The sequence below is a fragment of the Talpa europaea genome (genome assembly GCF_964194135.1).
Source record: "Talpa europaea genome assembly, chromosome: 1".
Lineage (NCBI taxonomy): Eukaryota > Metazoa > Chordata > Mammalia > Eulipotyphla > Talpidae > Talpa > Talpa europaea.
In genome coordinates, this window is record NC_140073.1 from 98,280,465 (window position 1) to 98,424,643 (window position 144,179).

General features: G+C 37.0%; 1 protein-coding gene across 3 annotated transcripts; it reads right to left on the minus strand.

The window, feature by feature from the left end:
• Nucleotides 1-47,826: 47,826 nt before the first annotated feature.
• On the minus strand, nt 47,827-114,259 carry ACVR1C (activin A receptor type 1C; the record flags this gene model as incomplete). 3 transcript variants are annotated; one of them, XM_084242026.1, is made up of 9 exons in its annotated part: nt 114,064-114,259; nt 87,196-87,426; nt 63,648-63,887; nt 58,411-58,641; nt 54,870-55,037; nt 53,451-53,607; nt 51,474-51,598; nt 49,275-49,405; nt 47,827-47,952 (listed from the first exon to the last, which is right to left on the minus strand). In XM_084242026.1, exons 1-9 carry the CDS (start codon nt 114,134-114,136, stop codon nt 47,827-47,829), a joined length of 1,482 nt encoding a protein of 493 aa, XP_084098152.1. In that variant the 5' UTR covers nt 114,137-114,259. The 3 variants fall into 3 exon arrangements, with proteins under 3 accessions (XP_084098152.1, XP_084098153.1, XP_084098154.1); XM_084242027.1 differs by lacking the exon at nt 63,648-63,887; XM_084242028.1 differs by lacking the exons at nt 58,411-58,641; nt 63,648-63,887.
• Between the last annotated feature and the right edge of the window lie 29,920 nt (nt 114,260-144,179).

The window sequence follows — 144,179 nt, forward strand, 5'->3', positions numbered from 1 at the left end:
GGAATTTCAATATGATTTCAAATCCAACTTTCTTCCTAATTAAACACTTCCCTAACTAAACAATATAATTAAGGTATAATACTGAAGACATTAGTTGACTAATGTCACTCAAGACATTAGTTAACACATCTACCCCCAAAATTCATATTTTAGCTCCGTATTTTAGCAGTTGAATAGTGTCTTCATTTGACCCCAAATTACCTTTCCAGGCTCAGTTTGAGAAAACTGCCTGTTATTCAAAGCACAGCAAAGATTTCCTTCATACTATATACCCTAGTTATTTGGGACCCACTATCCAGAAGGCTGACCCCCTGCCCACTCCAATGTGTGCACACCTAAACAGCCTCTACACACACACATAAATAAACACATACATGCATGCACATACTTTGCCCATGCAGAAAATCGTTGAAGATCAAATAACACTGTCCAGTAATTTCTTCCTCAATTCCCACACCAGTTAGTTCACACATATTTCTTTATATAGGTGTCTAACTAAAACACAAATACCTATGTTTAGAGATTGTATCTTCCTCCTTTGTAACTTTAGCAACTTGTGTTAAATCTTTGTCAAAGTGGATTTTTTGACAAAACATCAACACAGAACCTATTCATTCTAGCAGGGTGATGAATTACACTTTGGCTTACTCTTCAGCGGAAAGCACTAAAGGTATGTTTAATAGTATACAAAGTACATAAAAATCAGGGAAAAAAAGAGTAATTTTACCTTGCAGAAAACTGACAAACACTACCTGCACAGAATGATCAAGGCCATCAAAAACAGTCATAAATCATATTGATAGCATTTATCCTTTCTACGATATGATGAGAATGACAGGTTACATATGTGATCTTTCTCCCAATAATTCATAATATTAATCTAATCATGAGAAAAATCTCACACAATGATCAATTAAGGGACATAAAACACACTAACAAGACAAAAAAAGATCTTTATTAAGTAGAGCTGTTAATGAAAAGATATAACCAATTAAGTAAATTAATTAAAAATTTTATCTTTATAACTGTTATTATGTTAATATCAACACCATCGTTATTCAGCTCTCCCTACTTTTAAGAGCCAGTCACTGAAGATATGGAACGTATTGTACTACAACTGTAATAATAACATAGAGGGGAAATGGTATACTTTAGGAGTGTCTTAGAAAACCAAAAGGAGCTAATCACTGATGGCAATGATTAAGCTAGTTGAAAATGCTTATTTTCTGATTTCAAATTGAACAGAAGAACATAAGAAAGGAGGACAGAAAACAGAAGGATCCAGAACAAAAGAGGAAAGAAGGAATGGGAAGGATTGGATTGTGGGATAACATTATCCTTAGAGGGCCTCCCTGGTGGTGCTAAGGGTTAAGACACAACCTATGAAGCTATCCACAGCCTCTGCAGCAGGAGTTCGATCCTCAGCCAGGGAGCAACCCACATGGCGCAGCAGACCTCTCCTGACTCGCCTGCTGCTCCCCTCAGCCATGTATTTCAGTCAGTCTGCCTGTTCTGATCCCCACTCTGTCTCTGGTGAATCCTCTCATCTCCTCCCCCACCTCTAGCCTGTACCCCAGCTCTTGTATGCATAAATAAATAAATCATTTTTTTTAAAAAATCATTTTCCTTAGAATTAATTTTTGCCATTTTTTGTTTTCTGAAAGTGATAAAATACAGATATTCTTATAGAATATACAAAATAAGTTGGTGGACAGTTGTAGATAAACACTAAGTGAAAAAGTTGTTCTGTCTCTAAGGTCTCTTATAAAAACTAATTTAAGAGCATCTTGCTTTCTTTCATTAGGTTCCTTTCTTTTACTCTCTAGACTTGAAACATTGATACCTGTTTTCTAATTTTACAAAAAATACATTTGAGCAAGTCAATAATTGGCTGCAATGTTGCCTTGCATAGTTGTGTGAACTTCTTGTGTATAGTTTGTGGGTGTGTGTTTACACTCCTATGGGAACTGGTGCATGCCAGTTCTGTTTAAAGCCTCACTCTTAGTGGGTACAGTATTTTCACATACTTTATTAGCTCATTCCATCTTCTTACCTATCTTTTTTTTTTAAAGATTTATTTTTTATTTTTATGCATACAAGAGCTGGGGTACAGGCCAGAGGTGTGGGGGATGAGAGGATTCACCAGAAGCAGAGTGGGGAACAGAACAGGCAGATTGACTGAAATACACTGCTGAGGGGAACAGCGGGCGAGAGGGGAGAGGTCTGCTGTGTCATGTGGGTAGCTCCCTGGCCGGGGATTGAATTTGTGCTAGCAGTGGCTGCGGTTAGCTTCATCAGTTGCATCTTAACCCCTTAAGCCACCAGCGAGGCCCTTCATACTAATCTTTTAAGAAGAATATGAGCTTAATAGATGAAGAGATGAAGAAAGATTTAGTGTCTTAAAGAGAATTTATAGCCCAAGTCATCTGCCAGTGGTCTGGAGAAACTTTCTATCACATCATACTGTGTGAATGCCTTAAAAAATATGAGATTTAGGGCCTCCCTGGTGGCGCAGGTGGTTGAGCGCAGTGCTGTGAAGCTGTCCACAGCCTCTGCAGTGCCAGTTCGATCCCCGCTGGTCTTGGAGCAACCCACATGACGTGCAGACCTCTCCTGCCTCACCCAATGCTCCCCTCAGCAGTGTATTTCGTCAGACTGCTTGTTCTTATTTCGTCAGACTGCTTGTTCTGTTCCCCGCTCTGTTTCTGGTGAATCCTCTCACCCTCCCGCGCATCTGGACCGTACCCCAGCTCTTGTATGAATAAAATAAATCTTAAAAAAAAAGAGATGCGGGCCTCCCCGGTGGCGCAGCGGTTGAGCGCTGGGTTGCGAAGCTGCCCGCGGCCTCTGCAGGGCCAGTTCTATCCCTGGCTGCTCCTCGGCCACCGGAGGAGGGTCCCACATGGCGCGCAGACCTCTCCTGCCGCCCGCTGCTCCCCTCAGCAGTGTACTTCGGTCCTTCTGCCTGCTCTGCTCCCCGCTCTGGCTCTGGTGAATTCTCTCACCCTCCCGCGCTTCTGACTGTACCCAGTACATGTATAAACAAAACAAACAAACAAACCAGCAAACAAATAAATAAAAGCATGCCTCTATAAAAAAAAAAAAGAGATGCAATTATTTCTTGTATTTCTTATTTACACATACAATAACTGGGGTACAGATTGGAGGTGCAGGGGGTGAGAGGATTCACCAGAGACAGAGTGGGGAACAGAGCAGGCAGATTGACTGAAATACACTGCTGAGGGGAGCAGCGGGAGAGACAGGAGAGGTCTGCTGCACCATGTGGATTCCTCCACGGCTGGGGAACAAACTCGTGCTGCAGTGGCTGTGGATAGCTTCATAGATTGCATCTTAACCCCTTGTGCTACCCCGGAGATCCAATTTTCCTGTACCTTTTGAAATGCCAGCACAGTGTATTCTGCCCCTCCTTATTTAGCAAAAGTTTACATATGTATGTTACATAACATTTTTTTTTCCCTGTATAACTGGAAATCCTCTAAGAATCCAGATCTCATTTAAGTGCTACGTTCCCTGACTGGTTAGATCTCATCAATATGCATGCAAATAATTATTTTTTAATTATTAATTAATTTATTTAAAATTCCTACCACCAATTCACCCATGCACCATCACCATAGACCCTTGTACTAAGGAATTAAGGTTGAAAGTTTTTGTTCAGAGAAAACATCAAAAACTTTCAACCTTAACTTTTGAGCAGGCAATGCAAATTCATTTTTCCTGCCAATTCCAGCAGAGGGCAGAATGCTCCCATCAACTGCCAGCTAGCTGGCACCACCAGCCAAATCAGCCTACTAATTAATGTAGAGTGTTCTGGCATTACAACAATCATTTCCTCACCTAGATCTCAAAAAAGACTTGGTTTGGGCTGAGAATAGCGGTTGTGGAATGTGGTCTGAGAACTATCAGAAAAAGTTATGCTTTGGAAGCTGCCCATACTTTGTTTGGGATTTCAAGTTTAAGACACCTAGCCAGTTCCGATTTACTAGCTGGACTCTTTGCATTAGAGAAACAATTTAAAATACAGCCTGATAATTTCTGTTTTTGATTTTACACTCACATGCCCCATCTTGGGTGCCTTACCAAAATCCAATCCACAGCACCATCTCTCTCTGTCCTTCAAAACTCCTCACAGCTCCCATCGCATGGCTACCTCTGCCTGTTCTCAGTGCACAAGCCCCACTGAGAATGGATAATGACCCCCTGTCTGCCAATTCAAATCTACTTTTCCCCCAGACCTGACAGGAGCCACATTTTCCAGGAAGTTTCTAGAGATGCCAGTGCCATGATTATCATCAAGAAACTTGCACAAAGTATGTACAAGGTGAAGTTTTGTCCCTGGTCTTGAGTCTAAAAAAGATATGGCCCATTCCTTCTAGCTCAGGTTGTAGCACTGTAAATACAAACTAGAAAGGTACGAGAATGAATGCCACAATTCACAGGAGAGACTTACCAGTGTTTCTGAAGATGGCTGGAAACTGAAAGAATCTTCTATCCTCCTGTTTTCAAACTACTGACATTTTGTTACGGGTCCCAGTAGTTGCACTACAGGGCAAGACTGACCTTTTAGGAAGCTTTGGAAAATTTGGCCTTTATCTTCGCCAAAGGATGCTGCATATGGGAATTCCCTTCCCTGGGGTGTGCTTGAGGGTGCAGGAAGGTTGAAAGGATCAAGGTGAATAGGCAGGAAGTATCAATGTGGGAGGGGGAGGCTTAGAAAAAGAATGAAAATTGTAGGAGCAAGCCCTGGAGGCTTGCATTCTTCCAGATTCTACACCAACACCAATGGTCCAGACCAGACCTTTTGAAAACTTGGAGATGCCTAGACTGAAACCACCCTGTACTTGGCTTCCAGCAGTTAACCTCTGAAGAGATGCCAAGGAGCTTTGCAGGTAACCAGGCAGCTGAATCTGCCTACAGTCTTTGCTATTGTAGTCTGGAGAGAAAGCAAAGGCTCCAGGCCTAGTATCTCACTGAGCTATTGGTGGTATGGGTCAAAGTCTCCTGAAAAGCCATTTATCAATAGTTTGCCACCTCTTTCCTCCATCGTCTGGGCTGCTCTCTGTTCCAGCATCTGGTGCTGTGCATTCCGATCTTTGGATCGTTGCTGCAGGCTGATGCTTCATCTTTTCACAGGTCTACCTATGATCCCCTTCCTCTGGGCTAGCACCAAGATTAGGATCCCTGTTGCTGCCTACCATGCCTCCAGGTGATTGTTGGAAGGATGAGGGCCTTTTATTTGGGACTTCTGAACACTGTGGACTCTAGGGTGAGATAGCCAACCACTTGTGGTCTCTGTCCTATAACAGATTTGGCGTCCAACATGATTTAGGACAGAGCCATCCGTGGTTAGTCAGCCCCATGGGGAAATTGGGCTTCCCTATGGCACTGGCTACCATAAGCCCAAATGTGATTTTTGGTTTCTCCAGTGTGTTTGTTTCATATGTTGATTTGCTGTTGAAAAACTGGCTTGGGCTTTGTGAAGATCTGTGTGTCTGTGTCTAATTTGTTTGTAGTGACTTGCTAAGAGGTTTTAATTTGTGGAAATTTTTTCTGTGCCAGTTTTACTCAAAAGATTAGGCAGTACATTGTACCATGTGGCCAGATCAAAGATGGCGTCTGAGGCCACTTGGCGGGCTCTTGTAAAAATCAGGTTCTTGTTGCTAGGACTTTGGAACTTTTTTTTTTTCTTTCTTTTTGTAATCTCTGCTGTCTCATTAGCATTTCTAAAGGCAATAATGGTTCTTCAGTGGTATGTTGCTTTGTCTTTGGCTACTTCCTGCTCTCTGCCTGATGGATTTTGCAAGCCAATTGTGGAGTAGTGGTGTTTAAATTAGCAAGTGTATGCCTGGGTGTTAAGTGCAGAGTACCCTTAAGCAGTAACTGGTAATTGCTGGTAGCCTTGATGGATTCTTGGAGATAACTTGAATTTTTGCAAAGTCTGGATCAGAAAAATTAACAAGATTTTGTCTGAGTCTGAAAGGATTTGCTGCTGTGAATTTTGTCTACACAATTTGTTTTGGGCATGTTTGCCATTTTGAATCCTGGATTTGTTCAGTTGCTGGTGTAAGACAAGATTCTAAGTTTCTGCTTCCTACTGAGGAAGGTCTGTTATGGAAAGCACTCTTTAGGGTGCATCATGTAACTGTACCAGGTTTTCATACCTGTGTTGTTGTTGTCCCTCCCTAGTGTGGGGAAGGTGTAATCTATGCTTAGATGTTGAATCTGCTCTTTCAGCTTCTGTCCTAGAGTGGCTAACAGAAGTAAGGAGATGACTCCTTTTAATTGAAAGTTAATTACTGATATTTTGATTTTGCTTTTTCAGGTTCTATTTCAGGAAACCCAAGGAGTGCCTGCTTGGTGGCTAACAAGAGATGACTCCTTTTGCTTAAAAGTTAACTTTTATTCTTTCAGTTGCTGTACAGAATACCCCAGGATTGACTTCTAATAAAAAGTCTTCAACACTGAAAACCCTAAGGTGATAAACAAGGTCATGTAACTCTTGTGATTAATAAAACTTTTCCTTCCTATTTCCAAAGTCTTAGTTTTGCAGGATGACAACTGGAAATTTTTCTGCCAGCAACACTCCACATTTTTTTTTTTGGACTTTGACATTTTTTTTCTGAGCCTATGGAGTAAAGCTGCAGTTACATAACATATTCTACATGGCATAACTAAAAAAAAAAAAAAACTGTCTTTGTCTATATGTTGTATGTCTGTATGTCCTTGTGTCTAACTGTCTTGACCTCCAGTGATCGAGAAATTGGTATACATGGTGCCCATAGATGTTGGAAAAAAAAAAAAGTCTCCAGTTATGAGAAAAACTAAAAGTTATGGTTTGATTGTCAACATTGTGCTACTGAACTAAGCCGGTGCCTTCATAGACATTGAATATTGTTGTTTCTGTTAATTTTCTGATATTTATGGCAAAGCTTCCCAGAAATCAAAATTCAAGTACAAATTTGGTAGCCTGTCATTTGGCTGATGCAAGGAAATTTTGTGGAACCTCAGTCAAGCTCCTGAGACACTCCACAAAGTTTCTGCCTTTCCTCCTGGGAAGGCATTAGATGAATTTGTTCTATTTGGCTTTTACCTAATGAAGTAACACTGGAAGGGAAGCATTGTCACTTGAGGAAATGGTAAAACTTCGGTATGTACAGAAATGTTAACAGTGGTTTTCTAAAATGTGTATAAAAAAAAAACCTCTCAGTATCTGGTATGTATGTAAATTGTCAGTGGTGATTGTCACCTTGTAATATTGTATAATTCAATAGTTTAATATCTACAGAAATTGTATCTGGCAATATAGGGAGAAAAGGTCTCAACAGATTCCTATTGATAGAACTGTTGAGAGTGAAAAACTTTCCTACAAAGGACTGAATAGACCTGGAAATACACCTGACATTTACAAGTTTTCTTTGACATAATACTGGTAATTTTTTTATGCATTTTGTCCTGAATCCACACAGTTTTGTTTTGTTTTGTTTTGTTTTGAGTAACCAGGATCTGCATCAAGGTTGCAATTTTTTTTCCAGCAAAGCTAACTTGTCACATTTTCTCTCCCCTTGATACCAACACAGCATACAAATAGTGGTAGCAATTTTTGCTACTTATCTCAGAGTCTGTTTTTGCATAACTTCCATAGGGATTTTGTCTGCTTAAACAAAAAAATTGGACGTGAGTTTGATTGTGTGTGGCTTTGTGTGGAGTTCTTCCAGAAAGTTGAAAACGAGCTGAACCAAGAAGAGGAGAACATGTTTGCCTTGTTTGTAGGGTTCCAGAGACCTCCAAAGAAGGTGAGGAAGGTTGCCTCCATTGGTGGGACTGGACAACCCGGCCAACGAAAAAGCCCTGGTACCCTCGAGAAGAGGAAGCCCAGGTGGAGTCTGATGAGACCAACTTTGTAACTGAAGCCTACATCGACTGGATGCCACCGGTTCGCTCTGTTCCTGTATGGAGTATTTCAACAAAGCCAGCTAAAAATTGCTGTTAGTTATTTCTGCCCTGTGATTTTATGCAAAAATAGGAAAAATGGTTTAAAAGTAGATTTAATTTGCAAACTTTTGCTATGCTGTTAAAGTTTGGGATCAAGGTTGAGAGAATTCGTTTTTGCATAAGTTGAACCATTTTAACATTCTTTCCCTGTGATTTTGATATATTTGCTATCTTGTTTTAGCCAATGCTCCAAATTTTTTTCTTTTGGCTTGGATAATGGACTGTTTTTAAGTAATAAAACTGTCATACTGGACATTCATGGACAATGCTGCTGACTAATTGTTGCTTCTCTTACACACATTGTATCCCTGAAAAAAGACTGTCTCCTAAGATTACACCAGGAGATCTGTGCCACCATAGATATGGTGGAATTAAAATTAAAAGGGGGGATTGTAACAGGGTGGTCCCCAGGAAAGGGGGAGGTTCCCTGCCCCACCCAAGGGAGGGTGGAGCTATACAGGAAGAGGAGAAGCTGCAGAAGAGACTGAGGAAAGAAGGAAGCAGGATGGAGTCAGTGAAAGGTTCGGCATGGTAAAGAAAAGGAGAGCCAGGCTAAATTTCTCAAAGGGAGGGAAAGTTTATTGCGCCCCGGGCGGACCTCACGCACCCAAGGTGGGGGTCAGTGAAGCCGCGCACGTTGTTAGGGGGAAGCAGGGTTTTATAGGGCGAGGAGAGGTCAGGTGGGTAGTTGGGCTCCTATGGCGGGAAAAGTTTGTAGGGCAGGTAGAGGTTCTTTGTCTGAGATGAGACTCATAGGGGGAGGGGGGAGGCTCATTGTCTGAGTCCTCCAGGCAGGTATCCGCATTCCTGCCCCCCAGGTGGGCTTCCTGGTTGGCTCCTGCATTCCGGCCTCCTGCATGGACCTTTCAGCCAGGAGACCTGGAGGAGGCGCATGGAGCCTAGAGACACGTGAAGAAACTGCGCTTGTCTTTTGGTCGTGGACTGGGCGACACAGATGTGGATGAGACCCATGGGGAGGTGACAATGGCAGCTTTTATCTTGATGTTGATTTTGCTCTTTTCCTTCCGGGCTTGTCCGGTTGTTTGTGACCCTTTTCTGTGGGTCCCCACTGGAGGATGCCTTAGACTTGTGGCAGGCTTTGGGGCCTTTCTCTGGGCCAATCCCATTTGGATGGACTTTTACCCACGAGGGGACGGGTAACTTTGGGTACTTCATTTAGAAACTAGACTCTTTGCCTTACCTGTATTGTTTCCTAGTTTTATTAAAGTTCCTTCCCATTAAAGTCTCATATGTTTTGTGTTGATGCGGCAGATGGCAGAACCCATTTAGAATAGGCAGGTTTGCAGGGTTTGGGCTGCCCCTCTCCCTGTCCTATAACATTAGTAGCTCTGTTTCCCATTTGTTAAATAGTCCCCATTATTGTTGTTCCCTGATCTTGAGTGGTCTCGCAGTTGTGCACAAGGGTGAAGAACTGACAGAGATCTGAACTTCATTGGACACTGTCCTTGGAGGGCCTTAGGACACAGAGAGCCCTGTATCAATTTGTTGCCTGTACCTCAAAAAATTCCAGAGTGGGGTCGTGCCTGAAGGATGGTAGGTTGTTGGTCAGGCTCTGCATCTCTCCCCAACCTAAGCTCAGCCCCTCACTCCTCCCAACAAAGGAGAGCAATTCTATGTTTACTTGTATTATTTGTATAAGTCTTTGGATTTATAAAGATTCCCTTTAAAGAAAAATGGCCCATAAAAGTAAGCAAACAACCCACTCAACAATAAGCACAAAAATGACAAAACAAATTTCTTTATTTTTGTTTTTCATGATTACTTCTGTTTCTTTTATTGAAGCTTCACACACACACACGTCTTTTCTCCTTTAAAAAACATGTTTATATATATTTTTTATTTTTTTAAAGATTTTATTTATTTATGCACACAAGAACTGGGGTACAGGCCAGAGGTGTGGGGGGGGGGTGAGAGGACTCACCAGAGAGAGAGTGGGAAACAGAATAGGCAGATCAAATGAAATACACTGCTGAGGGGAGCAGCGAGCAAGTCAGGAGAGGTCTGCTGTACCATGTGAGTAGCTCCCTGGCAGGGGATTGAACTCTTGCTGCAGTGGCTGCAGATAGCCTCATAGATTGTGTCTTAAACGCTTGCGCCACCAGGGAGGACCTATGTTTTTATTTTTTATTTATTTTTAACTGAGGTAATATTAGGATGACCCCATCAGGTATGGCCACCACAGTTTACCCAACACCAGCTCACCCATAATTCACCAGATAGTCCATTATGCTTCTTCCTTCCCTTGTGGTTTTTACCCCTTCCGACCCTCCCCATACACAGAACCGTATGCTTCATTTCTATCAAAAGATAAACTCATGTGTTTTGTAGCAACATGGGTGGGACAGGAAGGGATAATTCTAAATGAAATAAGTCAGGAGAAAGATAAATACCTGATGGTGTCACTAATATGTGGAATATGGAGAAGCCAAACTAAGGGTGAGATAAAGACAAGCTTAAAGTCTAATCTTTGAAAGCTGAATATAGAACTGAAGCACAAAATAATTTTAAAAACAGTTGAAAATGACTGCTCAAAACGTCAAAGGTCTTTCTTAACTTTTGAAGAACCAAGCCTGGAAATACCCGTGGTAGTTGTGGGCTGGCAGAGGGGAACACTGATAACTGAATCCTTCTATGTAGCCTCAATGGACCAAAATGCTTTCCACTAAAAGATGAGGTTTGCATACACAGTGTCTGTATATAATACTACTGCTAGTCTCCAAGAATGCAAAGTCAACCTCCCAATTCTAATGCACAAGGTTCACTCTAACCTTCCCCTTTCCCTCATTTATATCTCTTTTTTTCTAATGGTTATAAATTGGCTCTTACCCAAAATTTATCTATGTATTTACTCAATTTTAGAATATATATAAAATAGTTTCAGAATTACTAATATATGCCTCTGTGATAAATAAATTTACTAAGAAGAGTATAACATTTGCCTACAGTTCCTGTCTTTGGCCTTGTAGAACATATTCAAAATAGTTTTCCAAAAAATTATGTAGGATTATTATTCTTTCTTTTTTTTTAACATTTATTTATTTATACAAGAACTGGGGTACAGTTAGAGGTGTGGGAGGGTGAGAGAATTCACCAGAGACAGAGCGGGGAGCAGAGCAGGCAGACAACCAAAGACATTGCTGAGGGGAGTAGTGGGCCAGGCAGGAGAGGTCTGCTGCTCCATGTGGGTATATCCCTGGCCGGCCAGGAATCCAACCCCCGCTGCAGAGGCTGTGGACAGCTTCACAGCACTGCACTCAACCGCTGCACCAGCGGGGAGGCCCTGTTTTCTTTTTATGCAATTTCCTATGTTTGTGGTTTTCTTTTCTTTAGAGTTAGATTCAGTGGTGTCATTTTTACTGTGTTTAGATTTTTACATATCCTGGTTAATGTTAATTATCTATTTGTTTTAATACGTGAAAAACTACATTGTTTTAAAAGTCAGAACAGTATAAAAAGGTATGCTTCAAGAGGCTTCTTACTCTTCCCTGGTACCCATTTCCACTCCATCATCCTTTCCACTCTACTTCCACACACCTCTGTAGATAACCAATCATATTAGTTTATAATTTGTCTTGCTATATGTTTCTTTTTGCACAAATGAGCAAATCTATGTTGAATTTCTTATATCCCTATCATTTCTTTTTACTAGAATTAGTACCATATATAGATGATTTATTTATTTATACATACAAGAACTGGAGTACAGGACAGAGGTGTGTGTGCGTGGGGGTTGGTTTGAGAGAATTTATCAGAGACAGAGTGGGGAACGAAAACAGGCAGATTGACTGAAATACACTGCTGAGGGGAGCAGCAGGCAAGTCAGGAGAGGCCTGCTGTGCCATATGGGTAGCTCGCTGGGTTGATTGGGGATCGAACTCGTGCTGCAGTGGCTGTGGATTGCTTCATAGGTTGCGTCTTAACCCCTTGCACCACCAGGGAGGCCCTATATAGATGTATTTAGACAATTCTTTTTTCACATAAAAGTATGGCCTGATTAATACTATACATTGTTTCAGAAAGGTCCTAATTCTTTTTCAAAGCTACAACATTCTCTCTAGTGTGTATTGAATGTGTCATAGATTTTTTTTCAATCACTCTCTTATGCACGGCCATTTAGATGGTTTCCCATATTTGGCATTTACCTACCATGCTCCCACGAATAACCTTATGCATATGTTATTTGTGTGTATGGAGGTGTGTCTTCAAAATAACTTCCTAGCAATAGGATTATTGTGTCAAAAGGTAAACACATATGTGCCGTCCTGGGGACTTTTTAACACTGATTAATGTGCAAGTCCTACACTACACCACCACCACCATCCTCTCATCACCCAGAGCCCTTACTATAATTGTCTGGAGTGGGGCCAAACATTTGTATCACTTTTTTACAGTTTATATTGCTTTATTGAAGTATAATCTGAACCATAAGTGAAACAATTCAATTATAAGAAAAACACGCTGATGTACAACTGAACAATTTTAAATAAATTTATAGTCTTGGTATCTTTTCAAAACCCCAAATCAGTGATTCTAATAACAGAAGTTTGAGGCTGCTAAAATGATCCACAATTCTTGGTGTTTGGGGCTGCCATACGGTGTCACTATTAAAAGTCCATTCTGCCACTTGAAGGCACTGGGTATTCTATGCTGTAACATCCCTGCAGATTTAGATCCAGTGATATTGTAACAGGGTGGTCCCCAGGAAAAGGGGAGGTTCCCTGCCCCACCCAAGGGAGGGTGGAGCTGAGCAGGAAGAGGAGAAGCTGCAGAAGAGACTGAGGAAGGAAGCAGGATGGAGCCAGGAGACCTGGAGGAGGCGCATGGAGCCTAGAGACATGTGAAGAAACTGTGCTTGTCTTTTGGTCGTGGACTGGGTGACACAGATGTGGGTGAGACCCGTGGGGAGGTGACAATGGCAGCTTTTATCTTGATGTTGATTTTGCTCTTTTCCTTCTGGGCTTGTCTGTTTGTTTCTTTTCTGTGGGTCCCCACTGGAAGATTCTTTAGACTTGCGGCAGGCTTTGGGGCCTTGCTCTGGGCCGATCCCATATGGATGGAGTTTTACCCACGAGGGGACGGGTAACTCTGGATGCTTCATTTAGAAACTAGACTCTTTGCCTTACCTGTATTGTTTCCTAGTTGCATTAAAGTTCCTTCCCATTAAAGTCTCATATGTTTTGTGTTGATGCGGCGGATGGCAGAACCCATTTAGAATAGGCAGGTTTGCGGGGTTTGGGAGCCCCTCTCCCTGTCCTATAACAATACCTGTTTTTCCTTGAACAAAAGCATGTACCTCAAAACCAGTCCTCAATCTTTAAAGCAGAATCGGTATCACTGGGTTATAAAGGTTGCATCTGAGGGAGCTTCTAGAAAAAGTTACACACTTATTCAAACCAGTTCTCTTCCACTAGACTCTTGTGCTGACACCACGTCGTTAAACCAGACTTCATTTGTTACTTCCTTAAGGATGTTTTCTTATGCGTGTCAGTTGGTCCCTTCTGTCTCAGCAACCAGCTAAGTATAAAGAGAAAGCAACTTAAAATTTAAATATCTCCCACCATATGAGATAGTTCTTTGAATGTCTCCTTTAAGAAGTACTTGTACTTATACATATATAAAGGGTTTAACCAGCATAGAGCCAATCTGGGAAATGTTTGGAATGGTATTTTTAAGTGGGTGACATCTGAACTGAGCTTTAACTGATGATTGGTGAAACACAGGGAGGTAAAGGAGGACACACCCCAGGCAAAGCAAGCAGCATGTGCAAAGACCCTGAAGAGTTAGACCAGGAAGATTAGTCTAACTGGTGCACAAGACTAAAGGGGAAACATGTTGTTGGATAACACTAGAAAATTAAACCTTAGCACTGATCATTTAGGTCCTTTTAAGACTGAAGGACTATTGTACTATTCTTAAAAGCAGTGGAACCCCACTGCTGTTAGATTGGAAAAGGATAAAGAAGATTACATGCCATGATCAGATTGACTAAAAAAGTTCCCTGTAGCATCACCAAAGTAAACAGGTCAGCAAGAACAGTTATAAGAAGACGAATTTTAAAACAAATGCTCTGAAACAGGGAGAAATGATTTACCAAAAAAAAAAAAAAAAAAGGCTGGTTGGTGACTGGAATGGTGCTAATATTGAAAAGAGCAATAGATTGACAGGACTTAATGATTCTGGGGAATGAGAAAGACAAAGCTACCAAGGATGACTCAAGCTAATAGACTGTGCCATATTCTTCTCCTTTACAGTCACCTATGCCCCTTCTCTCATTACTTGTCATCATTCTTGCGGAGCTTCTAGCTTGTAGCTTCCTGTCATTCTCTCCATCTGCCTATATTTTTTGATGACTTCAAAATATATGCAGATAATCCCCTCATTATTCTGGTTTTCATTCCTTTGATTTCCACTCCTTCAATCAACTTGCAGTCTATGCTGTTTTAGCCACTGATTCCCACAGATATACATTTGACCTTTCGCTACTATTAATCTTTCCATATTCTCCTTTTCAAAAACTCTTTCTAGTACTCTAATTCCAATAATCTCTTGACCCAACTAGGCCCTATATTCCACACTGTTCCTCATCCTATGTTCTCAATGTCATTACTGAACAACTTAAATTCCAGAAATCAATCATTGTGATCACTCTCATTCATACACCCTAATTGCTTATGTTCTTTATCAATATGCAACATTAATGGTGGCCAAACTACCACTATGATAACTAAATAATGTCTTTGAGTTATATAAAAATAAGGTGTATGGCAGATATGTTCTGTTTTTTCCTTAGGATCTACTTCCCTTCCTTCTCCCCACTCTATGCCCCAGAAAGCTGATCTATAAGGATTACATATTCAGAGCTCCTAGGCTCTCTGGTTCTCAAATATTCAACAAGTAGAAAGCTCTAATGGGAAATAGAAGTAATAAGGGATCATTAAGTTCAGATTATTTACTTCATTGATTCCATCCCTGATTTGTACCAGAGGTTATCTGTGTCCCTAACTAAAGTCAATTCGCTAGCCTGCTGGAGGGGATCTGTGACCTCCTAAGAAGAGAAAGAGAAACCAAGCTTCCACTCTGTTGTGTGAAGCAAGTCAGCCAGCTGAAACCCAGGAAGAGGGACTTCATAGACACTGAAGCTGTTATAGGGCAGAGAGAGAGAGAGAGGCACCCCAGACCCTGCAAACCTGCCTGCATTAGAAACTTTTTGGGGGGTGGGGGGGCAGGAGGGGAGGGATTGGGGTCAGAATGGGGGGGTTGCAATTGTATGGGGAATATAAAAATAAAATTTATTATTTAAAAAAAAATGTCCTTCCCACTAAAGTCTTATATGTTTTGTGTTGATGCGGCGGATGGCAGAACCTATTAGAGCAGGCAGGGTTGCGGGGTCCCGAGTGCCCCTCTCTCTCTGCCCTGTAACAAAGCTTCCAACATTTTAGACAACCCAGCATTCAGAACTGTGAAAAATAAATATTCTCTAAGTTATCAGTCTATCACATTTTGTTATATAGACCAAAGTAACAGAAAGATTCATCACACTTACATGCCAGTGAAAAGTCAAATCAGATAAGAATTGAAATATGTTGAAAGGTAAGTAGAAGCTAAATTGCAGGGGTCTTAAATGTCAGACTGAAGATAATATATTGTATTGAGGGTAGCAAGGATACCTTAACAATTGTTGAACTTGGGAACAACATGTGTGAAATACCATTTTAGAAAGATTCATCTGGCAAAGGCACTCTTGGAGAGACAAAAGACTAGTTCTAGAAACCAAGTCTTAATGAAAATAACCCAGCAAACTAACATTTAGACTTAGGTGGGAAGAGAATGGAAAAGAAGCAACAGATCTGAAAAACATGATGATGCAGTAGCTATCCATGGATCTTAGAAAACTTTTTTTTTTTACATTTTTATTTATTTATTTATTTTAAATAAATTTTATTTTTATATTCCCCATACAATTGCAACCCCCTTATTTTGACCCCAATCCCTCCCCTCCCCGCCCCCCACCCCCCCATAGAGTGTCTCTGGTTCATAGTTGTTTGTTGATTTTGATTTTCACTTTCTTACAGTTATTCATTTTCCTGGTCCCTTGTTTAAGTTTTCTAGATTCCTGCTATGAGTGAGACCATCCGGTATTTTTTAGAAAATTTTTTTAAAGTTTTATTTATTTATGCATAAAGAGCTGGGGTGTAGGCCAGAGATGCGGAGAGTGATATGAGGATTCACCAGAGACAGAGTGGGGAACAGAACAGGCAGATACACTGAAATACACTGCTGAGGGGACCAGTGGGCGAGACGGGAGAGGTCTGCTGCGCCATGTGGGTCACCTCTTTGGCCAGGGATGGAACTGATGCTGCAGTAGCTATGGATAGCTTCATAGTGCTGGGTCTTAACTCCCTGTGCCATGAGGGAGGCGCCAGGTCTTAGAAGTTTTTAATTTGCAAAAGCTCCCTAGAAATTTCTGCTACATAGTCAGATACTTTGAGCTTAGAAGTGACACTAATGGATACATAGCTCTGGACAGATGAAATATTGGTCAAAGGGAACCAGAATGAGGTTAAATAAAATGAAAGTTAGCTATGGTAAAACTGTAGGTTTAATAATTATGAGAGAACATTTGAACAAAATAAAATGCAAGTAATAGATCTAAACAAAATGTAATGAAATAGACAACTCTATATTGACTAGAAATGGAGACAAATTTGCATGGGGGCAGTTTAATATTTCTTAGTACAAAATATTTTTATATTTGATTAAATTATAATGTACTCTAAGTTTATAAATTGAAGTATAGTTAACCAACATAATTTTAATTTCGGGTGTAAAACAAAATGATTTGGTGTTTGTACACAATACTAAATGATCATCGCAATATTTACTGTATTTTATTACCAACCTTAAAATTTGCAATGCCATTATCAATATAATTCCCACATCACACATTACATTTCCTTGACTTACATATTTTCGTAACTGGAAGTTTATATCTCTTAATCCTCTTGGCACATTTCATCTGCCTCCTAACCCTCCTCCCCTTTGATAACCACCAATTTCTTTCCTGTATCTATGACTTTATTTTTTTTTAAGATTTACTTTTTATTTATACAATAGCTGGGGTACAGGCCAGAGGCGTGGGAGGGTGAGAGTGGGAAGCAGAACAGGCAGATCTATTGAAATACACTGCTGAGGGCAGCAGGCACGACAGGAGAGGTCTGTTGCGCCATGTGGGAATCTCCCTGGCCCGCCAGGAATCGAACCCATGCTGCAGAGGCTGCGGACAGCTTCACAGTGCTGTCCTCAACCCGCTGCACCACCAGGGAGGCCCCTCTATGATTTTAGTTTAGTTTTCAGATCCCACATAAATGTAAAATCACATTGTATTTGTCTCTCCCTGTGTGGCTTATTTCACTTAACATAATACTCAAGTTCCATCCATGTTGTTGCAAATGACAGGATTTGGTATGGCTGATTAGTATCCTTTGTAGAAATTGAGTCATAATTACACTCTGTACACTTGAGTGATGACAAAATCACCTAATAATGCATTTCTTACAAAATTGTTAAGTTTTGCATGACTGTGTACCACCTCTTCTTTATCTTTTCATCCATCAGAGGACATTTATATTGACATGGGTCATATGGTAGATCCATTTTCAGTCTTTTGAGAAACCTTCACACTGCTTTCCATAGGGGCTGGACCAGTCTACATTCTCATCAACAGGGTAAGAGTGTCCCTTTTTCTCCACATCCTGGTAAGCATTTGTTGTTTCTAGTCATTTTGGGAAGGGCCATTATCACAGGTGTGAGGTGGCATCTCATTGCAATCTTCATTCTCAATTCCCTGATGATTAGTGATGTTGAACATGTTTACATGTGCCTACTGGCCTTGTGTATATCTTCTTTAGGAAAATGCCTACTCAGTTCCCCTTCTCACTTTGAATCTGTTTATTTTTCTTATTTAATGATTTCTATGAGTTCTTTGCATACTTTGGATATTAACCTTTTATTGAATATATGATTCGCAAATATCTCTCCCATGCAGTGGTTTGGTTTTTTGCTTTTTAATGATTTCCTTCATTGTGCAGAAGCTATTTAGTTTGCTATAGCCCCATTTGTTTTGCTTTTGTTGCCCTGGCCTTTGAGGTCAAATCCAGAAAAATATCAAATAAACATATCAGGGAGTTTCCCACTTATGTTTTCTTCCAGGAATTTTTTGGTTTTGGGCCTTATATTTTGTGTTTGGTGTAATAGTCAGTGTTTCATCCTTTTGCATGTCTCTGTCCTGTATCTCCAATACCATTAATTGAATATACTATCTCTTCCCCATTACATTTTCTTGCCCACTTTTCCATAAATTAAATCTTTCATAAATTAATTTACTGTCCTCATTAGGACAGTAAATTCTAAGAGAACTGGGAGAGGGGAGGTAAAGGAAAAACTCTGAGCTAAAAGCTGGGAAAATGGACACATCTGCTGAGAGAACTATAGCCACTAGGAGAAAGAGCAAATCATAAAATAGGATGATCAGATTTTACAATAGAGAAAAAAGGGTTTAAATATCCCATAGACACCAGCTCATAAATGGTTTCTTTGCCCCTCCCAGGTACATGCACCTTGGAGTCCTTGGTTTCTTCCTTTAAATAAGTTGTTCTTTACTTTCTTAAATAAAGTTTGTTTCTCTCTGCTTATTTATCTAAAAAGTCTGTGAATTTCTTCTTATGGCTTCATGGGTCAAGAACCTGTGGTGGCTCAAGGGATAAATTAACAGCGCAAACCAGCTTCACATGTTTTTTTCCTGATCTTAAAGGAAAAGCACTTCAGCTCTTCACCATTGAGTATAATGTTAGCTATTGGGTTGTCATAGATGGTCTTATGCAAGGTATTTTTCTCATTATCCACTAAGTTGAGAACATTTAAAAATCATAAACGGATGTTGAATGTTGTTAAATATTTTTCTGCGTCTTTTGAAATGATTTTTAACTTTCATTTTGTTGGTACAGTATATCATGCCGATCATTTTGTAAATGTTGAACCATTCATACATGTCAAGCATGAATCCCACTGATAAATAGTAATGTGATTTTTTTTGATGTATTGTTGAGTTCAGTTTGTTAATATTTTATCGAAAATTTTACATTTATATTTATCAGGGATATTGGCCTGGTGTCCTTGTCAAGCAGCTTGGTATTTATTTGTCTCTGTTGTTAAGGGCGTGCCATGATCTGTCAGCATTTCAAGGGGAGGGAACTCAACTCTTGTAACACCTAGTTTCTGATTGTGGAGGCCACACCCTTTAGATATCAGCTTTTTTCTTTTTAAAGATTTATTTATTTATGCATACAAGAGCTGCAGTACAGGCCAAAGGTGCTGGGGGCGAGGATTCACCAGACAGAGAGTGGGGAATAGAACAGGCAGACTGACTGAAATACACTGCTGAGGGTGTTACAGGGCAACCTGGATATAAAACGGGTTACCTGAATGTGGGTCCTCACCCGTGCGCTTAAAAGGGACTTACTAATACTCAATTGTAGGCACACACAAAAGGTTAATACAAGGTTTATTTACAAGGGAAGGGAAAATGAGGAAATGTACAACTCAGGGAGAAAAGAGGGAGATAAAGGCTTAAATGCGTCCTACCCATCTCCGCGGACCTGAAATCCCTATGGCACTCTGAGAGCTGTCAGCAAGCAGAGAGCCGTGAAGCCAAGAAAGACCCCCAAGACCCACATGTCTGATTTTATACCAACCCTGGCTGCTTAACTCCACCCTCAGGTCTCAGCAACTCTCCCTTTGGTGATGATGGAATTTGTAGCTCCCAGTGTCTTAATGGTTTTGTTCTGGAGTGGGGGTGGAGTCCACAAAGCCTGTATGGAGTTAGCTTAGGGCATTGTGGGTAAGGAAAAATGTCAGGCTTTTCTGCCCTCCCGCCATCAGGATAGATGATGAGGTCCTGCGGTCCTGAATGCATGCCTGATGGTGGACACCTGGAATAGGGCGTGGGCATAGGTAGATGGGATTCACCTGGGCTGAGACTGGGCTTTTAAGGGCAGCATCACGGGGACGCCAGCAGCAGCAGAAGCCGAAAGAGAAGCCGAGAGAGGAGCCAAGAAGCAGAAGCAGAGAACAACAGAGAGCCCAGAGAGAGTGCGGATTTGCTGGGGGCTGGGAGGACTGCCAGCCTCCCAGTCCCCCAGCACCCCTGCCTGCTGTGTACCTGGTAATCCCAATAAAAGCCTGCAAAACCACTGAGGACTCTGACTCCTCCTTTACCCGGTCTGCATGGGATCAGAAAACCTGCACTGTGTCCATTCCTGCCCCTACAGGCATCCTTTCCCCCTAACAAGGGGAGCAGCGGGCGAGTCAGAAGAAGTCTGCTGCACCATGCGGGTTGCTCCCTGGCCGGCTGGGGATCGAACTCACGCTGCAGAGGTTGCATATAACTGCATAGGTTGCTGTTTTAGCCCCTTGCACCACTAGGGAGGCCCCCACATCAGCTTTTATAGTATGACAATATGTATGGGCCTGTGAGGCCACACTCATAAACCCCTGCTGGCCTCTAGATCCTGATAAACGGTGCCCCCTGGGGGATAACTGCAGAATCAGGGTTCTAGATGACAGTATAATCTCTTTTCTGGGAAATATTTCCGAGCAGTAGCAAGGTCACGGGTTACCACGACGACATCGCCCCCTGGCGTCAATCCCTGGGAACGTCTTCAGCATCAGCGGCTCTGCGGCGGGGCCCCTTAAGGCAGGTGAGGGCCTGGTGAGCGATTGCCCCGGGCGAGCAGTTGAGCAGCGCCACGCGGGCCTCGAGGGTGGAGGTGGAGGGTGTGATCCCGTTCAGCGTGGAGCAGCGAGGTAATCAGCCGGCTCCAGAAGCAAACAGGGCTAACGTGGATCCCGCCAGCAACGGCTCCGGCAAGGTAGGACTAAAGGACCACAATGGTGGACAGCGCCTCTGTCCCTGGCTTATCTCCCGCACCCTTGCCTCCCTGCCACGTGTCTTGAGAGGAATTTTATGCGTTTCCATGTGCGAGTTTGGTGCTTTACAAATTGCTGTTTCGCTCTGGGTTCTGATGAGCGAGTCTGTGCTCTTAGAGTGAGCTCTGTTCCTCCTGCCTCCTGGGTCTCCTAGTGGGGGTGGGGTTGGGGGGTGGGGGGGTGGGTCTGTTGGTTTCCAAAGTGGGTTTTTTTTGGGGGGAGGGGAGATGAGGATTGGGGGTGCGGGTGGGGTGTCTCTTTGGGACAGGTCCCAGAGGTTGGGGTGCTGCCGCGGAGTATGACCCCCTGCCTCCTCAGGAAGCCCATCCCTATTTGTGAGATGCCTCCCCCTGGGAGGCCCTGCCAGTAGTGAAGTTCCTTGGCGATCATGAGTCAGCCTCGCCTGCCAGTTGTGGTGTGGGCCATTTGCCTTCTTGGTGGAGAAGCTGTTCAGAAAGCTCATTCTCGTTTTCTTAGAGAATTGTTCCATAGATAGCTATATGTCTGATGACTCTAGGATTCTCATAACACCACCATCCTGAACAGCCTTTCACTTTAAGTTTTATTTTATGTATTTTGGAAATCGTATCAATGGATAAAAATATGTACACATTAGCTACTCCTATTCCCTTTCCTGCCTCATTATCCTAAAGTGTAAAAATCTCCTTTACGTATTTCCAAAAAAGAAAGAAAGAAAGAGAGAAAGTAAATCAAATGCCTTTTCCAAACAGGCTTCTAGTTACATTCTTTATTCTAGTAATTTCTGCTTGGTGAGCCTCCAAAGCACTGCATAGAGAAATGCTTTGTGCCACAGTTTCAAACAAAATGAAGTGACGGTGGACAGTGATGTTGCCCTGCCATAATGCTCTCTGTGATAGCATTCAAATAGTCGCTGATAATAGCAAATACATAGATGAAAGATTTATTTATTTATGCATACAAGAACTGGAGTCAAGGCAAGAGGTGTGGGGGGTAGTGGTGAGAGGATTCACCAGAAAGAGTGGGGAGAAGAACAAGCGGATCCACTGAAATACACTGCTGAGGGGAGCAGTAGGTGAGACAAGAGAGGTCTGCTGTGCCATGTGGGTTAGCTCCCTGGCCTGGATGGAACTCAGGCAGCTGTGGGTGGTGATAGCTTGATTGCGCTGGGACTTAACCCCTGCGCCACCAGGGAAACCCAGCAAATATGTATTTTTAAAAGTGTAGCTAATCCAGGAAGTAAGTACATTAAGAGGATGATGTTATATGAGCGCTGCAGCAAGCACATACAATGTCAAGGTGCTCCCCCACCCAACTTGATGCACTGTTTTAGGAGGGAGAGGTAGAAAAATATCATCACAATTTAGAAGTAAATTCTCTTGTGTTTTCCTTGCCAACCTCAGTTCTCTTCCCAGGCAAAATTATTTCATTTCTATTTGAATCTGGGATATAGAGTGTTTTCCAAAAGGGGAGCAGAGAGGTTACAAAGTAGCTTTTGGGAATAATTTTTGCTTATTGTGGGAGGAAACAGAGTAGGCAAAGAACTCTGGGAACAAAATGTCTCTCCCACTATTTCTATCAATTAGAGATTCATAGTAGTTAAGGAGCTGTTCTTTTAAAGTGCAAAGTTCTCATTGGGTTAAGCCTCATTTGCACTTGAATATCTTCAAATAATCGATTTTAGCTAAAACTCAAGGTAGTTTATGGTGAAGGAGATATGAAAACCTTTTTTTTTAGTAGAGAATGTGGCCAGCTGCATGCCCTAAGGGCAATGAATATCTAAAACTAGGGGTAGAGATGGCAGGTAGAGAGAAAGGGACAATGGCCAAGTTCACTGTTGACGTTTTGGTCGGAGGTCAGAGAGCATTGGATGGGTCATCCATGTTCCACCAGGACTTTAAGATAACCACATTAAGACATTCAGACTAATAATACATTTTTCTTATTTCCGTACAAAAATTATCCTCATAACAATTTTGATATTTTAGCTTGTGTGCAAGCTTGTGTGAAGAAGCTTGCACACAAAGAAATTACGTAGCATCCTGGAGGTCACACCACAGCTCATAAATATAAAAACAGAATTTGACCATAAATATTTTTTGAAATATTTATGGTCAAATGTGAAATGCGCCTTGTTTCCAAGGCTTCTATATTTGGCAAACTACAGAGCTGGTTTTCCTTTCACTGGGCTCAGTCTTTTTATGCTAGAACTTAATGGACTTTCTAGTTCAACTAATGTCGTTTTTGGTCAACCTATGTCCTCTTATAGGAATGGATCAAAGAATGGAAAGAACTCAAACTGTGGATTCAGAGACCTGGTGTTTATAGCTAAGCTCTGCCACTTACATGCTGTGTGATTTTCAGAATATTTCTTGTTTGTAAAATAGATGAGCATACAGTATTCTTGTTGGTTGTTTGGGTTAGCCCTTGTTGCAAAACAACCTCATAATTTGGTGCTTTAAAAATTGATGTTTGTCTTGCTCATCATTCTGTACTTTGATCAGTGTGATAGGAATAGTTCATCTCTACCCATTCATTGTCAGCCTGGAATGTCTGAAGCCTGGGGAATGAATCATGTAAAGATTTAAGTCACAATTGAGTTTGGCTATTGTCTGGTACTCTGGCTAGTGCTGTCAGTCAAAACATTTATATTTGGCCTTTCCCCTGTACGTTAAGTTTCCTTGCAACTTGGGGCTTGGGTTCCAAATGTACCATTTCATTCTGTTAGTTGGAAGCTCTAATTCTTTTATGCTCAAGCCTCAGAAGCTGCCAGCATCACTTTTACAGTATTGTATTCTTTGAAGGAATCACTAAATTCCTTCCAGGTTTTTGAGGATGGAATACATATTCCACCAATGGGGGGGAGGGAGCAGTACGGTGGGGAGGCAGCAACATTCTGGAAGAGCTTTTAGAACCAAAAGTATTGTGGAGGTTGTTATTGGAAACTAAAGTCTGTCACAATTTACTTTCAGGTCACACAAATTTACATCTCTTCCATGTGCAAAATACACTCACTCTTTTCCCCATGACTCTTCTCCCAAGCTCACTGGCTCAGGCTTGAGGCCCAGGATCTTGTCATCTAAATCATATGAAAATTTTGGGGTGTGGTTGCATGGATTTAGCATATTGAGTGCCATTCCTCTTGATCTGCAGATCTATGAACTGAAGAGATAGTACACATACCCGACATACAATTATGTGATGGAGGAAAATCATTAAATATACTAGTCATGTTCAAAAAGGGATAAACATAGCAGTCACTGGTTAATGACTGTTCTGAAATACAGTCAGGTTAATGTTACCAGCTACTTGATTAGGCTTAGTACGTGTACCTTGAATTCTCTCCATGGCTCACTCGTGTGCCTTTTGGGCTCTTTCTACCTACTAACTTATCTTTTCTGTTCCATAATATGTAGGTCATCTTTGCAGTTGACTGATTTTATTAGTTTTTCTCTTCTGTAGATTTTTTTGGGATCCAAAGGACTCTTCTAATTTTGTATTTTCTCTATCCTTTTCTGTATAAAGGGGTTTTATAAAATTCCTTCAAACACTTTGTGGGTTTCTTATGAATCAATTTACAGCTCACCCCATTAGATAAAAGAAAGATGTCCAAATCTCATTGAGGTAAACCTTTTCTTAACTTGGGCTCTCTCTAAGGATACCTCCGTTGACTTCTTAGAAATCCTATTGTTTTATGGAAAGAATTGGTGAGGCACCCCCTACAAATGGGGGTGTTTGAAATTATCAACAGGGAACTGTCTTAAATCTTTATGAGGCTTAACAAAAGGTTTTATATTTAGACCATGTTTTCCTGACAGCACCCTGGATTTGATCTCTGCTCAGAAGCCATATCTTAATTTTAGCATCATTTGCCATCTGGTGAGACTGGGAATGAGAAACAGTTTTCTTTTCCAACACAGCAAGTCCTGAAGACTTTATATATAACAGTTCTTTCTTTAGCTTATCTCTCTTCCTTGCATTTTACTACAGGCAGCTATAAGGAGACAGGAGGCAAAGCACTCTGAAACCTCTTTCTACATAGCTCTTTAGCTACGAAATAGGTATACTCCTTATTTTCTACCTTACTACAGGAGATGTTATTGCTAAACTTTCTGTCACTGTCTAACAATTAGTCCCCCTTTCTCCAGCTTCTAATAACATTTTTCTTTCTTTCCTTTAAGTCCTTACCTTAGCCACCTTTTCAAAGTCTGATGTGCTCTCTTAATAGTCTCCTTGATCCCATTGGGATTTCACTATCACACACCTAAATGTCCTTCTCATTTCTGCCTGCTTCCTGTCCTAAAGCTACTACCATAAAATATTAGGTTTTGTTTTCCTGTGCTTTTCTTCTTAAAACCAAAATGTGTTCTAGCTATCTACTATTGTCTATAAAACCACCCTAAAACTTAAACCCCCCAAAGACATTTATTTTGTTCAGAAATCTGCAATTTGAAGAGTCTGTCAAGATTGCTTATGTCTGCTGAATTCAGCCTTATTAGCAGTGGCAGCTCAAAATTTGAGGACTAATTTCACATTTTGTCCCTGCTTCATAATATGTTTGGAACTTCAGCTGATAGACTTAAAGCCTATGAATGACTTGTAGACTGGAATCATCTGAAGGCTTGTCTAATAGTTGATACTGGCTTTTGGCTAGGATCTTTACTGGGGCAGTTGGTCAGAAAACTGAATACAATATTTCCATGTGTCCTGAGCTTCCTTAAAACTTGGTGACCCAAGGGCTTCCTTTCCCCGACCTGGCTTGGTCCCACCAGCCTGGGAGTCCCGCTTTATTTCTGTTCCCTTTCTCCTCGGTAAACTTTTTCTTTATCTAAACAAAAACAAACAAACAAACAAACAAACAAAAAAAAAACCCCACAAAACTTGGTGACTAAAGTCCAAGAGTGAGCTTTTTTAGAGAAATAATGAACCAGGAAGAAGATGTACCACCTCTTGTGACTTAGCTTCAGAAGTCATATATGTCACTTGTGTTGCATTTTGTTCACTGAGACAGTCACACAGGCCTCATAAGTACAAGTAGAGAAAAAGTAGCTTCCACAGATGGACCAGTAGCAAGGTTCAGTAAGGGTGTGTGAGACCCCTGTCTGAAGTAAAACATGTAATTTTCTTCTATCTTTATCCAAAATACTATCTTAATACGGGGTTTATTGATGCTCTTTAAAGACACCTTGGGTTGAATGTAAAATCTTACATATGTTTGTATCTGAAAGGTTCGGCGTGGTAAAGACAAGGAGAGCCAGGCTACATTTCTCAAAGGGAGGGAAAGTTTATTGCGCCCCGGGCGGACCTCACAGACCCAAGGTGGGGGTCAGTGAAGCCACGCACATTGTTAGGGGGAAGCAGGGTTTTATAGGGTGAGGAGAGGTCAGGTGGGTAGTTGGGCTCGTTTGGCGGGAAAAGTTTGTAGGGCAGGTAGAGGTTCTTTGTCTGAGATGAGACTCTTAGTGGGAGGGGGGAGGCTCATTGTCTGAGTCCTCCAGGCAGGTATCCGCATTCCTGCCCCCCAGGTGGGCTTCCTGGTTGGCTCCTGCATGGACCTTTCAGTATCGTTTTTTAAAATGTGGTGAGAACCCATCAGAGTATTAAAACATCAGAGAACAGGAAAAATATGATTGAGAACTGCTGTTGTAATCCTCATTATAGAATACAGTATTTTAAAACCGATATTTTTGGAAAGGAGACTATTCCATTTAATGCTGAAGGTCAGTTTTGCAGCTGCATCCTTCAGATAAATTAGCAGAAGGAGAAAAGGAGCATGGATACAAAAAAAAAGTTAAATAGCCTTAGAAAAATAATCTAATCAATATGCATTGTATATTCTTAAGCAAACACATATTGTTGCTTTGCCTCATCCTGCCCTTAAACTCTCAATTGAAACTAAAATCAATTTGCAATAATTCAGCATTCTTATTTCATTAGAGTAGGCATCAAAAAGGTACATTATGATAGTACCAAAAGCCATTGGGGACTGTGTCAACCTGTCCTTAAAGTTGTTCTTTCTCAAATTTCAAAAAACAAGTTGTGATTTGCTGAATCTACTCTCAAAAGACTTCAGAGTAGATTTACGTGGATCATGACTCATTGGTGACCAGTCATGTGAAGGAGGAAGTAATGTAACAAAACTCTTTACCTCCTGTAGACCAGTGCTCACCACTGTAATTCCCACTATGTACTGCTTCTTGAGTAACAGAGAGTGGGCTATAAAGAATTCCCCACATAATCAGAAAAAAAAAGAAGGAAAAGTGATAGTAAGAAAGAGGAACATAAATCCCACCCTAGGAGGGCCTTCCCAGTGGCGCAGCGGTTGAGCGCTGGGTTGCGAAGCTGCCCGCAGCCTCTGCAGCACCAGTTCGATCCCCGGCTGCTCCCCGGCCACCAGAGGAGGGTCCCCACATGGCGCGCAGACCTCTCCTGCCGCCCGCTGCTCCCCTCAGCAGTGCACTTCGGTCCTTCTGCCTGCTCAGCGGGGAGCTGAATTCTCTCACCCTCCCGCTCTTCTGACTGTACCCAGTGCTTGCATAAATAAATAAATAATCTTAAAAAAAAAAAAAAATCTCACCCTAGGAAACATGTCAGGTACCTGCCACTCCAACTCTACCATTCCAGAGGAGAAAAAAAAAAAACTGTACCTCAGAAATAAGAGAGAAGTGTCAAAAGTATATATATATATAAAATTACCTACATTCATTTAGAATAATAATGGTTTTGTTCTAGAGTTCTATAAAAATTACAAATTTCATGGAGAATTAATACTAAAGAGACAAGTAATATAGACACCGTACCAAATATTATGTTTAAGCTATGCCTACAATGAAATTGAACATTGCAAGGACAATTGTGAAGATGTTTGCTCTTCCTTCAAAGGTTGTTATCATTTTCTGCCACCATTTGTGTATACTATTTCTTCAGTATGAACAAAGGATTGTGAAACTCTTGTGATCTCTTTCATTCTCTGTGTACCTTCCTCACTTTTGATAGTATAAACACATTTTAATGAATCAAATATGTCCAAAACTTTATCTCAGGCACTTACTCTATTGCACTTAACTTGATTTAATCTCAGAAGACCTAGTATATAGACAAACTTTTTAATAGACAATTGAAAATATATATATAATACACTAATTTTTTTTAAAATAAAGGCAGAGTTGTGTAGCCATCCAAGACACATTATCAAGTACTCTAACTGACCTGTCAGAAACAGAAAAATATGATGTGAATGTAATGTATGTGTGGTATATGAAATATCTATATGAAAAACACATTACATGTGCATACACACACATATCAGATATCCAACAATAGGAAGCATGGGATTATAATCCGCAGAACAAGGGAAACATGTGAAACAAGCTTCCCCGGCATTGCCCAGGATCTTTTCCTGGAGGTGCTTCCTAGGATTGTGAGGAGAAAAATGGAATCAACCCCAACACAGCAGCCTTACTGAGTTGATGGCACAGAGAATTTGAGGTTAAGATAAATTATCTACAGAGCAGAAGGGAGTTTCACAGAGAAATAACTTTGAAAATCTTCATTGTGTTACTTTTGAGTCTTTTGTTAATGCCAAGTAGTACTATTTAGGTGAATCTTTGTGAAGCGAATCAAAGAACAATTATTCAGAAGCTGTAACTGGAAAATGTCCTAAATTTATACAGAGCTGAAGATATTTGGATACTGACCAGACAGAGTGAAGCATTTAGCTGAAATCCTAGGAGAGTCACACACTTGTAATAGGGTTAAAATAGACCTTGAGGGCCTCCCCGGTGGCGCAGCGGTTGAGCGCTGGGTTGCGAAGCTGCCCGTACGTAGCCTCTGTGGTGCCGGTTCGATCCCCAGCTGCTCCCCGGCCACCGAAGGAGGGTCCCACATGGCGCGCAGACCTCTCCTGCCGCCCGCTGCTCCCCTCAGCAGTGTACTTCAGTCCTTCTGCCTGCTCTGCTCCCCGCTCTGGCTCTGGTGAATTCTCTCACCCTCCCGCGCTTCTGACTGTTCCCAGTGCTTGTAAATAAAACAAACAAACAAACAAATAAATAAAACATGCCTCTATAAAAAAAAACTATAAAAAAAAAAGTTTTAAAAAAAAATAGACCTTGAGTTAGAATATTCTCTAGCTACCCTAACAAAGGTTAAATAAAAGCTAATAACCAAGGCTTGAAAGAATAAGATTTATTCTTATTATTCACACACACGTACACACACATATACCATATCTTCCTAATCCACTCATTAGAATTTGGACCCTGAGGTTGTTTAATATCTTGGCTATTATAAATACTGCTACAGTGAACATAGGAGTACATATGTCCTTTTGAATTAGTGTTTTTGCATTCTTTGGGTAGATACCTAGGAGTGGAATTTCTGAATAATATTTTGAAAAATCTCCATACTGTCTCCCATAGAGAGGAGACCACTGTACATTGCCACCACAGCCTCACCAACAACTTGTTTCTGATCTTTTTATATGGGCCATTTTTGTAGGTGAGAAGGTTTCTCACTGTGGCTTTGATTTGCATTTCCTAATGATAAATGATGATGAGTATTTCTTCATGTTCCTCTTTGCCATCTGTATGTCTTCTTAGCTCATCTGCCTATTTTTGATTGGGTTAATTTGTTTTCTTTTTCTTTTTTTCTTTTTTTAAAGGTTTATTTATTTATGCACATAAGAGCTGGGGTACAGGCCAGAGATGCAGGGGATGAGAGGATCCACCAGAGACAGAGCTGGGAGCAGAACAGGCAGACTGACTGAAATACACTGCTGAGGGGAACAGCGTGCGAGACAGGAGAGGTCTGCCTTGCCATGTGGGTTTCTCCCTGGCCGGCCAGGGATCAAACTGGTGCTGCAGCGGCTGTGGATTACTTCATAGTGCGGTGCTTAACCCCTTGCACCACCAGGGAGGCCCATTAATTTATTTTCTTATTGTTTGTTGAGTTGTGTAAGTTTTTGTAGATATTTGATATCAACCCCTTGTCAATGGTGTACAAATATTTTTTCCCATTCAACATGACAGTTTCTTTCACTGTATAGATGCTTTTTAGTTTGATGTAGTTTCAATTATATTCTCTTTTATTTTTCTTGCTGTTGGAGATGAATCCAACAGAGTGTTTTGCCATTTTCTTCTGTATATTTATGATTTTAGTTCTCCATCCAAGTCTTTTATCTATTCAAGTTAATTTTTGTGCATGGTGTGGAGAATAGTCTATTTTCATTTTTCTGCATGTAGCTGTCCATTTTTTCCAATACCATTTATTGAAAAGGCTTTCCTTTTTTTAAAATATTTTATTTTATATAATTCTTACATCATTTTTCATCTTTGCACAATGTATGCATTTTCATTATGGTTATATTCCCCATACAATTGCACCCTCCCGCTTATTTTGACTCTAGTCCTTCCTCTCCTTGCCCTTCCTTCCTCCCCACCCCCATAGTGTATCTCTGGTTTATAGTTGCTTGTTGATTTTGATTTTTACTTTGTATTGATTAGTCTTTTTCCTGGTCTCTTATTTAAGTTTTCTAAATTCCTGCTATGAGTGAGACCATCCGGTATTTTTCTTTTTCTTTCTGACTTATTTTGCTGAGCATGATCCCTTCTAGCTCCATCCATGTTGCTGCAAATTGCATGCGTTTATCTTTTTGATTGCTGAGTAATATTCTATGGCTTATGTGTACCACATCTTCTTGATCCAGTCATCTATTTTTGGGCATTTGGGTTGTTTCCAAAGCTTAGCTATTGTAAATAGTGCTGCTATAAACATAGGCATGCAGGTGCCCTTTGGAATTAATGTTTCTGTGTCCTTTGGGTAAATACCTAGGAGTGGAATTGCTGGATCATATGGAAGCTCTATCTTTAGTAGGTCAAGAAATCTCCACACAGCTCTTCATAGTGGTTGGACCAGTTTGCACTTCCGCCAGCAGTGCAGGAGAGTTTGAAAAGGCTTTCCTTTCTCTGTTGGCTTCTTTGTCATAGATTAAATGTCCATGTAGTTGTGGGTTTATTTCTGGGTTCACAATTCTATTCCATTGGTCTGTGTTTCTGTTTTTTTTTTTCTTTTTGTTTCAATACCACATGATTTTGATAAATATAGTTTTGTAGTCTGATTTTAAATATGGGCACGTGATCCCACCATTTTTCTTCTTTTTTGTCAGGATTGCGTTGGGTGTTCAGGGTCTTTTGTGGTTCCATAGAAATTTCAGTAGTGTTTCCTCTCTTTTTTTGATGAATGCCATTTGATAGGATTTTACTGGATCTGTGTATTGCTTTCAGTTTAATGGCCATTTTAACAATGTTAATTCTTGCAAGCTATAATTAGGGAATAGGGAGATAAATACTTTTAATCAGCTATTAATAAATATGCTCTAAAACTAAAAGTATGCATACAAATAATGAGGAAAAAAAGTGATGTAAAACTATCCAAATGATACTTTTAGAGCTGAAAACTACAATATCTGAAATAAAAATTTAACTAGAAGGATATATTAGAATGTTGGAAATGTGAAAGGAATAATAAAGTTGAATTCATAAGCAATGAAAATGAAACAGCAGGAAAAAAATGAATAGAACCTTAGTGCCCCCTATTAAAGAGAATATAATATATGGGTAGAAAATAATCTGAAAAAATTGTGGGGACAGAAATTTTTTAGATTTGATGAAAACTTCACACAGAGAACTAAGAAGTAGGATGAAACAAAAGCAGTATAAAAACAAAGAAAGTCACACACCTCAGTCCATCAGAATCCCATTGATGGAAACCTGTGAAAAGAGGAAATCTGAGCAGTGAAAAAGCACAACATAAGCCAAGAAAGATACAAATTACCACTGGCTTTAACAGAAACAATGCAAACTAGAAGATAATAAAATGATACTTTTGAAGTGTTGGCCAAAAAAACCCCAAACCTGTTCATTTTTAATTTTTTGTCACATAAAATATTCTTCAAAAATGAGAGGTATTTTCAGATAATGAAAGTTGAAAGAATTCGATGCTCTTTTAGGATATGTTACAGGGAAATAATTTTATTCAAGAAAATAATAGCAGGTTAAATCTCAAATCCATGCAAAGAAATGAAGAACACCAGTGACTGTAAGTATAGGGAAAAATTGTCCTCATTAAAAAAAAAATCTAAGCAACACTCCCTCTACCCACCTATGACTATACAGGTGCTTCTTTTCACCAATTCTCTCTCTGCGGGGCAGCAGCCTTCCTGCCTGCCTATGACTGTGGGGGCTTCTCCTCACTGACTTCTCTCAGCAGAGGCTGCTCTCCGTAAGGCTGCCCGCCTGCAACCATGCAGGCCTCTCTTAGTAAACCTGTCCCTTTTGGGGCAGCTCTTCCTGCCCGCTTGTCTATGCAAGTGTCTTTTACTCGTCTGTCCCTTTCCTTAATAAACCTGTTCTTTAAATATAAAAAAAGAATTTAATAGATATGCCCAGAAAATATGGAGTAACCATATATTATGGTTAAGTATGTGATGCGGTAGAGTAACCACATCAGGAAAATAAGTATCTCTTAATTAACCATATTTAGTTGTCGCTAAATATCTCATATATTTTGTATTAGCTAATAAGAGGGGGTCTGATTATTCACACACCTGCATTTTTGAAGGTGGGTGGCCGAAAGACCATGGTGTTGGTAGAGTCAGGAGAGGGAGTGCAGTGGGAGGTGGAACACAGCAGTGGTAGAGTACATAGCTGCAGCAGGCCACACTGGAGGAGGGGAGAATTGGGGAGGGATCAGAATAGAAGCCCAGGTGTTGAGAACTACTGCACGAAGGTAGGGAGGATACATGCCCCCCACTTCATACAGATGGAAATTGTGATGGGACATTAATCCATTTGAATTCTTGCAGCCCATTGTGGGAATCTGATACTCCCTCCTCACACCTAGGAAAAGCAGGTGTGTTTATTTTTAGCTCCCAGTCTCTGCTGCTACCAGTTACAAAACCACCCTGCCCCTCTTCCCAGCAGAGTGCTTACTTAAAGCAGTGCCCACCGTAGATAAGCAGGGGAATGACCAGATTCTTGATGAAATTGTTCGTACTACTGCAAACTCCTTCTCAGGGGATAGCAAGCACACTTTTGTCAAGGCTGGGTGACACTCAAATTCAATGATTTAAACAGGATCAAGGATAGCAAGCAGACTACATTACTCTTACTCATGGGATATCCAGGAAAGTCTATTCTGATCAAGTTGCCACTAGCTACAGACACCTGCAACTTGGTGTAGAAGAGGGATCTGGCCCCACATATTTTGTGTTCAGATTGAAAACAGGTCCAGTCACAAAGCGAGAGGATACAGTGTGGGATTTTAGACAGAGGCCGACCCTTCCTCTTACCAAAATAGTCACTAAAGAAAACCCACATGGAGGTAACAACTGTTCATACACACCTGAGGTCCTGAAAACACCAAAATTAGAATTACAGCACCACCTACTGGAGGGAAAAAACCAGAAAATGCCCAAAAAAGGTATTATAAAATCCTGTGGAAGATTAAATGAGAAAGATAAATCTTCAAAATGCATACTTAATGATGAAGATATGGGAAGACTAGTGGACAGTGAATTTAAAATAACCATTATGAATAAAATAAATGAGAACATCAAATGCACTCTACTGTAGAACAAACCTTTGATAAAATAAAAAGGACATACAGGAGCAGAACAGTTCTTCACCAATAAAATTGAATGAAGCTATAAAAAAAATTCCAAAACAAAATGTTGAAATGAATTAAACCTCAGTGAGTGGATTTAAAGCTTCCATAGAAAGCGTAACAGGCAGGCTCAATTTTGCAAAGAGAAAAGTCAGTGAAGTTGAAGATAAACTCCAGTAAGGACTCAATTATAATAGGAAAGAGAAAAAGAATTAGGAAAATAAAGAATTCCCACAAGAATTATCAGACTCCATTAGAAGAGGAAAACAAGGATACTGGTTATACCAGAAGGTTAAGATAGAGAAAAAGGAACTAAAATCTATTCAACGAAATAACAGCTGAGAGCTTCCCACATCTAAGGAAACAAGTAGCCACAGAAACCCAGGAAAAGTGATAGAAAATCCACATTTACAAATGCAAAAAGACATACACCAAGACATTTCATTACTAAGTTACCAAAAATCAATGATAAAAACAAATACTAAGAGCTGCTGAGGGAGAACTAAATAACATACAAAGGTTCCCCAGTGAAGCTATCATTATATTTCTCAGCAGAAATGCTTCAGGCTGAGAGTAGAATGACATCTTAAAATATAAAAGCCACCAGCCAAGAATATCATTCAAAAATGATGGAGAATTAGAATTTTCCCCCCTGATAAACAAACATCAATTTTTAAAGGAGTTCTTCAACCTGAAAAAATAAAAGGGACACAAAATCTTGAGCAAGTTGATAAATAGTAATACCAGGAAAAAAAATCAATAAGAATAAAATGAGATGAAAACAAAACAATAGAGAGGAAAGAAATAAATTGGTATTTTTTTAGTCATGTGATTACCCATTTGTACCAGCATTTGCACTTCCCCAAAAAAAACTATCAACTCCTAAATCCTTCCTCAGGCTCTGTTTTTTAGAAAGGCTAGCTAGACACACACCGGTACCTACCTCAGAATACATGAATGAGAATATCTCAGAGAAGATGATCTTAAACTAGTAAACTAAAATGAAAATGACTGAAACAGTCATTACTCTCATACATTGATAGTGAGCATGTAAAATGGTGGAAATACTTCAGACAGTAGTTTTAGCTTGTCATTTGACTCCCTAGCTATTTGCTGAAGAGATATGAAAATATATATATCTGCTAAAGACTTACACATGAATATTCACACCAGATTTACTCATTATAGCTCCAAAGTGAAAAATCCAAAGTGTCCAGCACATGGATAGATAAAGAAATTGTGAGATATTCAGGCAATAGAATTGTGCCCAGCAATCCAAAATAAATAAATAAATAAAAATGGAAACATCTAACAGCATGACTGAATCTCAGATCTCAGAAACATAATGCTAACCAAAAGAAGTCAGACACAAAAATGTGCATTTTTGTATGTAAATCTGAAGTAAATATGGCATAGCCAGGGCCTGACTCTTAGAAGACAAGTCTGGAACAAATATGTAGGTTTGTTAAATACAAAAGAGTAATGAAATCACCAAGAAGGAATGTTTAGGATGAAGACAGCCAAACCCAAAATCCTGGGAAAATATTAGCATTTTACAGGCAAAAGATTTGAACAGACATTTCACAGACACACACAAACAGAGCAAATAAGCACATGCAAAGATGCTGATTATTAGTCCTCAGAGAAATGCAAATGGAACTATACAAAGATAAATCATATCCATCAGAATGGCTAAATACCAAGTGTTTAGTAGAATGACAATACCAACTAGAATTTTGGAGCAACTAGAATTTTCATAAATTGTTGGTAATAATATAATGGTATGAGCACTTTAGAAAAGTTTGGCAATTTTCTATACGGGTAGACATGAGCTTATCATGACTCAATACTAATCTTAGAGAAATGACAATTGATACCTACATAAAGATCTTACAAGAATGCTTATTGTGGCTTTGTTCATTATAAGCACAAAAAGGAAACAGCCCAGATATCCTACATCAAGTGAATGTATTTACTGTGCTATTTCCTGAAATGGAATAGAAGTCAGCAATAAAAAAAGAACAAAGTATTAATATATACCAACATGAATAGATCTCAAGAATTATGCTGAGTCAAAAAAGCTAGATCACTGGCTTCCAAACTACACTGTCAACCCTTGGACCATGGTGAACTATCAGGCATGCCACAGGATATTTTAAGATTTTGAGGAAAACAGAAACAACTGAACACTGTGAATAATACTTCTACTGAGTTCTCTGGGTTAGTGGAACTATTAGATATTTCTTTTGAATTCCAGCATCATGGAAAATTACTGTGTCTCTAAAGGGGTTGTTAGCCTAGAAAGTTGGATATCCTTAGTCTAAACCCAACACAAGCATGTACATGCTATATGATTCCATTTAAATAAATTCTAGAATAGGCAAATCTGGTCTACAGTGACAGAAAACAGATTAATGGTTGTCTGGGGTTGTGGGTTTGGGGTAGTGGGTTTGGAGGCACCTTTGGGAAGATGGAAAATTACATATCTTGATGGGGATGGTGGTTGCATGTCAAAAGTCAAGGAATTGGGCCTCCCTGGTAGCACAAGGGGATGCAACCTATGAAGCTATCCTTAGCCACTTCAGCACAAGTTCGATCCCCGGCCAGCCAGGGAGCAACCCACATGGCTCAGCAGACCTCTCCTGTCTCTCCCGCTGCTCCCCTCAGCAGTGTATTTCAATCAATCTGCCTGTTCTGCTCCACACTCTGTCTTTGATGAATCCTCTCACCCCCTGCACCACTGGCCGGTACCCCAGTTCTTGTATGCATAAATAAATCTTTAAAAGAAAAGTCAAGGGCCTCCCCGGTGGCGCAGCGGTTGAGCGCTGGGTTGCGAAGCTGCCCGTGGCCTCTGTGGCGCCGGTTCGATCCCCGGCTGCTCCCCGGCCACCAGAGGAGGGTCCCACATGGCGCGCAAACCTCTCCTGCCGCCCGCTGCTCCCCTCAGCAGTGTACTTCGGTCCTTCTGTCTGCTCTGCTCCCCACTCTGGCTCTGGTGAATTCTCTCACCCTCCCGCGCTTCTGACTGTACCCAGTGCTTGTATAAACAAAAAAACAAAGAAAGAAAGAAAGAAAGAAAGAAAGAAAGAAAGAAAGAAAGAAAGAAAGAAAGAAAGAAAGAAAGAAAGAAAGAAAGAAAGAAAGAAAGAAAGAAAGAAAAGAAAGAAAGAAAGAAAGAAAGAAAAGAAAGAAAGAAAGAAAGAAAGAAAGAAAGAAAGAAAGAAAGAAAGAAAGAAAGAAAGAAAGAAAGAAAGAAAGAAAGAAAGAAAGAAAGAAAGAAAGAAAGAAAGAAAGAAAGAAAGAAAGAAAGAAAGAAGAAGAAAGAAAGAAAGAAAGAAAGAAAGAAAGAAAGAAAGAAAGAAAGAAAGAAAGAAAGAAAGAAAGAAGAAAGAAAAGAAAGAAAGAAAGAAGAAAGAAAGAAAAGAAAGAAGAAAGAAAGAAAGAAAGAAAGAAAGAAAGAAGGAAAGAAAGAAAGAAAGAAAGAAAGAAAGAAAAGAAGAAAGAAAGAAAGAAAGAAAGAAAGAAAGAGAGAAAGAAAGAAAACATACCTCTATAAAAAAAAAAAGTCAAGGAATTTATTATACACTTAAAATAGATGTGTTTTTATTGTATATAAATTATACCTCAATAATGTTTATTTTAAAACAAAAGTTTTAGCATATAAGGACACGCAGAGAAAGGAAAATTATGAAACCACTGAGTAAAAAAGGTTGTAGTAGAACCTGAACAAAGTATTACTTCAGAAGATAAAAAATAATTCTGGGAAAATGGTGACACATTCTATGTCAATAATTTCAGAGGCACAAAAGAAAAAAGGGTAAAATGCTCTTTGTACTAGGCTATATTAGGTTATTCATGAATGCAGAGAAAGTGGTTTTAGAGGAGTAATGACAGCAAAAGGTCGATTGTGGTGAGTGGAAGAGTGAATGGGCAGAGGGAATTTGGGGTAGAGAATGTATCCTACTTCTATAAAAGTTTGTTTCAGAAAAGAAAGATATAAAGAAACAGCAAAATCTTGTATTTCTAAATGACACTTGCCTACCTGATTGTAAATTGGAGTATTTCATAAAAGTACTTCACAGCAAATTTGTTCTCAGTAAGAGGTGCATATCACCCATGTATATCTGGAAAAGGAAAAGCTGGCTTAGAGAAAAGTGCATTCATGAAGTTCTTTATGCATTATATATATTAAAAAATCCAGATTATGGTAAAGAATTGAAATATGTTTTTTTCAAAGTTTTACTTTTACTATGTGCAGAAAACTGGGCTGTATTTCCTTGTTCTGGTTTACTTATATCTCATCCGGATCGTGTCACCTTGTGTTTCTGCATTTAAAAATAAAAGGCAAACTCAGCAGTTTTGTTTTTTTTTTTCTTAAACTGCTTCTGTAGCCAGCAGTTGCCACATTAAAAGCTTTTAGCTTGAAGATTACAAAAATAGTTTAATGCTCCCTAGCAGGTAACTACTTTTGAACTAATTCTCCTTTCAGGATTATAGTAAGGTCAAACCAAATGGCTAAGGAAAGACAGGCTATGAGAAAGAAGGGAAAGCCAGTTGACATTCAAAGGGCAAAAGTGCATTGTGTTTGGAATGTTTTGTGTAAATGTTAAACAGTGCACACATTTAACCACCTGCTTCTTGTTTAGAAGAGTTCAAAAGAACAATTTCAAGCACAATTGAGTAACACTCAAAAGAAAATCAAGTGTAATTTCCTAAGTTGCTGAAGCAAGGATTCTATGAAGGGTTTCTATGAAATGACCATTAGTTTTTCTAAACCCAATTTGATTACATTTGAAATTTATTGCACATAGTTCAGTGGCACCTGGAAATTTGTTCATGTGGAGATAGAATTATGAGATAGACCTTTTTAAATGATTCACTCTCTTTCCCATCCCACTTCCCCATGTGTTTTAATTCCCTGGGTCATGTTTGCAATAAAACTAAATTAGTGAAAGATGAAATCCTTAATAATATTTTTTTCTCTTTTGCTTTGCTTTTGAGACACATTAAAAAGTAGGGAGGAAAGCACCATATAAAAACACTTATACAGAAACACTCTTCTAAACAAGAAGCACCATATAAAAACACACCAACTATACAGCTCATTCTTTTTTTAAGGTTTTTTTTTTTTTATACAAGAACTGGGGTACAGGTCAGAGGTGCGGGAGGGAGAGAGGATTCACCAGAGAGAGCAGGGAGCAAAATAGGCAGATGGACTGAAGGCACTGCTGAGGGGAGCAGTGGGCAAGGCAGGAGAGGTCTGCTGCACCATATGGGTAGCTCCCTGACTGGCTGGGAATCGAACCCGCACTGCAGAGGCTGCGGGCAGCTTCACAGCGCAGTGCTCAACCTGCTGCGCCACCAGGGAGGCCCTGTACAGCTCATTTTAAAATTCTTCACCAGTCTGGTATCTTTAAATACTCACCAAGTAGGGTCGAAAGGTTATGGTGGAATATTCAGGTTTCTTTGATTAAATCTCCTAAGAAGGTAACTTTTTTACTTTTTTTTATTAAATACCAAGTTCGCATTATTATTGCTTAAAAACCTGCCTCCCTCAAAGGCAGGATCAAGTTTAAAGGCTATAATTTGAACTTTACACAAACTCTCCATTCTAGCTCTTAGGTTACCCTCTGCATTGAGCAATCCAGCCTTGTCTTGAACATCTTCCTGCTAAGGACTACTTCACTGTCTATTCAACTTATACAAATCTTTCCCATCCTACAGCATCAACTCATTCCTTTTCCTGAGTCTTCCAGCTTTACTCATACCTTATTTCTGTGTCTTTGTTATCATTTAATAACTGTACCCACACTCAGCCTTAATAATTTCCCTCTTTACGACATCACTTGTATTACTGGCTTCTCTGGTTAGATAGCTGTTCATGTACATGCCTTATCTTCCTAAATAGATTATCTTCTTTTTTTTTTTTTTTTTTAAACTTTTTTTTTTTTTATAGAGGCATGTTTTTATTTATTTATTATATTTGTTTGTTTGTTTTGTTTATACATGCGCTGGGTACAGTCAGAAGCGCGGGAGGGTGAGAGAATTCACCAGAGCCAGAGTGGGGAGCAGAGCAGGCAGAGGGACTGAAGTACACTGCTGAGGGGAGCAGCGGGTGGCAGGAGAGGTCTGCGCACCATGTGGGATCCTCCTCCGGTGGCCGGGGAGCAGCCGGGGATCGAACCGGCGCCGCAGAGGCCGCAGGCAGCTTCGCAACCCAGCGCTCAACCGCTGCGCCACCGGGGAGGCCCAGATTATCTTCTTAAATGCAGGAATTACTGTTTGTTTTTTCTTTTAAGCACACTTACAATAACTGTTAGGATACTATACATTTAGCTACAATGTTTCTTAAATATTTGTTGACTAATATTGGATGGGGGGAAGAATTTTAACCCATTTTAATTATAGAAGTGCTAGTAATTACAGTTTTGTAGATGTTGTATTAACAAAAAAAAATATTCTGTAGGAGAATGTTTTATTAAATAGCTTAAAAAATGAATTGAGACAAACATTTAATAACTCTCCTTAACCACAATGTATATATTTCTTCTAAAAGTCACGGAGCATATCTTTTAAAATTTCATTTCTAGAATACCTCATAACATAAGCTGGATTTAGTGATACCCTGACCACAAGAAATTTATCCTAAGGGAAAAAAAAAGTAGCTATGTAATTTTTAAGCTCATTCATTAGGTAAACTTATCAGTGAGACTGTTCACCAACTTTTGCACACACTGGCTTTAAAAAATCAAATGTTGAAAAGTTATTACAAAATTACAACTGGAGAAAAATTCTGCTGATGCTGCTGAAACTAAATCATTTGTTTTTGTGCATAGGCTTCACAACCTACAGGGCTATGTAATAAACATGTTGCCTTTCTAACTCCAAAATAATCTAATGATAAAGTCATATGTGAACCTGAGTTAATAATTATTAATCAGGAATTTTTTTTTTTAATAGAGGCATGTTTTATTTATTTATTTGTTTGTTTGTTTGTTTTTGTTTATACATGCACTGGGTACAGTCAGAAGTGCAGGAGGGTGAGAGAATTCACCAGAGCCAGAGCGGGGAGCAGAGCAGGCAGAAGGACCGAAGCACACTGCTGAGGGGAGCAGCGGGCGGCAGGAGAGGTCTGCGCGCCATGTGGGACCCTCCTCCGGTGGCCGGGGAGCAGCTGGGGATCGAACCGGCGCCGCAGAGGCCGCGGGCAGCTTCGCAACCCAGTGCTCAACCGCTGCACCACCGGGGAGGCCCTTAATCAGGAATTTTTGACTTGTGAATCTGATTGTTGCCCACTTAATGCAAGATAATCAGGACTCTTAACAAAATTGCCCCAAAATGGGGCAGGGAGGAGGGATGAAGAAACAAAAAACCTGTGAACCCATTAGTAAAACTATGCAGGTTTTTTTTGTCTCTTATGGCAAGTCCTAGAAAACATCAATTTTGTAGAGTTGGAAATATAAACCAAACAACCTCAATTTCTCATTTCATTGTGGAACAGCTACTATGAATTTGGCTAAACTATTCTTGATCGGTTTTACAACTATTACTTAAGGTTAATCACAGATATTTATTGGAGGGGATAATGAGTTCCAAAGATTATTCCTCATTGTGTAAAGCAAGATATTACTCTTAATGTTTTAAAACTACGTATTCAAACTTAAGTAAAATGATCCATAATGCTAGTACTCAAACATTTAGTCACCGTGATATTATATACTATGAAAGATGTGACACAATATAAAGTCAGTTAATGGGAAGTGCTGTAAAAGAAAAATAAAACAACCTAAGTGGGTAGTGAATGACATAGGTTGTTACTTTAGAAAGGATGGCAGGTAAGGCATGTTTGCTGTCTCAACCATACTAAAGTGTCTCTTTTCAGGTAGAAAGGAAGCAAATTCCAGTGTCCACTGCAGTTAACCTTTACATTTCCCAACCTTCACCACATATTACATGCAAATATAAACACAATTTAAAAACAATGGAACATTATTGTACAGAAACCAAAATATGGCACATTTTGTTTTTATTTAAAATAGAGTTTTATATGCTTCACAGAAACAAGTGCAAGGAGTGCTTAATATCTTTGCCAATTTACAAAACAACACATTTTCTGAAAATGCATACATAAAAAATATAACATTTAGGCTGATAAGTACACATCTGGAGGCAGTTGCAAGTTATGCAATAATATTTAAAAAGCTTTGAAATAAATATTTTTATGACTTGCTGTTGGTATAGTTAAACATTTGGTATGAAGGCTATCACTGAGTTCTTAATAAATTCTAAAATACTATTATTTCTAAATAAATATATATATTTACTTTACTATAAAATGCACATTGCCTCAGACTAGAAATTAATGAAATGTCTAAATATCATTCATTTCTCTTTGGAATTTGGAATCCTCTTCAACTTCAACAATCAAATTGCTACTACTAAAATGACCATCTCACATTATTTTTATTATTTCTCGATTCTCATTTTAAAACTTAATTTATTTTTCATATAACATATATATGTATGTTTGTGTTCATTTGAGCCTGTCTATTGCAAGGTAATACCTTTTTACATACTTAGAATATTAGCAATATCAGCTAGCTTACAATTAGTCTTTACAACGGTGATTCTTTTCACAGTAGTTCAAGAGTTCAAGGCATATTTTGCAATGTCAAATTCCAGTGGTTTTGACATTTGTAATATGTTCTTAGGTATAAGAAAAGTCACACTACTGAAAGAAAAGTATAATTAATATTAATACTTTGAAAGTCAATCCAAATTCCTTTTTTGAGATTTGAATCTAATTTTCTGTTTTTAGGACATTTTAAAACCTGAAACAGATTAAGTTTGAATAATTTTCTCTAGTCTAGGATCAGAAAGGTATAAGGATTTGCCACTAGTCATTGTGGAAATGAACTAGAATTTAACATTTTGGCTCAAAAACCCTCATTTTATATAAAAAAGGAAAAAAGTATTTTTGAAAAATATTTAATTACTAGTATTTAGTCTATTGGAGGAGTAGAAATATTGGTAAATCTCATTGTAGGCTTGCATTAGTTAGAACTTAGACATATGATTGGTTCTTTACAGGCCAAGTCAATAAATAGGTGTACTTGGAATTAAAACTCTGTAGATAACAAAAATAGAGTCCTTGTGCCTTGCTGCAGATTATCAGGTTTAAAAAATCTGATCAATAGGATAATATGATCGCATTTAATGCTACAATGCAAGGTAAAAATCTTGCAGTTAAAACTCCTAGATTTGGAGAGAAAACCTTGTAGGGTAACATGAAACAGTGATCATAAAATATAGTCCCATCTGAAAATATTAAATTCTAGGATGAGATAGAGTTTATATTTTCGTAAATGTTATATTAATTACCACTGAATTAAGAAGTATCCTGACAGTTTTAAACTGAGGGATTTTAAAATCGGAATTATTATCCAGGTTCAATATAATACTATTGTCTTAATAATAATGCCCTAATGGCTTAATTTTAAAAGATGGCCAAAATAACAGAGCAATTAATGAAACATGATTCTGCATAGTGATTGTGGATAAAAATTTAGCAAGCACATTATGGGACATTTCTCTCACACTCTCTGTCCGTTACCATTTTTTGCATGGAATTAAGCATTAAGGTAAAAGTAAATTTTCCTTATATGTTAAAATGTGGGAGCAGAGGGTGAGGGGACTTAATGGATTGTGGAGGAGTATTATAGGTGCTTTGTGATGAGTGTTTGTGTTGTGGTAACATATATCTGAAAAGGTGTAAACCTAGATCCCTAAAACATACTCGGTGTTGTAAACCAATGTTGCCTCAGTAAAAATAACTCAATTAAAAAGATGTAAGAAAAGAATATAAAGTATCATGTGCTCCCCCCAATTTTTTTAAAAAGGTATAATTAGACTGATATCCAAAATTAAAAGAAAGTTATCTCTGTCATACAAATATCTTCTTTATAGTGCCAAATAAAAGAAATACTGGAGAAGGCATGAAGTGAAATCTTTCACATGATAATATGGGAAAATCTTGTCATGAAGTTCATTGCATAGCAATCTGTACAGGGGCTAGAACTCTAGTGATGGAAAAATAGGAATCATGGAGTAATTTGGAGTTGATGAAATCTGGCAATGTACTATAAGATGTACTATAGGAAAATGAATGCCAAAGTTTAAATGATAGTTATTATTTAAATTAGGGACTGAAGGTATTTTTGGAAAACAGTGAGTGTTTTTAAAGATGGTGGGAAAATAGTAAAACATAAAAATTAGTGGGAAAAAAATCAAATATCTGAAAATTTGAATTAAAACAGTGAAAAGTTATAGAAATACTATTTATATTAACATTTTAGTGAAATTTTAAAATTCCAGTGGACTTTTTCTATTTAGATAAAGCCCTTAGGACTAGAGGGATCAGTCTTCACTAAATAGTGCATAGAGTCCATCTAGGTATTAACTATGGAGAGAAGTAGAAGAAGTCATTGTCAAACACAGAAATAGTATGTTTCACAACAGAAAAAATATTTAGAACACATTCAAAAACCACAATAACACCATTTAAAAATACTAATTCTTAAACATTTCTAAGTAACTTAAAATGTTGGATTTGTAAATTTATTTAAAGAAATGATCATTAAAGATGTCACCTTTACTCATTTGCTGCCTTTACCTTGTCAGTTACCTGATGGGAAATAAAATATCCATACTTTAAATTTATTTTAAAAAACCAGATTTCTATCTTTATTTTAAATAATCAAAAACTGTCACTTGCCAGTTTTAAATTGAACTTTGTATAATAGCAAACTTGGACTCCCTGCTTTCAGATGATTTGCTAAGTAGGTTCCTGGTACTTTTACTTACTTAAAATCTTAAAATAGCCCTGAGATTTCGTTGCCCCAGTAAGTCACATGGTGGCAAATCCAGCACAGTAGAAGTAGTCTTGTATCTTTTGCTTAATAATTTTACTATAATATAAATATTAAAAATAATATATTATTATAGAACCTCTAACCTAATGAATCTATTGTAGATTTTCACTTTAAAATAAAAACTGATTTTGAATTTTTCAGACATTGCAATCAAGTTACTATTTTCATACAATCATGGAAATTTAAAATTCAAAAGTTAATTGAAAGTATAAAGATGAAAAGCAAGTGCTACGCCTAAAATAGTGCACGACACAGTCATGTTTCACTTAACTTTCAAGTCAGAACATAAATTAAGAATTCTAGATGTGACATGCCAAATATTTTAGACATAGAAGAAAGCACACAAAAGGATCTACACACTTAAAGGCAACAAGTTCATGCTGAAATATTGACAACAAATGTCGTTTTTACCAAGCTTTGTATCATACTCAAAGCTGAAATATTTGAAAGTAGTAAAGAACACTGATACTTTTTGAACCTAAGAAGGATATGACTTTTTTGCTTATAACACAATTCAGAAAAAATAAATATTACACATGATCTCCATCAAAAACAAGTAACAAAGTTTAACAGCTTAGGTATATACAGTAAATTTGCCTAATGCTCTAAGCTTTATCCTATTTTTGTCAGTATTTTCTATTTATAATCAAGTTAAGATTTAAGAAAGAATTAGAACTTAAAAAAATCTTTTCCTAGTTATTTTTGTCAATCTACCTTCTTTCTTAAAAAATATTTGTGGTAATTGAAATATAACACTTCAATTAGTAATTAAAGTTAACTGATACAAAATAAGAACAAGACCTCAAAATGACAACTGTATGGAATTTTCTGGAATGGAAGTTGAATCAATAAAAATATGGAATTATACTTGGACACCCTCAAACAAACTATAAAACATAATGACAAGGAAAATTGAGATGTGAAAATATGCTCTCTTAACAATTAAATAAGTATATTTACCCCACATTAAGTGAAAAAAACAGGAAATGTTATTTCTAACTATTTGAAAGTATAGTACAACCATAATAAATAAATAATTTCATTCTCAAATATGCAAAAATTATCTGTGAGATATCACAGTTACAAACACAAGCAAGGTTACTCCATTCTCTTAAGCTCTTTAAAATTGTTTCACATATGCACTTTTAAAAACTGATTATATAATTTAGTTTGGAAAAGTCAAATAAAGATACTTCTAAATGTGTTGCAAATTGAAAGCAATTTTCAAAACCCACTGTCATATAGAATTCAAGACATCCTACTTTGTATTATATCCATTTGTCAATTTACTTTCTTCCCCTTACACCTACGTCCTTGTTTCCATTCCCAAATTAGACTTAAAACTCCCTGAGTACAGAACCTATCCATTTTTTAAATTTCCCTATTGTACCCATGAAAGGAAGATATGGGGTGCTCCATGATTATTTAGTGAATGGATAACAACATAGATGAGAAAGCATATGAAAACCATAGATGGCAGATTTTTTTGCCTCTAATGTTTTAACCCAGTTAAATGAAGAGTGGTTCAGTAACATACTTATACAACAAAATAAAGAACAATCACTAGATTGTGTTCTACAGGAACATGCATAGGCCTATCCTTCACAGTTCTATTTCCTAAGTTGTGCTTTGTCAAACAGTAAATGTGGGGATAGTAAAAGGTTACCCCTTACTCTTAATAAAAGGGTTCCATGATGCAGTAATTGAGGAAACCATTTTAATGAAGTTCAAGTAACATTTTTAACTAATAAGACTCTTCAGAGCACATGATACACTAAAGTGCAGTATCGTTTTCTAAGAATATTGAAGAAAACTTTTTATCTTGGATCATCTCAGCAGAAGCGTGTGCTAAGGAGCAGATTTAGGCAACACTGCTTTAGAACAATACCAAGTTAAATCTTAACCAAAAGGAATTATTGATTTGAAGGAAATATTTAATGTTCCATGTATTCAGAACTTACCGCTTGTCTTTATAGGAAGTAGAATAAAGGCAAAATTATCATGAGCCTTCTCTATCCACTTGCTCATTTTGAAAGGGTAGGGAATATCTGTTTAGTTACTAATACCCTCGAAGGACTTGGTTATTGTACTTTTCAAATTTCTTAATTTTTTTCAAAATATCTCCTGGTTTCCTTTTCCTTTTCTGCTTCTAAATGCACATGTACAACAGTGATAGGAGTCTCTGAAATGCATCTGAAAGGATTATCTGAGAATGGACCTTTATATCTGGTTAATCTCTGGAACTCTTCAGAAAATATTGATACTCATCTGACAAACAGGATGATTATCAAATTTCTATGAGGAAAATGCCAACAGTTACTGCCCTGAGAGCTCATGCAGGTGCATTATGATTCTCAAAAATAACTGAACTTGTCTTTTGCTTGACTAAACCACAAATACCATCATAAAAAAAAAAAAAAGAAAAACAACACAGTTCTGTATAGGTAGAAAGCTACTATCGAAATTAAAGAGACAGCAGAAAGCTAGTTAACTCTACAGTGTGGATCATCACTAGATTTGGACTTTGTGCCAGTTTGATCACTAGTTGTGTGACTTTGGAACATTCCTCAGTGTTTTAAGATGTCAGGTGTCTCATTTATAAATGAGAGGAAATAACATTTTCAACTGGATATCCAACTATTTGCCGCAGGGGCTGTTATGGTGTTGGATTATGAAGAGAGGGAGACCAAGTAATTGGACTCTGGCTTCTATCTTCCAGTCAAGCAGCTCCACTTTAACACATTTTATATATTAAATTTCAGAGCAATATTTAATTTTTAAATATCCTGCTTAGTTAAAAAAATAGAGAAAATGATAGATCATATAAAGTTTTGGTTAGATAACATACTCTCATATTTTTAATGAATGTCTTCATCTCAGAAAAAAATGCTTTTACATTTTCTTCCCCTTCATTCATGTGCTCTTGATTCAAGTAAAATAAAACCTTAATGACTTTTATTTTTACATAGCTTATTTTACACTTTTGTAATATCTTATTAAATAAAAAGGTGGGTTGATATTTTGCTTTTCAAAATAAAGACAACATGGAAATTGGATGAAATCAACTTCCGCCCATGCTTGACTTGAAAGATTTTTTTCATGCTGCCTTTGGACACTTAAATACTGTACTATAATATCTTTGAGGTAGGAAAAAAACAAAAAAGCAAAAACATTCACATAAAGAGGGAAAATGGGAAAGAAAACTGTGAGAGGTTGCTTTTTAACACAGTTGTCATCATTAGGCTTTGCAGTCTTCTTTGACACAAAGTTGAGAAATAGTCTTCTTAATGCGAAGGGCAGTTAGGCGGGCTGCCCCATTGGCATACCAACACTCACGCATTATTCTCCCCATAATTCGGAGTGCCTTAAGAGAGAAAGATATACAAGACTTAGCTACTTACACAAACTAGAACAGAAGAGGCAAAATAACCACAAACCTAGTAACTGATGCTAAGCTCTGGTGAAGAGGAAATATTAATTGTTGTATCCATATAATGGAATAGTACACAGATATGAAAATGAACAGATTATAGCTAAATAGAAATATGAAAGTGAAAAAAATGAAGAATACTTTGAATATGGTATCTCATTTAATTTCATTTGCTTAATATCATTGCATTATATGCAGTACAAAATTTATGAATTCCCTAATGGGCAAAAGCCATGACTAAATCCAGTTTGTGTATCCATTCCTGATGGATGGGTAGATGGATGGAAAAGAGACAAGTAGGCTGGTAGAAAGGGGGGAAAAGAGAAAAAGAAAAATGAAAAAAATTAAGAATATCTACAGTTTGTTTCAATAATCCAAGTTTCACAAATACACAAAAGTAAGCAACATATTTTTCAGGGTATAGGGGTGTGTGTGTGTGTGTGTATACACACATATATAGTATATATAGGTATATACTAAATACATCCAAATGTTAAAGAAAAGCAAGACAATAATTATAGTAATATCATCTCAAAGAGATAAGGAATCTTAGAAGTTTCTAGAAATGTTCTAGTTTTTAAATTTTGTAATGAATCTACTGGCTTTCCTTTCATACTTTAAACTTTACATACATATTCATTTATATGCATGAAATTAATATCAAAGCTTAATTTAATTTCAATTTGGTTATAAATGTCTCAAATTCTGTTTCTAAAATAAATATCTAGGTAAGATATCTACACAATATAGAAATACCAGACACAAAATAATTTTGTGACTGGTTCTGGTCTATGAACCATGAGTGGAGTGATTTGTGTCACTTGGAGCCAAAGCAGTAAAGAGTCAGTGTGTAACCATCCATCTCCTTTATTCTTCTAACCTGGATACCTGGAAACTGTGTGTTGAGATAGCAGTATCCCAAGATCAAGGTCACCAGGATTACTAAGTCACTACAGGGAACCCAGATGTCATAGAAGTTCTGTGACCTGCAGGGGATTTTGCATAACAAGAAATAAAGTCTTGTTGTGTAAAGTCACTGGGATTTCAGGATTTGACACTGTCACATAAACTAGCATTATGTTTTCATACAACTAAAGGAAGTAAAATCCTTCTGAAGATTGAAACAAAGACATATAACAACAGACAGAACTGGACGCCTAGGTTAAGACAGAAGAATTTAGTGGTCTCTGAAAATTTTCCCTGATACCTACCTCAAAATTAAAATGGGAAAAATATACATAAGAATATAGTCTTACTTCACAACTTTGCCACTGGTTTGGGATGCTTGGTCGAAATTTCTGGTCACACACAACCTTCTTCATTTCCTCTATTGAGGGATCTGAAGGCACCATGTCATAATAAGGCAACTGGTACTCCTCAACAATTCCTATAAGAAATTTGCATAATAAATTTCCCTGTGTGAATAATAAACAAAGATGCTTATTTTAAAATAATACCAATTAAGTCCTCTAGGCACAAGTGCCACCCTGGGAAACTGGAAAGTCAAGTTTTAAAAAAATGTTTGACTGTAAAACCCAGGATATAAGTTTAAAACACTCATTTGAATAGTTATTACATAAGTTTGTAAATTTATGTATTATAAAAATTCTATATAATTTTGGTAATTTTTATGTAGGTAAGGTCTACCTACCTACCTACAAAATAGAGAAATACTAAGACATAATTACATAATTATTTATATAATACATGCTTTTATATAATCATATATAACAATTACATATACATGCATTGCATTTTCAGTTTTAATCATTATATAAACAAAACTTTATATTAAAAATTATTTAAATTTTTACTTAAATGCTATTATAAATTCAAGAGTAATGCCTAATTTGCTTAATTGTGAAATGTATAGCACTGTCCCATTGCTCTGTGAATGAAATATATATATATCTCCATCAAATAATTTTTTCAAAACAAACCGACTTTCTCTTTTTAAAAAATTATTAGACAGTCTTTAAAAGCCAATCATAGGGTCTCCCCGGTGGCGCAGCAGTTGAGCGCTGGGTTGTGAAGCTGCCCGCTGCCGTTGCGGCACTGGTTCGATCCCCGGCTGCTCCCCGGCCACCAGAGGAGGGTCCCACATGGCGCGCAGACCTCTCCTGCCGCCCGCTGCTCCCCTCAGCAGTGTACCTCGGTCCTTCTGCCTGCTCTGCTCCCCGCTCTGGCTCTGGTGAATTCTCTCACCCTCCTGCGCTTCTGACTGTACCCAGTGCTTGAATAAATAAATAAAATAAATCTTTAAAAAAAAAAAAAGCCAATCATACATTTGGATCTGAGGAATACTATACCTGAGACTGTTCCAGAAAAGCAGTCAAAGGTAAAGATGTACAGTTCAATATGAAAGTTAATATTTAAAATGTCAAATACAAATAAAGGACAAAAGTTCAAATAAAATTCTTAATTATCAGATTATTACTTAAATTAAAAATTTCCTTATGAAAGTCATCTGAATTAACGACAGTCCTTTTAACTGAAAATATTTAAGATGTATCATATTATTGGAAAGCAAGCTGCACATCATGTTAATTAAATTACTCTTTTGAGAGTTAAAGGAAATTTAAGGGCAAAAACCTATAAGCAAATTAGTATGAATTTTTTTTTTTAAGATTTATTTTTATTTATTTATACAAGCACTGGGTACAGTCAGAAGCGCGGGAGGGTGAGAGAATTCACCATAGCCAGAGCGGGGAGCAGAGCAGGCAGAAGGACCGAAGTACACTGCTGAGGGGAGCAGCGGGCGGCAGGAGAGGTCTGCGTGCCATGCGGGACCCTCCTCCGGTGGCCGGGGAGCAGCCGGGGATTGAACTGGCGCTGCAGAGGCTGCAGGTAGCTTTGCAACCCAGCGCTCAACCGCTGCACCACCGGGGAGGCCCAAATTCAGTATGAAATTTAAAAAATTAAGTAAGATAATTTTAAAATAAATGAAGTTTAAAAAATAGCAAAAACGTGTTTGAATCGTTCTATTTTGTAAGCACAATCCTAAGCCCTTGACATTGTTTAGCTAATTATTCCTCAAAACCACTGAGTGAAGAATTTACCATATTATCCCTATTTTACAGAACAAGGAAACTAAGGCAAAGAATGCCATGAATTTGCTCAAGATATAACAATCCTCATACAAACTCAAATTTAATAAGAAATATTTCAAGTGCTGTACAAAGAATCAATATGGAAATCAGAATTATCAGAACTGTCACCACCACCTGAGCAGTAATCTCAATGTAATAGCTCAATGTAATAGCAGTAATCTCAATGTAATTATATGCAGGACCTGGAAATTTTACCCCTGGAATATATCCCCTAAATGTATTCTCTTAAATATTAGGAAGTATTCTCACAGTATTTTGAAATGATTTGATATAGTGCTTAAAAAAAGAGAAAATCATATTTTATATTCAGAATATTAAGGAAAGGCATTACTTCCAAAATCTTACCTCCAACTGAACACCTTCTGGCTATTTCCCAGTAAACAAGACCAACAGAATAGATGTCAGCACGTTTGAAAGACTCAAAGATATTCACATTCATTGTATCATCAAGCATTTCAGGAGCCATATACCTTCAAAAACATGCACATTTCAGATCTGTGTATGACTTTCATAGCAGTCCAGTAAAACAAAATCTTAAATCCTGATACAAAATATAAGATAGCTTACATCAATTCTGCAGGTAGATCTGAGCCACTACAATGGAATAAAATTAATTATTATAGCTGTAGACTCTACACAGTGTTAAAACATCTATGCCAGGAGTCAAATACTTGGAAAGTACAAGCCAGGGGAAATTGAGTAAGCAAAGCATTCAATAGGAGAGATAGACCACAATTTCCATCTGTGGTTTGTTGTTAATGTGGTTTGTTGGAAACCACATGGAAAGCTTCTTGAAGGCAAAAATTATGTTTTGTTTATCATGGTGAGTCCAGTACTCCAACACTGTGATCTGCAGAATCCCACATATATTCTGTGAACAGTTTTATCTAGATATCTCTATAGATACATATAGCTCTACTGATATATACAGATAGACATCTGTATATGTATTTCTACATGTATATCTATATAGATATCTATTTATAAATCTATATAGGCGCTAAAACTATTTATACATATTATATGTTGACCCCAAGAAAAGTATAGCATTGTTTAAAAAGGACTAAATTGAAGAATATACACTCCATTGTCCTGATTGAACCTAGCTGTTCAGGGAGATTTTGAGGCTATCCAGAATATTGAGGGGAGGATTCAGCACCCTTCCAAACTCTTAAAAGTTTTAGATATTCTGAAGGAATCCAGCATCCAAGCCTTTCCTAAGGGTCCCTAATAGGGATAAAGTCCAATGAGTACATTAACTTGCTTTTTATTGGAAAAAGAGGAGCGGTCCCTTTGGAATGTTCAGTGTGAATAAACCACCCTGAAGTGTTCATGGGGTCTCATTAAAGTCTCCCAGGGAAGTAAGTGAAGGACTCAGAGGAACTAACCTGGAATCTTAAATATGGTTCAGAGGCCAACTATGCCAGCTTAGAAATTCTCTACTCTCAAGGGCCTTTAACAACCCCAGAAAAAATGTTTTGGTTGTTTCTGATTTCAAGGTCAAGAACCCTGGAACTATGCCAATGTAGCACAGAGCCTGAAACTCAAATAAAAGGAAATGAAAGTGTACTGACCATATGGCCATAACAAGAAAAACACCAGGAATCCCATTGCTAATGGGCTTGTCCTGATACACATGTAACATGCTCTGTATATATCATGCTTGTTCTTACTTTCAGAAATTCTCTTCCTTGAAAATGGGAATTGTCTCCAAACTCACAGTATCTAATACACATCAATTTGTGTATTAAGACTTCAGGATAAACACAGCTCTACTTAAATACATGAATTGCTACATAATATTTTTCAATATTAAGGGAATACAATGACCAATATATGTATTTCTTGTTTAAGAGTCCCTCACCTATCTACACCAATAGATTCATCTGTATTTGTTGTTTAAAAACTTGAACATACAGAACTAGCATGAGTTTCAGTGCATTTATGAGGTATAAAAACTTTGAATCAGCTATACACAGCTGACATTTTTCCACTCCTATCTGGAGGAAAATATATTCTCAGAATGTGACACACTAAAAATTAAATATAGCTCTTTTCTCCACCATTCCTTTCTACTGGACTGCTCACCCAAATGGCCACTGTCTCTGGTACCAAATGCCACTGCCCTCGTTTTATAATCTTTGTGCTACTGACTTCTTACTGACCTAGAAAAAGACTCCTTGCTTCCTTAGGCCTAAAGATTTCCTACTTGGATGTGCTCCCCACCACATACACACATAACTAAACACACATACACACACACACCAAGAAATCATGCTTATGGGACAGTCATAAGTCTTAGTATGCTCCAAAATAAGTTACCTTTTGGTTCCTACTTTAGGATTCTGAGGTATATCAATAGTGTTCAATATTGAATCATGCTTCACAGCCAATCCTAAGTCGGCTATGGCACAAGTTTCACATTTTTTTACTAAGATATTCTTTGATTTTATATCTCGATGAGCAATAGCAGGTTTACCTATGAATGACAAAAAAGCATATTCATATTTTGTTATTAAAGCTTGAACCTCCAAAATGAATTTTTTAGAACACTTGGTTCAAATGTCACCTCCCTGCAGAGCTCTTCCAGACCGCTCTTTCTGTATCCCGGGTCATTCTCCACCTGAATATCCAATTTTGCCTTTTTCCTAGCTCTTATCACTATACAAATTACCCTGTTTATTCATATGTCTATTTCATTATCTGGCTATCTTCTCTAGACTGTAAGCTGCATGTGAGCAATGACTGCCTTACTTATCAACATGCCTTCTACACTTGGAACACTAGATGAGATTTGGTAGTTATAAATGTTTGTTGAACAAGGGGGGAAATATTTAGCAATCCTAAGTCCATATGAGAACATAGCAAACATTCTCTTACAAAACAACTTTCATACTATTACTACTCTAGACCAGCAGTTCTCAGGCGTGGTCCAAAAATCCCCTTTTTCAGCTACACATCGCATGATGTTACCTCTCTTCACATACTTCAACAAAATAAAATACCAGAACAGACTGAAGGAGGAACAGGTTTGAAAATTCACACATTAAGCCAGATATTAAAAAGATTTACAAAAACTAAAATAAAGCCGTTATTTTCACTGGATTGGTTTTGCATTATCAAAAAATAATGTAAAATTTTAAAACTGTTATTAACATTAATATTTTATTGGATAATTATTTTCAGTAAATTAATAAGTATTTTCTAATGTCTCAATTTTAATTTTTAATGTGATAAACATTAATGGATATAACCCACAAATGGAGAAAACTTTGAGATCCTTAATAATTTTTAAAAGTTTAAAATTCCAAGTTTGAGAAATACTGATATCCTTCGACTAAAGGCTTTCTCAAGCCAGTTCTCTATTAACTGAATAAATAGAAAAAGACAGTAGGTATTGTTTAACCTTCAAGTGCATGGCATATAAATATTTTTTGAGATTACATTACCAGTTACCATTTCCAATAATTTTCATTCTCAAAAGTAAACATTTAAAGTATGTATATTCTTTGAATATATATTTGATACAAAGACAAGATCTCCTTGGTATAAATGCTAAATGACAAAGATTGAACCAGTAAGAATAAATGTTACAGAGAACATACAAAATGATGAGTATATAGTAATGAGTTTTACCCTACTGTTACAACACATACAGCCTTATAAAATTAGCACTAAAATACAATTTACAATTTCTATTCTCATATGCCAAGAGAAAAATAGTACAAAGAAAACACATACCTTGCGTGCCAACAATTTCCATATGAAGATGGGCCAGACCACTGGCTATGGAAAGTGCCAATTTGATCATCCCAGCCACTGTCACTATGTTTCTATTCAAATAGTCATATAAGGACCCCTGTTCATGATATTCAGAGACAAGCCAAAGTTGTGTCCAAGTTCCATTATCTAACAGGAAAAAATAATTTTGTGTTGTAAATATATGTTGCGAAAGAAACGAAAAACTAACAAATGTCAGTGTGTAAAGTATAATCTATATTGTTGACAAAATTAATTCCATCAGTGATCATACTGTTTAGTACTCAGTCTTCATACTTAATGTTTATTCAGTTTTAATACTGAGTTTAATAAAGTAAAAATTCTAATGAATTCCAAAGATGTTGCTATATTAGAACCTTTTATAGGTACCCAACTATAGGAAGCTGTGAGGCAGTGATTCTAACAGCTGAATAACTCCTTCCATTCTCCCTTTTTATCAATACAAGCTGGTAATAGCCACATTACAGGAGAAATTACTGAGAAATGCATTAAGGCTGAGTGTTGTATTATAAATTACCCTGAGCTTTTAAGGAAGAGTGTACCAATAAAAAAAAGAAATAGAACAAATTTACACAAAGGATTATTACTAACATAAAAGTGCTAACATTCTAAGACTGTTCATATTATTTACCTTTCAAAATATGAAGTAAATGGTTTTCCCCAAAAGTTTATATTAAGTGCCAAATACAATTACTAGACGTTTTTAAATAATTTACCTCATTTAACAAAAAAGCTAAGCTAAGTGTTATAAAAGACTTTTAGCGGAAGAGAAATTAGTCTGAAACTTCTCTAGGTGTTAGAGTTCCCAGCGGTAGCTTTAACTTTTGAAATATAACATCTACAATAGCCTGGGCAGTCCTGAGCAGTTCTGATGCTCAGAGAAGGAAGCTATTACAAACATTTCCTTAGGACTTTTTCTACCATGTGCTTTATGTATAAGAGCTCCTTGTTACCTAAATATTTAATTTTCAAATCCAAATTTCCAAATTTTTATCCAGTAGTGTTCCAATGTCTTAGGAGTGCAAAAATCAACGTAACTTGATAAACTGATCACCTGTAAAACTAACCCTTACAATTCTCTCCCTGTTTAGCACAAGTGGTTTTCTTTGTCTTCTAACTTAGATGTTTTTGCAGTAGACTAAAAAGTGAAATTAAATATTGTAAAAGATGTAAAACTACATGAAGGTGAAGGTGATGTGAAGAGGTCATTTGTAACTAAGTACAAAGCCACTGAAAAGTCATTGATAGAGGTAGGACAGTTAAATTGAAAAGGAATTCAAGGATGATCTGTCTTTTGCATATTTCTTATAATCCAATAAATATAATTACATTAACCCCATTAAGATGATCCATATAACTACAGTAATTGCTTATTTAACAACATTGCTGATTAATCTAACCAAGTAGTTAATTCAGTCTTAGGAAGGAAAATAAAAAATTCTTAACCGTTTAATAAGAAAGGTCTTATTTTCAATTCTCTGGACATATTTTCAAGGTATATGTGATTAAGTATTTAGAAAGAATTTTTTTTAATTTTATACTGACTGACTTAGTTTCTCCCTAGTAAATCAGAAAAGACAAAATATTAGCAACCATATTTATGTGCAAAAATTATAATAATAGGCCTCCCCGGTGGCGCAGCGGTGAGCGCTGGGTTGCGAAGCTGCCCTCAGCCTCTGCAGCGCTGGTTTGATCCCCGGCCACCCGGGCAAGGGTCCCACATGGTGTGCAGACCTCTCCTGCCACCCGCTGCTCCCCTCAGCAGTGTACTTCAGTCTGCCTGCTCTGCTCCCCACTCTGGCTCTGGTGAATTCTCTCACCCTCCCGTGCTTCTGACTGTACCCAGTGCTTGAATAAATAAATAAATAAATAAATGAATGAATGAATAAATAAATAAATAAATAAATAAATCTTTTTTAAAAAAAAAAGAATGCTAAAAAAAAATTTATAATTATGGGCCTCCCCGGTGGCACAGCGGTTGAGCGCTGGGTTGCGAAGCTGCCCGCAGCCTCTGCAGCGCCGGTTCAATCCCCAGCTGTTCCCCGGCCACCGGAGGAGGGTCCCACATGGCGCGCAGACCTCTCCTGCCGCCCGCTGCTCCCCTCAGCAGTGTACTTCGGTCCTTCTGCCTGCTCTGCCTCCCGCTCTGGCTCTGGTGAATTCTCTCACCCTCCCGCGCTTCTGACTACCCAGTGCATGTATAAACAAAACAAACAAACAAACCAGCAAACAAATAAATAAAGCATGCCTCTATAAAAAAAAAATTATAATTATGCCAAACCTCTCTTTTGCCATCCAATTAATAATGAATACTTTCATAATCAAGCTTTTGTTAAATAAAAGTAACCATAGGTTTTTGATTCCATAGGTTACGGTAGGTCTCTAATATCAACAGATAACTTTATTTTAGATAGAGTTTACAGCCTCTACCAACCAAAGTTTATCATGAGTATTACTGATTCAAAAACAAATGGACTAGATCAAGTTTTTTTCACTTTTGTTTCCTATTCTTTTTGTTAATGGAACAAAGGCACAGTTAAATAAGTATAACTGTGTTATACTGCATACTCAGTGAGTATAAAGAAGAAAGAGAGCATAGGTAATTCACAAAATTTTCAACCAGCTCCTGATTACATGGGCATATATGTAATATTTTATGAATACTGATTTAAAAAGCAGAAAGTTGATGCTCTGGCTTGCTCCATAAAACTAAGGAAGCAACTGTTTGGGGTTCTTAATGTTAAACTTCAAATATAAAAGCGCATACTCAAAGTACATTGATAGAAAAGTTCACTGAAATTGTCTTGCTTGCCACTCTTCTAATAATGTATGTTCAAAGAAAACTTGAGTCCTGAAATTGAGGCCTCTTATATAGATGGAAAATATAGTCCTAGCATCCATTGTATCTCCGTACGAATGAAATATTTCTGTCCTGATTGGATAACAGCTGCTATTCAAAACTCCTAACGACATTCATTTGCCCTAGACACCCCATTCTAGCCATGACAATGTAATCATTGTGATTTCCTGTCATTCATTTGCCCTGCTTTATTGTGCACCTTTATCTGTGCAGAAGAGGAAAGCATTTTCTTTATTCAATAGAGAAGTTAGACTTTAATGCATATTTTATTAAAACAAAAGATTATGTATTTTCCTCTGATAACAGATACAACATTTTTACTTCCTGACCCGAGTAAGATTGAAAATACCTTTGTTGGGGCCTCCCTGGTAGCGCAAGAGGTTAAGCACTTCACTATGAAGCAATCCGAGGCCTCTGCAGCACAAGTTGGATCCCCGGCTGGCCAGGGAGCAACCTACATGGCACAGCAGACCTCTCCTGTCTCACTCACTGCTCCCCTCAGCAGTGTATTTCACTCAGTCTGCCTGTTCTGTTCCCCACCCTGTCTCTGGTGAATCCTCTCACCTCCCACATCTCTGGTCTGTACCCCAGCTCTTGTATGCATAAATAAATAAATCTTAAAAAAAAAAAAAAAGAAAATACCTTTGTTGTCAGCAGCAATGAAACCAAGGATGTTTTCATGTCTCAGCATGACCGTCTGATAGATTTCTGCCTCTCGAAACCAAGATCTTTCATCTCTGGAGGAGAATATTTTCACAGCCACATCTTCTCCACACCATCTCCCATGCCATACCTCACCAAATCTACCTTTCCCCACTACTTCCTGAAGTACAATCGTCCTTGCAATGGTTCTTTGAACCAAAAGAGGGAGACCTATGTAAAGAAAGAATGCAGTTTATAATTAACTAACAAGTGCCAGATAAGAATGTTCATGATCACCACTATTTTCACACAAAAAGCAAACATTTAAGGACTTTAATGGTTTTTACCACTATTGAGTAGATAACCGTTATTATTACTGTATGATTTATGTGAATGTCTCTTCTCATTTTCACAAATAAAAACTTCTTGAACATAGCCTGCTGCTGTAGATATCTGATTTTCCAGAATTGTTGCAAATCCTCCTGATTTTCCCATCAAAGTCAGTCAGGTTACTAAATACACAAGAGTTAAATATACATACAGTGTTAGCTTCTAAAATAAAATGTATGGTTCCTAGAACAACTGGGTAAATGGAGGAATCCTTTGTGACATTTTTAAAATGAATTAAAATTGGTAAAGAATTTCATTGGTAAAGAATTGGTAAAATCACTCAATTGGTAAAGAATCACTCAATGAACAAGTAATCATGTTACATTAAAGACAAGGTACAGTTAAAAATATATCCAATAGATATTTTTTGTAGAATTAAATACTTCAACAAAACATTCTGAGGTCTGAACCTATTCTCCTAAGACATTTATGATGTTACAAACTATTGTTACCTCAAAAAATTGTTTTTAAAATACCATCTAATAGGTTGCTGTCAGTGATTAATAAGTCAACATTACAAAGCAAACAGCATCATTGTCAATAATAAAAAATAGCTATTATTGCCACCACCTCGGGCATCAAATTTCATCACATGTTAAAGTTTTTAAAGCGAATTCTGCCATTTTTGTGAGCCAAGAGAATCCTAATGGATTTTGACAAATAAAGACCCCAAACAGAAAAAAATCCTTGATGTATGTAAAATGTTTAGAGTCTCTGAATAATTCTATCTCTAAAATTCTACCCGAACGATTTAATGCAATGTATAGAAAAGTTTTTCTAAGTATTTATCAATTTATTATTTATAGGAAAAATAATCAAGTGTCAGATAAAAGAAAAACTGTCAACTCTAGTGCCAAAAGCACAGATAAGAAAGACTCAATTCACATTTCAGTCATGCCACTTGGTAGTAAGGGGAAAATTATTGACCTTTGAGCCTCAGCTTCCTTGTCTGAAGAACTGGAGATACTGATATTACATGATATGTTATAAGGCTAATATGAGATTTAATAAGCATGTTAAGCACTGACCGCAGTATCTGGGATACTACATGCTTCAATAATATTTAGTCTGTAATATTATGTCTCAAAAGGGTTACTTGGAAGCCAATAATGATGATGCTTCTTATGAGGAGGTATTTCATAATGATATGGGAAAATACTTTTGCTATAATGTGAATGAAAATAACATTTAATTGTATATAGCTATTCAAAAATATTTACAGGAAAAAGGTTAAAACAAATATATACTAAGTGCTTTGATTGTTACGCTATTTAGTGGAACCAGAACCAGAACTGTTCTAACTTTATACATTTTCTTAATTTCCACAAAGGGCATTTATTATTCTTATAATTAGAGGGAAAGATTAAAGAGGATACAATATAGATTTATCCTGGAAAGTCAAGTTACTGTCATTGTACTGAAATGGCTGGTAATAACCTCATAGCAACAGTCTTGTGAACTTGGCATACTTTGGCCTCTGTTCTGAAATGAGCTACGGTTTATTCAGATGTTCTCACCTTCATGAGAACCACCCACTATGGTGAAATAAGCACAGACTATAAGTATGCTGTTACATGTCTTGACAATTAGTCACATAGCCCTATACCAGAAAGGTCTGAGATCATCTGATTCAACTTTATCACCTCAGAGATGAGAGACTTGCCCAAGAATATACTGCTAGTGGGAGGCAAACCTGCAACTAAATTTCTGGTCTTCACACTCTTTCTTTCTCCCCACTCAATGGATTGACTGTAGTCTTCTCTTGGGAAGACTTCCAGCAGCAAACTATAAAAGCTGTTTTTGTAGGCTGCAGACAATTTTCCTACATACAATAAAAGTTGTACTAACAGCTATTAGACCAAATTGCAATCTCCATCTTTCTTCTACCTCCCCTATTTTGCACACACACTCACAAAAACATTACTGCACCTACTGCTGCCAACAACAATTTGCTAGAGAACTAGCTAAGCCAACGTTTTCAAATTGCTAATTGATCAAACACAAGATCAATGCAGCAGACCAGGGACAAAGATAACATCACCTAAAGTATTCAGCACAGCAATTAAGTCCAGGCAGTCAACTCAATGAAAGATGCTTCAATATCTGTTAAAGCATAACTCAAAATCTCAGTAATTCTTGCGTTACACAGTTAAGAGACTTCATTGAGGCTATATGGGCTTTGCCTTCCCCTCTAGGTTTATTTTCTTCATTTTTATCAAGGGATGTAGAACCTGATGCCAGTCTTATGGAAAGGCACCTTTCAGCAATGTCACCATTTGTCAGAAGTGTTATAACACAAGAGGAAAGCAGCGACCTACCCTGTCTCTTAGAAACCACCTGAGACAGAATCTATTCTCAGGGATAGTCCAGTGAAATATCAGTTCATTTTCTTCTCTTGCAGGCATTATGTCACTTTGAAGTTTGTCCTTGACCTAGGCAGGAATAAGCCTCACAATTGTTGTTTTTCAACATCTGACAAAGCTGCTTCTCCATTGAAAGTGCTGGCCAATTAAGAGTAGCAGAGGGGTAACAGATCAGCCTGCTTTCTTTCCTGTGGGTGAGAGCTTTTGTGACAAGCGTCACTGCCAATAGACCCATTCTCTCTGATTATCAAGGGTGGTGCAGACATCAGTTACCTTTAGCCAGTGATCACTGCCAAGCATTTGTAGTTGGCTTTGGGTGAAGTAACTAAAACTCTTTCATATTGGTTCTTAATGAAATCATCCATGCCTGGTACATTTAGGGCTTTCTTTTTAAGAAAGATCTTAGAATAATCTAAAGAGGAGAGAATCTAGCCATCAATAAGTCCAGATTTAGGTTTAAGATACACAAAAACACCAAACAAGTTACTTAATTTTTTTATTTTATGCCCTGCCCCATGATTGTTTACTTACACTAAATATCCAGTCCCTGGTTTTAAAAATCTTTATTACTCTTATTGGAAAGGAAAACGTTAGTCACCCTAGTTATATTTGAGGAGTAGCTCCAAATACATATCTCTCCCTAACCTCTTCAGCTAAAGTAAAAATTCTGTGTGGGAACTAAATAATGGTTATCTAATCACCAGAAAATATAAAGAAATTATTAAGGTTTCAAGGAACTTGGCACAAATTAAAGTTACAGTAAATTCTTACTGTGTGCCTAGTATGTTGCCGGTACTTTTGGGGTCTCAGTGGGCCCCCAAAAGTAATATGCAAAGAAAGGAAAAAATGCTGAATCCAAACAAGAGTTACTTTTAAATAGAGGGTGCTGGCTTCCCATCCAATAATTGAATTTGGATGTCAGTTCATAAACTTTGCCCTTCGGAAATATTCTGTCCAACATTCTGCCATTGAAAACATGTCACTTAATTTAAGCAGTAATGGGATTAAACATTTAAACTTTAGTCAGTGAGGGGGCAGGTGATCTTGCCTTAAAAGCAGCAAATATTCTCTGGTGGCATAATTGGGCTTCTCTTTTCTGATGAATACTGGGGAGCCCAAATCTGCTTCATGTTAAATATGGATGCTTATCTAGATTCTGTCACCACTCTGTCATCTGCCCCTGTAAGTTGTGTTTACCAGGATGTTCTTGGAGGTTAGGGGGAGGGGAGTTCCTCAAATTTTATTTGGGGTAATCATCCTCAAAGATCTTCCCAGTCCAGAGTGTATTTCTGAAGTGGATCATGCAGGTTTACCTGAGTTTGCACTACTCTAAACACTGTGCTGACAGGATTTCTGGAAATATAATGAGAACAGGGGACTTTAAGGAGTTTGTTATCACAAGGGATATTGTGTCTGGTGTGTCTGGTGTATGATATTGTGTTCTGGTGAGAACCCCCCCAAACCCTCAGATGCCTTGTGCTATGAGAAAAGCTCATTTAGGCCTTTTTAATTGCTATTTAATTGCTTCACCGGGAGTTCTAGAGTTCTCTTAAAGACGAAGAGAGTCATCATATAACCTTAGCAACAAAGCAAGCACAGCAGTGCTGTGCTACTCTCTTTAATCTCTCATGTCTATGCTGTAAGAACATAGTTTGGATTTAATTTCAGGTCATCTCCCTGTTAACTTTTCACACACATCCCGGGAGCTGCCTACAGATTCCAAAGGCCTTCATCACCACAAGCAAAGCTGCTCTAAGATTTGGTAAAAAGGTCTTTTCCCCAGAACTCAACTCCTTAAATACAGTAACTCTTCTGTGACCATAAGCCATTATCAGGAGAATACAATGATCTGGGACTCCCCGGTGGCGCAGCGGTTGAGCGCTGGGTTAGGAAGCTGCCCGCAGCCTCTGTAGTGCCAGTTCGATCCCCAGCTGCTCCCCGGCCACCTGAGGAGGGTCCCGCATGGCGCACAGACCTCTCCTGCCACCCGCTGCTCCCCTCAGCAGTGTACTTCGGTCCTTCTGCCTGTTCTGCTCCCTGCTCTGGCTCTGGTGAATCCTCTCACCCTCCCGTGCTTCTGACTGTGCCCAGTGCTTGTATAAATAAATAAATAAATAAATAAATCTTTTTTTTTTTTTTTTTAAAAGAGAGAATACAATGATCACTACTAACTACTATGGAGGAAAAGGGAGAGGAGAAAAAAATCTTTCTTGCTTCTGAAATAAATTCTGAAGGAATGTGGAAAAGAGGATCTGAACACCTAAAGGCACAAAAGAAATTGAGAACACTGAATTCCTTAGGCTAGGACAGTTTTTTCTCTTCATCAGATCCTAAAAGAAGTTTCTATGCTAAACTTTGCCATGTACCATACCAGGCATTTTAAATGATGACATTCATAATATCTCGACCCCATTTATTAAAATTTGTTTTTATGTATTTTAAAATAAAAATTTTCTATTGAAAAAATGGACAGTGGACACATACCAGAGCCAGATCCAGAGGCAGTCACATCGTAAATCAGATCTTTTAGTGATTTCCCAGCATTTACCAGATTGCATTCAGAGAGGGGTTCCTCCACATTCTGTCTCTTTTTCTTTCTGTATGTGCACTGTCGGCCCTGGCATGCCCATATTGTCAGCACTGCAGCTATGGACAGCAGGCACACTGGCACAGTAATAACCACAGTCAGCTCCATGGGTCCAAGTTTTGGGGCATTTGGTGAAGCTTTAGTTAAAAGAAAGAAAGAACATGACCATAAATCAGCTCATTTAAAATACTTTAAAAATTAGAAATGCAGTCCCCCAAGTTTCACATCTATGATGTAACTACACAGCGTGCACTTATGAGAGTTCGTAAAGACTCTATGGGATAAGCAGAGACAGGGAAAGGGAGTTGCATCTGGGAATGGTTTTGCCAATGGGAGACAGGATTGAGAACATAGAAAGCACTAGCACATGGGATCTTTTTTCAGACCTCCACAACATTTGAAATATTGCTATTATCTCCCCACATTTTAGCAGCCAATCCTTAGAATACCTTTAATTCATACCAGGAATGATTGAGCTCCTGCAACGTGTTACTACTATCCCAGGTGTTGGACATATATTGATGTGAGAGAGCCCAAACCCTTGCTCTCATGGTGTGCATGTTCCTTTTTTTCTTACATCATTGTTCATTTTTATAGAATATTATGATTTCTCCCTTTAGTTGTAATCCCCATAAATCTCCCACTACCACATCATCTGTAAACTGTCACCATAGTCCCTTAACGCTCTTCTCTCCCCTGTTTTGACCTCTCTCCCTCCCCCTGCCCCACTGTATGTCTTGGATTTATAATTTTCCCTCTAGTTTTGTCCTTTTATTTTCTGACCCTTTGTTCAGTTTCCCTATATTTCTCCTATAAGTACCATCAGATATTTTTCTTTTTCCTTCTGACCTATTTCACTGAGTATTATCCCTTCCAGCTCCATTCATGTTGCTGCAAATAGCATGAGTTTATCATTTTTATTGCTGTGTAATATTCCATTGTGTATATGTACTACATCTTCTTGATCCAGTCATCTGTTTTTGGGCTTTTAGGTTGTTTCCATAGCTTAGCTAATATAAATAGTGCTGCAATAAATAGAAGAGTGCAGGTTTCCATTTGAATTTATGTTTTTGTGTCATTTGGGTAGAACACTAGTAGGGTCATTGGGGGGGGGGTCATACGCGGTAGCTCCATTTTTAGTAATTTGATGTTCCGCCATACAGTTTTCCATTGTTGGATCAGTTTGCATTCCCACAAGCAGTTAAAGGAGTTCCTTTTTCTCAACATCCTCACCAGCCATTTGTTGTTGCCATTTTTTTTTTTTATATTGGTCATTCTCACCTGCAGCTTATTGTGGTTTTGATTTGCATTTCCCTGATTATAAGTGATGTTGAGCTTTTTTCATATACCTGTTGGCCATTTGCATTTCCTCTTTGGAGAAATGTCTTTTTAGCTTTTCTGCCCATTTTTTGACTGCATTGATTGTTTTTGTTGAGTTGTGTGAGCCCTTTGTAGACCTTTGAAACCAGTTTTTTACCAATTGAATGGAGTGCAAATATTTTCTCCCAACCTGTAGTGTGTCTCTTCATTTTAGTTATTGTCTCTTTTGCTGTACAGAAGCATTTTAGTTTGCTGTAATCCCAGCTGTTTATCTTTTCCTTTATTTTCTTTGCTCCTGGAGATGAGTCCTCAAAGATGTTTCTGAGGTGTTTTGCCTATGTTTTCTTCTATATATTTTATGGTTTCAAGTCTTATATTAAATCTTTTATCCATTCTGAATTGGTTTTTGTGTATGGTGTAAGGCAGTCACCCAGTTTCATTCTTTTGCATTGTAGTGGTTCAATTTTTCCAGTGGTGCTTATGTTTTTATGCACCCACTCAAAAGATGGATATGCAATAGGAAAGCAAGAGAGGATAAATGCTTTGAAGAAAAATGAATTCAAGGAAGTATATAGAGTGATGGCAGGATGCTACTTTAGATAATGTCTGGGAGCAACAACAGAATTCAGGGAAGCATGTTCCTGGCAGAAGAAAAGCAACTGTAAAGGACCCTGAGGTGGTGGCCTGCTTAGCCTATTCAAGAATAGCCTGTGTCAGTAATGCAATAAAAGAAGAGAAAGATAGAAGGAAATGGGGCAGAGAGATAAAGAAGAGGAGCATAGTGTGGGGTTTTGAAGGCTAACAGAAGGACTGGAGTTTTATTCTAAATAGAAGCTGTCTCAGGATTTTAAGCAGGCAGATGTTACTTTTATTCTAAGAGTGAGTGCACTGTGTGAATAGATACCGGGGCTGCAAGAACAGCAGCAAAGAAGCCTGATGTAGTGACCCAGGCAGGAGATGGTCTTGGCTGACAACCATATCTAAGATGATACTTCCTTCTCATTCCCTGCTCACTCTCTCTACACTTCTCCCATTTTATTTTAATTTTGAGAACTTATCACCTGGCATATCACACATTTGTTTATTATTTAAAGAACACTGGCTTCATGTGAAGCTTTGCTGCTTTCTCCCAACTCTATCCCAGGTGTTTACAATGGCAAATGATCATGAGATAGCTTTTGAATGGCAGAATCATTAAGTTTCTACTAACTTTGTTCTTAGTCAATTAGATACAAGGTTTTTAGTTTTAGAAAAATATATATGGTAATTGAAACCGATTAAGTTAAGGATGTAATTGAAGTGTGAGTCTTAATTTTGAAGCACACATAGCCAATTTTTTAAAAGTTCACCTTGCTCTTAAGAAATCTTTCTTTTTAATTTAGAGAAAATAGTGGTACATGAAAAAGTCTATGACAGATATTTCCTGTGTTTTTCAAAGAAGTTATATTGACATTTGAATGAGCACATAATTCATTTTCTTTTCATTCACTAAAGACAGCCTCAGCATCAAATTTATTTTATCCAAGTGCTACCATCAACAGCATTGATTTTTGTTTTTAATAGAACTTGGAGAGTATTTGATAGAATATGGGAATTTATTTCTGCAATCTCAGATTCTCAAACTTTCAGGAGAACTTGGAAGGACACAACCTTGATTCTAATAGAGGGCTGCCACTTCCTTGATATGTGACTATTGTCTATAGGTAAACTGCCCCCCATCCAGCTGACTCCGCTGAGACCAGAGAGAGAGGTTAAAGAAAATTCATGGAAAGCAGGAGCATAACATCTATCCCTTAGTGTCTAAACAGATGACACTGACAATGGATCTTGTGAATGAAGCTACATCTCAGACCTTCTTCTTTGTAACGAAAATCCTAGAGAGCTTATTATAATAAATGGATTTATATTTTATTTACAATATGCAACCAGAAGATCTGGCTATAATTAAATGTGTGTGTGTGTGTGTGTAATTCTAAAGGAAAAAGAATCCAATTCCTCAAAAATGTGTTCATAGAAGTTTCACTCTAATTCTAAAAATAGTTTATTACTAATGAATAAAAGGATTTAAAACTGCTGGGTGAACTTTGGAAACAAACATAACCCATGCTCTTCTATTTTACCTAGTGAATTTTGACATATATCCAAACTTCTTTCTCCTATGTTTCAGGATTCCCCTGAAAGTTATACAGATGCATATGAGGAGAGCTTGGTCTTGAGTGCTAAGTGCTAAAAAAAGTTCTCTGACTTGATTTTGCCTTAGAAGTCATTAACTATGCTACTTGCTACTTTCAAATTGTGTTATTATAAAAGGGTTTTATTCTCCATTTCATAATGGGCATTCAAATCTACATTTCAAGTTGCATCTAGATTTTTTATGTCTTCACAATGGTATTCTACAAATTCTAAGAAAGCCACAAAATAACTTGCAACTTACATAAACATCTACTTAAGCAAGTTTTTAAAAATAATATTCTACTATCAGATACATTCACATGGCTAACTTTCTTTTGCTATAGGTTCATAGCAACTATCAATACAAACATTACAGTGGAAAGCTTACTGACTGTCCTCATTTTAGTAAAGCCCTATTAAGCAGAGCTCTAATCATCACTGTGGCAACTGATGAAGAGGCCAAAGGTCAGCAACCCTGAAAATATAATAATTTCCATAAAGTGCACTGTTCTAATGATGGCTACCACTCTCAGGGATGTTTATTATAGATGGGCACTGTTTCTAATTTTGTAAACAAATTTACTGATACAATTCAGTAAGAAAAGATGACTCAGCTAGAAAGGGCCAGCAACACTATCCATAAAGAGCTCATGAAACACTGTGCAATTTTTAAAGCAAACATTTATATAACTATCATCTTCTAAGCCAAATGTTGATTGTAATATCTACAGGAGATAAATGAAGAAAAACTGTGGTCTATACCCATTGAATCATGGTAGGAGATAGTAGTGCCATTAAGAATACATTTTAATAAGTTACCTCTGATAAGCTATCATTTTTTCTAGCATGTTTTATTTTCTTGATCACAGGAGACACATTATTTGACCATTTTCCATTTTTCAGATTATCTGTGCCAACTGAGATTCATTCTCTATGGAATGAGCAACTCCATGTGGGGATGTGTTAATTCCAAAATTGAGGTCTGGGGGGTGAGTAGTTCACTGCTGATTGAAGCTATTTCACTTTCACTCCCTAGCAAATTAAAGAAAGAAAATGGGGGGAAAAAGAGACAAAAATACAGTGACCATATCTGAGGGGAGAAATCATATATTGTCCAAAAATTAACAATGATGTAAGAAAAAAGTACTACATTCAAAAATGTTTTTTAAAAAATACTAGGCCAGAGGGGTGAGGACCCATTCACAAATATCTCCCCTGCATAAGCTCTGCAATACATAAAGCCACAACAACACAGGGAAAGGACATATTAATAAGGCAGGGAGAAAGGAATAATGTCCAAATGAAGTGGAGGATTCTGGAGAGTCATGTGAAAGGCAAAAGACTAGAAGAAGTTAAGCAAGACCAAAAAAAAAAAAAAAAAAAACCAGAAAGGAAGGAGGGAGGGAAGTTTGAAAAATTGTGAATTTTGCAACTTTCCCTAGAGGCCTGAGTGCAACTGGTGGTGGTGAAAGTCAATGGTCGCCATTCTTGGGTCAAAACTAGTTTAGATGCCTCAGCGTCCCGTGCTGATCTTTACTACAAATATCAAAAAATGTTAATGTTTATGAGACTTATATAACCTTCAAATTAATGAACTGATATTTCCTTTTTGTAAAGCTTTTCAAGGTTAATGGTTCCTTCCCCAAAGTTGCTGTAGCAAGTAGATACAGAAATTGAGAGTTCAAATACCCCTGGAGAAGCCACAGACTAACTTAGAATTAAAATCACTACTTTTCATTTTATGAAAGGTTTTTTTCAAGATTTTTTGCAAGATTGACTCCATTAATGTATAAATATCAAGTCTTCAACTGCCTCTCCACTCTTCAAAAAAGGAAAGCATTTCTTTCTCCAGCTGGTGGTCTTGAATTGCTCTCAGGTAATAAACCAACGAGACAGACAGTGTTGTTTGAGATATTTTCTGATGGGTCTGTTTCTGTGTTGGCAAGTGGAAGAAATGCTACAAGGTTACTTGAATGATCGTAGTGATGTTCTGTCCATCCACCTACCCTACACAGGCCTATGACTACAACTAAAGGTGGCTGTTTAGTTCATAGGTTTCTGGGGGAAAATGTTGAAATAATATGTGATTCAAAAAAAAGAGAGAATAATTTACCTGTAATATATTCAAAGCTATTTCTTTAATTAGCTCCATAGGAATAATTTCTTTTGTAAAAAACAGAATAACAGGCTAAGCAAAGAGAGATATCCCAAATCATGCTGAACCTCCTTTAACCTGCCATTTTATAGCATCCTTAAATGTAGGTAGCATAGTTTCAAACACTTGCTTGATGGTAGTGAAAATAACACTTCTAATTGGTATTTTGTTTTTTTTCTGAATTGGTTCAAAGACTGGATCCAAATAGTTTGGTTTGTTTAACATTACATTGAGAACAACTCTGTAAGCAGGGATGCCAGAGAAGTGGGGTACAGTCCACATCCTTCTGGAATTTAAAATCTACTCAGGGGTACTTTACCATTTAGGAAACAATTCCAAGCAACTTTGCTAATAAAAATATAGAGAACATTTTACATAAGAGCAAGGGAGATGGAAAATAAGAAAAAAACCATCATGGAGTTAATTACTTTTACTAGGTTTTCCCCATGCATACAAAAGCCTAGAAGAACCTGAACAGTAAGAGGGATTCACTCACCACTCCCCCCCCACACACACACTACAACCAGAAGATGAGGTGTCATGGAAGCCAGGAGAGAATTTCTGGAAGTCAGAAGTCAGATAAGGAGATAAGTGTTCAGCAGCCATATGGGACATGTCCACTGGATCTGTAACAAGGATGTTTTTGGTGACCTCAGAGAGCAGTTTCCATGGAATGGCACAACAATCAGAGCAAGATTGTTGTGAATTGATCACTGTATGGAAGACACAATCAGATGAGGACACAGAGAGAAGGTCACAAGCAAATCAGGAAGAATGCATTCTCCAGGATCCAACCATACTGGCATTCTGACCTCAGACTTCCAGCCTCCCCAAAATGTGAGAAGTTGGTGTTGGTTGTTTAAAAAAAGATCATTATCTGGGCCTCCCCGGTGGCACAGCGGTTGAGCGCTGGGTAGCGAAGCTGCCCGCAGCCTCTGCAGCGCCGGTTCGATCCCCGGCTGCTCCCTGGCCACCGGAGGAGGGTCCCACCTGGCGCGCAGACCTCTCCTGCCGCCCGCTGCTCCCCTCAGCAGTGTACTTCAGTCCTTCTGCCTGCTCTGCTCCCCGCTCTGGCTCTGGTGAATCCTCACACCCTCCCGCGCTTCTGACTGTACCCAGTGCTTGCATAAATAAATAAATAAATAAATAAATAAATAAATAATAAATCTTTAAAACCTAATATATTTAAAAAAATCATCATGAAGAATACATTCATGATGAATCAGTCTAATATAAAAGAATATGTAATTGCACTTACATGTGTGAAGTTACACACTTGTGAAGTAGAAAAGGTTTCAGAATCCAAGTCACACAACTGGTTTTACATGTCTAATGCAGTTAATTCTGGGCTCAATGATTGCAAATATTCCCTGTACCTCACCTCCAGAGCTTGTCCTAGTCTACTGTTTCTTTGCAGTGATCCCTAGAAATGTCATCAGGAATAATTTATTTAGAAGTTAATTCAGGGCCTCCCCGGTGGCGCAGCGGTTGAGTGTTGGGTTGTGAAGCTGCCCGCAGCCTCTGCGGCGCCGGTTCGATCCCCGGCTGCTCCCCGGCCACCGGAGGAGGGTCCCACATGGTGCGCAGACCTCTCCTGCCGCCCGCTGCTCCCCTCAGCAGTGTACTTCGGTCCCTCTGCCTGCTCTGCTCCCTGCTCTGGCTCTGGTGAATTCTCTCACCCTCCCGCGCTTCTGACTGTACCCAGTGCATGTGTAAACAAACAAACAAACAAATAAATAAATAAAACATGCCTCTATTAAAAAAAAAAAAAAGAAGTTAATTCAGTTACATCTTTCCAATGTCATCTCCTATAGAGAGCAGCAAATAGGTTTCCCTTCTTCACAGAGCAAGAATAATCATGTCAAAGAAATCACTTTTGATCAATATGAATTTCAGATACTGAACCAAGGGTAAAATATTTTCTAAACTAGAGATTGGACTGAATATATTGACAGAGAAACTAACGTGAGAATTATTTCTGCTTTTTAATTAAATCGTGAGCTGCTGATGGGCCATTCCATTGTTAAGTGCTCAATCTATCATTAAGCTCAATCTATCATTGACTGCATGCATTGTCTCATTTTGCCTGGTTTCATGACTGTATAGCAGATAGGAGCATCACACATAAAAATATTTCCTGTACAGTTCTCCCTGTGCTGCTGAATTTCTGCAAGTATATGAGGAACACTTGCAGAAACTGCAGATCTTCTTTTGTCTATTAGCATCTGAATGTAAGAATAATATTTTTATGTTTATGGAAAATAGAAATCCTATATTGAAGAATATAATCTTTGGCCTAAGGCCTATTTGACTCAAGCAAAGGTGAGATTAATAACAATATCAGAAGGGGGATTTGAATCATTTTCACAGTTTTTCTTAATTTTTAGGCATTCAGCAAAGATTATAGTTTCTTAAAAAGAAGTTACTAATGACTCAAGGGATATTTTAGATTTTTCTGAAGCCAAATATGGGAAAAATAAAAGTTCACTAGAAGTAGCGCCTATGTGTTCTATCTTTTTCCCCAAATCATAGTGTAGAATCTTGTACTGAGAAGATGACAATATTGATGACAAAGGACAAGTTATGCTATACTGTCCTAAAGTTCATACTAGTGCAGATTCTCCCACAGCTAATACAGTCACACAAAGTGGTTTGTTCACTTGGACAAATTTAATGTGAGATAGTCATATTTTGACCCAATTCACTGTACTATAAATAATAATCACCAAAAAAGGATAACCCAAAATATTTAGTTAAACAGGTAATGGTATTTACATGACTGAGAAGGTAATGGCTTATATAACGTAGAATTTGTGATTTAGAATTGGTTATACATTTTGTTTGCAATTTCCTATAACATTTATCAGAGTAATATTTCATAATAGAAATCATTGCACTTTTTTCTTGAGACAAGTGCCTCCTATATTCAACTTTCAGAGTACAGGTTTGACTTTTTTATGCTTATATTTTTACACTTGATCTTAGCCAAAAGGCCGAGAAGCGATTTGCTTATATTTTTACACCACTTTTCCAAAATATAAAAATCATAGTACCTTTCTGTTTATGGGTGGGGGGAACCCTGTCTGGCACACCTGTCAGTTGTTCACCGAATCCTCAGAGAATGAGGTATAAATGGATTTGTTCATGTGATGTCAGAACAATTCCACAAGGGGTCCCATGAGAAATAATTTCTCGGCATGTCTCCATTACCTTACACCGACTAGAGTGATGAATTTATGTTTAAAAGGAAAACCTCAAGAAAGTTAGGAAACAATAGTTTTTGTTAAGAGAATGAAGATAACAAAACTTTTAAGCCCCTAAAGAATACTTACCATCTGAGTCTGCAAGTTTTATAATTATAGCATGCTTAAGATTATTATTTTTGATAAATTCAATTCTAATGTTTTGGCAGTTTATCATCCTTCATATGTAATCCTCCAGTTTGATTTAAAGTCTAATTTAGACATGTTCTTAATCAATAGGCATTCTTCATTTACCCTAACTGACATAAATAATCAATTTTCCTTTTTATCTTTATACAATTGAGAACAGACTAGGGAGGAAATTGTTCTGAGGTTCATAAAGGACCCAAATTTTAATGTTGTGCATCTTTATTGAAACCAATTATTTGAATTATAAAAAATTGCATTATTAAAATCATGTATTGAAACATGAAAGGAAAGATCAGAAATTATTACAATGCTTACCCTGGAAAGCACTGTATGCTTTGGTAGCAAAATGGGAACAAAGATGCCTGGAAGTTGAATGATTTTGCTGAATAGTCTATTTCCATATGAAGGGTGGTAATTAGTGCATGCATGAACCAAACAATTCCTATCAAAATTAGCCCTAGAAATATCTAGCTTCTCTTACTCAGGTTTCCTGACCTTGCCCTGGATGGATTTACTTGGGGAACTTTAGATGATATTTGATATCACACACTATTTCTCTGAGCGTGTCCCTGATGTCATCATTGATGACATCATTTCTGTTACAACCCAAAATATGATCCAGTCATGAAAGAATCAAACAGCAAAGTTTAATTCCTTCGCAAAGTAGAAGACTTTAAAAAAAAATACTGGGCCTCCTTGGTGGTGCAATGGGTTAAGTCTCAGCACTATGAAGCTCTCAGCAGCCACTGCAGCACCGAGTTCGAGTTCGATCCCTGGCCAGGGAACTAACCCACATGGCAAACCTCTCCTGCCTCACCCTCTGCACCCCTCAGCAGAGTATTTCAGTCAATCTGCCTGTTCTGCTCCCTACTCTGTCTCTGGTGAATCCTCTCACTTCCTGCACCTCTGATCTACACTCCAGCTCTTGTATGCATAACTAAATAAATCTTTTAAAAAATTATAAAATAAAAATTGAAAAAACAGTAAAGGAGAAACATCAGACATAACAATTATATTAAACAGATAATCCAACTTACTAGAGAAGAAGATAATAAACTATTGCTACTGGGAACTCTAGGCCAATGAATATAACCTGAATACACATTGAATGAATGAATGAGTGAATGAGTCAATGACTAGGAAAAGCACTTCCTAATAAGGAAGAGTCAGAAATTTCATCTTCAGTCAACTGACAAGAGGGTGGCCTCCAGGTCGCCAAATCTTCCTATTTTTCAAGATAAGCCAGATTTTGGGTCTTTAAAATTAAGAACCATTTTTTCCTATTTATTTCTATATATGTATTTTACATCATTGTTCATTTTTGGACATTTTACTTTCTCCTCTCAAATGTAGTTGCCATAAAATTCCCACCACCAAATCACCTGTGAACCATCACCATAATCTTTTGTGCTCTTCCCACCCCTGTTTTAATCCCTCTTCCTCCCCATCTCCGAAGAATGTCTCTGATTTATAGTTGCCAGCTAGTTGTCCTTTTTTTTTTTTTCTGATCCCTTATTTGGTTTCCCTATATTCCTCCGATAACTGAAACCATTTGATATTTTTCTTCTTCCTTCTGACTTATTTCACTGAGCATTATCCTTTCCAGCTCCATCCATGTTGCTGTGAATAGCATGAGTTTATCTTTTTTGATTGCTGTGTAGTATTGCATTGTGTATATATACCACATCTTCTTGATCCAGTCATCTAGTTTCGGACATTTAGGTTGTTTCCATATCTTAGCTACTGTAAATAGTGCTGCAGTAAATATAGGAGTGCAGATTTCCTATCGAATTAATGTTTTTGTGTCCTTCAGGTAGATTCCTAAGAGGGGAATTGGTAGCTTCATTTTTAGAAATTTGAGGAGCCTCCACACAACTTTCCAGAGTGCTTGGACCAGTTTGCTTAATTTTTAACATTATTAAGAAATTATTTTCTTTTCTAGAAATTGTATAGATCAAATAATATCTGTCTATGGGTCAGGTATAGGTCTGGATGACTTGGTTTTTTTTTAAAGATTTATTTACTTATGCATACAAGAACTGGGGTACAGGACAGAGGGGTGAGAGGGTTCAGACAGAGTGGGGAACAGAACAGGCGGACTGGCCTAAGTACACTGCTGAGGGGAGCAGTGGGAGAGACAAGAGAGGTATACTGTGCCATGTGGGTTGCTCCCTGGCTGGCCAGCAATCAAACTCATGCTGCAGTGGCTGTGGACAGCCCCAGAAGTTGCATCTTAACCCCTTGCGCCACCAGGGAGGCCCTGGATGACTTATTTTGGTACTGTCAGAGTAATTAGAATTGGGTTAGCTACAATTAACAGAATGTCACCTAGAAGTTTGCTTTTCTCTTTCACTTAAAATAAATTTGAAGATGGGTACCCAAACTTAGCAGGGTGACTCCATAAAGTCTTTGGTAAGGCTGCTTTCTGTTCCCTTGTTGCTCCTCCTGTGGTGTGTCATGCCACCATCATCCTCATGGTTCAGTGCATCTGAACCAGTTAGTATCTCTCATGCTAACTGGTTTGAAGGCCACTCCCTTCACCCTCCTTTCTGGTAGTCTCAGTTCTACAATGGCATAAAAAGGAGCTTTCAGAAGTAACTTAGAAGTGACAAATAGGCATATTACAAAGCATAAAGCATAACAGTATCTTTACCCTCCTCCTAGACAAAACAAGTTCCTTAGAAAATTTTAACTCCATTAGCCCTTCTCCTGACATATATAATGCATTTTTATATTAAATAATCATTTTATCTTTTTTTAAAATTCAGCAAGACTTTATTATAAATTAATGTTCTTTAGAATTGGTCAAATATTTATCACTTTCCTTTTTTTTTCATTCTTTCTTGCATATAAACACTTTAGGATTGCTTTCTTTCTGCCTGAATTAAATCCTTTAGAATTCCCTTTATTGAAGTATATACTAGAACACAGTATATGTTTTATGGATATAGGTTCTTCTCTACAAATACAAATAATTACACCACACCTACTAGTAAAACATCAGTAATAGTCCCCCGTAGTCCTTTGAGGCCACTCCCTTCACCCTCCCTTTCTGGTTGTCTCAGTTCTATAATCAGATTTCTGGAGTTTGTTTTGGTTTGTTTAGGTCTGCTCATTTGCTTTGTTTTTCATAGTCCAATATGACTGAGATCATCCTGTCTTTGTCTTTCCCCTTCCGACTCATTTTGCTTAACATAATCCCTTCCGATGTCAAAATTCATGTTGTTGCAAATGGCAGGATTTCATCTTTTTTTTTAAATTTTTTTAAAGATTATTTATTTATCATCAGTGTAAAAAAATAATAACAGTACAAAACACAATAAAGCAAAAACAGACAATTATAAATTAGAGACATCCTACAGGGGAGGAGGAGGGAAAGGGATCAAAGGGAGGGAGGGAGGAGCACAGGGGACTGTGGTGATGGTGCATGGGTGCCTTAGGGATGGAAATTCTATGGGGACTCAATCTGAGGGGGTGGGGGGAAGCAAATATTGTTTAAAAATAAAAAAAATTTAAAAAGTTATAAAAAAGATAAAAAAATTAAAGTTCTCTGCTAGATAAATCTAAAAAAAATATTTATGCATACAAGAACTGGGGTACAGGCCGGAGATGCAGGGGGAGGTGAGAGGATCCACCAGAGACAGAGTAGGGAACAGAACAGGTAGAGTGATTGAAATACACTGCTGAGGGGAGCAGCAGGTGAGACAGGAGAGGTCTGCTGTACCATATGGGTTGCTCCCTGGCCAGCCGGCAATCGAATTCATGCTGCAGAGGCTGTGGAATGCTTCATAGTGCAGCGCTTAACCCCTTGTGCCACCAGGGAGGCCCACATCTTTTTTTTTTTTTTAAATAGCTGAGAAGTATTCAATTGTGCGTATCTTCTATATCCATTCAACTGTTGTTGGACACTGGTCTATAGCTTGGCTATTGCAAATAGTGCTGCAGTGAACATGGGGATACATATAGTGGTTTTGTACTATTGGGATAGATACTTAGGAGAGAGGAGTTGCTGGAGCATAGGGTAGTCTACGTTTAATGTTTGAGAACCCTCCATATTGTTTTCTGTAGAGGCTGGACTAGTCTGCAATACCACTAATAGTGAATGGGGGTTCCTTTTTCTCCAAACCCTTGCCAACAACTGTTGCTTCTGACAACAGTTTACTGTTGTCTTACTGACACATGCCAATCTCCCAGCTGTGAGGTGGTATCTCATTGTGATGTTTGACTTCCATTTCCCTGAGGATAAATGATGGTGAGCATTTTTGTCATGTGCCTTTTTGCCATCTATATATCTTATTTGGAGAATAAGTCTATTTAGCTCTTTTTTGATTTGTTCTTTTGTTGAGTTGTATGTGATCTTTGTAGATTTGGATATTAGCACCTTGACATGTGGGATATACAAATATTTTCTTCCATTCAATAGGGTGTCTTTTTGTCTTACCAATCATTTCTTTTACTGTATAGAAGCTTTTTAGTTTGATGTAGTACTATTTATTTTGATTTTGGTTTTCCTTGCCATTGTTGCGTTCCCAAAGACATCCCCGAAGCCAATGTCATTGAGTACTCTGCCTCTGTTTCCTTCTATAACTTTTATGGTTTCAGGTCTTAAATTCAAGTCTTTGATTCATTTTGAGTTAATTTTTATATGTGGTATAAAACAATGGTCTAGTTTCATTCTTTTGTGTGTGGCTGTCCAATTTTCCTAACACCATTCATTGAAGAGACTTTCCTTTCTCCATTGTATGTTCTGGGCTCCTTTGTCATAATTTAACTGTCCATGGAAGTGTGCGTTTATTTCTGGACTCTTAATTCTATTCAATTGATCTGTGTGTCTGTTTTTGTCCAACAGCATACTGTTTTGATTATTATTGTTATATAGTATAATTTGAAGTCTGGCAGCATAACACCTTTATTCTTCTATTTTCTCAGAATTGCTTTGGCTAGTCCAGTCTTTTGTGATTCCATACTAATTTTGAATAATGTCTGTTCTAGTTTTAAAGAATCTTTTTCTTATCCTCATTCCTCAAATATATTTTTTCTATGTATAGAATTCTGCTACCAGTTATTTTCTATTACAATACTAAAGATACAATTCCACTTTCTCTCTTTTAACTTTTTGCTATAAAAAAGACAATGTCAGTTCTTCTGTAACTTTGTGCTTAATTTACCTTTTCTATTTGTCAACTTTTAGGATTTCCCTTTGTCTTTGGTGTTCTGTAGTATTATTATGCTCTATCAAGATTTACAATTATTTTTATTTTTATATTAATTGAAAATCTTGGTTTTGTAGATTGGTGTACATCAATTAAGGGAAATTCTAAACTCTTATCTCAGCAAGTACTACTTTTGCCCAGTTCTGTCTGTCTTCTCCTTATGGACCAATGTGTATAAGCACATGGCAGACTTTCTTAGGTTTTTTTCTATTTGTCATTATCCCTTGCATATTTCCTGTTTTGTGTTCTCTATATTATTGCATACAAATTAATTTCTTCTGATGTGTATTTCGGATCCCTAATTGTCCCTTCAGTTGTAATATATAATTGTTGTTATGTTTTTAATTTTTTAGTGTATTGTTGAGAACGCTCCATACTGTTTTCCATTATTTTTAATTTTTTATTGTAGTTTTAATTTTTAAAAGTTCTCTTATTGTTGAAAATCTGCTAGGTCATTTTTTTTAACAATTTTATTACCCAAATATTTTTCAAGTTTGTGTTTTGTTTCCTTAAATTTAGAAGAATATTTTTCTATAATGTCTGATAATTCTAATATATGAAATCTTTATGATTTGTATCTGATCTGTATTCTTTCCTGCTTGTTCATGCTATCACAAATCCCTATGTGTTTGGGTACTTATCCTTCACTATGTGCTGTTCATGTCCTTGTGAAAGTGTTTGTTATGTTCTTTGAGGCCTCACATTAAAGTGCCTTCCTCTAGAGAATTTGTACCTTCTGGCAGGCAGCTGGTGGCATTCATAGTCTGGTTCTATCTTAAAGAAAATTTTTCCTCTGGAGAGTTGCTATAATACTCAGGAGGTAGAAATCAGGGAAAATTTAGGGAGATCAGACTGAAAATTTATGTAAAGGCTATGTTCATAGTCTCTCAGGAATAAGATTTTTTGTTTGTTCTCAGGTTGTTTTTTTTTTTTTTTTTCTGCTCTACTTAACAGTAAGTGCCAGCCTCCTACATGGGGTTAGAAGAAGATGACTTATGTGTAATTTAAACAGTAATAAGGAAAGAGACTTTTGATAGCTCTGGTGAACGTGGAGATTCTATTATATGACCCACTTTTTCTTGAGGGTTCCTTAAAACTTGAGATTCCTAATAACAAAAGCAAAAATTCTCCTTAGTAGAGAAAGGAGACACACATGAGGGAAATGATATCAGATAAAACTATCATGAAATTAGATAGAAACATCTTAATAAAGGTACCCATGGATTCATATAATAAAAAATCTGGAGTAGATTGATGACATTATAGATTAATAACATTGTTGAATTTACATTCTTTGTTCACAAAGAGAACCAACCTACTTCTAGATTTCTTGTCATGTTGATAACTTCCTTATTAAGATAGTATTATCTCATTTTCTGATATTTTTAATTGAAAACATCCTGACTAATACCTAACTCTTTTAGCTTTTGCTAATAATCTAATTGGTGGAAAAAGTGGTATATGTTGTTTTAATTTGACTCTCCCCAACTATTAATGATATTGAGTATCTTTTCAGTGATTGACCACTTTGAATATTCTCATCTTCAAAAGTTCTGTTTGTATATTTTGCCCAATTTTTTCATTTGTCCTCAACCCTTTCTCTCTTTCTACCTTCTGTGATACACACAAACCATGCATCCCCCCCCACACACACACACACTCTCTCTCTCACACTCTGTATCTTTTAGCTGCCTTTTTCCAACCAAATATGTTACAGATATTTCTACCCATATTTAATTTATCTTTTGGTCTTCTTTACGTTATTTTTGTTACTCATATTTATTTTAGTTTGCATGTAGTCAATATCTGTCTTTTCCTTCTATAACAGTTGGAATTCCTATCTTATTTAAGAACAGCTTCCATACTATAAAGTCATAAAAATCTTTATTTCTAAAATTTCCCCTGACATTTAAATTGTTTTATATTTCACAATTAGATATTTAATCAAGCTGTAATTTATTTTTGTATATGGTATGACACTGTGGTACAGCCCTGTTTTCTTCCAGATGGATAGATAATTATGCCAGCATCATTTCAAAAATAAACTATCCTGGAATTTCCATTTCTGCCAAGTTACACTGTAGATGTCCACAGAAGCCCTTCTTGGTATAGTGCACACAAAAAAACTGAATAAAATATAAATGAAAAACTTATTTTTCTATTATATGATAAAGCTGGTGGGAAGATAAATGAATTACTCAGCAGCAAAAAATCAAATGTAAATCTATAAAGGGTTCTTGAGTGCTGGGGCTGCCATTTATCCTGGAGGCATTTGCTGGTTATTGGCTGTTAAGGACTTGGTTTGACAGACTTTATCACAAGGTCATAGGATAAAACATGGTTCCTGAAATAGTGAAAGGTTAGATCAGGCAACCATGTTGTGTAAATCAGATGATGGAGACTATCATTGTCTTGGAAATAAATAAAATAAAAAGAGTTCTGAGAGAAGACAAGTTGTATACTTGTCTATTTGTCTGTCTCAATCTTGATTTTGGATAGAGTAGAAAAAGAAAAATATTCTCTGCCTAAGTTTCTCACTACAAAGGTATATCCATATCTACAAACTTAGAGACAGAGTTCATGCAGGTGTTGGCCAAAATCAGTCTCATCAAAACACCAAATAAGTTTCAGTTGATAGTCCCTGATACCTGACAGAAGTAAATCTGTGGAGGAATATATTTTAATTACAGATTTCAAAAGTTTTCTCCATCTATGGTTCCAAAACATTAGATAACAATCAAAACGCACAAAACAAAATAAGTAGCCACCATGAATACGAATCAGCAGAATCAGAATAGCATATTTAAGCTCACAGAACAAGTAGATATTAAAATTATCAAAGATTTTTAAAGTATGGGACAAGTTTAAGAAGTGAAGAATAAAGACAAAAGGCCCAACTTACACCAAATAAATGAAGAAACTGCAAATTTAGGATAACTTATTTAGAGGGATCACAGACAGAATTCATTGTGGGGATACATACTCAAAACATCTTCCAGTGTGAGAGCTTTTTCATCTTTTATTTGTTTGCTTACCCTACCTGAATTTCTCCCCAGCCCCTAGCAGTACATACTAAATTTTGTGTATCAGTCTTTCATTTATCAAAGGGAAATATTGAAGAGTTAAGAATATATTATTTACAATTTTTTACTTTAAACAACACAGATTTATTACTTATTATCTTGAATTTATAAATTTGACACAGGTTCCAGTGAACTAAAATTAAGATGTTTATAGAGCTACATTCCTTTCTGGAATGTAGGGGAAAATACACTTACTTGATTTTTTCCAGTCTGTACAGCCTACCTGAGGTCCTTGGCTCATGCCTGCCCCCTGCACTGTTTTGAAAGCAAGGGGCAGGTCAAATCTTTAACACATTTCTCTTCTCTGACCTTGTGTTCATCCTCACACCTTCTTTTTTGACTGCTCGTCTGCCTCCCTCTTCCTTCTTATTATTACTTATTTTTATTATTACTTTTTTTCCTTTCTAATACCTGGGCCTATATATAATTTTTAAATTTTCATTTTCCATATGATTTTTTCCCACCAAAGTAGTTTCTCTCCTAATCTCAGAAAAAGCTGAGTATCGACAATCTGAATCACATACTATGCAGGAAACTTAGTGAAGCCTGAGTGTATCAGATCAAAGGTCACTAGAGTCAGAGCAACAAAAGGAGCATCCAGAAAGGTAGGCAGATATTTTTTGTAGTTAAAGATAGCTATTCCTGGGCCTCCCCGGTGGCGCAGCGGTTGAGCGCTGGGTTGCGAGGCTGCCCACAGCCTCTGCAGCGCTGGTTCGATCCCCAGCTGCTCCTCGGCCACCAGAGGAGGGTCCCACATGGCGCACAGACCTCTCCTGCTGCCCGCTGCTCCCCTCAGCAGTGTACTTCGGTCCTTCTGCCTGCTCTGCTCCCTGCTTTGGCTCTGGTGAATTCTCTCACCCTCCCGCACTTCTGTCTGTACCCAGTGCTTGTATCAATCAATAAATAAATCTTTAAAAAAAAAAAAAGATAGCTATTCCTGTGGTCTTAAAAAAAAAAAGGGAAAAGAAATTAGACAAGATGTACTGCACAAAGTATACAAATATATTTCTCTTGTTAAACTTCTTTATCATCTATAATCTTTAAATATTCATTACTACACTGTTTTGTGAAAATAACATATTTGCCATTAGCAGAGACATGAACTCAAATTATTAGTCAAAAATGACTTTGGAAATGGTTGTTGTCTTTTAAAGTTTTGCATAGAAAACTTATTTGTGGTAACAGTTAAACCTGAAAGGTCACTCCAGTGTCCTCAAAGCTATCTACACTTCATTCAGTAAGGGAAGGGAATAAGCTTCCTAATGTATATTTCTACTAAAGCATAAAATTACTTCTGTCCCCCGAAATTAACTCCTATAAATTAAACCCACATGTAATGTCAGAGAAGAAACTATTTTTTAAGGGTAAGTGATTGAATTTAGTGTAATTTAAACCAAGTATTGCTTATAGTAATCTGAATAGACTTAAATCTAATCCAATTTTGTATTGAAAATGAACAGGTAAAAAGGTTTCTATAAAAGGAAAATATTTGAAATTAAAATAGTAACTAGAGTCTTAATAGATTTTTGTACTAGTGAATTAAAATAATAAATCTCCTTGTTCCATTTAAAATTGCCGCAATTTAAATACCAACTGAAGAGGTGTTTCTGAAATTGTAAACATAACTTATTGGTGGGATCTGACCAGCATTTCCACTTAATGAAAGAGCAAAGAGTACCCATCACATTTATGGGTAAGATTATTTTGCAAAAGACTTGTTACTATTATATGTGCATGTGGGCTGGGGAAATTCATGTTAAATTCCTTTCTTTCTGTGTGTCACAATGGAAACCTGTAGGAAAACCACTAGCTTAAGGCTTTAGGAATTACAGTCATCTCTTAAAAGGGTTTTTAGGAGAATAAGATTGAATGCCTATGGTTTTCTAATTACTAAATTACCAGGGCTCCAGTAGGGTGAGGAGCATTGAGAAAAAAGTCACAAACTCTGTTTGAAATAGGAATTTCATCGCAAAGGAACAAAATAAGAGCCCCGTCTTTACAAACAGGATCTAACAACACAAGAGGACCAGCTGAAACATGACAAGACTGGGTTACTGCATCTACATTGAGTCAGCTATCCTGAAATGGCCCCACAGTAGGAGTGATTAGAGCCAAAGAGGCAAGAATCCACTTGGCTTTCAGCTTGAACCACAAAGGGAAGTCCTAGATTTTCTCCAAACTTTCTTGTCACCTCCCAGCCTCAACCTTTTCTTCTGCTTCGCCAATGAGTGGGATGCAGAGTAATAAGTGCTATGAAAATATCACATGTCTACTTTTCAGAGTGCTTTTGTATGTTTCATAAATATATACATATATATATGATCACATTTGAAATTAACAAATCTCTATTAGAGAAAGCAGGAGATATCAATCACACTCACTGATGACACAGAAACAGCAGAGTTCTTGGCACTGACTGTGTTATTGCTCAGCCTGAATTTTTCCAACTCCTCTCCAAACAGCTTCTGTTCCCAATACAGCTAATAACCATTTAGTGATATCTCACAGAGAGAACAACCTGCCACAAAATGACTGCAAGTCCAATCCTATTCAATGGAATGCCTAATAATACAATCCTATTCAATGGAATGTCTGATAATACAATGTCATGAAAAGAAAGAAAACCTAGTTTAGATAAAGAAATTTGAATTCAATTAAATACCACCTGACATTATTGTGGACATAATGTAGACATTAATAGACTGATGAAGAAAAACTATATGATAATCTTTATAAATTCATGAAGTACTTGAAATTTAATATGCCTTTATCATTTTTATAAAAAATAACTTCCCCCAAATTAGGACTAAGAAAATTTTCTCAACTGATAATAAGAATCTAAAAAAACCTGCAGTTATCTTAATGATAAAAGTGAGTGCTTTTCTCCAAGGATCTTCACTCCCAATCACCAGCATATTGGCAGTCTTAGCCAACACAAAAAGGCAAGAAAAAGAAGTAAAATATATACAGATCAGAATATGAATCATAAAATTGTCTATAATCACTGATAAAATGTCTGTGCATAAAGAAATGTTAGAGAATCTTTTAAAAAGCCACTAGAACTAATATCAGCTATTTTGGCAAGCATGTAGTGTGTAATGTCAATATACAAAATTAATTTTATTTTCATAGCAGTTAACATTTAGAAATTGAGATATTAAAAATACCATTCACAATAGCATTCAAAACATTACATACTGAGAGATAAATTCATTTGAATTACTTATAACATCTATTCTCTGATAACTATAAAATACCACCAAGAGTAACTATGGACAACTAAATTAATGGAAAAACATACTATGTTCATGGATCAAAAGATTTAATATAGGTATTCTCGCTAAATAATCTGCATATTCATAAGCTCAATCTAATAAAAAAACTGCCTATTTGTAAAAATTATCAAGCTAGTTCTAAAATTTAAATAGATATGCAAAGGACAGAACAATCAGATTAATTTTGAAAAAGAACAATGTTGAGGAGATCACACAACCTGATTTTAATACTTACTGTAAAGTTACAAAAATGAAGAAAGTTTAAGAGAGTCCTATGTATAGATTCATAGAACACTTGAAAAGAGACAAGAAATACACCCATATATATATATATATATATATATATATATATATATATATGGTTACTTTATTTAAAATAAAAGTTTCAAAGTAATGGAAAAGATAGATTTTCCAGCAGATGATGTTAGAACAACTTCATAGCCATATGGACAAAATGAAACTAGTTGAATTCCCATTAAAACAAATATTAAGTTGAATCTGACTATAGATCTCAATATAAAGGCTGAAATGCTAAATTTTCTAAAAGATAAGGTAAAAGAAAATATTTATGACCTTTGGAGAAAGACATCTCAGTCAGGATATGAAATGACACATAATAATATTTTAAAAAACTAAATAGACTTCATCTAACTTTAATCTTTTACAAAGAACACCTTCAAGAAAACAAATGACTGCCTATAGAGTGGGAGAAAATAGTCATAATATACATATCTGGTAAAGGACTTGTATTCAGAATATATAAAGAACTCTTAAATTCAACTATAAAAAGATAACCCAATTTTTTTAACATGCAAGTGATTTGACATTTTATAAAGGAAGATACACAAATGTCCAATGTGCACATGAAAAATAATTGAACATCATTAGTTGTCAGAAAAATGCAAATGAAAACCACAATGAAATGCCACTACATAATTACTTGAATGGATTAAAGTTAAATAGAGTGATTATACCAAGTGTTCACAAAAATATGGGCCAACTGGAACTATCATACATTTCTGTTGAGGTTGTGAAATGATACAAGCAATTTGAAAACTACTTGGGAGATTATACTTTTAAGATAAATATACACTTATAACCCTGAAATTCTACTCTTATTTCCTTAATAGAAAATAAAACATGTATCCAAAGACTTATACAGAAATATTCATAGTAGCTTTGTTAATAATGCCCCCCCCAACCAATTGAAACATCCTGAATACCCTTTAGTAGGTGAATGGGTAAAAAACAAAAAGCCAAAACAAAAACAAAATAAATCATAGTACATCCACACAATAGGAAATTACCCAGCAGTAAAAAAGAAACAAACTATGAATATACCCAACAAGAATAAATCTTAAGAAATGTATTGAGTGAAAGAAGACAAATGTGAAATAACATCTTCCATAAGATTCCTTTTATGTGAAACTCTAGAAAAAATAAATCTAATCTACTATAATAGAAAACAGGCCCTTGTGAAAGTGGGTATTAATTGAGAACATTTGAGGTAATAGAAATGAGATGGTGGCGACATTGGTGTATGTAAAAATTCATCACATTGTTTCCATAACATGTGTACATTACATTATATGTACATTATACCTCAATAAAATTGATTTTTTACAAAACAACTGCTTCCAAACTGGACTTGAGGGTGAAACAATGGCTTCTCAGTAATTTAAGCAGAGCTTATGGTAGAACTTATATTCTAGCTGTACTAAATTCCTTTTCTGATTATATATCAAAAAGCCTCTTATTTTATACTAGTATGTCTTTAATACCTTTTTCTTTGCTCTTTAAACAAAAGGAATATTCAAAATACTGAACTGGAATGCAGGTATATTTGTTTATCCACATATTCTTTTACTTACAGCAGACTGGTTTTTCATTTGTAATAGTGAAGTCAAGTTTCTAAATAAATGTTCTTCAGTTAAAAAAAAGTGAGATAAAGGAACAGTAAATTTATCTTTTTAAATATTAGATTCAATATACTATAGTGGAATATTGATATGGTGATATATATAAACCTAAAATTGGATAACCATAACTTAAAATGTTAATTTGTAAGGAAGATTATATATTTGTATGCAGACATTAACATTATCTACAAACATTGAATTATTGCTATATGAATAAATGTTGAAGAAAATTCACTGACATTTTCATTTGATAAATTGGTTCTTAATTTGAATTATTTGCTCCTTAATATCCCCCAAAGTTTTAGATTGCAAATTACTGATGAAAGGCAAGATTAAGATTTTTTTCAGGATCTTGTAAATTAGGATAAAATACCATGAAGTTGAGGAAAAAGCAGGGATATATCTGAACAATAATGAAGGGTCATACTCCAGTTTGCCTTTGTCTTTTTGCCATTGAATGCACTTGAGTGTGGGCAGATGGAGAAGATATGCAGAAGGTATCCATGTAAAAAAGGTTCTGTGTCTGTAAACATTCACAATCTACTATTTTCAGTTTTGCTCTTTTCTTTCTTTTTATTCCTGGCATACATTTCAATTTCTTTAAGGCAATTCATTATAAAAAAAGACAGTTCATAAAAAATAACATTTCACTTTAGACTCATTGATCACTTCAAAAAATACAAATCATGTGGACAAATTACTTCAAAAATGTTATGCTGTCATCAATGTCTTGACAGCCCTGTGCAATTAGAAATACTTAACTTCAGGTAGACGCTAGATCATTTTACCGGTAAAAAAAAAAAAAAGAAGTAAAACAGATTTTCTTATTTAAAGAAACAAAAGCTTGATTTGCATCATGCTTATAATTTCCCAAGAGTAAAATTAAATCTGGAATCAACAAAGATAAACCTCTTACCTGTTGGAAGGTGCAGTGTTATGTTGTTGCAAAAATCTGTGAAGCAGCATTCAGTTTTGGTAACATTGTTGGAACTATGACAGAAGACTTGAGCATTTAGCTCTGGGAGTGAGACACAGGACTTGATCACCTGTTCCTTTCCATTGGTTAGCATAACTGAAGCCCAACATGCTCCTTCTGTTTGGCAGGTGAAGTTTGAAGAGTCACACAAAAGACATACACACTTCAGACCTAGAAAGTATAAGACAAAAAGCTTTAAGATTAACGAATCATGCAAATTTATTTCATAATTTTTACGTATAGAAATACAATCCTAATGAAAACCAAGGGAATTTTTAAATAAACAGCACTGGGTAAGCACATGCTAATGTGGATACTGCCTCACAGTCATGTGTATTATTAAAATTTTTGCTTATATTTTTGTGAATTTACTGTTACTACTATATTTTAAAACAACTTTCTCATCTATGGTCATATTCCTCCTTTTTAAGCTCTAGCTGTTTATTCCCAAAAAAATAGCTCCTATAAAATAATGTATGCACAGCAACAAGGTGCGCTGTCCAGCATCACTTGCAGGACTTTAATATGTGATTATAGCAAATGTGTTCTGTTTGTTTACCCTTTTTTTTTAATATTTATTTATTTCTGCATACAAGAACTGGGGTACAGGCCAGAGGTGTAGAGGATGAGAGGATTCACCAGAGACAGCATGGGGAACAGAACAGTCAGATTGACTAAAAACACTGCTGAGGGGAGCAGCAGGCGAGCCAGGAGAGGTCTGCTGTGCCATGTGGGTTGCTCCCTGGCCGGGGACTGAACTTGTGCTGCAGTGGCTGCGGATAGCTTCATAGGTTGTGTCTTAACCCCCTGAGCCACAAGGGAGGCACCTATTTACCCTTTCTCTTAAACTTTTAAGTGAATATGATAAACACCACTGTAACTATAGACATTTACAGCTCTAAAAATGTGTGGTTATTTATATTTCTATTCTGTGATGTCTTAACATTGTTGTTATTGCTATAGTACTTTCAAGCATTGATGAGTCATAGTTCCCCCTTCTAGCTAAAGAATACATCTTAATAAGAGTACTAGAACAGAGACCATGACATTCAGGCAGTTTTCTTTAATGAGCACATCTATTCTATAAAGCAAAAACACACATCAATAATAGAATTTTATATGTCTACATCAACAGAACTTTCAAAATTAGACTTTGCCAAATTAATCTGTTTACCTAGTTTTCTCAACATTCCCTCGGTATTATACACCCCCCCATTATTAACTCTGTTAGCACAAAGAGTCCAGTGATTGTGAGTAATCTATTCAAATTGTATTTTAGTTATATGGTTTTCAAATAGTACAGTGTTAAATAAGTGCTTTGTATCACTTAATGAATTTTTGTTACATTATAACTGTCCTCCATTATTATTGCTAATGACTTAAAATGGAGCTAATTTTATACTCGTAAAATATTTGATACATAAATTATTATTTTTATACTGAACTTCAAATACCAATAGAAGAACAAACATGGATAATATTCATATGTAACTGTATGTGTTCTTAAGAACAAATTACATACTGTCCAACAGAACTTCTCTTCATTTGACTAATTTTTCTTGATTGGTAAAATAACATCCCTATGAACATTTTTATTACTATGTGCTAAGGGAAATACAGTCATAAAATAAAATACTATTTTATTATCTACATTGGACCGAACATAATAGCTCACTCTTCTATTTATTCCAGTGATGATCAATATAAGTAAATAAATGCTTTTGTTCGTATTTATATACTATCAAAAACCCTTATAATCTAGTTTGATTAAGATTCAATAAAGCTAGATATATAGTATCCAGGTAGTTTAAAAATATCTTGTCACTTTTCTTGTGTGAAAGATAGCTCATAGACTGAGTATTCATCCCACCCAGTCTTCAAACCCTGGTTATACTAGTTTTGTGATGTTGGGCATTACTTGACTACTCTGTGATTTCATTTCCCTATGTGAAAGATAGGAAGAATATACCTCTTCATAATGGTATTATGGGACAAAATTAGTTGGTCTATGAAAATCCTTAGAATATTTCTGATACATAGGAAATACTATGTAAACATTAATGACTATATCTTCTCATACTGGAAGATTGTAATCCATAGGGATGTGCACAGACCATTTAGAAGGCATAACAGAAAAATAGATTTCTTTCTGTTTTGCCAAGAGTGAGTTGAATGCTCTCATTCCTTCAATGGTCCAGGTCAGACTCTAGACAGTCACACAGCAGGGTGGCACCTGGCAATGATTCAGAAAAAGAACTGAGGAAAAGACAAAAATGTCCCAGTCCTAGCTCTGTCACTAATTTACTGATTGACTTTGAAAAAGATATTTAACCCTAAAGGGTTTCAGTGCCTTTTCCTGAAAATGGGAAATGAACTGGAATAGGGCAGTAGGTCCAGAAAGTGTCATACAGTACCAATATTTTATGATTGCATAAATTCACGATTTATGGAAATTTAAAATTGTAAAACATGGAAAATCCATTGACAATTAAGAAACTTAATCCACAGGGGTTATTCTTTACCCTCATAATTTAAAGAGCTGTGGCTGGGAGCAGTAACTTTACTGAAACACAATCTCAAACCTTTTATTACTAGGCTCCTCATCAGAGTCTCCTCAAATTTCCTATTTCCGAGAGAAAAATAGCCTGGAAATCAAGGCAGCCAACTAAGAAATATGAATGCACTGAGTGACAATAACCATAAAGTACTCAACACTTAAACATATTTTAGTTTCACATGCATTTATCAGCGAATATAATTCCCAGGGCAACAGTGGAAGTTGGCTATCACTATCTCCATTTTATAGATAATGAAAAGAGGCTCAAAATGATCAAGTGACTGAATTAATGTGGCAGTTGTTAGACTACTCAAGCTAATATGCTAGCATAAAAAGACAAATACAGAAACTGTTCTCCCACCTCATCAGTATCTAGCAATAGTGTATAAAATACAGTTACAATACAATAGAAAGAAATTAATTAGCAGTGAACAGTTGAGGTTTTGCTTTGCAGTGTTCTAATTACCTTTTTAAAATATTTTTAAAAGATTTATTTATGGATACAAGGGCTTGGGGACAGTCCAGAGGTGTGGGGGGGTGAGAGGATTCACCAGAGACAGAGTGGGGAAAAGAACAGGCAAACTGACTGAAATATACTGCTGAGGGGAGCAGCAGGCAAGTCAGGAGAGGTCTGCTGCACCATGTGGGTTGCTCCTTGGCCAGCTGGGGATCAAACTCGTGCTTCAGAGGCTGTGGATTGCTTCATAGTTCGTTGCTTAACCCCTTGTGCCACCAGGGAGGCCCTGTCCTAAATATCTTTTAAAACACAGTTGAAATATTAATCATGTTTTTCTATTGAGGTATAATTGGTATATAACATATTAGTTTCAAGTGTATAAAATGATTATTTAACTTTTTACATATTGAGAAATAATCACAATAATTACAGTTAGTATTTTTCTACAAATTCTACCTACCTATTTTCTGAGGAGACAGGTGGTAAAATAAAGGTCAATATTGTGCCTTCATTTAGCATAAATAACCATATCTACCAAGTTGTTTAATTTTTGTATTAGGTGCAAGCTTCTAAGAAGCTAACTTGATACTTTATCTTTGAAGCACAATAAGCTCCTTATAAAAATGATTACATGATAGTTCTGACCAAGGAATAATCTGGGTACTTCCTGAATTTTTTTTAATTTTATATATTTTTACATCATTTTTCATTTTTGCACAATGTATGCATTTTCATCTTGGTTATAGTCCCCATACAATACCCACCCCCCTTATTTTGACCCTAATCCCTTCTCCCCCCACCCCAATATTTTTTTAAACTCTTTTTAAAAAAAATTTTTTTAGGGCCTCCCTGGTGGCGCGAGGGGTTAAGCACCGCACTACGAAGCAATCTGCAGCCTCTGAAGCACGAGTTCGATCCCCGGCCGGCCAGGGAGAAACCCACATGGTGAGGCAGACCTCTCCTGTCTCTCCCGCTGCTCCCCTCAGCAGTGTATTTCAGTCTGTCTGCCTGTTCTGCTCCCCACTTTGTCTCTGGTGAATCCTCTTACCCTGCAAACCTCTGGCCTGTACCCAGCTCTTGTATGCATAAATAAATGAATCTTTAAAAAAATATTAAATTTTTTAGATTATTTTTTATTTATATAATAAATAAAAAGGTACAGGCCAGAGGGGTGGAAGGGTGAGAGGATTCACCAGAGACAGAGTAGGGAACAGAACAGGCAGATTGACTGAAATACACTGTTGAGGGGAGCAGCGAGCGTGTCAGGAGAGGTTTGCTGTGCCATGTGGGTAGCTCCCTGGCCAGCCCAGAATTGAACCCATGCTGCAGAGGCTGCAGACAGCTTCACAGCACTGCGCCCAACCCGCTGCGCCACTGGGGAGGCCCTACTCACTGAATATTTAAAGGATATAAAATTTTTCTTTCAGTTTAAAGTAAAAGGTACCAGTAAGAATGATATATAGACCTAGGGTGGTGCAGTTAAAACACAGTAGACGACACTTTAAATCTTGCATGACAGAAAACACTAACACAATTGAGAATTTCTAATGATAATGGCTTTAAGCATCTACTAAATCTCATTTATACCCATCAGTTGGCAGGACTATTCCGCTGACAAAACATACAGAAAACTAAAAGGAACTTAAGATGTGTATAACATACAACATACTAATTTCCTACCAATCCACTATATAGTCACATTTGGCATATAATTAAGTTATATTTATGTCAACCTTCTTAAACATAGAACTCTTGTGTTGACAATTAAAACATAGATGCCATTAGTGATTAGACTTATGCTTTCATATTTTGCTCTCTTAAAAAAAAAACTTACATTGAGTCAGTGATACTAGAATATTCCATGACAGGATAAATCTGGTCATTAGCACACAGTAGTCCAGCCTTAAGTTTCTTTATTGAACCTTTCCCTTTATACTGTACTTGAGTCATATGGAAAGGGGTAGCAAATGAAATTGAAGGAGGTAATTACCCATAATAAGGAGATCTATTAGATTTTTCCCACAAGGAAGATTGCACATTTCTTGTGTCTCCTCCCACCCTTGAATTATCCCCCTCTCCCCCCTTTTTGCCAATTAGTCTGTAAAAGTCAAGACATCTGTTACCCACAAGACATCTGTTACCCACATGAAACAAAGGATGTGCACATTCCTAACCAACCAGAAAATAAATTTTCATCCATGTGATGGCAAGCAAATTTACATGTGATGGCAAGCAAATCCTGGTGTCCAGAAATGTAAAAACCATCAGACAACATACACACACACACACACACACATAGATATATATGCATTTATATTCTGTTCTTATTTAAAAGTAAAATATTTGCTTGGGAAATGCTCATTGTTTTAGAATTAGATAGGATTTTTAGTAAGTTGATTTTGTATTACCTAGATTTTGAGTCTATATGCTAAGATATCGTTAGACCAGTGTCTTGCATAAGTTTGACACATAACCCTTTTCCAGACATTAGTTGATTCAATTTTGTTAATTTTAGAGCAGACGATTAAACACAAAATACTTTTTTAATACAGAAAACTGTTTCAAATTTGACCGACTGAATATGTAATCTCTTCATAATTTGCAGGCTTCTGAGTTAAGAAAAGGAACAATTCAAGCTCATCAGCTGAATATGAAAAGTACAGCAATAGGATAGGAGCCAGGACAACTTAGCACTTGTGCATCTGAAGGAAAGCCAGACAGGGTCAAAGGAATTCAGATACTGATCTTTTTCCCTTTCTATTCCTTTTCAAAATTTCATTTTCTTGTCATGCAGTCATTTCAAAGCATTTGTCTTTTTTAATTGTAAGGAAAAACAGACTAAAGGAAAAATTAGCAACTAAAATATGGGCAATATAAATACAAACTTTTTGGCCAAATGAGTGTTCAATAGAGATTCAACTTTTGGAAATTCTATTTGTTAGGCTGTAGCCCAGAAAATTCAGAACTCTAAATACATTGGAATTCAACCAACACAAAGGAAAATCGTTCCTTTGTGCAAAGTGGCAATTACAAGCCCCTGTTCAAGATGGCCTGAGAAAGAACGGAACTACCTAACAGGAGAAATTCTCTAACAGGAACTGCTTCCACGTCCAGGTGCCAAGCTCATTTCAGGAAAGGGCCAGCATATCTGTGTGTGCTCTGTTTTAGATTAAATCATATATATGAGGGTGACATTGGTTTACAACACTGTGTAAGTTCACGCCACAAATGTATGTCATCACATCATGCCCACCACCAAGACACCAATAATCCTCCACCATGATTCACTAACGCCCCTCCACACTGTTCTCCATTCAACATCCTCCCCTTCTGATAGCCTTAGTTCTGCAGTCAGATTTCATGGCTTTGTTTTGTATTGGTTTTGTCTGTTCCTGTGCTTTGTTTCTTTATATTCCCCATTTGAGTGATATCATTTGGTATCTGTCTTTTCCCTTCTCATTTATTTTGCTTGGCATAATGCACTCCAGTCCCATTCGTGCTGTTACAAATGGCAAGATTTCATTGTTTGTTTGTTTCTAATAGTTAAATATACCATATTTTTTTAACTACTCATCTGTCATTGGACAATTAGGTTGCTTCCATAATTTGGCTATATTTTTTTTTCCAGTTTATGATCTGGTCATTTTTATATATTGTACTTAAATTCTAAATTTTCATGTAATTTGATTATGATGTGAGATAACATAAATCTCTTTCCTTGATGGTTAATTCTTAGATTTAAAAAAATCACTTATCAAAGATTATTGTATTAGGGTTCTCCATAGAAACAGTGGGGTATATATGTGTATGTACAGAAAGCTTGAGAGAGAGATTAATGTATTTTAAGAAATTGGCTCACTGATAATTCAGTTTCAAAGTCTGCAGGTAAGCCAGCAGATCCAGGGAAGAACTTATGTTGTAATTCAGGTCTGAAGTCAGTTTTGCAGACAATTACCTCCTTTTCTAGGGACCTCAATTTGTTTTCTCTTAAAGCCTTCAGCTGATTGATTATGCCCACCCATGGAGGGTAATCTATTTTACTCAGTGTACCTATTTAAATGTTAATCCCATCTAAACAATACCTGCACAGTAACATTCAGGCTAGTGTTTGACCACAGAGCTAGGTGCCATGTTCTAGTCAAGCTGACACATAAAATAATGACCAAAATTTTTACTATATGGAAATATTTGGTAAGAGTGAAAGAAGGGTAGGAAGGAGGAAAAAGAAAAGATAATTCTCTAAAGTAATTATATATACAATTAGAGGACATTATGATAATGTGGTAAACCAAATCAGGGGGGTATACAAGGTTGCTAGACTATAGAGACTGAACACCCTTAATCTTGCTGGGGATAGGGACAGGAGCAGGCCAGAGTGGCTTCTCTGAGGAGTACAATTACTCTTCACCATTTCTTACCTGTATCCCTCCCCTATTCAGAGTACCAGTCCCACCCCACCCTCTGAGTGGACCTCAAAACCTCCAACTGTAGTAGTACTCATCTACCAGTCAGTGGGGTTTATGTCTCCTGTTGTGGAACTGAAATGTATGAGCACTAACCTGATCCATCTTGCCAACAGGTTCTTATCTCACCCATTCCCCAGATGGAACTCCATTTGCAATGTCAACAGGCCTCTTCGCGTATGTGGCTCCATCATCACAGGGTCTCGGTCTCGTGGGCCCTGCAAAGAACTGGGAAGGTCCTGCCACCTTCCCTGGAGTTGCAGTGCTGGGCTCTGGGGTTACCTCACAACCCCATGCGTTTTCAGGTCCTGCCTGAGGTGACCAGACTGTCGTGCTTTCAGCTGGTCTTTGGAGTGAGTGAACACTGCTTCATCAGCTCCTGGCTCTCATTGTCCACTAGATAGTTTTCTGGTACACATACTGGATACCATCTAGCAGTAGCACATAGGCTTTTCTTTATAGAATGACCTCACCTCAGGAGTAGCATTTTCTCCTGCATTTCAAAATACATGTCTCCTTAAAATAGAAATAAGAATCTCACAACCTTAGATCTCTGCTAAGATTTTGAAATAAAATATAAAGTGTGTTTAGAAACAAAACAAGATAATTGTGAACTGAATTACTTTTTCATTGGAAAAGTGGCCCCTTTGCTTTCCAGCTCCCTAAGTATCACTACTCTGTATTGGGGGAATGGCTTTGAGAGCATTGCTTGCTAAAGTGGGATTTATTGAAAAGGCTTTGCTTGCACCCAAAGATTCCAGCCATCGAAATATTGCAGTGAAGTCTACAAATTATAAGAAGAGAAAGAAGTGACCATTAAAGCCCTTATTATGATTTGCCTATTTAGGTCACATTGACCATATTTGGTGTTCACATAAAATTATACTCGATAGTAGTGGCTACCACATTTGGAGATTTCACTGAACAATTAAATTTCACAAATAATTTTGGAACTCAAACAAGAATTGCACTGAACTTTTGCCTTCCCAAAAAAGCATCCTGAAAAAGAGCACTTTTAATACCATCATTTAAAAAAAAAAGAAGAAAGGGTATTATAATAACCAATTAAGGAAGAATATAAATCTCAAAATTAAGGACTTTGCCATGATCAATGATATCTTTTACATTTTTCAATTATTGTAAAACATAATTGTATTTTATATGTTAAATTTCTATTTCTCTTTTTCTATTAGTAATTGTTGTGGTGATAGGGCAGAAGGATCAAAAAGTACATCAAAAAGTGAAGGTTAAGTGTCCCATCTATCCCTATACTTTTTAATCACAATCAATGATCATGATCCACATATGGAAGTTCTCTATTTTTACTCAACATGGAATGCTGTGAAAAACTAAAATAAGCTAAAAAGAAACAGCCAACCCCCCAAGCTACAAAGAACACTAGTAGTTAGGAGATCAAGTATCTGAATAACAAGGAACTTCTTTGCTTAGTGAATGGACTGCTGGGCCTTCCAACTCAATTCAAAGAGCTCACACTAGGCAAATCTTCACCTGCTTAAAATTCATCTTGTAAAGTCTCCATTGGTACAGAGGCACAGATCTTCACACTGTATTTGATCTATTTACAGGACTCGGAAGATACATATATATATATATATAAATTCTGGATTATTATAGATCTGAGTTCAATATTTTGCTTGTCAAATCTATGATTTACTTGATGGAAAGCTGTTGATCTGGAAAACATTCTCTCATTTTAATAATGTTTCCATGGGAAATTATTATCAATTATGGCTATATTATTATTAGCCAATTATAGCTAACTCCTAGAGGTGCAGGAATTCTGATCCAGTCCAAGTGTGGAGACCTGGAGTTCTAATCCTAGTTGAGGCATCTGTGTCCTCAACTGATCTGTCCAAGAAAGAATACAATGAGAAATGTCTAATGTCCTTTCCAGTTCCAAAATTCTATAACCCTAAGAGATTAACATATTGGTGTCACCATGCAGCATCAGAAAGAGCAATATGAGTGAATGCATACCCAGAGAACAAAGAAGTTTTTGTCCTATAATCATGGTTCACAAAGAAGACTATTCTGGAAAATCTTGTATCTGTCTGATAAAGACTGAAGTAATCATAGTTCACACTTAAGAGACTCATTAAGACTTAGAAGTCCAGTTTTGTGTTTTCATTCTTCATGAATTAGAGAATATGGAAACTGAATAGGATAGGATTGTAGAGAATTTAGAAATTAAAGGAGAACATGTGACACAGCCAATCTATTTGGGAAAGTTGGAATAAAATACAAAAGGTTTTAAAAGGTTTTAAAAGCTAAGGAAGTCTGACTTGTTTAAAGGAGTCAATTTAAAAGAATCAGTAAAGAAAAAATAAGTAATAGAACTAAAATAATATATAGACAGAAAAAGAGAACTGTCTTAAGTTTAGGATGAAAGTAGGAAAAAAAAATTGAAAAGTTAAAGTCCTCAAGAGTTCTCAGGGGCTCACTTGTCAGACATTTTTATCACAATCCACTGTTATTCATTTATATGATCAGATATGGTAAGGAATAGATAATTTTCAGTCTAGAAATAAAAGGAAACTATCCAAAGTAAAAAACTGATCTAACTAAAAATAGAGTGGCATGTGAAAAGTTGAAAGTGGAAGAAGAGGGCAAGTGATTTAGAAGGAAACTTTTTATAAAGGCTGATCCCAATTGGGCCTCCTTCTGATAGTGACCCCAAGACTCAAAAGATTTAGCTTAGATAATATGAAGAACTCCTATTGTACAAGCATAAAAAGGCAGCATCACCTGCCCCTCTAATCAAACAAGATGGACAGGAGTGGGAACTGAAGTATGAGAGACAAATTCTTAATTCTTACACTCACAATGTTTTAAAAATATGTAATTCCCAGACTTCTACGGATTATCAAAGTCTGCTTTAGAACATGGGTTGCATGACTTCCCCTGGAACTGTATTTTCCTTTTGCCTATCAAAACATTATTAAACAAAATAACTGTTTTTTGTTTTCAGCTACACAATTTTATTTCTAGATATAAAAGTGAGAAATGGGGCCTCCCCGGTGGCGCAGCGGTTGAGCGCTGGGTTGCGAAGCTGCCTGCAGCCTCTGCAGCGCCGGTTCAATCCCCGGCTGCTCCCCAGCCACCGGAGGAGGGTCCCACATGGCGCGCAGACCTCTCCTGCCGCCCGCTGCTCCCCTCAGCAGTGTACTTCGGTCCTTCTGCCTGCTCTGCTCCCCGCTCTGGCTCTGGTGAATTCTCTCACCCTCCTGCGCTTCTTTCTGTACCCAGTGCTTGTATAAATAAATAAAAATAAATCTTAAAAAAAAAAATGCTTCCACAGCTTCCTGAAGAATTTAAAAAAAAAAAAAAAGTGAGAAATGTAAGAAATCTGAGCACTCAGAGAAGTCTCAAATAATTCATATTAACCAGAATACAAGGAAAGTCTGTAGCATGTTGTCCTGAGTTTTCCTGCTTCTCTTGTGATAAACCAGGATAAAACAATTTAAAAAAAAAAAAAAAAACTATGGCAAAAGCCTTATCTTTTTTAGCTCTGATCATCTGAGTTTAACATTGTGGGAATTCACCGAGGTGTAGTGAAAGAATCCTGTGCTTTAGAAAATCTTTATCTGTAGTTGAAATCCTGAGCCGCTGCTAGACCAGCCACCTCTCTAAATGTGACCACACTGGTCAAGCAGGAAAAGTAACTCCTATCTCCCAGGGCTTTTATGTGATTAAGAAACATTTTATATAAAACGTTTAACACAGAGATGTTTTTAAAAATTATAAACTGCTGCTATTGGAACTTATTCAGACTTCCACATTCAAGGTCTAAACTCTACTCCCTAAAAATAACTTGCAGATTGAGACTTTTAGTGGTGAACCTAGTGTAGTGTATATACAGGTTGGTTTTTAATAATTTTAAACACCTGAAATTTAGATAATTTATAATGTAATGTTATCTTAATAAAAAAATAATTTTCCAGTTTTCCAACTATCCCTTCTTAACTATTTCTTTGGTAGCGACACTACCACACTAAGGTAATAAAATCAGCAGGTCCAAAACAAAATAAACATTTTTTTCAGAACAAAACTTTGGCATGTGAACATGATGAAAACATAGATGTATCTAGAATATTAACACTCACATTGGTTACTAAACTATTTTTTTCCTCTTGAATCAATTATTTTTTGAGTATCAAATTAGAAATTTTAAAATACCTGAAACAAATGAAAATGAGGACATAACCTTCCAAAACCTATAGGACAAAGCAAAAGCAGTAGTAAGAGGAAGTATATAGCAATATAGGCCCACATAGAGATAATAAAGACCTCAATTAATCTTATCTCTCATCTTAAGGAACTAGAAAAAGAATAACAAACAAAAACCAAAAGCCAGTAGAAAGAAGGAAATCATAAAAAATTAGAATAGAAATAAATGGTATAGAAATCAAAAAGACAGTCCAAAATATTGGTGAAACCAAAAGCTGATTCTTTGAAAAAATTAACAAAATAGGAAGACCTACAGCGAGGCTCAAAGAAAAGAAGAGAGAAAGCTCAAATAGTATCAGAAATAAAATAGGAGAAGTTACAAAAACAGATGTCTCAGAAATTCAGAGGATTTTGAAAGATTACTAAGAACATTTGTATTCCCAGTAAATTGAATAACATAGAAGGGATGACAAATTCTTGCAAATATACAAACATATGAGACTGAAATGAGTAAGAAATGGAAAACCATAGCAGCCCAATTTCAAGCAAGGAAATGTGAAACAGTAATAGTCTTAAAAAAAATAAAAATAAAAAAAAAGTCTGGGACCAGACAGTTTCACAAGTGAGTTCTATCAAACTTCAAAGAAAATATAATACCTGGGGCCTCCCTGGTGGTGCAGGGGTCTCAGTGCTGTCATAAGTTTGATCCCTAACCAGGGAGCTAACCCACATGGCACAGCAGATCTCTTCTGTCTCGCCTGCTTCTCCCTTCTCCCCACAGAACCCCTAGATGGCGCAACAGATCTCTTGAAGCTCCCCTCAGCAGTGTGTTTCAGTAGATCTGCCTCTTCTGCTCCCTACTCTGTCTCTGGTGAATCCTTTCACTCCCTGCACCTCTGGCCTATACCCCAGTTCTTGTATGCATAAATAAATAAAAATAAATATTTTTTAAAAAGATATAATACCTGTCCTGTTCAAACTCTTTCAAAAAAAAATGAGAAAGAGGGAATACTTCCAAACACATTTTATGAGACTAATATTTCCTAACACCAAAACTAGGCAAAGGCAAAACTAAAAAGACAACTACAGACCAGTTTCCCTATGTAGAAATAAAAATCCTCAACAAAATCTTTTTTGTTTCCTTTAGAGGAAAGAAAGTTTATTGAGGAGAAAAGGAACAGAAATAAAAGTCCTCAACAAAATCTTAACAAGCATAATTTAACAATGCATTAAAAGGACTATACAGCATGACCAAGTGAAATCTGCAGTAGAGACACAGGCATGGTTAACATACAAAAATCAATCAACACAATTAGCCACATCAATAAAAGGAAAGTTGAAAACAATAGGAAGATATCAACAGATGCTGAGAAAGCATTTGATAAGATTCAACATTCATTTATGTAAAAAAATAAAGGGGGAATAAATGGAACATACCTCAACATAACAAAGGCCATATATGACAAATTCACAGCTAACATCTTTGTCAGTGTTGAAAAACTGAAAGCTTTTTCACTAAAATATGATATAAGACAAGAATGTCCATTTTCATCATTACTATTCACATAGCATTGGAAGTCTGACCTAGAAAAATTAGGCAAGAGAAGAATATAAAATAAATCCACATTGGAAAAATAAAAAAGTAAAGCTATTTTCAGATAGAATGATAATAAGCACACATAACCCTAAAGACTCCATTAAAATACTAATTGAAGCAATAAATCAGTTCAGCAAAGTGGCAGGATACAAAGTCAATTCACAAAAATCTGCTGTCTTTCTATATGAAAAGAATGAGCTATAAGAGGAAGAAATTAAGAAAACTATACCATTTACAACTGTATAAAGTAGAAAATACCTAGAAGTAAACTTAACAAAGTGTGTGTGTGTGGGGGGGGTGTTGTGAAGAATCTATTTAAAAAAAAACTATACGACATTGTCACAAGAAATAGAAGTCACAGAGAAATAGAAAGATATTTCTTGTTCTTGGAATTTCTTGTTAACATTGTCAAAATTGCTATACTATACAAAGCAATATACAGATTCAGTGCAATCTGTAAGTTTCAATGGCATTCTTCAAAGAAACAATATTATTGAAATTCATATGTAAACACACAAGATCCCAAGTAGCCAAAACACTCCAAACACAAAAGAGGAAGAATGGTAGTACCACACTCCCAGACTTCAAACTATACTACAAAGCTATAATAATCAAAACAGCATGGTACTGGAACAAAAACAGGCACATGGAGCAATGGAACAGAATTAAGAGCCCAGGAATAAACCCGCCCCTATATGGACAGTTAATATACAACAAAGGAGCCAAGAATATACACTGGAGCATGTAAAACCTCTTCAACAGATGTTGCTGGGAAACTAGACCACATCATGCAAAAGGATGACATTAGACCATTTTCTCACAGCATACACAAAAATCACCTGAAAACAGATGGAAAAAAAATCCTGGATATAAGATATGAAATCATAAAATATATAGAATAAAATAGACAAACACTCCATGACATGGGCCTCAGAGATGTCTTTGTGGGTTCATCTCCAGCAGCCAGAAAAACAAAAGAATGCAAAAATCATCCAACCAAATGGAAGAAAATATTTACATCATTCATACAAACATCATTCATCCAACAAGGGGCTAATATGCAAGCTCTACAAAGAACGCTTACAATTCAACAAAAAGAAAACAGAACACAATTCAAAAATAGGCAGAAGACCTCAACAGGCACTTCTAGAAAGAAGACATACATATGACCAAAAGGCACATGAAAAAATACTCATCAATTATTGGAAATGTATCAATAAATCAAAACCACAGTAAGATTCCATCTCACCTATGAGACTGGCCCATATCAAAAAAAGCAGAAACAACAAGTGTTAGTGAGGAAGTGGTAAAAGGAACCCTTACGCTTTTGATGGGAATGTGAACTGGTCAAACACCTATGGAAAACAAGGGGCTTTCTCAAAAAAATAATAATGGATCTATCATAAGACACAACATTTCTTCTCCTAGGTCTCTACCCAAAGAATACAAAATCACTAATTTGAAGGAAAACATGTACTCTCATGTTCATTGCCAAGCTATGGAAACAACCTAAGTGCACCAAAAAATATGAGTATATCAAAAAGATGTGGTATATATTTATATACAACTCTATACCAAAAAAGATAAACTCTTTCCATTTGTGATAACATGGATGGAATTGAAGGGAATTTCTGCTAAATGAAATAAGTCAAAAGGAAAAAGACAAATACTAGATGGTGTCACTAATATGTGGAATATAGATAAACCAAACAAAGTGTCAGATAAAGCCAACCTAAGAAAACCCCCAGAAATCTGACTATAGAGGCAAATAGAGGGAGAAGGGAAGAAGGAAGGGTGAGCACATTGTGGGGAGAGAACAGAATGAAATATAGGGATATGGTAACAACACATTAAGGGGGAATCCTATACCTCTAAATCACAAGCAAGGATGTAAAGCAATATTATCTGAATTAACAAAAATAGATGATTTTCATATTTTTCTATACTTTTTCCTAATTTCCTGTATGAACACAAATTAATGCTATAATTAGAAACTAACAGTTATTTTGTTAAAGTCATTTCTTGTTTCAAATTGTTCAGTTCACAAGAAGTCAATGAGGATATCACAGGGGTAACTGTAGTCAACTCTTCTGCATAGGCCTTTAAAATAACACTGATGGTGGAGTCTGGTGATACCACATGTCCATAACCATGTTACTCCATAGATTACAGCAACTCTGTTTTCAAGAGCAACAGTTGGAATTCATGGACTGAAAATAGGCTAGCATTTTTCAAAGTGAGGCTGTCGAAAATTCAGATAGATGAGTATCAAACAATAACTTTCAGTTTAATCTGGGAACTTACCCGATCTCTAGGACATAAACCAACAGACTAAACTAGCATGATAATGTTTCATGAATTTTCCATTTCATATTTTAATTTGTCTTGGAAGAGGGTAAAAACAGACATAGTGACTTTCCCTGTATGTGTAGAAGGCAATCAAGAAAATGCTGACTGCCCACTGTGTGCACTACCCTAGACCAACAAGGGGTATCTTTAATCTGATTCAGCAAAATGAAGTTTGTTAATGCATTAATGAATCTGTGTATAGACTGTAGATGCAAGCAAAATTCTCCATAAGCGAGCTTAATGCTATAGTTAACCAGCAAAAAGAGACCAAGCAGCCCATAAGTGCTCCCTTATAGGTGATAAATGACCTTTCAAGTTGAAGCAAATGCTTTCACCTAAACGAGCAAGTGAGAAATGCTACATTTACAGTGGGCTTTATCTATGTATAGATAATGTCCCTCAATTGCAATTTCCTTTGCTAAGAGAAGAAACCACTACTCCATGCTAATGAATGGAAACTATGCTAGTTTATCCTAATTTGATTTAATTTCTATCTACCATATGCCACTATATAGACTAAAGATGATACATACAAAACACTTTCAATATGATAGAAATCTCTTACATAGAAATTATATCAAAAAGTATATCAATTATTTATAATTTATAAATATTTTTGTTTGTAAATGTTATAAGTGCACATGACAAAATAAAATAGTACAGGAAGAATTAAAATGAACAGCATCTGTCTAGTGACTCACATATCCTCAGTCTGACTTCCCAGGTCTACCTACTTGTAACTACTTTTGTTGCTGTTCTTTAGGACATTTTCTTAGGGAATTAACTCCAAAAATGTTCTGTTGTTTTTGATAAACCAATTTGAAACATTATCTGCTGACTTCCTAATTAATATAATATAGGGCTTAATAGTTCAGATATCCTCCGATTTGGGGAGGAAGGTCAGGTTTATTAGGTTGTAATTTACATATAGTAATATCCATCCTGTTTAATGTGCAATTTTGTGAATTTTGACAACTGCAGTTCAATCACCCCATACTCTTTCGTAGAAAACTACTCCCACCGGGCCTCCCCGGTGGCGCAGTGGTTGAGCGTTGGATTGCGAAGCTGCCCGCGGCCTCTGCGCCGCCGGTTCGATCCCCGGCTGCTCCCCGGCCACCGGAGGAGGGTCCCACATGGTGCGCAGACCTCTCCTGCCGCCCGCTGCTCCCCTCAGCAGTGTACTTCGGTCCTTCTGCCTGTTCTGCTCCCTGCTCTGGCTCTGGTGAATTCTCTCACCCTCCCGCGCTTCTGACTGTACCCAGTGCATGTATAAAACAAACAAACAAACTAAATAAATAAAGCATGCCTCTATAAAAAAAAAAAAAAAGTATAAAAAAAAAAAAAAAAAGAAAACTACTCCCACCACCTAGGCACTGGCAAGCAAAGATGTTGTCTCTTCCTATGTTTACCTTCTCCATAATGTCAAATGATTGTAGCCTCTACATTCTGGCTTCTGTTATTTGCCTTAAATTATCTGACATTCATTTTCATGTTATAATAAACATCGTTGAATGAATGTACAAGTTTGCTTATCCATTCACCATTTAAATGACATTTGGCTTCCCCCTTCCTAGTTTTTGCTGGTTGGGAATAAACCTGTAATGAACATTAGTATCAGATTTTTATATGAAATAATTTTTACTTCTCTTCAGTAAATATCTAGAGTGGGAGGACTACATTTTATAAGTGTATGTTTAATTTTATAAAAAATTATTATTTTTTTTTCCAAAGTGGCCAAAACCATTTTATATTTCTACCAGTAAGTATGAGAATTACTTAGCATTCATGCTAACACTCTGTATTATCATCTTTGGTTTTTGTGTGTTTGGCCTAACCAAATATATATCTTGTGAGTATTGTCTTCCAACTTGCTTATTTTTTCACTCTCTTAATAGCATCCTTCATAGAACAAAAATTTTTAATTTTGATGGATCCAACTTATCAATTGTTTCTTTTATGGATCATGCTTTTGTGCTCTCATTGGTGAAATGTTGCCTAACTTTAAGATCAAAAATTTTTCTTCAGTGTTTTCCTTTGGAAGTTTTTATAGTTTATATTTTATTTTTAGGCCTATTGTACATTCTGAGTTAACAATTATTAACATACAAGGCAGGTTTTGGGGTTCTTTCTTTTCCCTTTGGTCTATGGATGGCTAATTATTCCAGCATCATTTCTTTAAAAAAAAAATCCTTCCTCTAATTATCTCTATCGTTTTTAAAAAATCATTGATAATATATTTATGGATAACATATTATGGAGTTTTTATCATAGATGTTGAGTGTTATCTTCTGGCTTTTATGCATCAGTTGATATTGTCATATGGTTTTTCTTATTTAATCCCTGAAATGGTAAATTGAGTGGTATTGTTTGACTTTTATGTGCCTATTGACATTGTCATTTTTGATCTTGTTTAATCTACTGCAATGGTAAATATTATAATTTTAAATATTGAACCAGCCTTGCATTCCCAGGATAAATGTCACTTGATCATAATGTATTTTTTGTTATTGTTGGATTAAATTTGATAATATTTTTCTAGTTTTGGTTTCATTGTGATATGTCTTACAAAATGAGCTGAAAAGGGTTCTTTCAATTTCCATATTCTGAAACAGTTAGTATAGAATAGACATTTTCCTCCCTAAGATTTTTGACAGAATTCAGTGAAGCTATCTGAGACTGGAGTCTTCTCTGATAGAAGTTTCCAACTTTTAAACTATAAGTAGTCTTTGAATCATTAGGTATATATATTTCTTCGTGTTTAGTCCTTGGTAGTTTGACTTTTCAAGCAAATTGTTTCTTTATCTAAATTTTCTAATTGGGACCATGAAAGTATTTAAAATATCCCTTTACTTTTATGTATGTAGGGTGAGTGGTGATGTTCACTCTTTCCCTTTAAACTGATAATTTGTGTATTTCCATTTTTTCCTGCTAAATCTAGCTAAAGAGGAATCAATTTTATGATCTTAAAAAATGTTTTTGTTTGCATTTTCCTTAATGTTTTTCTATTTTTAAGATTATTTCTTACCTTTATTATTTCCTTACTTGTTTTGCTTTAACTTTCTTCTTTTTCTCCTATAAATTTCATTCTAATCACTGCTTTATGTATATGCCACAATTTTTTTTTCATTGTATCTTCATTTTAATTCAGTTAAAAATACCTGATTTTTCTTTTGAATTTTACTTTGATTCATGGGCATTTCAAATTGTGTTGCTTAATTTCCAAATATTTGAGTGTTTTTCAGATAATCTGCTATGGTTGATTTCTAGTTTATATTCAGAAAAAATACTCTGATAAATTTACTAGGTTTGTTCTATGATCCATCTATGATCCATCATATGATATATCTCAATTGGAGATAATATTATACACTATTAAATAATGTATATTCTGTCGTTCATTGGTTGGTTGGAATGTTTCATAAATACTAATTCAGTCAAGTTGGTTAACAATATTTTCCAGGTCTTATATAAGCTTGCAAATTTTTGGTTTCCTTATCCCGCCAATTATGAGAGAGGAGTATTGAAAATCCAAAATATAGTTTTGTCTGTTTCTCCTTTCAGTTCTAATTATTGTTGTTTAATGTTTTGAAACTCTATGGTTAGGTGCAAATACATTTAAGATATTATATCTTCTTGGTGAAGTGATTCTTTTATCATTATTCCTTGCAACATTCCATTTTCTGAAATATATTTTGTCTGTTAAGATAGCCACTGTAGTTTTCTTATGATTAGTGTTGGCATGATATAACTTTAATCACATTTTTACTTCTATTCTATTTGTGTCTTTATAAAGTACACGTTTTTAAAGATTGATTTATTTATGCATACAAGAACTGGGGTATAGGACAGAGCTGTGGGGGGGGGGTGCGGTGAGAGGATTCACCAGAGACAGAGTGGGGAACAGAACAGACAGATTGACTGAAATACACTGCTGAGGGGAGCAGTGGGCAAGTCAGGAGAGGTCTGCTGTGTCATGTGGGTAGCTCCCTGGCTGGGTATCGAACTTGTGCCGCAGTGGCTGCGGATAGCTTCATAGGTTGTTTCTTAACCCCTTGCACCACCAGGGAGGCCCCCATAAGGTACATTTTGAATGCACTTTATAATGAAGTGAATTTCTTATAGCCGTCTTTGTTCTGTCTTTTTTTCAAACCCAGTTTGACACTATCAGCTTTATAATCGCTGTATTTAAGTTACTTACATAGTTGGATTCCCTACAAGTGATTGTTATGTGAGCACTATTGATGATAAATTACTAAATATCCAATTAGACTGATCAAATGGAAAGACAGAAAATTCAACTTCCCATTGGCAGGAATATAAGAAGGGAGCACTACAAATCCTATAGATATTAAGAAATTAATCAGGAAGTGTTATGTTAAAGACTTTATGACAATGTCAGTATCCAAAGCAGAGTTCAGTAAAAACAAATCTAAAAGAGTATCTTCATCTTGATTTGTCACAATTACTATCAATTCTTTTAAATTGGTCCGGTTATTTTAATGAAGTCCACTTCTCTAGGCAAACAAACAAAAGGCAATGTCTTTGTAACTAATATAGCTAGAGAACAGCTGAAGGAAATATAAAGAGAGAGAGGGGTTCAATTATGCATTTATTTTCCTGTAATGAATCTTCTGCTAATCATAATTATTTAGAGTTTCCAATTTACAGTGTATTGTCTATAAAGTGTCTACTTCCTAGAAATAAACATTTCAGATTATAAGTGGAATTGGGGTAAGAAAGCAGTCTTACTATGGTTATCAGAGCAGCCAGATATTCACAGAGGAGATCTTTCCTCTTGAAGAGCAATAATGGGGATGGTGGGGAAGGAAAAAAATAACACATTTCTAGGAGAACAGGCCAGGAAAATGTCATCAGATAAAATTGTAAGATGTGATGACTTAATACTCTTTAATGTATTTGGCTCTGTTTTAAAACAATCTGGTTCCTTAAAGCTGCGCTAATCTGGATTACCACCCTCTGCGTTAACATCTCTTGGAAAAGCATACATTTATGAAACTAAACATTTTGCATTAAAATGATCATCGTCCAAATTCTGATTAATTTTTTCTAATTATGCTTTTATCCACAGAGTATTCATTTCAGTCAATAATGGTAGTTAATGAAAAACTTAATTTAGGCAACTTAATCCACCATACAGATATGGCGTCTATCTGTGTCATTTTACCTCCTCATGAGATAAGGATGACAAAATAGATTAGAAGAAAACCTGTGCATTTCATTTCCAAAATTACAGCATCGTAATCATTTTCCCGAAGTGAAAAGTTTAATGATAAAGTAGATTGATCTAATTTGGGATGCTTAAGTCACAGGCAAATTTAAATTATTTTAAAAAATAATAATAAGCCAAGCTCTTGAGTCATACTGAATGATTCACCCTTGAATTCTTGAGGGGTTTAATTTAAAACAGTTCCAAAGAAACAGTATCTTCACATACCTACTCTAAAAAACAGAAGAGAGTAGAAGAAAAGGTTGTTTTAGAGGAGAAAAAAGTGAAGAATTGGAACAGAACAGAAACTTGTTCATCTGGTTGATTAATCAGAGAGAATGAATTTAAGAGGCACTTGATAAAGCAAAGGAATATCCCCTCACAAATAGAGGAATGCTGGCTTCTATGAAAATAAAGTCTTCCTTATCTATTTCACACTCCTACTCCTCCTCCCTCCTTTTTCCTTTTTACTGGATCTCTAAGTCAGAGGAGCAGTGATTTGTATTCAGCTTCCAGGGAACCAAGAGGCCCACGTGCTTTAATGATCCAGCTCTCAAAGAATGCTAAAGGCACAGGGTGCATGGTCACAGCTCTGTCTTCTATCTCTTCTTTATGCCAAGTATGGGAAGGGTAGCACCAGCTACCATGTAGAAAAGAACCAGTCACCTGCCTTTATAGACTCTACACCTTTACCCTACTTAGCAGTAGCTCCTAAAACTACCACCTGGAGAATTGCCAAGAGGACAGGACTAGCATGAGGTATTTGACACAGTCGGGCCTTGCTTCCATTGCTTTGGCTTCATTTCCCCTGATATTGCACAGCCTTTCAATTATGCTATCAGAAATCAGGATTCTGGTTCATCATAGCACTGCCCTTTATCTTTAAGCTATTTATTTGTTAAAAGTTTAGAATACATGCAAGTTGTGGGAAGCACCAGGCAACAAGAAAAAGGTACTTTGTTTTATTTCACCTCCCCTTTTTAGATATTCCTATTAATGTCCCCTCTTAAACTAGAGGAAAGGCACAGCTGAGCCAAGACAGTATTTAGGTATTTCTATCTCCCTCAGCAAAAGTGGCCTTTCAGTATCACTTAATGAACACAACCAATATTATTGCTATTTCTTTTTATTTTAACTATCTTTTTAATTGAGGGTAACATTGGGTTTACAACCCTGTATGATTTAGGGGTACACCTAAACCTCTTAAGATCTGTTAATATAACACAACCATCACCAAAGCACCCATTAACCCTCCACCACAGTTTATTAGGTAAAAATAAACCTTGTGATTTTGACTATCACTTGCAAAAAATTTAAAACATAGGAGACCAAAACAATGGAAAATCCAAAGGAAAATTTGCAGATATAAATAAGGAATGATGCATAATACATGTTTTGTCCTTAGAATTTTTCCTCTTTTTCTGTATACTTCTTCTTTTTGTTTATATTAAAAAGTTAACCTCATTTTATTTAATACTGAAATAAACTATATACATGTGAACATATCTGTTTGAGCTTTTTAAATTTTTTTTAAATTTTTTTTTTTTAGAGGCATGTTTTATTTATTTATTTAGTTGTTTGTTTGTTTGCTTGTTTTGTTTATACACGCACTGGGTACAGTCAGAAGCGCAGGAGGGTGAGAGAATTCACCAGAGCCAGAGCGGGGAGCAGAACAGGCAGAAGGACCGAAGTACACTGCTGAGGGGAGCAGCGGGCGGCAGGAGAGGTCTGCCCGCCATGTGGGACCCTCCTCCGGTGGCCGGGGAGCAGCCGGGGATCGAACCGGCGCCGCAGAGGCCGCGGGCAGCATCGCAACCCAGCGCTCAACCGCTGCGCCACCGGGGAGGCCCTGTTTGAGCTTTTTAATGATCCATGTCTGCAGTTGTTCATTTATAGTAGATTTTCCCTATAAATCTCAAAATGATGCCAATATTAATCATTTAGCCACAACTGCAGTCCAAGATTTTGCCATAGCAGTAACTAAACAACCTTTGCTTCATACTCCTGTATTCCTGCCTGTTTTCCAAAGGACTTGTGATCACTGTATTCAGAACATTACTCTTAAACCTCAAACTGTGATTGATTAACAGTTCCTGTAGGTTCTTGGCCTTCCTAACCCTAACATTACCCTTCCTCCAATATTATAACTTTCACTTATTTACAATAAGAGATGTGATGTGAGAAGTCCTGCCAGAAAAATACAACAAGCTGGAATTTGGCTGTTGCCTGGGAGCATTTCTCTAAAAGAACATATGAATGTTTATTTAAAAGGAATACTCTAAAAATATATTCAAAAATAAGAAAATAGTAGTTACATTAAAATACTGTATATTTGGGCAAAACCAATTGCATCCACAGAAGAATCCTTTGCAGAGAATCTAGAGAGTTATTCTTATCTTTTTCACACATGTTTTCAAGATACTCGTGTATGACTGGGAAAACCTATACATCTTTCTGTTCACTCAGAAGCAGTGGAGACATTCAGTGCAAAGAGTTGGGAGTGACCCATTCAGAAATGCCTTTAGAGACTACAGCAAAGCTGGAACAAGAGAAGGTTTAAGAGATAAGAACCAGAAAACAGGTCTACTTCTCTTTCTGGTGTAAGAATACAAACATCAGAAGCAATTCATCACACTACAATATTCCCTTAATGTTGAATGCATAGAATCCCCAGTTAAGTTGAAATTAAGTAGCAATGAATTTTTAATATATGTATGCCCTAATTCATATTTATAACATATTTATACTCAAAAATTATTTGTTTACCTGAAATTCAGTCTAACTGGGTGTCTGCGATTTGCTAAAGTTGAGATCCTATTTAATGTGTCTGTTAAAATTATCTGTAAATGACCACGGATCTTTAATTTTTTTATGTTTAGTCCCAATTTATCTCCTGAACTCCGGACCCATAAAATCAATTGCTCTCTTGACACCTCCACTTAAGTGTCTAAAGGGCATTTTAAACCCAACATATCCCTAACTGAGCTCCAGCCATCTGCCACCATCCCCCGCCTCCTCAGAAGTCTCCCCCTACAGTGGATCACCTCGCTAAGGGTCTGCTCAGCCACTGCTTGGGTCAAAAACTTGGAGTGATTCTTTGCTCCTTTTTTTCTCTCGTACCTCAAATTCTTTATTTTTATCTGACTGTAGTAAATCAGAGAAACTCTATTTTGTGCTTCTGTAAGTTTCAGTCTAGATAACCAGTTGAGGCAGTATAAGCAATGAAGAAATAAGCTCCCAAGGTCTTCTACATGAAGTTTCTCCTGAGCCAGAAAAGTTTCTTCCCTGGAACCAGGGAGCCTCTTACCACATTTTTGTAAATCAACCAATAAATGAATGTGCTAAAGAAGGGCAAAGGTGGCAAACGCTCCTGCATTTATAAACTTAGTCAGCCCAAGCCTTTCGCTTTCACTTCCAGCCAGCTTAAAATTAACAGTGGGAACTGCTAATTGTTGTTAAGGGAAGAAAATCTTACTACCTAACCTCTACACCCTGGAAAGAGTTATCCTTTCATTTTTAGAATAACAGCATCTAGCTTTCTAGACTCTTACTATTCTCTCCCAACCAGAAAACAAAGGAATTTCATGAAAAGTTAGTGGAGAATGCAGTGTGTGTAAATCTATATAATACCCAAATCACAGCCTCAAATTTAAGAGCACTAGGACATTTTCTGCCAATTCTTTGTTTAGTACACATGATATATGCTATGAGATCATGTCAGGTATTTCTTGACAAACCTCAAAGAACCCAGGAATTATCAATAGATAATTAGAGCAACTCTTAGAGCAGCTTAAATTTTGAGCCAAGTTAGATCAATAAATACTTTTTTTGTTTCCACCACCAGTTACTCCTGAGATTCTCATCAAGGAGCAGGGTTTGTAGCCTGCTGTTAATTCATGACACAAAAGGTGACAGATGCTAGGGAAGAACAACTAAAGCAGAAAGGGTTTGTTTTATCTATGTCTTCAGATATTTAAGGTACCAGGCCTGCAGCTCCACAGAGCCAAATTGGAAGGTGGTTTTCTGTCATGTGGTTTCACCATGTCACTGTATCAATAGCAACTTATAGAACATGTCAACAATGGGATGTACATTATCAAAAGTTGACATCATTAAAATGTAATTTGTAAAAGTGATCAGATCAAAAATAGTGTAGGTAACTGCATGAGGAAAACAATTTAAAAGACGAAATACAACTACTTTTATCCCTCTACCAAATAATCAATGATTTGTATAAAAATTAAGAATCAATAATCTAGAGAACAACACCTGTTGGTTCTATGAGACACAAAGAGAAGTAAAGTTTCTTAGTGATACTTGAAATATTGCATTTAACATAGAAAAATTCATTGTTCGATTTTAATTTTTGTAGGTAAATGTGTAGATATTGACATATTTATCTCCATAAAAGGCTTTTTTTAGCCTTCAAATTTTAAGAAAGCAAATTTAATTTAATGATCCATTTTCTCTTCTTTGCACATTTCAATGTCAAAAATTTCCTTGTCTCTTCAGAAATACAGGGGCATGTTTTCATGTTATTATGCCTGGGGTTTCTGAAATTTTCTTAAGATTCTGCTGTGTAACAAAATATATCTTTCAAACAAGATAAAAGATAATTGAGTCTATTTCTCACACACACACATTTTTATTCTGTTAAATTGCTAAGTGCACTTTGAGTATTTTAAGTTAGTGTTACTTCTGCCCATTTCTCAAAGACTTTTCCAAAATTTTCCTCCCATTGATGAATTCACAAACTCTGAATGCAAATATTTCACTCTATCACCTTGCTGACAATTTCTGGGTAACTACTTTCCTAATAGGGTGTGCCTTTTCAAAGATAACTGATCCTCATATTGTGTCAATTATTTCCTTCCAGTTGTCACTTGAATATTGTATTTAGTAATTCTCTCAGGCTATCTGGAACATTGAAGTCTGTACACAACAGGAATCTTACTATTCAAAACATTCTTCTGCACATGTCACTAAGAGGAAAAACACCCCCCGCAGATTATAGCCATTAGTGTAAATAGATTGTCATCTAGGAAAACAAAATGCATGAAAAGCAACTTCGGACAAAGTACAGCTCCATGGAAAAACACCAGGTTTTTATATGTAAATAAATGCCTTAACTATTTGATTGAAATATTTAAAGAATGAATTAGTAAGAAAACTGGTCTGGGCTCCATAACCCAGAATATTATTATTATGAAAACAGTTTCAGAGTTAAAAGGGTTTTTCCTAATAGCACAGTATAATTTCACCAAAGATGCGTTGCTCCCCTGCAACGCGTTTGGTGTCTAGATTGGGCCCCGGACTCTATTTAGCCTATCAAGGCACAGACCTGTTATAAACTCTGGGGCGCTTGCCAGATTTTTTTTCCCCCTGCGACTCTTAGTAAAGATAGTACCTCGAAAGCACTATGCATTGCAAACCACGCAGATTCAAGCTCCTGCTCCTGCCTACATAGCTTGGCACCAGCGGCTTTGAGGTATCCCTCGCATCCTAAAACACTGAATCGCCACCACCACTGCCCGTCCTCTCACCACCACGCCATCCAAACTCAGCTCTCTGGAGCTCTCTGGAGCTCAGCACAGGGCGTCCCAAAGCCCTGGGGACTGAATTTATGGTGCCATCCAACCCCCAGTCTTGCGCACACCAACAAACACAGTCTCCTACACCCTCGGTTGCAGACTTCCCCCAAATTTGTCACCCATTCCACCACGTCCCTGCTGCTTTTTTCACTCCTGGCGGCTTCCTTCCCAATACACCTGTCTACCCCTATGGCTGCCAGACGTCAGGTGCCCACGCTGCACACTATCCTGCGCCCCCTCAATCCAACAGGCGCTCCCTACTCCGCCCGGTGGAAGGTCAGTTTGATACGTGTATCTGCTTCCCCCACCGCCATGCCCACTCGCAGCAGCCCCCGACTCCCACCCCTGCGGGAGCGAGGGAAGAAGCGCCCCCTCGTACCTGTGGAAAGCGCTGTGGCCGCGGCGAGCAGCAGGAGAGCCTGGCTGAGCGCATCTCGGAGCGCCCGGGTCATGGCCACCAGGCGGCCGCACCCCGGCTGCGAGGCCCCAGAGCGCAGCGGAGCGACCCGGGCAAAGCGGACTGCTTTGAAGTTCCCGGGGCGCGGGAGGGAGCGCAGTTCCCACACCTTTTTGAAATGTGCGGTTGACTCTAATCGGTGCAGACGTCCCCCTTCCCTGCCGCCCCCATCCCACGCCCCCCGCGGCTGGCTGTGCGCGTCACTCCTGCCACTGGCCCCAGCAGCCCCGGCTGGGAAGGGGCGGGGTGGGGGGACAGAGCCCGCCCCTGCCGCGCCTCCGCCCCCTGCGCCCTAGCGCAGCCGACCTACGGCCTGGTGCTTGGCAGGCAGGTGGCACGGGCGGTCGCATGGCTAGGCAGAGAGCCCGTCCAGCTTGGAAGGTGGGCAAGAGGAGGGCGGAGGGAAGGAAGAGGGGTAGTGCAGGTCCCCCAAGACTGGATGTCTGGGAGTGGGGGTTGGGACGGAAGGGAAATCCCCACGAAGACTTTAGGAAAACTTCAATCCTGCAGCAGTTACTTCCTGGTGGTCCGCTCCCCGGGCTCCAGCTGAAGAGCCACCCGTCCAGAATCAAGAATCTCTTGGCAGGCATTCACAGTCCGGTGACCTGAAGGTTTCTAACTATACTAAGCCACGAGACACCCCGGGATATCACGGCCACTACCAGGTCGTGTCTGTGTGCGCGTCTGTGGAAGGGCGCCCTCTCTGTCCAGCTCTAGAAATAATCGATTTTCCCCAACGCCCTGGCTACCTATATAGCTTTGTTTTAACGCACCCTCTGCTCTGATGCCTTCCAGTCTATGAATTACAACCCAAGCTGGACCTCCCGTGCCAAGTGATGTAGACATCTGCACAACTACAGTTTCAGCAATTGAAGAACTGGGGTGGAGGGAGGGCTGAAGGAATAATACACCGTGATTACAGAAACTTGTTTGAATATTGTTTAAATCCCTGGAGGTTTATTATCAAATGAGTGTGCTTATCATGTGGACTGTATCGGAAAATATGAGGTAGCTTTACCAGCTAACTGAAAGTAGCCTAAATTCAATGCACCTATGTAGCCTGTGCATTAAAGTGAAGGCATTATTTTAATTTGAACAACACAAAAGGCCAAAAATTCAATACTAGTACTAAATGCTATTGTTGGCTGCCTCCAAAGTCATTGTCATATAAATTAATTGCTTTAGAGTAAGGGACAGTACTGCATTTAGCTTTGCCCTAAGTAACACCAGTGTTATTTTTGAGGTTTATGAAAGACCTATAGGGAAATGACATAAACCATTGATTTCACCTTTTTTTTTAAGATTTATTTATTTATGCATACAAGAACTGGGGTACAGTCCAGATGTGTGAGGGTTGAGAGGATTCACCAGAGACAGAGTGGTGAGCAGAACAGGCGGACTGACTGAAATATACTGCTGAGGGGAGCAGCAGGTGAGACAGGAGAGGTCTGCTGTGCCATGTGGGTCACCAACCCAGCTGGGGATCTAACTCGTGCTGCAGTGGCTGCAGATAGCTTCATAGTGCTGCGACTTAACCCCTTGTACTACCAGGGAGGCCCCTGATTTTACTTTAAAAGGATCATAGGATTGGGGGTGGAAATTTGTTGAACTTTAATGCATGAGAGTGGCAGGCCTGAGGATTTCACCCATCCCCCACCTCCACCACCACTTGGATGAATCAAAACATTCTTGAGCATATGGCTTATGATGGAGGACTATAGTTGTCTCGGTGGTGGGTGTGGTGTGGTAACAACACCTGAAGAGGGTGATCCTATACTTCTAGATTATATACAATATTGTAAGCCAATGTTACCTCAATCAAAATAATTAAATATATGTAAGATATATACCAGAAAAAGAGACTTTGTTCTCATTTTGTTCTGGATTCAAGCAAACAACAACAAAAAAAAGAGATGTGGGACAAACCAGAACCCTTCCAGACACCCACAAAACAGATGCTTTAAAAAAAAAAAAGGCAACAAAATGCTAAGAAACATATTTTGGCTGACTTGGTTTGCTCATCTTTTGGTAACTGTACTTTAGATTGCCATCTACCATCAGATCATGAGACTGGGGGTCTAAAGAGCAGGATTTAGTGTCCTTTCTGGGTTTGCTTCCTCAAAAGTTAATGGAACTTCATCCCTCCCCGTTTCTTAGAACCATTACAGGATTTAAAAGGGTAGTGAATGTGAAAGCACTGTTAAGCCATAAGGCATTACACTAATGTCAGGTATTTACTCTCCACATATTTATTTTGTCTCTTGGACACAGTAAGCAGTGTCCCTGCGCATTGGAAAATTCTTATCTTCTAAGAAAGCAAGGTTATTAGCCCAAGAAGCCTGTTATTGAATAACTTCAATATTTCAAACAAACTCAATGTTTTCTCTTAGTGTAATGGGGCATTGTCAATATGCTATCCATTAGCCACATATATATACTGAGCACTTAAAGTGTGTCTACCCGAAATTAACTTGATATAAATATAAAATAATGGGCTATACTTCAAAGACCTACACAGTAAGGAATTTTGCTGATAAATTTTATATTGCTTACATGTTGAAATGACATATAGCACAGTATTTTGGACATGCTAGGATAAATAAAATATAATCCCGAATTAATAACTTCACTCATTTCTTATAACTTTTTAAATATGGCTACTAGAAAAATTTAAATTACACATTTGGCTCTCATAACTTTACTGGACAGTGCTGGTCTAAGGAATCATCAGATGGCAAAGGTCATTCTTTTTGTCTTAGCACAACATAAAGAAAAAAATTCAACAGTGTTAGGGTCTAGCTGGTTAATAGTCATCCAATGAAAGAATCACAATCTTTTGAATTCTTGATGCAAAGTTCTCTTTCTCTCTTTCAATCTCATACACACACAAAGAGAGATTAATATGTCAAAAGTACAAAATAAGTACTTAATTTGTGGGAGTGCTTTAAATATTCAAATACCATTTTCCCTTGTCCTCTTGTACATGTGTCTCCTTCCAACATCAATATTATGGAGGCTTTAAGTAAAGAGTTAACCACTCTAAGTATTGAATCTCAGTAGTTGGCAAAAAGAGTCTTAGGCAATTATAAATCTTTCTAATATGCTTAAGTTCTTCATAACAACCAAGAAAAGATGTTCAACCTTATAATTTTCACACATACCTCTATGAAAATTAATCTGGTCTTAATCCGATATCATTTTAAGTGAAATATTATTAAGAAAACTCTTTGGAGCTTCTTGAGTGATACCTGTATATAATATAAACAATACAAATACATTGTTCAAAATCTGATAGAATACAACACATCTTTCATAATTTTGCACATAACAAAAATTTTGTATGTGAGATTTATTTCACTGAAAAACAATGGACATAAAAATGTATTTTTCAAGATTTAACATCCCCCCATTCTTAATCATCTATTTATATGCATTCATTACCATAGCAACATTACATCATGACTCCTGGATTCTCATAATCTAAAGCAAACAACAACAAATAATTTAGGGGAGTTCATTACCCAACCAAAAAAGAAAAAAAAAGATTTGGGGTTAGTTAATCTTACATATCCAAGGAAAGCAGGAACTTTAAGATGGAAAGACTTGATACGTTTGCAAAATAACTTTCCAAGTTAATGAGGTAAAGAAATACATGTACTATCTGAACTTTGAAAATGAGTATTTGATGGGTGTGGTCATTTAAAAAAAATTTTTTTTGTTATACAGGTTTCTTTTATTATTATCCTTCCCAGAGGATATATAATGCCATGCATCCTAATTTCTCATTTCATTTTGGAATATGGACTTATCATAGAATGAGCATATGGTGAGGAGGCATACTACAGTGATTTGCTATATACCCTCAAAATCTAATCTTCTCTCATTTTACTGGATTTTGCCTTCTCTAAGCTCACGTTCCTCTAAAGAGATGCATGAAATACTCATCTCCAATCCTCTCATCTCTTAATACCAGAAATCTTTGCATTGGGGAATCTCATTTTAACTTCTTTTTTTCTTTTTCTGTCATTGATTGTTAATTACATTCCATGAGAATAGTCCTGTGTTTTAGGACCTTTATGAAACTATACAATGTGTACCTTATCGAACAGCACAGGTCTCATATTACAAGAAAAATAATGATGCTCTATGGACATGAGTAATGAAGGATATCAGTTTCTTAACACAGTTGCTGTTTCTAAAAGTTTAAAGTCATTTTTCAGTATTATTTTATCACCTCTTTCCAAAATTACTGCATCCCTTCATTGATTTTCATATCCTTTTAATACTATTCATATTGTCTTTTCACATAATTCAAACAGTATTTTCTCTTCCACTGACCAAAATTAGTGTGCAAAGCTGATTAGTTGCATTCCGTTATAGACTTTATCTATAAAAGGCAGGTCAGACAGTCAGTTCCAAGTAAGCAAACGATCAACACTTGGATCTTTTCCTTACAATGGACCTATAATTATGCTTTACCAGAGTGAAGTCACAGTTGGTAAGAGTTAGGTAACTCAGTACAAATCCATCCCTTCCTGAGTATATAATTCAAAAATATCAAATTTATTTTTAACCCCCAGACAAATCAACAATAGGGTCCTGATGACCTTGACTCAAGAGAGGAGTGGTCTGAAACTACTGTGTTGAAGGTGGCAGCCATTAGCCATTTGTGGTCACTGAGTACTTATAAAGTGTTAGTCTCATTTGATATATACTGTAAATATTCACTAGATTCCAAAGACTTTCAACCTCCCCCCAAAAAACCCCTCAAAATTGTTTATATTTGACATGTTAAAATGATAATACTTTAGATATAGTGGGTTAAATTAAATGTATTATTAAAATTAATTTCATCTTTTTGCTTTTTCAATGCAGTTGGTAGAAAATTTAGAATTATAAATGTGACTCTCATTTTATTTTTATTGGGCAATGCTGCTCTCATGAATCCTCATCAGACATCAAAAATAGTTTTTCCTGCGCTTCAAATGATAGGGAAAGAAAGACCTTTCGTCCACTCACATAGGCCCAACTTTAATTATTTCTTCCTCTTTTTTTTCCCTTCAGTAGTAAGCTATATTCAGCCAGAAATAAAGTCCAATTATTATTCTTTTTTATTACCCATTGTTAGTCACACTGTTACTTCCACTGTGCAAGCCCCTACTCACTTAATACCCAAGTTGTTAGAATTACCATTTAAATCTCTTGCATAACTTCAAGTTGTCTCCATCAAAGGTATCATCAAGGATGCCATTTGAACACCTTTCTGTTAAAATGCCTCAATCTTTAATGATCACCCTTGCCTATAAAATAAGGCTAAATTCTCCACTTAGGAGGTCTGTTGATTCTGAAACTTATTCATAGCATGCATCTTTACACTGAAAAATGCAGAAGATTCTAAAGTGCTTATATTTAAGTCTGTTGTATCTGTCAACATTGACCATATTAGATATTTACATTGAGAAATTCTTAAAACACTGGAATATACATGTACAAATTCTATTAGTCTAGAGAGTGATAACATTACATATCAGGTAGATTCCGAAAATCTCTGCTGTACACTTGTGCCAGAATAAGAACATAAAAGATAAACTACATCTTAGACTTACTTGTGGAAGTAGTTTTATCCATCTGGACCCCCAAAACAGTCTGAAGCACTGTTCAGGGGTCCTCGTACCACCTGCAGTACTGCTGCATAACTCATTTTTCCTCACTCTCCCTGGGTGATCTTATCTACCACCATGACTTAAGTATTTATTTCTCTGTTAAATCTGTACTCAAGACCCCCAATTCTCTGTCTAGTCCTCATTTTTCTCCTAAATTTGTATATCTTGCTGTCATCTCTACCTATATAGACCATAGTGGTCAAAACCAACATGTATAAAACAAAATCTTCCCCACAGATTCCCTCCTCCTCCTGTCTTACTAATCTCAGTAGTTGTCACTCTTGGTGTTTTTCCCTTAACTGTTCCTTTTTTCAGCCTTCATATCCAATTAATCATCAGTTTTGATGGATTCTAACTTTTATTAAACCTTCTCAAATCTGTCCATTTCTTTCTACCTCTTTGCCACCATCCTACTTCAGATCACCATTTTCTTTTACTTGATATGTCAAAAAAGCCTCCCGTCTAGTCTCCCAATTTTGAAGTTCTCTCCTCTGCAATCTATTCTCGCCTACCTCTCAGGCAGAGGGATCTTTTTATAGCACAAACGTGATCAGATCACTGAAAGCTATGAGATGTATTACAAGTTCTAACACTGTCAGTTCTAACGCTGGCATCTAAAATCAGGATGGCACCTAATAATAATATAAGTAAATGACATTTGAGATCCTCAACCACAGTATCACAAACTTGGTTTTCCAAGTTTATGTCCACCCAACACACTGACACTATATTGGCTGAATAAATGAGACAGTTTAACAACAGCAGCATTTTTACAACTAAAGATTGACCCCTTTCTAGTCCCATCTTCAAATCAGAGACAGTAGTTTGGGCAGAGTATTGATAATGAGAGTGAGACCAAACCCTAAAAGTGACCAAGGAATGTTTGTTAAGGACTCTGTGCCTGGTGGGATGTTTTCCCAGTAAAAGAAACTTGAACTATGTATCAGTCAAGGCTTTCAGTTGCAAATGAAAGGAATTCACCTTATTGAGTTTTAAAAGGATTTACATTTGGTACAGAGTATAAATAGCTCATAGCTTCTCTAGCAGTCCAAGAGCAAGGCTTAGAAGTTACATGACCAGGAGCAACAGGCCACATTCTGCCAGAGAACTGACCTCAGTGATACTCAGCCCTGTTCCTCCACTGGGCACAGTGGATGTTGAACCATCAGCACCCTGAGGCTGGACAGTGAATGATTCTGCTAGAATCTCTTCAACATTTGCATCTGAAAACTAGGTGTGACTTTCCTCTCCCTAACTGTAGCTTCAAGAGTGGCTTGGGACTTGAGCATCAGGCTACACAGACCAAGATAGGGATTCATGAGGTAGAAAATTCCCCCTAAATTGGATCAATGTTCAAAAGTGCTAGTGGTCCCAAGGAAATGAGGAGTTGGCATCCCAAATTCCAGGATTCTAGACTTACTTTTCCAGAATTTAGGCCAGTTATTTAATCTTTCCAAAATTACAGTAGGAAATTGAGGTTTCAGACTGCCAGTAAATCCTATTTAGTTACGACTTTACCACCTTATATTCTTCATTACTAATCTGGAATCCAAGGCTTATTTTGTGAATGAAATGTTTTTAGACCAATTATGCAATATAATGTGATTATTATTATCAAAAAATGGGGATGATAATATTTTCCCATGCACAATACTTTTCAATATGAGGTAAGATTCTGTGGAGTCTTTCTTGTATTTAAAAAAAAAAAAGATGGGCAAATAAGGAAAGGAAAGAGTGAAACACTTCAATATAATCAAAATTTACAAGAATTTAGTATTGTTAGTGAAATTCTTTGAAAAATACTGGATCTTGTTTTCCTTTTCTGTTATGAGGATAAGTGAAATTTATGTACAAATATTGGTTGCCAGGAGTGACATGTTTTCAAATGAAAGGAAGCTGCATTATTGTTTTCTATTTAGCTATTTCTATTTAGCTATTACTTGTTTGGCAAGGTCTTAGTTCTCTGTTCTTTCAAACAAAATGTAAAAAATGAAAAATATTGCAAATGAAAAATGCCCCCCAAAGTTAGAAAATATCACTTTCCATCCCCTCAGAGTAAAATTTCCAGTCCCTAAAAGCAGAAGTTAGGGGTACTTCTAGAAGTTAGTAGGATAAGAAACTGAAGAGAAAAGAACAAGGAGGAAAACACTGGCAGTTGAAGCTCTAGAGATGTTCTTTGAGAGTGATGAAAAGATGCTGAAGATCTCAATAAACTCCAAACTCAAATAGTCAATGCTATCCTGCTTCAAGTCAGGGTACTTCTCTTATGATATGAACCCTCAAATATGTCTCTGCTCTTTGAATTCATAATGTCATTATTAAAATTTCCATGTACTTTGAGATGATTTCTAGTTTTGAATGATTAACTTATATAAGCCATGTATTTTGGAAGACAGGGCATACAGTTTTCTTAAGGGCCCCCTTTATCCGTATTTATTGTGTAGAGAAAGATGTAAAATAGACTGATCCCTCTATACTTGAAATCTCTGGAATTGAATTCTATTTATAAATTCTGCTGTGGTTGGGGGAAAAAGTCACCTACTACTTGGTTCATCAGTCAAAACCAGGTTGACTCATAGCTTATCACTTCCCACACAGGGCAAAAGGACGCAGAGCAAGGCCTGCCGGCTCACATCCAGTTGTAAGCAAGTGTGCCTCGCTCCAAGAAAAAAGGTAAGGTAGCCCCAGCTCATCTTTGATATTTCTAGCCTCTCATATTTCCCAGTATTTTGCTCCCTCTCTCTGACATAAGTGCTCCTTGTCTCCCACCAACTCCTCCCATTCAGACAAGAAATGTTATGAAATCTTATCGATAGATAAATTATATTTTAGAACAAGCAAAATCCTAGCAGGCTATTACTATAGTCAGATATGTGTACAGTGTGCCCTTAAGTTTTTGTGTTTTTTTTTTCTTTAAGAAAAATGTTTTTCTTAAAATGACTTTCAGAAAAGAGCAATCTGATTAGGGAGAATTCTGAACTTGAAATTTCACTGTAAAGGAAATTCTAAAGCTGTTCCACAAGTTGACCAGAATCTTGCTCCCCTGAGAGTAGAGTAAGTCAGCTCTACTGTCTTCTGCAGCTTCAATAGAAAGAATATTGCCATGTGGGGAAGAGGTGGATGGAGAGATCATTTGTCTCAGTAAATCAATTCTACAACCATCACATGCACGCAGAGAATGGGAACATGAAGGACACAAGTAGAAGAAAATGTTCACCCTGTTATACTCTCCCTCAATGTAGAACACAACTGTTCTCTAAATTCCTGGTACTAGAGCACAGAACTGGAGCATTTAAACAAACTCCACTTAAAGCTCAGATATAATTAAAAAGGGAAATAAAACCAGAGAGGAACATATGTTCAGGCAACATAGTTCATAAAATATCTCTTAACTATGTTTTATCTAGTGGTTTCCTAGAGATACAGCCCTCTTACCTGCTCTCCCCCACCAAACTGCAGGTCATTTGCCCATGATCCGTGCAGCAGAAGCCATCTCTAACAGGGGAAACTGGCCCCAGAGAGCAACAGGCATGTCTTCTTGACTTTATAAACCCCACCTTCAAAATGTCTATTCTCTTCTGGGAATTCTCTTCACCATGTCACTGACACCAGGTATAGTCAACCTCTCACCCTCCTCCCACCCACACAGGTGTGACCTTGCAACTTCATATAAGAACCGTATCCAAAGCAAAAAAAAAAAAAAAGACTTGAATGCACACAAACACACACACAGTGGACTGAGGAATCCAATTCCTTACAGCAGCAGGTTTATATCTTTTGAATGAGTGACATTCAAATCTGTCATCCAAAGCACCAAAGATGAATTTCCATGCAGAGGATGGCCTGCCCCGTCACCCTGCTGCAGCTTTTTTAGAGGCACCAGGCACAGAAAATAAGAGACAGAGAAATGGACCACCTTGTCACCTGCATATCCAAGGTCCTGGCACATAGAACTCTAGCACAGACATTTCTGTCAGACAAATTAATGGAGAACAGGAATTTTTCATATGCTTTCATAAACCGCAGAGGGAAATGTTTCTGATAGTATATGGTGTAGAAGCAGATAGAAAACTTCCCATTTTCTGTCTTAATTTTATTAATACTTCTTCCACAAACCCCCAGTCTTACTTAAGTTTTCTATGTGATTAGTCTGTCTTTAGAATATGTATCAAATCAGGGCCTCCCCAGTGGCGCAGCGGTTGAGCTCTGGGTTGCGAAGCTCCCCGTGGCCTCTGCAGCGCCGGTTCGATCCTCGGCTGCTCCCCAGCTGCTCCCCGGCCACCGGGGGAGGGTCCCACATGGCGCGCAGACCTCTCCTGCCGCCCGCTGCTCCCCTCAGCAGTGTACTTCGGTCCTTCTGCCTGCTCTGCTCCCCGCTCTGGCTCTGGTGAATGCTCTCACCCTCCCACGCTTCTGACTGTACCCAGTGCTTGTATAAACAAACAAACAAACAAATAAATAAATAAAAATACATGCCTCTTAAAAAAAAAAAGAATATGTATCAAATCACTATTGTTAATAGTTATCTTTTGGTCTTTCATTCCTTAAATGGAGTGGCCATTTTGTAATGGCAATGACTTCTTGACACTGTAATCAGAGTTTTATCCCAGCATCTCCTTTTGTTAAAAAAGATGTAACTAAATCAACAAAATTGTTCAGAAATGTTTCTTGAATACCTGCAGCATGAAAGATGCTATTCCATAGTTCTATAATACACAAGAAGATAAATTTGCACTGGTAGTTTGGAAAAAGTGGACTTATTTGTTGAGATCATTGAATTATTGCCATCTCTGTCATTTGATATGGCCAGGTTACTCCTTGGGAAAGCTTTTCCTTCTCATGGGCATTTCTGAGAATTACATTAGACTTAGCATCTCTTGAATAATTTAAATCTCTTGTACATTGTAGGTATTCAATACATGTAAATGTACACCCTCTTCTTTCCTAGATTTTACTTAAAATTATGTTTAGACTTGATTTTTCCTAAGACAAAATAGAAATATTTGGTGATATTTTAAATAATTTCCACAAGGTGAAATCACGTAACTATTTAGAGTTCCACCAAACTCATGCAGGTGGCTCATCATTTGTTATCTAATTCATTCTGTATCTATTATGTGCAATGCACTATGCCAGACACTGGGTATACAGTGAGAAAAGAGAGATTTATCATCCACTTTTCATGGAATTTTTGTCAAACAAAAAGAAAAGATCTTATACAAGTAGTTACATAATTAATTAGTGATAAGCATTAGGAAAGACAAATATAGAGTTCTATAAAAATTATAACAGGGTGAATCTGTCAGAGGTAAGAAGGAAAGGTCCTGTTAAGAAGTGTGTGAAGCAGAGTTGGGTGTGTATGGAGTGTGTGTGTATGTAAGAACTCAAGGCAAGAAGGCACTTGGTTGTAGACAAACCTGAGTAAGAGCAACGTGGCAAGAGGTAGAAAGTGCTAGGGATGAGTCTGAAGAAGTATTCAGATCACATGGGACCTTTTGGGCCACATTTATGGTTTGGGTCCTAATTTTTTAAGTAATGGGATGTCATCAAGGAACTTGGTGAAAGAATGATGTAATCCCATCAAAATGTTAAAATATCACCTATCTTCTGGGCCTCCCCTGGTGGCACAGCGGTTGAGCGCTGGGCTGCGAAGCTGTCCACAGCCTCTGCAGCGCCGGTTCAATCCCTGGTCACCAGCGAGGGTCCCACATGACAGACCTCTCCTGCCACGCCCGCTGCTCCCCTCAGCAGTGTATTTCATCGTATGCCTGTTCTGCTCCCCATTCTGGCTCTGGTGAATTCTCTCACCCTCCCGTGCTTCTGACTATGCCCAGTGCTTGTATAAATAAATAAATAAAATCTTAAAAAAAAAAAATAGGAAATTTTTTAAAAAATCACCTATCTTCTAATGTGAAGAATGGACTGCATCTAGGTAAGAGGGAAGTCCACATGGATATTTAGAGGATTATTCAGTTATCTGGGTAAAAAAAAAATTTTCAGCTATATCAGTTTAGGCAGGGGAGCTGGAAAGAAGAGGATTATGATTAGGGAGGAGGAGGCAGAAAGGGAGAGGAATTAAACAAGTTATCACACAAGGTTCTGGGGGACACAAAGTACTATTTGGAGAAGGAACTGAGAAGAGTCAAGTTGGATGTATATGAATTTCACTTCTGATACTGACTGAAAGACCTGAGACTCCCAAATAGAGGTGAGAAGCCAGTACTTAAATAGAGAGGTCAAGAGCTTAGAAGATTGGTCTTAACTCAAAGCCAAATTTTGGGAGTTTTCTTGGCTTGCAGGAAGTAATTAAAACCAAGGCTGTAGATATGATTTTCTGGATACGTGTCTTGGATCAGCCATCCAATGGACTATCTCAAAATTTCTCTTGATTGTTTAAAAGTCCCCCAGCAAAACTCACAATTGGTTCAACAACCTAACTTACAATGTTTTCAAGAGTCATGTTCTATGGCAGCACTTAATTAACTTATTATAATGTTTTAAGAAAATCCAAATTTATTTCCTGAGAAAAATGTTGAACCTGTGTGTAGATATCACTATCTTGGCCAACTACTCTGCTAGTTGATATTTTGACTGGAATAGGCTTCTAGAAATTCATGTACTCAAGTGTACATGACTGAAAGAGAAATTTTCCCCTTCAAATCTTATGTTTAATCCATATGGTTTTCATTCTCCTCACAACACAAAATAGCTGTAACATAGCTACTTTACAGATGATTCAAGAAATCTATTTTGTCTGTAGTGAGTATTCATGGGTGAGAAGACAAGCAAGACATAATCTTCCATAAAGTTAATCAGTAAGAAAGTGTTCATTATTGAAGGTGCTTGTGTTACTTAAGTTTGTTGTATGTTCCAAACTGGGAACGTTTCCTTGCATCTTGAAGGTAAAGGTGTTAAAGAACAAATTCATGCAAGATTTCAAAGCGCTGCCTCTTTTTTAGGCATGAAGTAATAGATAAAGGAAAACAAGTTTTTAAATATTTGAATTTATACTACTTTATGTTTCATAAAGACTTTGAATATGAAATATGACTTTTTTTTTAAGGGAAAATGTTTTATTTCTAATCTTAATGTGGGTACATAAATTAAAAATATTTGATTTGTATAAACAAACCTTATTCCAGTGATTTATATTAGATATACTTTGCAAGTAGAATATACAGAAAGATAGAGATAAAATGTTATGTAGATATAGTAAAAATCAAATAATTCAAATTTAACAAATAAGTCAGGTATACTTACTTTAATTCTATTTTTTTTTACAAATACATTTTTTTAAATAAATTTTATTGTTATATTCCCCATACAATTGCAGCCCCCCCATTCTGACCCCAATCCCTCCCCTCCCGCCCCCGCCCCCCTAAAAGTGTCTCTGGTTCATAGTTTTTTGTTGATTTTGATTTTCACTTTCTTATAGTTATTCATTTTCCTGGTCCTTTATTTAAGTTTTCTAGATTCCTGCTATGAGTGAGAACATCCGGTATTTTTCTTTTTCTTTTTGGCTTATTTCGCTGAGCATGATCCCTTCCAGCGCATCCATGTTGCTGCAAATTGCATGTGTTTATCTTTTTTGAATGCTGAGTAATATTCCATGGTATATATGTACCACATCTTCTTGATCCAGTCATCTATTTTTGGGCATTTGGGTTGTTTCCAAAGCTTAGCTATTGTAAACAGTGCTGCTATAAACATAGGGGTGCAGGTGTTGTTTGGAATTGATGTTTCTGTGTCCTTTGGGTAAATACCTAGGAGTGGAATTGCTGGATCATATGGAAGCTCTATGTTTAGTAGGTCCAGAAATCTCCACAAAGCTTTCCACAGTGGTTGGACCAGTTTGCACTCCCACCAACAGTGCAGAAGAGTTCCTTTTTCTCCACACCCTCGCCAACATTTGTTGTTGCTAGTTTTTTTAATATGTGCCATTCTCACTGGTGTAAGATGGTATCTCATGGTAGTTTTGATTTGCATTTCCCTGATGACAAGTGATGTTGAACATTTTTTCATATGCCTGTTGGCCATTTGCATTTCCTCTTCAGAGAAGTTTCTTTTTAGCTCTTCTGCCCATTTTTTGACTGGATTATTTTCTTTGTTGTTGTTGAGTCTCATCAGCTCTTTGCAGATTTTTGTGATCAGTCCTTTATCATTAGTGTTGGGTGCAAAAATGTTCTCCCAGTTGGTGGGGTTTCTCTTTGTTTTTGTTATTGTCTCTTTTGCTGTGCAAAAGCTCTTTAATTTGATGTAGTCCCAGCTGTTTATCTTTGCCTTCACTATCACTGCTTTGGGTGATGTGTCTGTAAAGATGTCTTTGATGTGCAAATCACGTAGTGTTTCGCCTATATTTCCTTCTATGTATTTTATGGTTTCAGGTCTTATGTCTAGTTCTTTAATCCATTTTGAGTTGATTTTTGTGTATGGTGTGAGGTAGTGGTCAAGCTTCATTCTTTTGCATGTAGCGACCCAGTTTTCCCAGCACCATTTATTGAACAAACTTTCTTTGCTCCAATGCATATTCTTTGCTCCTTTGTCAAAGATTAGTTGACCATAAATCTGTGGGTTTATTTCTGGATTTTCTATTCGATTCCATTGGTCTGTATGTCTGTTCTTGTTCCAATACCATGCAGTTTTGATGATTATGGCTTTGTAGTATGGTTTGAAGTCTGGGAGTGTGATGCCTCCATTCCCTTCTTTTTTTTTCAGGAGAGCTTTGGCTATTCGGGGTTTTTTGTGATTCCATATGAATTTCATCAATAATTGTTCTATTTCTTTGAAGAATGACATTGAAATTTTGATTGGAATAGCATTGAATCTGTATATTGCTTTTGGAAGGATGGCCATTTTAATAATGTTTATTCTTCCAATCCATGAGCAGGGGATGTCTCTCCATTTCTTTGTGTCTTCTTCTATTTCTTTTAACAGTGTTTTATAGTTTTCTTTGTATAGGTCCTTTACCTCTTTTGTTAGATTTATTCCCAAATATTTGATTTTTTTTGTTTCAATAACAAAAGGGATGGTTTTTTTGATTTCTTCTTCTTCAGATTTATTGTTTGTGTATAGGAAGGCTACTGACTTTTGTGTGTTGATTTTGTATCCTGCCACTTTACTGAACTGATTGATGAGTTGAATTAGCTTTTCTGTGGAGTTTTTGGGGTTCTCTATGTATAATATCATATCGTCTGCAAATAGTGATAGTTTGACTTCTTCTTTTCCTATTTGGATTCCTTGGATGTCTTTCTCTTGTCTTTGAAATATGACTTTTTGAATAAAGGGATATACCATTACATTCTTTGCCACATATTCGAAGATATTTTCTTTCTTGTGGTAATTTATTACCTGGGGTTTTCTTTAGAAGAAACCAAAAGATGTATTGGAAAATATCCTCAAAAATGTCCCTGAAGTAAATACTGTAGTAAAATTTATATACTATTTCTTGTAATGTTCTTTAATTCAAGACATAATTCCAAAACCAACTCAAAATAGCAATTCTATGAGGTAAGAGAAGTGGAGGGAAAATGATCAGTGTGAACCAAATATGTGACTTTTGTGGTGATGTAACTTAATCTCTAGCTAAAATCTAGCTTAGCTATATCACCAGCTCTTCACTGTTTTAGATGAGGGATCTTATTCCCTCATTTAGATGAAGGAATCTGATGAGAGCTATGGACCCCTAGAAGAACAAATATTATTTGCACACACACACAATGTAGTATCTAAATTTAGAAAGTTCACAAGTTCTTTAGAGCACAGGTTGCAACATTGGGGCTTAGATACATCTGAAAAGATCATATAAAATTAGTGGTAGTGTGATGGAGCATAGGACTGGCATCATACAGACCTAAGTTTGTTCCTGTCTCTGCTACTTGCTGGCCACAGAGCATTAAGCAAGCTGCTCACCTTGCCTAACTCTCAATTTTCTGGTCTATAAAATGTGGTAAATAATATCATTTACTTCATAGGGTCAAGGAGAGAATTAAATAAGATCATTTATATAAAGGGCTTAACAATGTCTTCACCATTGTTATATTTAATAGTTGTCATTAGCTGTTATTAGCTTAGTTAACTGAATAATTGAAGCTGCCATTACTAGCTGTTAGGTAGTAATTCCATGACAAGGATATTTCCATCCATGACAAGAACATTAGGAGGTGGTAATCAATCCACAAAACACTACGCTCACACCTTAAGGCATGTGTGTAAGGAACGGAATACATAACTTTTTTCTGATTTGCCATGCAGTCCATAAGTGAAAAATGTAAAGATCGCAGCAAAAAGAGAGACATATTAATAAGTTAGCTCTGTTCTTTGTGAAGGTACTGACTCAGCCGCTGTTCCCACCCTCTAATTAGAGAGCACACTCATGAGCTCAGGGCACATGTTTATCTTATATATTCTTTCTCTAAAAAAATAATCGCCTTGCGGGTCACTAAATGGCGCTAAGCTTTTTTATTGCTCTGATTCCATTTCTGTACACTCCAACTTGTCCTTAAGGCTCCTGACCCACCCCATAGGTCCTTAGATGGGCCAAAGAAACTTTAATATGTGAAAAGACAGAAAACCTCCCATGTAGGTTGCTGAACTATGCAAGTTTTTAAGTGCCTCCCAGAATGCCAGCTGTCATCCCTGTTTCTTCTTTTTGGCTACCCTCTCTTTTTCTTCTCCCTGAATTATTTCATCCCAAGGCTCTACAATTTTTTTTTTTTTTTTTGCTAAACGCAGACTCCCCATTTTTGTTCTTTTAAAAATCTAGCATGTGTAAAAAGAATGTCTTTTTTTGCTGATCCAAACAACCAATCCAAGTAAATCTACAAATTTCTACTGTTTTCCACAGTGTTTATTCCATCATGCTCAAAGATTCCCTTTTGTTTGTTGCCAGATGTAAGATGTAGTTTGTTATTCTTTGTCCAATTCAGAATCAGTCTGGAAACTTGAAAGAATCTCCTCCACATGATCAAGAATTTACTGTATTGGCATAGAAATATAAAAACTTTAGGAGTTGAAACATTATGAAAGTCTTGCAAAATTAAGGTTAAAGAGGAGATCTTCAGATCTAGAGGTCAGTGAGTTTTGTTTTCTGAAGCTTTGTCTTGGCAATGTATTTAAACATTTTATGGCTCAAATAAAAGCCATCTCCAGCTCATGCCATTGCTATTTTATCTTTGTTTTATTATCATAATTTCTGTTTATTATATTTAATGTAAATAGTATGGTCACAAAATTTTAAACTTAAATAATAGCAAGTTTCATGTCACTGCTCTTTCTCATTGAGTGTTAAGATTTTGATTTTATCTCAAAGTGTCTGATTAAAAGTCCTTGTTTCTCTGACTTACTAGGAGGGAGTCAGTTGATTTCATCAGAAGCAATAAAATAATTAGGACAGTTTTATAAGGAAATACAAGCACTTAATCCATCCTGAAATAAAAGCAGAATGGAGAAGAGGTCAGAAAAATTCTCCTTTTTAAGGTGATGTCCTAAATGATCCCTAAATAGGTAGTAATATCCAGAAAGTGTGGGATTGGGTGAAGGATGCAAGCTGCAGGAGCAAAGACATGTAGCAGAGGGTGAAACAGAACATGTGGGAAGCACACGATCAGACAAGAAGTAGTGGATGATCAGACTGGAGAAGAAAGTGTGACCAAATCATAGAGGAATTAAAAAAAATTTTTTAATTTATTAAATTTATTAAAAACATAGATCTTAGGGGCCTCCCCTGGTGGCGCAGCGGTTGAGCACTGGGCTGTGAAGCTGTCCGCAGCCTCTGCAGCGCCGATTCAATCCCAGGCCACGGGCGAGGGTCCCACATGGCACGCAGACCTCTCCTGCAGCGCCCGCTGCTCCCCTCAGCAGTGTATTTCATCAGTCTGCCTGTTCTGCTCCCCTCTCTGGCTCTGGTGAATTCTCTCACTCTCCCCCACTTCTGACTGTACCCAGTGCTTGGATAAATAAATAAATAAATAAATCTTAAAAAAAAAAAAAAAAACAGATCTTACCCAGTGTAGCACAGCAAAGAAACTGCATGTGCACCACCTTTTCCTTTGCTGGTATGTAAGGTAGACATCACTAAAAGATCACCAATCTTTCCCCACTGAACCTGGTCACAATCTGACAAGTCCTCCTCAAATAAGTGCTCCAATGGAGTTGGATTTGCATTCAAGATGGAGCTACCCGCTATTCCAACTATTGCAGTTGATGGGCAGCTTGCCAAAAGTTCTCATGGGGTTAGCTGTCTATCATCAGTATGGGTGCTTGTTCAAAGCCTAGTATCACATTTAGAACATGGAGTAGTACCTGATACCCTGTATTTTTAATAATTTCCAAAAGTATTACTTATATGCAGCTATTGTTGGGAACCTATGTTGCAGAGAATTAAGGTCAAAAACCCAAAGTTGCAAAGTGGCTCATAAGCTCATAAGCTGAGCCACTTTCAGTTAAGTTTTAAGGGGTTGACTAAACAATTTATATATATTCTGTCTCCCAATATGTATTTAAAATGGAGGCAAATCATAAAATCATTATTTTTTGCTTCTCTTTAAAAATTAGAAAATCTTCAACACTGAACTTCCATTCCAACATCTTAATACCACCTGGACCTTAATGGAACTATTTCTGGTGGACGGGGCATGGGCTTACTGTTTTGTCACAGAATTCTTCCTTCTCTGATGTCTCCTTGTCATTGTGGATGAGCATCACTGCTGCTCACCATTGCATTTTCATCATTGTGTGCTTATACAGATAGTATGTACACATGAAAAGTGAAATCATTTTTGGACCCTTGTCTTTCTCAAAATCAGGAAAACAAATGACAGGCCAAAAGGTCAATCTCAGAGGCAGAAAATTCAGTGATATTAGAGCATCAATCTCCTTCTCATGAAATTTCAAGAAAGATTAATGATATCCTTGTGCAATGGCTTTGCCAAACAACTCTAAGTCAGTTTCACAATTTTAATGATACCATGAAAGTTCCATCCTGCCACTGTTTTTCTTATATGGTAAAGAGCAAAAGTTCAGGAGGGTTGCAGCAGAGACAGAAAGTCCACCCTGGAATGTGACACTACTTGCTGCAGTGCAGAATTTAGTATGATGGGGCTGGGTACAATTTGTCAGCAAAATCACCTCATTGTAAGTAGGTTCTAGCTCTAATGAGGACCTTGGCATTATCTTAAAATATGTGCTATGTCTGGGCCACTCCTAAATTTAGTGGCTTGTGAGCAGTCCTGTTATATGCCCTGATTATTTGTGAGCTCATAATTGGTACTCCAGTTGAACTCTGAAAATATAAATTATCTTAGGCTAGGTTTTAGAAGTAATCATTCCATTATACTTCATACAAGCAAGATTCTGTAAAGACAACCAGGATATAGTTTTTTAAAAAGTTTTAGTTAAAGTAGACATGAATACAGTCTAGCCAAAGAAACACAGAGAATGAGAAGTAAAAATCTCCTATACTCTCCTTCCTTCCTCTCCACTGCCCTGTCCCCATGGATTCCACTCTCCTTATCAAAAGTTCTGTAAATTAACATTTATGTGTGCATTTTTCTGAACATTTTTCTACGTAATTGTATGTCTGACATATGCATTTGTCTAGAAATTTTTTATCACTTTTGGAATCACTGTAGAATTTTTTCCTGAAACTTGTTCTCTCATATAATAAGTTTGGGAAATCTTTCCTTGCCAGAATTTACCACATGGTTTTTAATGATTAAATAGCATTCCATGTCAGCTATTCCTCTATTGATGGCTATTTGCATAGTTTCTACAATACATATTATATTGAGTTAGCAATTCATTCCCTATCATATATATCTTAGTGATCACATTTATGCAGAAAAGATATCTAGAGGTAACATTTACCAGTTGAAAGCATATAGATACTTTTCTAGGCACTACCCAATTGCATTCTATCTGCAATGCACCCATGTTCTTGGCTGTTAAAAGTATTGTAAGTGTTTGTCTATTTTACAACAAGGATATATCTCTGTTTAAATGGGCATTTGAACATTCTCATATGCTTATTATGCATTTGTGATTTTAAATTATGTGTTAGGTTCTTCCTTCTTAATTTGTATGAAATCTTTACCTGTTAAGATTTTCTAATATATATATGTTGCAAATTTTTTATCAGGTTTACAATTGCCTTTTAATCTTGCTTTTGACATCTATTGCACAGAAATTCTAAAACTTTAAAATATGAAATCAGTTAATGTTTTCTTTTATGACTTATGAATTTTGTGAATTTCCAGAAAGGTCTTACTATTTCAGAGTTATAAATATATTCTTCTTTATTTTCCATATCTGTTAGCCACTAGGTCTATTGGTCTGGGTTTGAATCTCATAATTAGATGTATGCGGGCCTGCAACCTTCTTGAAGAGCTTGGTGAACACTGCACCCAAGTAAGGTTTTTCAGGGCCAGGTAGCAATGTGCAGTGCACAATTAGTTATAGGCACTTTCCACACCATATGACATAATCTAGTTCTAAAATTGTGTGGGTGGGGAGAGTGGCATGTCCAGAGATTGCACAATCCATGCACCCATGGCATCACTCAGCCTTCTTTCCAGATCAGCAGAAAGAGCTATCTCAGTGACACATGTCATCTCATTTAATGCTCCCAGCCTTCCATGATGCTGGCATTACTTTTGCTATGCCCCTCAGCATCTACTCATATTTTCTAAAGGTGCCACAACTAGGAAATAGCAGAGCCAGAATTTAATTCAAAGTCTGCCTGAATCCAGGAGCCATGAGTCTAGCCAAGGAACTATCTGGCCTAACATTCAGGTGGTTCATGAAGTACCCCTTTGAAAATATCCAAAAACTAACTGAGGGAGACTAATAGAGTGGCTAGTGTCCTCAAATCTAGTAAGTACAGTTTGTCATATAAGTTAAGACAGCAATCAGTAGATTGCTGACAGATTTAAAACTTGATATCAAAAAAGAAACAGAATAATTTCCAGATGGATATATGGTTTAAATATGTAAAACAAATTAAGCTATGGAAATACTTAAAAAAGGAAAAAGTGATTTTTTAATAACAACATGGAAGGGGAAACAAACTTTCTAAATATCAAACAAAACCTAAAATCACTGAAAATAGATAATTCAACTGAGTAAAAACAAAAACTCTCTACATTGCAAAACTGATCAAAAGTGAAATGATATGATCATGCTCAGCGAAATAAGCCAAAAAGAAAAAGAAAAATACTGGATGGTCTCACTCATAGCAGGAATCTAGAAAACTTAAATAAGGGACCAGGAAAATGAATAACTATAAGAAAGTGAAAATCAAAATCAACAAAAAACTATGAACCAGAGACACTTTTAGGGGGCCGGGGGCGGGAGGGGAGGGATTGGGGTCAGAATGGGGGGGCTGCAAATGTATGGGGAATATAACAATAAAATTTATTATCTAATAAAAAAAATTAAAAAAAGTGAAATGATAAATATAATAACTTGGAGGGAGGTGGAATTTGCAATCAGTATCTCTCAATAAAAGACCAATAGCCTTGAATAAAAAGAATTCACATAATTCAGTAAAAAAAAAGTCCAAGATTCATATTGCAAAAAATATGGAAGATAAATATTAATAGAAAAGATAAGATAGGGATATTTGGTTTTTAAACACCTGGATTATTGTTCATGCATACTGACAATTTTAATCTTTTTTAAAAAAATATTTAAAAATATAATAAGAGAGAAGAACAAAGACCCCGGGAGACGCGCACACAGCCCGGGCTGCCAGTAAGCTTGCGCGCTTGAAAAGCAAGTGCAGACCAGGATCGTGGCTGCCCAGGTCCCCGCGCCTGTGACCTAGGCTTGCAGGGAGTCGACCTAGGCTTGCGGGGAGACTCGCGGAGGTCCTCACTGAGGTGAAGGTCCCTCCCTGAGTAAGCAGGAACCAGGCGCCCAGGCACGGGAGCAGTGCAAAAGGCGCCATTCCCGCACCACTGAACTGGGCTACAGCCCGCGTCCTGGAACTGAGGGCTTTGAACTGAGACCCGGGGCACGAAAATTCGGGGCGTGGGTTCTCCACGACGGTGGGGCACAAGGCAGACACAGCACCCCAAAGCTGTTGAGGTGTACCCTACCATTCCCGCTCTGTTCCCTGTCCCACGGGGTGGGGGGAGGCGAAAAACAGCCCCCCAAGGACAATAGGAGAGATCTCTGGCGCCACCTAGCGACCAGGAAAAAAAAGTCACTAACACCCCATAGAACAGGAAATTTCTTAAGACTGCTTGAAAAGGGCAGAAGGCTTCTAGAGGACCCAGTGGCCAGCCGGGAAGTTAGCCCACGCCAGGCCCCTTCCGACCAGCAGTCTGAGCCCACAGAGGGAGCAGGCACCCACATCCGGGGCAGACCGGGTGCGCAGAAGAGTGTGCCTGAAACCGGAGGCGCAGGGACTGCATCCCGCTTCGCCATTTGAGAACAGGGACATTTCTTCAGTAAAAACTGCCTAAAACCAGCAGAAAGCTCCCCCAGAAGACAGAGATGGCTCCTGGAAGAGCCAGAGGGGAGCGGAGAAGTTCACCCAAGATGCCAGTCAGTCCGAGCAACACAGTGTCCCAACGCATACGACAAATTAGAAAACAGACAGTAGGGAGTAGAAGAACCACACGCAACCTAACAACTCCTCAGGAAAGAAGCACACCACAAAAAGAAAACCACTCCCCAGATTGCAACGACAGCAACTTGGAAGAACTTCTGAGCCTTCCAGAAAGAGAATTTAAAATTGCCATGATTAAAAAAGTGATAGATCAGAAGAAGGAAATTGAGTCCCTAAAGAGGGAAAACAATGGTCAGAAGAATGAAATTGAGTCCCTAAAGAGGAAAGTAAAAGAAATGCAGGAGATCAAAGAATTAATAGAGGAACTAAAGAACTCCGGGAAAAGCAAGGAAAGCAGAATAGATGAAATGGAAGAACGAATAAGTTCTCTTGAAGACACAGAAATAAAAAGAACCAAAACAGAAAAGGAAAGAGAAGTATGAAGGAAAAAGAATGAAGAAAGACTTCGGGAACTATCTGACTCCATGAGGAAAGGAAATATAAGAGTTATAGGAATTCCAGAAGGAGAGGAGAGAGATGTAGGAACAGAAAAAATATTCCAGGAGATAATTGAAGAGAACTTCCCAAATGCGAAGAAGGAGCTGAAAATTGATATACAAGAAGCAAGAAGAACACCAAACTTCCACGACGAAAGGAAAAACACAGCAAGACACATAATAGTAAAGCTCCCAAGAATCCAGGACAAGGAAAAAATAATGAAGCTGACAAGAGGGAAGAAACAGATAACATTCAAAGGAAAACCAATCAGGCTGACATCAGACTTCTCTGAAGAAACACTACGGGCAAGGAGAGAGTGGAGGGACATAGTCAACAGACTCCAAGAAAACAGATGCCAACCAAGAATAAATACTCTATCCCGCAAAGCTCTCTTTCCTCCATGAAGAAAGAATATGGACCTTCCCAGACAAAGAGAAACTCCGGAATTTCATTACGAATAAACCCCCACTCAAAAAAATACTACAAGGAATCCTAAAACCAGAACCTCAGAGGGACGAATAACAACGAAAGAAGACCAAAAAAAAAAAAAAGTTATTAAAAGAATAAATAAAATCAAAGGAAAGACAAACATAATGGCAAATACAGATGCTAACATATCAATATTAACTCTAAATGTAAATGGACTAAACTCTTCAATAAAAAGACACAGAGTTGCAGCCTGGATTAAGAAACAAAACCCAACCTTTTGCTGTCTCCAGGAAACACATTTAGCTACAAAAGATAAAAATAGGCTCAAAGTCAAAGGATGGAAAACAATCCTACAAGCAAATGGGCCAAAAAAGAAAGCATGAACAGCTATACTTATATCAGATAAAACAGACTTCAAACTCAAAAAAATAAAAAAAGACCCCAATGGTCACTACATTATGATTAAGGGGACAATACTTCAAGAAGAAATAACACTCATTAACATATACTCACCAAACGAAAGAGCACCAAAATATATCAGACAACTGTTGTCCTCTCTGAAAACAGACATCAGAGAAAACACATACATAGTGGGAGACTTCAACACACCAATATCAACAATGGATAGATCAACAAGACAAAAAATAAGTAAAGAAACTAAAGCTCTAAATAAGGACCTAGAGCATTTGGGCTTAACAGACATCTATAGAACACTAAACCCAAAAAAAACGGAGTACACATTTTTCTCAAGCGCACACGGATCATTCTCCAGGATCAATCACATACTGGGGCACAAGACAAACATCAACAGATACACCAAGATTGAAATCATACCAACCATCTTTTCTGACCACGAAGGCATCAAACTAGAAATAAATCATAAAAAGAAGGCAAGGAACTATCCTACCTCATGGAGATTAAAAGCCACACTACTGGAAGACCACTGGGCTAACGAGGAGATCAAAGAAGAAATTAAAAAATTCTTTGAATTGAATGACAAGGAGGACAACAATATCCTAAATGTATGGGATGCAGCAAAAGCAGTAATAAGAGGAAAATATATAGCAATAGAAGCTCACATCAAAAAACAAGAAAGAACTCAAAGAAACAACCTAATCTCGAAGCTCAAAGATCTAGAAAAAGAACAACAAAAAAACCCCAAAACCAGTAGAAGAAAAGAAATAATAAAAACCAAAGCAGAAATAAATGAAATTGAAACAAAAAAAAAATCCAAAAGATCAATGAAACCAAGAGCTGGTTCTTTGAAAAAATCAATAAAATAGACAAACCCCTAGCCAGGCTCACAAAGGAAAAAAGGGAGAAAGCACAAATACACAGGATCATAAATGAAAGAGGAGAAATCACAACGGACACAGCAGAAATCAAAAGAATAATCAGTAACTACTATGAACAGTTATATGGAAACAAGTTCAACAATCTAGAGGAGATGGACAAATTCCTACAATTCTACAATCACCCAAAGCTAGATAAAGAAGAAATAGAACACCTAAACAGACCAATTACAAGCAGCGAAATTGAAATGGTAATCAAAAACCTCCCCAAAAACAAAAGCCCAGGACCTGATGGATTTACAAATGAATTCTACCAAACATTCAGAGACGAATTAGTGCCTATCCTTCACAAACTCTTCCAAAAAATTGAAAAGGAAGGGACAATACCAATCACGTTCTATGAAGCCAATATTACACTAATACCAAAACCGAATAAGGACAACACAAAAAAGGAAAACTATAGGCCAATCTCCCTAATGAACACTGATGCAAAAATCCTCAATAAAATTTTAGCTATCAGAATCCAACAATGTATCCATAAGATAATTCACCATGACCAAGTTGGATTCATTCCAGGGGCACAAGGATGGTTTAACATCCGAAAATCAATCAACGTTATCCAACACATCAACAAAAAGAAATATAAAAACCATATGATAATATCAATAGATGCTGAGAAAGCTTTCGACAAAGTGCAACACCCATTCATGATAAAAGCCCTTGAAATTCTTGGGATACAAGGAACGTACCTCAACATCATAAAGGCCATCTATGACAAGCCAACAGCCAGTATCATTCTCAATGGTGAAAAGCTGAAAGCAATTCCATTAAGATCTGGAACAAGACAAGGATGTCCACTCTCACCACTGCTTTTCAATATAATACTGGAAGTCCTAGCCAGAGCAATAAGACAAGAGAAAGACATCCAAGGAATCCAAATAGGAAAAGAAGAAGTCAAACTATCACTATTTACAGATGATATGATAATATACATAGAGAACCCCAAAATCTCCACAGAAAAACTAATTCAACTCATCAATCAATTCAGTAAAGTGGCAGGATACAAAATCAACACGCAAAAGTCAGTAGCCTTCCTATACACAAACAATAAATCTGAAGAAGAAGAAATCAAAAAAACCACCCCTTTTATTATCGAAACAAAAAAAATCAAATATTTGGGAATAAATCTAACAAAAGAGGTAAAGGACCTATACAAAGAAAACTATAAAACACTGTTAAAAGAAATAGAAGAAGACACAAAGAAATGGAAAGACATCCCCTGCTCATGGATTGGAAGAATAAACATCATTAAAATGGCCATCCTACCAAAAGCAATATACAGATTCAATGCTATTCCAATCAAAATCTCAATGGCATTCTTCAAAGAAATAGAACAATTATTGATGAAATTCATATGGAATCACCAAAAACCCCGAATAGCCAAAGCTCTACTGAAAAAAAAAGAAGGAAATGGAGGCATCACACTCCCAGACTTCAAACTATACTACAAAGCCATAATCATCAAAACTGCATGGTATTAGAACAAGAACAGACATACAGACCAATGGAATCGAATAGAAAATCCAGAAATAAACCCACAGATTTATGGTCAACTAATCTTTGACAAAGGAGCAAAGACTATGCATTGGAGCAAAGAAAGTTTGTTCAATAAATGGTGCTGGGAAAACTGGGTCGCTACATGCAAAAGAATGAAGCTTGACCACTACCTCACACCATACACAAAAATCAACTCAAAATGGATTAAAGAACTAGACATAAGACCTGAAACCATAAAATACATAGAAGGAAATATAGGCGAAACACTACGGGATTTACACATCAAAGACATCTTTACAGACACATCACCCAAAGCAGTGATAGTGAAGACAAAGATAAACAGCTGGGACTACATCAAATTAAAGAGCTTCTGCACAGCAAAAGAGACAATAACAAAAACAAAGAGAAACCCCACCGACTGGGAGAACATTTTTGCACCCAACACTAATGATAAAGGACTGATCACAAAAATATGCAAAGAGCTGATGAGACTCAGCAACAACAAAGAAAATAATCCAGTCAAAAAATGGGCAGAAGAGCTAAAAAGAAACTTCTCTGAAGAGGAAATGCAAATGGCCAACAGACATATGAAAAAATGTTCAACATCACTTGTAATCAGGGAAATGCAAATCAAAACTACCATGAGATACCATCTCACACCAGTGAGAATGGCACATATTAAAAAAACTAGCAACAACAAATGTTGGCAAGGGTGTGGAGAAAAAGGAACTCTTCTGCACTGTTGGTGGGAGTGCAAACTGGTCCAACCACTATGGAGAGCTGTGTGGAGATTTCTGGACCTACTAAACATAGAGCTTCCATATGATCCATCAATTCCACTCCTAGGTATTTACCCAAAGGACACAGAAACATCAATTCCAAAGAGCACCTGCACCCCTATGTTTATAGCAGCACTGTTTACAATAGCTAAGCTTTGGAAACAACCCAAATGCCCAAAAATAGATGACTGGATCAAGAAGATGTGGTACATATATACCATGGAATATTACTCAGCATTCAAAAAAGATAAACACATGCAATTTGCAGCAACATGGATGGTGCTGGAAGGGATCATGCTCAGCGAAATAAGCCAAAAAGAAAAAGAAAAATACCGGATGGTCTCACTCATAGCAGGAATCTAGGAAACTTAAATAAGGGACCAGGAAAATGAATATAAGAAAGTGAAAATCAAAATCAACAAAAAACTATGAACCAGAGACACTTTTTGGGGGGTGGGGGCGGGTGGGGAAGGATTGGGGTCGGAATGGGGCGTTTGCAATTGTATGGGGGAATATAAAAATAAAATTTAATATTAAAAAAAATATGGAAAAATAAAAAAATATATATAATAAGATACCATTTCACCCATTTTATCTATCACTTTGGCCAGATATGAGAGAAAGAGGAAAGGGGGGAACTGTATTGGACAGAGTTGAAGGGGAAAATGTATTATGTAAAATGAATTTTAAATTTTATATTTTTTATACATGGCTGAATGAAAAGTATTTTAGTACAACTCTAAACAGGAGGCTTGAAATTTACAAATTTTCTAAATCAAATTGCACGTACTCTTTTCATTGGGGTATAATTGACACATACTAGTTTCAGATATATAACACTATGAATCATTATTTGTATTAAAATAATTACCACAGAAGGTTGGTGAACATTGTCACTATACAATTATAATTTTTTTTAATGATGAGAACTTTTTTATTGTCATAATTGGCTTATAACAGTGTATAAGTTTCAGGAGTGCAGTTTTATACCTCAACAAATGTATATGCCGCACCACAGCCCCCTCTATCCAATCAACTTCCTCTACCCTTTTCCCCTCTAGTAACCACCATTTTATTGTCAGAATCTAAGGGGTTTTGTTTTCTTTCATTTGATCATTTGCTCTATTTCTTTATATCCCACATAAGAGAGAAATTATCAGTAGCTGTCGTTCTCTACGTGACTTTTTATTTAATCACCTCAGTTTCTCCCCATATTGTCAAAGATACCATTTTCATCTTTTTTTTATAACTAGCTAATGACTAAGTAGTCTTCTTTTATATGCATATACCACATATTTATCCAATCATCCATTGACAGGCATTTAAGTTCATCCCATGTCTTAGCCATTGTGAATACTGCTGCGGTGAACATAGATACTCTATCTTAGCAACTTTCATATATGCAATAGAGTACTATTTACTGTGGTCATGTTATACATCACAGCCCCATGACTTCATTATGTTACAACTGGAAATTTTTACCTTTAACCTCCTTTCACTCATTTTGCAACCCCAAGCCCCAACTCTGGCAAGCCTTACCCTCCAACCCCCACCTCCGACAACCACCAATCTTTTCTCTGTTATCTATGAGTTTAGTTTTTTTTTTTTCTTTAGATTTTACATATAAGTGAGATCAGACAGATAACGTGAGATCTTTATCTGATTTATTTCACTTAGCATGTTGCCCTCAGTGTACATCCATGTTATCGTAAATGGCAGTTTTTTATGGTTGTATAAATGGCAAAGTTTTTTATGGTTGTAGGGTTCCATTATAGTTTCAAAAGCTAGCTAGCTAGATGATAGATGAATAGATATCATATTTTCTTTATCCATTCATCCACCAATGAACACTTAGGTTGTTTCCATATCTTGACTATTGTAAACAATGCCACAGTGAACATAGCACATATTCTTTGATCCAACATTTCCTCTCTTAAGAATCACCTACAGATGTATGATCACCCATGAAAATGGTATATGTACAAATGATATTCAATTTATTGCAATAGAAAATATGGGAAACAACTTAATGGACTGCTTAACATTTAATATGGTGAATAAAATACTATATCCATACAGTGAATACTTCAGAGGCAATAATAAATGAACAATTTAGATTGACCTTATTAAAAAGTGAGATACAGAGGAATGTGTAGATTGCGACAACTTGTGTGGGGGGAAATTTTATACATACACACATACACACACACACACAATCTGTGGAAGGATTTACAAGAAAAGGAAGGAAACTGAATAGTTAGGAGTTAAAGATTTATTTTTTACCCTATCTCATGTATACCTTTTGAATTTTGAATAAAGTATAAATGTTACCTGTTAAAATTGTCATTATTAGTGTTACTGAGAAATTTACAAGGATATCAGGAATCATTTTTATAGAAAAATGTTAAAAATCAATTTAATCTTTTTACATGTTCATTCATTTTCTCCTATAAAATTGTGACCATCCAACTGGTATAAACTGTTCCCAATACTAATCAAACAAAAACTACACACGTGTATGTATATGTACACATGTGTATGTACACATGAAGGTATATTTGTGAAAGAGGGCCTGGAATTTTATTCTCTAGGAGTAACTGAGAAATAGAGGGTAGGGATCGATAATCATTTTCATTGTTTATGTGCTTCTGTGTTGTTTGAATTACAAGGTAATGTGTTACATTTATCATTAAATAAATATTTATATTTTTTTTCTTCATAAAGTAATTTATACCTTACTTGCATTTAAAGAATGGATAAGTCAGGGCAATTATATAATATTAAGTTACTTTATTACTTTATTATTTTTCTCTGAATTTCCTAGCCATGTATGTTTATTTCTTAACATGCTCGATATATTCAAGCATTAGGAAATGTTTATAAAATAAATGAAAAATGATGATTTATGTATCGTATGTTAAAGTTTACATGCAGAAATTAACCTAAGTCATCATTTAGACCTCAATGAAAAGAGCCATTTTATAAAGAACTTAAAATAAAGACAGTTTATTGGACTTCAAATGAAAACAACTGGGATTTCAAATTAAGTTTAAAAAATAGCCTCAATTCTAACTTTTTACTATGTATTTATTCCTTTGAAATAATATATCAGGCCGATTTACAGATGGTCTGGTGAACCACAGGAAAATAACCCCACTTAGCTCATGAATCATAAACTGTTACTCTAAATAGTTATTAATGCAATTTCTCAAGGCATCTACCTTGCCCTAAGAGAATATTTTGCCCATAAGTTTGAATATTGCTCAAAAGC